Genomic DNA, 144,179 nt, shown 5'->3' on the forward strand with positions numbered 1-144,179 from the left:
GCTGTCTTGCCTCTCGAGCTGGGTAAATCCGTCACAAAGTCCAGGGCCACCCTCTCCCACGGTTCAAACGGCGTTTGCAGCGGTTCTAACAGTCCCGCCGGTGGTCTGTGTACCGGCTTGGCCCTCTGGCAGGTGTCGCACCTCGCGACGTAGTCCGCGACCTCCCCTCTCAGCCTGGGCCACCAGAAGTCTCTCGCGACTAATTCCATCGTTTTCTCTGTGCCAAAGTGACCGGCCGTGGGTGCGTCGTGCAACTGTTGCAGTACCTTGGCGCGAAGGTCGTCTCCTGGTACATAGACAGCTCCTTCGCGTAGGAGCAAGCCGTCCCGCACCTGGAACTCGTCCGTGGTAGCCGTGCCTCTGAGCAGTTCCGCCATCTTGTCTTGCGCGAATGAGTCGTCCCGCAATGCACGTCGCACCGCATCCAGGTCTACTGTAGCTGAGGCACACGCCCACGCCGTCGGTGCGAAGATGTGCATGGCCGCCGCTGGCGTCACCTCTTCTAGGTATTGCGGTTTTCGGGACAGTGCATCCGCCATGATGTTGGTGTCTCCTGGGACGTACTCTATTCGGAAATTGAAGTCAGCAAAGAACTCCGCCCAACGTATCTGCCTCTGGTTCAGGAACTGAGCCGTGCGCCAGTGCTCCAGATTCTTGTGGTCCGTGCAGACCTGCACCGTGTGCTTGGCGCCGATTAGGAAGTGCCTCCACGCCTTGAAAGCTGCATGAATGGCCAGCAACTCCCTGTCCCAGATGGTGTAGTTCTGCTCCGACTTGCTGAGCTTTCTGGAGTAGAACGCTCCCGGCCGCCACACCCCCTGCGGGTCTCGCTGCAGCAGGACAGCTCCCACGGCTCTGTCTGACGCGTCTGTCTCTACCCTCAACGGTTTACTGGGGTCGATATGCAGCAGTTGCTTCTCCGATGCGAAGAGATGCTTGAGCGCTTGAAAGGACTGTTCCGCCTGCTCCGTCCAGATGAATTTCTTTTTTTTGGAGCTGAGCGTGTCCGTAATTGCTGCCGTCTGCATCGCGAACCCCTTGATAAACTTGCGATAGAAGTTGGCGAAGCCGACAAACCGCTGGACCTCCTTCCGGTTGCGCGGGCTCTTCCAATCCAATACCGCACGAACCTTGGTGCTGTCCATGGCTATCCCCTTGTCCGACAACTTGTATCCCAGGAAATCCACCTCCGTCGTGTCGAACTGGCACTTCTCCAGCTTGGCGTACAGTCTATGTTGTTGCAACCTGCTGAGCACCTCCCTCACGTCTCGGTCGTGAGCTTGCTGCGAGTCAGAGAAAATCAGGATGTCATCCAGGAAGCAGACGCATGTCTTGTAGAGGAGTCCCTCCAACACGTGATGCATAAAAGCTTGAAAACAGTGAGAGCCATTTTGTAATCCAAAGGGCATAACTCTGTATTCGTAGGTGCCCAGCGGTGTGAACATGGCCGTCTTCCACTCATCGCCCTCCCGCATGCGGATGAGATTGTACGCCCCTCGCAGGTCCAACTTGGTGAACACGCGTCCCTTGCGTACCGTCGCGAGGAGGTCGTCAATCCTGGGCATGGGGTAATCAGACGGTTTGGTCATCTGGTTCAAAAGGCGGTAGTCCACAACGAGTCTTTTTTGGGGCGTGTCTTTCTTTTTCACGAAGAAAACGGGACTGCCCCCCACTGCCTTGGACTCTCTGATGAAGCCACGCTCCAGATTATGCTCGATGAACTGTTTGAGTTCCTGCATTTCATCTTCAGACATGGAGTATAGCCGCCCCTTCGGCAGCGTCGCCCCCGGTAGGAGGTCAATCTTGCAGTCATATGGCCGGTGAGGGGGTAGCTTGTCCGCCTCCTTCTCGCAGAAGACCTCCAAAAAGCTCGCGTATTTGTGGGGGACCGCTTGCAACGTTCCCAACTGCAGTTGCGATTCCTCCTCCTCTCCCTCCCGACGGGGCAGGATGCAGTGTTCTGCGCAATAAGAGGAGCCGAAGATCAGTTGTCTCTGGTACCAAGCCAGTGTCGGACTGTGCCTGTCCAGCCAACTCATGCCCAACACAATGGGCGTGTCCGACAGTTGGGTGACATTAAAACTGATGACTTCCCTGTGGTTGCCAAGGCGCATCACCATCGGTGGCGTCTGCTTCACCACCTGCCCCCCTAGCAACTCTCTGCCATCCACTGTGACGACTTGCAGGGGCAGAGTGGCAGGCAATAGCTGTATAGCGTGCTGCTCCACAAAGCTCTGCGCTATAAAGTCTGCGTTGCTTCCAGAATCCACAGAAAGCGGCACTTCGATAGTGACGCCGTCGGGTAGCTGGAGAGACGCTGTGAGCTGCACTACTGGTTTGGGTGGGAGGGGATCCGTGGGTTGCAATATCGCTGGGGACTGCTTCACAGATGCGTCTGGCTGGGCCCCAGTGCCTCCGTCTCCAGCCAGACATCGTCGTTTCCCTGCTGTGGTTCTCCTTGCTGCGTTGCTGCAGTCACCATTGCTGAGGCTGCAGTGTGCTTGTGGAGCCTCCGGGGACACTCCTTCGCCAAATGGCCTGGATCCTCGCAGATGTAACACTTCCTGTTCCCTCTAGGAGGCTTCGCTTTCACTGCTGCCGGTGCTAGGGCTCTGGCTGCTGACTGAGCCCTTGCACCTCCAACCTCCATCGGTTCCCCTCCCCCTCCTGGCGGAGGTGTGGATTGCGCACGCGCTGCTTCCCTCGGAACGAAAGAGAAACTTCTCGCTGCTTCGCGCCCTCCACGTCCTTCATCTCTGCACCATGGACGTTCTTCCAGCCTCACCCCCACAGTCAGCGCCCTTTGGACCACCTCCTGCGTGCTTCGGGGCCTCTCCCCCCTTGCAATTTCATCCTTAACCGCAGAACTTAGACCCTCCCAGAAGAGGTCTCTGACAGGGGGCGAATCCCGATCCCATTCTAAAGCACTGACCAGCGCAAAAAATCGGGCGTGATACTGCCGGACGCTCGCCCTCCCTTGTTTTAGTCCATGAATCTCCCGTCTGGCAAGATCCACATCAATAGTAGACAAAAAACACGCATCCATCGCTTTGATAAAGGCATCTGCATTCTGAAGCGCCGGATCTTTATCCCTCCACAAATTGCGCAGCCAGGCTTTGGCATCCCCATGCAAATGGGACAATATGAACCCCACCTTCTCTTCCTCATCTCTAAAGTCTTTTGCCAGCAGTTGCAGTGCGCACATTACGTCTGCTCTAAAATTAGGGTACTGTTGCAAAGCCCCATCGAAGTGAGCCACAAGCCCTCCTGCTCTCCGTGCCAATCCCACGCCCTCCGGTCTGGGTCCCGGTTGCCCTTGCTTAACAAGCATTTCAAACCTGGCGTGTAGGTCTCTGTAGGCGGCTGTAGTCTCCTCCTCCCGTTTCTTGGAAGCCAATACCTCTGAGGACAACTGGGTCACTGCCTCTTGCAACGCGGAGATCCTCTGTTCTTCCGTCATCTTGCTAACCTTTGTGAGCTTGCTTACAGACACCCCTCTTCCTCCCCTAGCGGCTTCTGCTCCCGCTGCGAGGTTTCAGGTTTCTGAAGCTTTGAGGAGATGGGTCTTACTGTCAGAGCTGCTACCAGGTCCCAGCTCACATAGGACCACGCCACACAGCGTCCACTTTAAAAGAGTCTTTATTGAGTTACAGGTTTCATTTCCGAACTGCAGCGTGCAGCTCTACACCTTCTGCCCTAGGTCGGCGAAGACCCATCTGAGTCCCCGCCTCTTGCACACCAGCTTAATACCCTAGCCTTGCTCCACCTCCTTCGCCTCTCCCTACGTCTCTGGGTCCTTCTGCCCCCCTGGGACTCCTCCCTTCTACTCTCCTCTGACGCTGACCCCCCTGATCCTTCTGCCTCCTTGCGGCGGGCTTTAGGACCTGGCTCACTCTCCGGGCTGCTTACTGCTCCAGCTTCCGCTGCATTTGAACTTGGCGCGCGCGCCCAACTCTCTACTTTCCTCTTAACCGTTGCCTCGCTCTCTGAGGAGGGCGTGACCACCCCTGACTCGTGCCCTCCCTCCTGCTGACGGCCTCCGGAACCCGATGCCTGGCTGCCTTCCTCCCTGCTGCTCTCAGTCTTGAGCGTGGGTCCCGACTTCCAGCTGCTGCTCTCTGAATCTCCTCTGTTCCCTTCCTCCTGGGGTGTCCCCCCGGATCCCCCCCTTGCTCTGCTCACTGGGGCTCCCTTTTGGGAGTCCTCTGACTCACTGCTTAGGCTTGGAGATCTCGGGTCGTCATCATCACTCATTCTCCCTTCGGCTTCCTCCCCCTCGCTCTCTGTTTCCACCCTTCTCTGCGTCTCTGCTTCTGAACCCCTGACACCAATGTTATGGAAGCAAAACTGGACGGGACAGGTGATGAAAAAGGGGTGGGACGTCTTAAATGAGCAGCTGAGAGATTATTGTTATGGACCAGTGTTTAATAAGCACCTGAGCGTACAATACAAAGCAGAAATCCATGGCACTTGATGCAGTTATCTTTAGCAATGGAGGAAGCTGCCTTATGCTACATCAGGCCATTGGTGTATCTTGACTGACATTGTCTGCATGGGCTGTCAGTGGCCCCAACAGGGATTCAGACAAAGGACATGTCCATCCTGACCTGAAAATGCAGGTGACTGAAGCCGAGACTTCCTGCAAATTGAGGAAGGTTGCCTTGGTAAACCACCATGTGCCAGCCTCCAGCTTTCACCTGTATAATGGAGATAGCAATAATGACCTTCTTCACAGAGTGGTTGTTGTTGGGCAGGGATGGAGGACCCATAGCCCTCCAGATGTTGGTGGATTGTATTGTTTCCATCACATTTGGCCTTTGGCCATGCTGGCTGAGGATGAGAGAGGGCTGGAGTCCAGGAGCATCCGCATGGCATATGCAGGGTTCTGAGGGGCAGGGCAGGAGAAGTGGGGACAAAGTACTACAGCTACCTGCCAGCACCTGCTGAGACTAGTTTATTGTTTTATTAATTGCATTTCTCTCCAGCCTTTTTCTCCAAGGAGTAAAAGGTGACATACGTGGTTCTCCCCCTTCCTCATTTTAATCCCCACAACCACCCTGTGAGGTAGGTTAGGCTGAGAGGCAGTGACTGGCCCAAGCTTCATGGCCAAGTAGGGATTCAAACTTGGTCTCCCAGGTCCTAGTCCAACACTTTAACCACAAAACAGGGTGGCAGGAGGAGAAAATGGCAACTTGTAAAAGCTGTTTTTGGACTTCTACACTTCCCTCTCTTTCCTGGACACACAGACAAAATTTTGCCCGAATATTCACCCTGAAGAACAGATCTTAATGAGTCCCTAGCATTTCAGGCTTTGTGTGGTGAATGCAATTTTGGTTGAAACTTCCATATGCAGAGCATTGCTTTAAGACAGAGAACCGACTTCTAAGACTGTTCTTGCTATCTTAGAAATGCATTGCGCATACCAGCCTTTGGGGTCGAGAGCCTCCGTTTATTCCCTCTATTGTTTAACAGCCAGTGACTTGTTTATAACGCTGCATATTTTTCGACAGCTAGCCATAAAGAATGAAAAGCGTCATTGCTGTAAGCAAGGGAAAGAAAAGGGAGGGGGATAGCCTTCCCCCTTTGCCTACCCCTGAAGAGCTCATTTTCACATTACTCAGGCTTCATTATGCTGAATCAATATTCGTTTAGTCACTGAGGTTATTGACATATTTTAAAATAAAAGCATACCCTTCAGCTACTGAACTCATTACAGGTAATTTGTCTTGTCAGGGACCAGGGAATATTATCCCTCGTCTTTCAGAAGCCAACAGCCCATGGAAATACATCCCCATGGTTACAACTGTAAATAATTTTAAGGTAAAAATATTGAAAAATCAATGGCTGTTTCCTGCAATCTGTCACAAACAAATCAATCATCATCCGCGTAGCTGGCAAAGTAAAGATTTGAAAAGGAGATGAGAGAGCCGCGGTAATTCTGGGCCGAAATCTTCTCATTTCAAAAATCACTTCACATAATGGTGTCATCATTTAAACACTTAGCAGGCGCTTCTGCCTCTGCCGTCAACATCACTCACCGCTCCTAGTTGTGCAGGAAGTCCGTCCCGGGTAAAACAAGCCTGCTGTCTTAAAAATGCTAACGGAGTTAAGTAAATTTTAGCCAATCGAAGAGTCGGCTCTTGGCTTCGTCCGCAAGCTCAGAACAAATCAATGGCTGTTCTTCCTCATAAAGATTCTCTATAAATTCACCTCTGAAGATGGATTGTGCTCTAAAGTGTAATCAAGGCGGCACTTTAGATGTAGACGCAGATAGGGAAAACAGCAGCTTCTGTGTTCTGCTTTCATTTGGAAGTTCCCCAAACAAACCTGGGCAGAAAAATCTAAGCCATTTTTTTTATTTTTCTCTAATGAGATCCAGTGTGGTGCTATAATAGCTAGAGTGCTGGACTACGACCTGAGAGACCAGGGTTCGATTCCCCACTCAGCCATGAAGATTCATTGGGCCAAGGTCTCTGGGCCTAACCTACCTCCTGGGGTTGTTGTGAAGCACAAGATGGGGAGGAAGAGACTCATGCACACCACCTTAAGCTCCCCAGGGGAATGGTGAGGTATCATTATAACTAATACATTAAAGACAGAATTAAAACCATAATTAAAGCTTCATATGGAGAGATCGGGCTTCTGGCCCCCTTAGTTCTCACTGTGGCCACCCAGATCCCTGTGGGGAAACTTATATTATATCAGTTATAATAAAGAATTATTATTTTGGATACAGTGAAGAAGCTATTTTACTCTGTTCTGTCACCTATAGGACATTTCTAGAAACAGCAAAACAAAACAACACTAAGCTAGCTTATTTAATGAGAAAAGCTGATAATCATTCTTCATATAGTGCTTTTCTCCCTGTGCCACCGTTCCCCAACCTGACATCCACCAGATGATTTGGACTACAATTCCCAACATCCTAATTATTATTATTTTTAATGCTTTATTGGTTTTAAAAACATAACAAAACAAATACCAAACCAGACAATATATAGCAATCAACAAAAGCCAACATCCCTAATTATGTTGTTGGCCAGGGCTGATGGGAGTTGTAGTCCAAAATGTAAGGACACCAACAGGTTGCAAAAGGAAAGTTGTCCTAAGCGTTATTCCGTGGCATAGGAGATAGTTCAATCAATAGCTACATGGATCATTTTAGTGTGTGTGTTTTTTAATGCTTTTGAGGGTTTTTTAATATGTTTTTTCTTTGTGTTTAATCACTTTTGTGTTTACCGCTCTGGGCTACTTTGGGAGGAAGGGCAGGTTAAAAATATATAAAGAAAAAGCAACCTCCAGTTTCAGAGGCAGTATATCTCAGTATTAGATGCTCCAGACATCAACCAGACAGGACAATTCCCTTAATGTCCTGATTGCAGGCTTCCCAATGGTGGTGGTTGGGCTACTGTCAGAAGCAAGATGCTTTCACATTCTCTTCACTATAGCAACCTAGGAGTTCCCTAGATGGGGTGGCCAAGGATTCAGCTTTCTTCAAAAAATAAAAAAATGGTGGTGGTGCCATGCCTCCTTTCACTTCTGTTCATTTGGTGAGCAACTTCCATGTGTGCCTTATGAAAGCCATGCAAACTACACCTGAAAAACAGAAGAAGGAAAGAAAAGAAAGCTACATTTATAGGCCAAATGAGTGGACACAAGCAGACCTTTTACAAAATGGTGGAAAGGGCAAAAGGTAGGGATGGGTGAATCTGTCAATCTCACTTCCTTTCCAATTCTCCTTTCTCTAATCTTAAATTCAGTTTGCCACATTCAACAACTATTTATTTAAACTCTCTCACATTTTAACACAACTTTCACCTGATTTGCACTTTTGCATCAGGAGACCTGAAATAAAGAGGCAAAACACAGGTGTGGGGTATAACCAAAGCCACTTTATTCCCCTACAACGTTAAGAGTTTATGAACCGAATCGGGAGGGGGGGATATCGGCAGGAAATATTCAAAACCTTCTATCAGGCTCCCAAGCCTGCCATGAACCAGCTAGCCTGCCCTCTTTTCCCCTGCCACGCCCGTTAGCACAGTGGCTAATCATAGGTTTGGAGAGGATTTTTTGTTTTGCTCACAAAACATATCAGGCTGTTAATCAAAGGCAGGGAAGCTATGGTCCTCCAGATGCTGTTGAACTCCAACTCCCATCAGGCCCAGCACACATGGCCACTGCTCAGGGATGAAGGGAGCTGTGATTCAGCAACATCTGGAGGGTCAAAGGTTCTCCGCTTCTGCTAGAGAGGGTTCATGCTCATAGAAAAGCAAGATAATCAATACTGAATATGAAGACGGCACAAAATTCGCCTGTGGCACAGGGCAGTCATTCCCAAAACTGTGAGAACAATGAGAAATAAATTCATCGTGGGGTTATAGTGTTTATTATTTGCTGCATCTATACCTGACCTTGCCTGAAAGGGTAGGGGTGTCCTGTCCCGTCCGTCCCCCCCCCCCCGCAACTCCCACGTTTATCCTCAGAACCATCTAAGGTAGCTCAGGCTGATGAAAATGTGAGTGGAGCACAGTATTATGGAGTGGATCAAAAGAGACATGGGATAAAAATACATGAGAACAAATAACTATCATTTTTTCCATCAGCACCCAGATGTGATAGTGGTTGGAATGTCAAGAGCAGGGAGAACTGGGTTCAAATCCCCACTCAGCCATGACGCAATCTCAGGACAGTCCCTGCTTCTCCACTTAAGCTACCATATAAGTTTGTCAAAACAGAATCACACACACACCACCCTGAGGTTCTTGCAGGAAGAGCAAGACACATGAGATTAATATTAATGTATTTTTTATTTTTTTTAAAAAAAATCCTTTCATAATAATAATAATATCAGGGACAGCTGGGCCCCAGAGATTGGCAAGATAAGAGTATTTTTCAATGAACCAGGGCACCTCTTATCATGACCGATGTTACCTTGCATGAAGAAGACAAGGTAACCAACAAGAACTTTAGATTTGATATATTGTATTTCTATGCCACTCTGTATCCAAGGGAATCCCAAAGCAGTTTACAAACAACAGCAGCAACAGAATACGATAGTTACAGCACAAATGGCTGCTCTCAGAGTTTGGAGCTCCCTTCTTAGAGAAGCTAGACTGAAGCCCACCTTGTTCACCTGCTACCAGCAGGTGAAGAACTTTTTATTCTGACAGGCCTTTGGGACCTAACTGCTTTTTAAAGGAAATAGCTTTAATAATGCTGTCTGTTTTTCTTGTTTTCATCATCTGTATTTTAGTAGATTTGTGGGGGGGGGGGTTTAATTGTATCTGAGATTAATGATTGTTTTTCTGTGTTTTTAGCTTTTTACCTATGTTGTCTTAATTTCCATGAGCTGCCTCGAGTCCCAGTCAGGTGAAAAGGTGGGATATAAATGAATATAATTAATAAATAACACCATTAGCAAATCATCAATAGAACAACTATAAAAGAATTACATCCCGTAAAATAATGCTAACAGAACAGCAGCTGAAAAGGAAGCTCCCTATTGTTGCATTTACCCCCTTCACACTCACACACAGGCCAACATAAACACTTTCCGTAATCCTTCACTCTTCTCATTTCAATTTTTTCCAAATTCTCCTAGGCGGCGCTATGGGTGTGCAAAATTCATGCAGAGTTGCAAAGGTAAAGGAGACACTAATGGGCATTCCCCATGAAACGCCAGCTTCTCAGAATCTAACCTGTACAACGGAGCTTCTGGGTTGCAGCCAACTAAGTTTTTGCAGAGTAGGCCAATCAGAATTTACAGGCCTACATCACCCATTTCAGTGGGTCTACTCGGAGGGTAACAAGCACTGGAGACAGCCCTTAGCAAACAAGGGCGTCAATTGGAACGAAGGGAGGCAGTCTTGGGCAAGGACTTTCTGCCTGTCGGAACAAACTGGTGGAACCGTTCCAACCTCCAGGACAAAGCTTAAGCACTTATCAAAGGCCAACGAAAACACTCCCAAGCGTAGAGAAAGCTGCAGAGGACGAAAAAAGTGTTCTGAGCTGTTACACCTGCTTCTCAGGGTAACATGCCTTATACACCAATCACTCAGCAACCGGCATATTGATTTAATTCAAAGCAGGACAGCCAGGTTTTGCTTTTCACCCAGCTTAAAAAAAATCTGTGCTGTGTCTCTCTTCTCTTGTCCAACCTGCTTCTAAGTAAATGTCTTAACATTATTCTCTTTCTTTCTTTTGTAATGAAAGAAAGAACAAATAATTATGAGACTCAAAATAAGTTGTATATAATTCACATAAGGACTGCCAAAAAGAAGTGGGGGAAATTCAGACAGAAGTGGGAATAGGAGACAGAAAAATATAAAGAGGCAAATACTTGAGGTACTGTAAATAGCCAGTGTGGTACCTTCCAGATGTTGTTGGACTACAAGTCCCATCAAAACCCAAAGAGACAAAAACAATCCATTTTGTCAGGACACCCTGTACTGTAATTCAGTTTGTTTTGGGATATTACTGATTTTGTTAGGGGATTAAAAAACCACATACAGAGAAAAGGATTATATCCTTCCCTCTAGTTCCAACATTTGGGCAATGAGTGCTGTCACTCACATAGCAAAACAGCACTACTCATGTACAAGAGAGAGGCAGGCTCCAGAGAAGTTTGCAAAAGTTTTTTTTAAAAAATGGGGGGGGGGGAGCAGCCCAATGAGGGCTGAGCATGCTCAGTGCCCATGGCACTCTGACTGTGTTTGCAGAAAAATGGAAACATAGAAAGCTGCCTATACTGAGTAGGACCTTCATTCCATCTAGCTCACTATTGTCTGCCCTGACTGGTAGCAGCTCTCCAAGTTTCAGGAAGTGCCAGGAATTGAACCTGGGATGTTCTGCTTGCAAAGCAGACTCTCTTCCACTGAGCTATAGCCCTTCCACCTCTTTCAAACATAGAAAATAGGAAATTAAACAGCGTGGCTAGACTCCACACTACAGCCTTTTGTTGCAGCTCCCACTTGTTTGGAAACAGCCACTAGGTAAGCTTCCAAAAAGGGTGGTATAACTCAAATGCTATTTCAAGGGAAGTGTCCTATGCACAAGAAACTGGCGTAAAGCAAACTGGTTTAAGTTCAGCTGGTGTGCTGTTACACCAGTTCCAACCTTTATTCAGCAGCAGGAACACTGCCTTTAAAATAGTGGCCTAGGCCTGGTTGCCAGGTCACATGACCAAGTTAAGGATCTTGCTTAAGCCCTACCCACCATCCACCCTGGGTCTCACTGGTACCAGAACACCCCTTTTACTCTGGCCTCGGCTCTGCTAGCTTTGGCTCAGCCAGCTGAGCCATGATGAGCATGTTATGTCGGTGTATCTTTAGCTGAGCTAGGGCTGGGGACTTAATGCCACCTGAGCCTGGAATCAGGTGTCTGAGTCAGAGATCCACTACATCCTGAGCTGCTCATTCCTTTGCCAGGCTTAGGCCAGCTCAGCCAGCAGCGGTTCCATTCCTGAACAGAGTTTGGATCTGGTGTACTTTACAGTGGCTTAACCTAGGCCAGCTAGTGCAAAATGATGACTCAGCCAGGCAGATGCAGTCTGAGAGTTACAGAACTGGGTACCTCTGAGCACATGTTGACGCCAAAAAGCTGAGACTGGTACCTTGCTAATTACTACAATAGTCAAACTAAAACACAGACATCTCTGAATCTTGCGATGCAGTTCTCCAGTCAAGTAATGTGTACAAAAATGCATATATTGTGGTAAAATATGCATTAAATGTATATATGTATGAGTCAAAACAACATGCAAAATTGCATTATGTTAGGAGAAACTGCTTTACAAAGATATGGATATTAGGGGGTGAAATCACAAACATAAATGTGTATATTGAAATAAATTTGCACCAAAAAGGCTGGTAAATTTTCATGAGGACATTTTAAATTAATAGCCACAAATCGATGTAGGAATGTGGATAACTAAATTTATGATTGGACAAACGAGAAACTGACAGAAACTGAACCTATCCGAGATTTGCCCATACCTACCCTCAGTATCAGTTCAATGGAATATGTAGCTACTTTGTCATTTGGTCATCCTGGCCGCCATTTTGTTTCCAGGCTCATTTCAATGTGGTGCTGATAAGCCGCTGTCCTCCATATATCTTCAGCTCTGATTCACATCTTCCCTGACCTGCTGGCTGTGGTTGATGGGACCTGGAGTCCAAGAACATCTGGACTGCATGAGATTGGGGAAGGCTATCCTAAATAGTCTGGAATTCCCAGAAGAGCCTGCTTGTCCTTACAGATCAGCTGAAGCAGCTCTTTTGAGGATCCCACCTTCCTCAGAAATACAGCTGATGGAACAAGAGAGAAAGCCTTCTCACCAGTTACACCCAAGGAAATCTGTCTGGAACTCTCTCAAATGGCTTTGTTCTTTGCTACTGATTAAAGACTTGTATATTCCAGGAGGCGTTTGTTAGTTTTGTCTGGCTGGCTGATTTCCTTAATATTGCAATAGGCACTGTCTGTCTCAAAACTATTTTCCAATTGGCTGTTTTTGACTGTTCTTTAATTTTCTTATAATGAGATTGCTTTTATACCTTATGGTTCGCCACCTGAGGCATCTCTGGGTTAAAAAGTGGAGCATGCATTTACACTCAAACACTAAGGTCTTTGGACCATGAAAGTAGCACTTTCATCACAGGCAACATCAACAAGGGAGGCAACTTTTTGGATAGTTATGGCCCAAATGCAGAACATCCTGCCCAGGAATTCTAGAACACCCCATTGCCAACTTCATAGTTCTTTATCCAGCACTAGGCAAAGATCACAGCCTCTTAAAATTAATTTTAAATACTTCAAACTCTCTTCAAACTGTTACTTTATCTGCATTGCTTTACGTAGTTTATGCTCACCTGACCTGGTTTCTATTTCTTTTTTTAATCTACCTTGAAATCACTGAGAGGAAGCAATACATGGATACCAAAATGAATAAATAAAATAAAAAGCTTTTCTGTACAAAAATATTAGGGTTAGCAGCACTTAGAGATGGGGGAGAAATATGATTCAATTCACACTTCAAGAGCAAGCTACCTAGGTTTGCATTTTTGAAACAAATAGTGAACAGAAACATTGGCAATCCTGTGAAATCCACCCTTCTAATTTTTCAGTGCACAAAGGCAAAGTGTCCATGAAATGAATATAATTGTGAAAATAATATACCCCAAAAAAGCATAATGTTAGGGGAAATTGCTTTGCAAAAATGTGCATTTTAGGGAACACTGCATATTAAAAGGCATGTAACGGGAGACATTCTCAGTAGGATGGACGAGGACTCTTGAAAAAAAGTTTTGCAACAGATGTGGAACTGTGGAGAGTGGAACTAAATTGAGGAACTAAGAAAAAACAAAACTGACAGGTTCACCCATCCCTATTATTGCATGTAGGGAACCTTTGGCCCTCCAGATGTTGATGAACTACAACTCCCATCATCCATGACCATTGACCAAGCTTCCTGGAGCTGATGGGTTTTATAGTTCAGGAACATCTAAAAGGCCGAAAGGTTTGCCACACCTGCCATATACATTCAGGAGTAAGTCCCATTTAATTCAATGGCAGTTACCTCCAAGAGATGAGTACAGGACTGCAAGGTTAATATCATGGAAGAAGAGCCCTAGCATAGACTTCCCCCAACATCTAATACTCTATGTGTAAGGAATATTTTCAGCCTGGGGAGCATTCCAATCAAACGAGCCTCCGCATGCAGCCACACTGTCTAGACACACACTTGGCACCCGGGGGGGGGGGAGCCTGGGTTTTCGCAGGGCAAACTGACCACCACTTCCCATAATGCAACTTCAGCATTTGTAGGTCTCCATATCTATCTGTAATATTCTATTTAAAAGGCTGAAATGTATATAATAATACACACTCATATATACAGTACAGTACATACGTGTGTGTGTGTGTGTGTGTGTGTGTATGAACCTTCAAAAAATAAAGGAATGGAAAACCCCTCTTATTCACACCTGCGAAATTAAAACAGCACGCCAAAATGGCTAACACAAATAGATGGCAGAAGGAGATAACTGGAGGTGTTGGTCCTGGTCCAGAAGATGTGGGTTCAACTTCATAACAGCCATTAACTCCCTGGGTGGCCTTTGGAAGGAGAAGAAAAAGAAAGAAAATTACTCCCTCTTCGCCTTGGTTTCCCCATGGGTAAAATGGGAAGCTTAAGTTCAAGAGGGGTTAGCCGTGTTAGTCTGTCACAGCAAAACTTGCAAAGAGTCTTATGGCACCTAAAAGGCTATGAAATGCAAACGCTTCGGCTGTAATAAGTCTGTCGGCCTTCAAGGTGCCACCAGACTCTTTGTTGTTTTTTTGATGGGGATATTAAATCTGTAATTAGAGAGAGTTATACTAAGTCACTGCACAGACATTTGCACACGCCAATATTTTTATTAATAACGCGAAGCATACAGATCTAGAAGTGTGTGCCTGTGCAGGGACTATGAACTCTTCCAGGATGGAAAACAAAAATATTTCAAATCTCTAGGTTTCCGAGTCAACCATATGCAGAGGAGAGGGGAAATATCACAACCTTAAGAGATTATCCAGTCTAACTGAAAGTGTGGGGGTTACTGGAGGGCTCATGAGAACCTTCTTCTTCTGCCCCCACCCCCAGTTGGGAGTGATGGAGGTATTCAGAAAGAGCCAGAAAGGTGTTGTGGTCAATGTATTTAACTAGGACCTGGGAGAGACCAGGGATCAAGTCCCAACTCACCCATGAAGCTCCCTTAGTGACCTGAGGCCAGTCACACTCTCTCCCTCACCTTAATGTCCCTTACAAAGTTGTTGTGATAATATGGAGAGGGGGAAAGTCAAGAGCCATGCACATGTGTGGACGGTGGGGGGGGTATGTGTGCTCAAGCTGAAGTGTGCTGAGGGGTGGCTGGAGATCTCAGCACAGTTCCGCTCTCCTCACAGTGGAGCTGGGTCATCCTCTCCCATTTTTAGGTACTTGATAATGTTCTGCCCCTGCTTGCAAAGATGCAGCTACTACTGCAGTGGAAGTATTTGGCAGGCATGAGGTGCCCCCGGTGCAAAGAGATGCATGAATTCCAAAGAAAGCCGTTCCAAACTGATCCATGCAAAGGGAAGCCAAACTTATCAAGCAGGATGTTACGGTGCCTTCTGCGCTGGCGAAACTATTTGCTAAAGCAACACACAGCAGAATGCAGGGAAGTGGGGAGAAATCTCCAGATCGAGCTCATATTTTCCTTTAATCAAAAGGAGTCCAACAGACCCCCTAAAAAGCAGATTATATTTCAGCTCCTTCGTGTGTGTGTGTGTGTTTCCAAACACAGTCATCTCCTAGCAAAGCCTCCCTCAGCCTGGTCCGGCAGGATCTATCAATGTGCAGATAAAGCAGAAAATAGAGACATCCTTATGAAATGAATCTGCAATTGACACAAAGCAGAGGTGACAACCACGGCAGAGGAAGCCACGGCTAAATGTTTCAATACCTTGAAAAATTATCTACAGTCCTCTTAAAACTGCAGTGGCTAAGCAAGAGGAATGCTACGGCAAGGACAGCTCATGAAAGGCATTTACATCTGCAATGGAGCAGCACGTTCCTGGTTGGCATTTCATTCACCAAACAGAGTCCAAAGCTTGCACATTAATTAATAATAATAATAGCTTTATCATTTTTAGCAGAATGTAAATCACCAAGAAAAGGTTATTATTACACAGCAGCCACCTTACCTTCTGCCTCTGAGGCACTGACTGGAGTGGAAAGCTTCTTTAAACAGCTCTGCTGCAATTGAGCGAGAAACAAATTGGGTTACTCATTTGACTACACACACACATATGCACAGACCATACGGACATTAAATACACTCAAAACTTTGCAAGATGATATCTTACTTGCTGAGTGCAATTGTTGGGAGATTATGACAGACAGTCTTGAGAGAGGCATAGGGAAGAGAGAGATTTGAAGCACTAAAAATTAACTTGGGGACAAATAGCTGTGCCACAAACACGCTGAAAACTGATCAAAGTGCACACCTGTGTGGATTCAGCATGTAAGAATGCCAAGGAATTCATTTTACAGAAAGCCAGTATGTTTCCAAAAGGCAAAACACCATGCACTCTTTAAAAAAAATGTAGAATCTGATTCTTGATTCTTTAGGACAAATGAAATGTAAAAAGAAAAACCTCCTTAGAAAATATTCAAACTCACACAGAGAAATAATGTCTGCTTAGTAAGATGTCTGGGAGGTTCTAGCCGATTTACTTATTTTGACCAGAATTTAAATAGCCATTTTCATAAAGTCCTGAGCTATATGAAAGACAGCACAGAACTAAAAAAAACCTCAATAAGCCACATGTGATCATACATATTTAGCCAAGGAAATCAAACTGCTACTCTGGGAATTAGAGAAGCATTGGGTTTATTTTAACGTTTTGCAGTTTTCAGATACCAAGAATTTACATTTATATCGCTAACAACAGGAATGCAACAGTTCTGCGTCACTGTTATTTTAACACAATAACTGTGCACTGATAGTTGCATATTAATTTGCAACACTAAACTTTTCACTAAGGAGAATACAGCAATATTACTTGCAACTGTCATTCACAATTTGTGTGCTGGCATTACTCTGAACCAAGAAAAGCTGGGGACCATGTTCTGGGTTTGTAGCAATTCAATTCACTTTAATATGACTAATATTGAGGAAGAAGACTGTAGATGTGCACCCAGATCCTAACCATGCTAAAGTGGAAGAAAGTCCCATTGATTTCACAGCATTTACTCTCAAGTATATAGTGTGTAGGATTGCAGGTGAAGACTGCAATCCAATACACACATACTTGAGAAGAAATCCCCTTTTCAATTCATGGGACTTTTTTGCAGGTAAGCCTCAAGTTGCAAAACCTCACAAAGAATACATTTGATGAGGACCAACCAAAACCTTGAAGAAGTAAAATTGTAGCCATCTGGAGAATATGAGAAGAAGGAATGAGGTCCTTCAAGAAAAGACATGTAAACAGAACCTTACACAACTCAGCCTGCAGACAACCTTGTCTGTCTTGCTTTCATTGATCATTTTAGTATCATGGTTCAATAAACTGCTTTTCAGTTTTGTTTGTTTGGTTTGGTTTTGGTTTTGCTCCCCCACCCCACTCCATCTCACTCCACAGTGACTGTGGAAATGGAGAAAGATAAGTTACTGCCTGGGGAACTGATAAGTGGGGGCTGCCCCACCTCTTCAGGTACTTTGGGGGAGCATCTCCATAAGGGGACACACACACACACCAGGATATATGCAAAATTAACCCCTGAAGAAGAAGTGTTAAGAAACACACAGGCACATGAGTTCTCAACTCACATCTACTCCAAATGAGACTCTTTGCTCACCAGCCTACAAAACACACCCCCTTACTGTACTTGAGAACACACTTCTATTCCATTTTAATCAATCACTAAGAACTTTCAGAAACCACCAGCCACGAAAGGAAAACCCACCACGAAATATGCTCCAGGTGCCTGGGATGGTAATTAATCCGTATTAAGATACCTCTGTTATGTGCAATAGGGTTGCTCTGCTTCTCCCCCACCCACCTCGATGCACAAATTTGCTGAGCCCTTATTCTGCTGGGGAGGGGAAGGACAGAGCAGGGAAGCCGGGGCAGAGAGAGAGAGAGAGAGAGAGAGAGAGAGAGAGAGAGAGAGACTGAACGGGTATCCCAAATACCTGAACCGGGAATCTTAGAAGAGAAAATATGACGACCTCGCTTTGAATACTGGGTTAATAATGATCTGTTTTATTTAAAACGTTGAGCACCACAGTTGCGTTCTTTCACTGCCGCCGCCCCCATGCAAAAAATAAAATAAAAAATGAATGAATGGCTTTGCAATCGTTACATCAAAAGCAAGCTAAGCCCATCCTGCAGCGTGCTGCAAAACCAGGAGGAATTTAGCAAGGAACAAAAGCTAAGGCAGGTAGAGCCATCCTACCCCAAACCTTAATCAGCGGAGAGAAGGGGGGTGCATCCCGAGCCACAGCATTGCAAAGGGGGGATGCACAGCTCTGCTCCTCCCCCTAGAGGATGTCTGCCTGCCTGCCTTCCAGTCCACCCGCCCAGCCCCTGCTCACCTTTCCACTCCGGATCCCTCTTTTGCAAGCGCCAGGAAAGAACCCGAGCAGGGCGCGAGGCTGCAGCTGTCCACTGGGGCCATAGCGCCTTCGCCCAGGTTTGACTCGCGTCTCTGTAGCAACGCCGAGTGGCAGGCTCTTTCCGCCAATCGGGACGACGCGTCCGGCAGAACGCCAAAGGCCAACACCAATAAGCGGAGAGAGAGAGAGATAGGCGGGGCTTGGTGGAAGAAAGGCGCTTGGGTAATGTAGTCCCAAACGTTACCTGTGCTCTTAGCGGAAAATGAACGCTGCTTTGGCGGGGATTTTTTTCCCCCAGCCGGCTTGCTGTTTCTCTTGATTTGCCCGCCGCCAGCTCTTCTCCTCTTCACCATTTCCTTCTTCATTTCCTGATGTTTCAGTCTCGCTGCTTCTTACTACACCCCCAGGATCCCTGATGAATTGGGGTGGGGGGTGTCACGGCACAATAACCCAGTTTAAAAATCGGTTTCGCCTCTGCTGCGGCGCTTATCAAAGCCCGATTCCCAAGGCGGAGGAAAAGCACCGCAGACCACAGGAGTTTGCAGTGCACTAAGGCTATACAATCCAGGGACGGAGTAATTTGCTCACCCAGGTATTGCTAGACTACAACTCCCGTCTTCCCTGATCATTGGCCATACTGGAGGGGGGCTGATGGGTGTGGGAGTCCAGCTACATCTGGAGGGTCAGAGGTGCCCCGTTGCGCTCAATGGGGTTTGCATTTGTGGAGACTACGTGTCTGGGATTTACACTGTGCATAAAACCGAACTGACGGTTGCACTCAATTCTCATTGGGGAAGGAGGCAGCAAAAATAGAAAGAGAGAGATATGAGGGCAGTATAAATCTTCCTTCTTTCGGCCAATTGTTTAACACAATTCTTGTGGGTAGAGTCTCCCAACCAGGTTCCTCCCAACCCCGATTTATCTGCTAATATCTCAAGCAGTGGGAATGATCGAAACTTTGCAGGTGGTCTGGCTGAAAAATAAATAGAACTCCGAATTTGACAGTTATGTACTCTCTGAGAGGAAAACTGAAAACATACAAAACCCACGAAAAGCTGCCTTATACCAGGAATATTGGTCCATCCAACCTAGAATTGTCGACACTGACTGGCAGCGACTCTTGAGAATTCCAAGCAAAGGTTTTCTCACAGCCCTGCTTAGAGAGGTCGGGAACCGAATCTGGGACCTTTTGCATATAAAGCATACCGCCCCTGCCCCAATGAAATGCTTTATAGTGTGTGTGTGTGGGGGGGTACTTTTTACAAACACACACATACAAAACGCCACCAGCATAGTGCAGTTTTTAAAGGTACACAAGAACCCTGTGCAATCCGGTGGCTGAAGCACAGAATCTAGCCCCCATCTTCCATTTCCTGGAAGGGCTTCAGGGAATCTCCAAAGAGGTGAGTCACGTGAGGAATAAAGTAAAATGCAAAGCATAACCTATACACCTGTTTACTCAGGAGTATGTCCCACCGTGTCCAATAGGATTTGCTTCCATGGGACGTGTGAGCAAGCTTAGCAGCCGGAAATTTACTTCCGTAGGCTTGAATTGCCGCCCTATATGAGCTTACACGGTTTCCATTGAATTTAACGTCGCTTACTCCCGAGTAGACTAGCTATTCTACATCGTGGCTATAAATAAAATGAACGAGTCCCAATCTTCTCTGGAGGATTTTCGTGTGTCCCCTAGAAATCCTCTTTCCAATTATAAGAAAATAAAGGAAAGGAAATTTTAGCACGAATTTATACTGAAGACCGTCTAATTACGGCGTAATCATACAACATATAAACACACACCAAAAGACGCGGCGCTCTTTTATTATATGATTGCTCTTATTGTTATTTAAAGCAGGCGTTTTCTCCAGTCAAGAATTCACCCTTCAAACGCATAAAAAGAATTAGCAGCAGCGATCAGAGAAAGAAATCGATAAATATGCAGGGGGAGAAACCCCAGGAGACTTGCTTGCTCTGAATCCGGATTTGCATGACAGGATCTTCCCCCGTTCCCCGCCTCCTTCCTCGTCCCCCTCCCTTTGTCCCGAAGAGTTAACAACTACAAGTCAAGGCACTGAGAGAAAGAAGTCCACCACCTCTTTCTCCGAGAGATTTCAACAGAATGGATTGGGGGGGGGGGGAATCCTCCCGCCCCCTGAAGTTTTGGCATTGCTTTGTCTTCCACGGCAAAACAACATGTGCAAATAACTCGGTGCCAGAGAAGTCAATGGTTGGAAGACATTCGGTTCAACTGGGTTGCGGGTTGCCCCCTCATGGGCATAATTTGACCGTTACATGCAGGCAGTGGAGGGGCGGGGGTGGAAATGAGGTGAGGAGAGGTGGGGGAGTAGATGGGGTGCAAGAAAAGCGCAGCGTGGTAATCCTGCAGAGACCCCATTGAATTTAACAGGACTTACTCCGGAGTAAGACACGTTTAGGGCCTTGCTTGCAACGGGTGCGCGCACCTGTAGATTATTCCTGGGGAGCAGCACCTCAAACCTACGCAGGTTTGCCTGAAAGCAAGCCTCATTTTGCTCCATGGGTCTTAGGTCCCAAAAGCATGGGCTTGCAGCCTGGGAGTCGCCCTCCTTTCCTCTCCGTATTTACACAGTTAAAATAAAATAAAAATCACTGATCTGTGGACTGCATAGCAACTATTTCCCGGGTGAGTTTAAATAATCAGCAAGCTTATTAATTTACACTTCTTTCTTTTTCTTTTCTAAAAAGCCTCCCGAAAAGACACATACAGTACTTGAGAAGAAGATGGTTTTGGCAGATTTCAATGGAACTTGCTCGGGAGTGAATCGGTGGGTCAGAAATTTAGAACATTCCTAGATCCTTCAGTTTCAGAAGGAAAGACCCGGTTAGTTGACAGATGGGTACCCACTGTTCAGAGCCAGTCTGGAGAAATTTGCTCTTCTCAGCTAAGCCGCCTCCCCGACCCGCGCCAATCTATCCCCCCTCTGGTTTTTTCCATTTTTTCCTTTAATCCCAATGTCTCCCGCGTCTCCAGTGTGTAAAAGAAGCAAGCAAGCAAGCAAGCTGCAAGAGGCGCCGAATTCAGCCTTACGCTTCTCCGCTGCTTTTACCAAAGTTCTCCCCGCTTCGGAGTTTTCAAGACCAAAAGCGGAGGGCGATCATCGCTCCTCTGGCGGCGGCGGCGGCGGCTGCTGCAGTGGCTTTGAAACTGACACTCTGCTTGTGTATTTCATCTAAGTAAGTGGCTGAAAGAGCGGCCGCAATCTGGCAAGAACGACCTCCGCGGAAAGGAGGACACACGCAATGGGCACCAGACCAGAGCTATAGGAAAGAAACCCCATTCCAGACCCAGACCCCTGTGCACCCTTAAAAATAAATAAATCAGCAAGCCGGGCAGGGATTTCGCCAAGAGGGGGGCTGAGATTATGTGCTGTATGGATAGATGCAGGCATGCTAACGTGTTTGTATTGTGACTGGCTGTGTGTGTGTGTCATTGTCTGTGGATCCCGAGAGGAAACTTCGAAAGCTCATCAGCCGGCGTCGAGATGGATACAGAGTGCATTTGAAAGACAGAAACACCCACAAGGTGATGCGGAGGCACCTCACACAAGCGAAGCCCCATCTCCGCCTCCCCCCCCCTCGCCAAAAAAGAGGTGGAGAGAGGGCATTTTCCTACAAGCGAAGGTATCTTCCTGCTGGCCTATATATCTGCTGGAATCAAAGGCGATTACATCCTACGATCGCTGTGGATTTCCCCCTGGCCCATATGGTTTTAATCTGCTTTCTCTTCTATCCTTTTATGAGTTTTAAATGGGGCGTGTAGTAAAGATACCTGGCTTATTCTTTTAGATGTTCTGCACAAACCTCTTTCAGCAGGCAGATCTCTCCCATCATACCCCACCCCACTTTTCTCCTTATCAACCCCCCCCCCCGCGCATTTTTCTCCATCCCAAGGAGGCTGATGGCGGGAGGTAAGAAATTGCCCCTATTATCGCAACAGTTTTAAAACATACACATTTACAAACATCTCCCCAGCATCTGAGGGGGCGTTTGCCCTGTGCCCTTTGGTTCCGCGTGTAACAACAGGTATGCTACAATTCCACCAAATAACAGCCCGCTAAGATGACCAGGGAGGGGATGGAGCGACGCGACGTCGATCCCCTGGTTTGGGCACCTTTGAGTTGTTCCATTGGCCTTCATCGACCTTTACGCACGAGCTCGCGGCTGTGCGTTCGCTGCCTATACTTCTCTTATTAATGTCGAGCGGAATGAATCCGTGACATTTATCCACAGTAAACCAGTTGGGACACACAGGGAGAGTGCGATATTCCTCACAGCAACCCGGCAAGGTAGGTTGGGAGAAAAGACTAGGACATGTCCTTCCGCCACCCCACTCCCCCGAAAAGAAATATTTAGTTGAGTTTTCATCCCGCCTCCCGTCCCCAGTCCAGTCCAAAAGCCTGCTCCCAAACTCGACTTCGGGCTGCCAAGACGCAAAACTAATTGGCAAAATATGGCTCGCTCGTGTATGTCGCCGCGATCCCCAAAGCGCGTGAGCTGGCCTGCCAGTCCGCGCGCCTCCAGGCGTTTGGCGCCGCCCTGAGCCAAGCAGGCCGAACGCTGCGATCCGCGCGGCACCCACGCAGGCTTCCCAACCCCCAGCCATCCCCAAAACGTTTCAAGCTCCAGCACGCTGCTTTAAGCAGGCTGCGGAGGACTCGTTAAGCCCCCTAGCTAAGTGTCAAGCGGCTGGCCCAATCCGTTTAACCCGCAGTTGCTGCTGTCGAAAGGGGAGGGGTGGTGCTGCTTGAGCGGTGGGAGGAGAAGAAATCCACAGCTGGATTCCTCGTGAGTAAAGGGCCTTGTGGCTCACCAACATCCAGCAGTAATATGTGCTACAACAACAAACAATAATAAGAGCGACAAGAGAAACACGATCGCGAAGCAACTGTGTGGAACAGAAGTTATCTTCTTGCATCTCTTCTCTGCAGATAGTTTAAGAAACAAAAACAAAAACCTCACATTAACTGCTCTTTTTTCAAATGTTTACTCGGGAAGCATCGATTCATGATTTTATTTCCCCCGCGTGTGTGTGTTTTAATGGCTACTAAATCTTGTTATGAAATCTATTTCATCAACTGAGTGCCTTTTGCATTCCAGCGCAGGGAGCCAGAGAGAGAGAGCGAGAGAGAGAGAGCGCAAAAGCTCCTCGCTATAAATCAAAAGAGAAATTGCGCTGATGGTGTATTTAGCAAATGAAGAAAGTTGGAGGTGATCTTCGCTAAACAGCTTGGCTGTTGATTGCCAACCAGAGGCCGGCGCAGTTGAGCTTGAGAGAGGGAGAGGGAGAGAGAGGGGGGCTGGGAAAAAGAGAGGTTTTCTGGCTGGTTGGCTTTGGTTGTGGCAAGCCCAGCAGGAGCCAACCTCCTCCTCTTCTCTCTCTCTCTCGTTTCCCTCCCCCTCTTCTTTTCTCTCTCCCCCCTCCACTTTTTCCCCCTTTTTGCTTTGCCAACACCCGCGGAAGGTGGAGCTTCGGCCGCGCTGCGTCGCAGGCGTCAGAATCCTCGATTTCCAACTTCGCGTCTTGGCCGGACCTTTTGGCGGAGCGCGCAAAGGAAAGTGGGGTGGGGGGGAGAGAGAGAGAGAGAGAGAAAGCGCCCTTCTCCGTCCAAAGGAGGGAGGCAGAGAGATAAGGCGAAGGAGTAGGAGAAGAGGGGGAGGAGGAAGAGGAGGGGAGAAAAGAAGAAGGGAGCCATTCGCCGGAGTGCGTCCAAGCTCAGCTCGGCTGCACTGGAGAGGCGGCGAAGGAGGGCGCGCGCGTCGAGCCCGCTAGCCCCGGCTTGCAGAAGCACCCTCCGAGGCAGACCTCGACGACGCTCGCCGTAGAGAGAAACGCGCAGGGCGCCCGGGAGAGAGGGAGGCAGGGAGGGAGGACGGACGCAGTTCCTGGCGACGGCGGTGGTGGCTGTGCGCTCGCTGCCTGGCGGGTATATGCCTGCCTCTGGCCATGTCGTATCCTCAGGGTTATTTGTACCAGCCGTCGGCTTCCTTGGCGCTCTACTCCTGCCCGGCGTACAGCACCAGCGTGATCTCCGGCCCCAGGACGGATGAGCTGGGCAGATCGTCGTCCGGCTCGGCTTTCTCTCCTTACGCCGGCTCCACCGCCTTCAGCGCGCCCTCGCCGGGTTACAACTCACACCTCCAGTACGGCGCTGATCCGGCGGCCGCGGCCGCAGCCGCTTTCTCCTCTTACGTGGTAAGGGAAGCGCTCGGGTCGCCCTCTTCCTCCTCCTCCACGCCGGCCGCTTGTGGGAAAAGGAGGAGACCGAGAGAGGGATGGAACCAGAGCTCAGGGACGAAGACTTGGCGGGGCGGGTGTTATTGGGGAGTTGTGGAGATAACCCAGGGGCTGGAGCTTGGAGGGTTTGCAGGCTGTAACCATAGACGAAAGCGGCAGGTAAAGTGGGGAAAGATGAAGTGCAGAGGGAGGGGTGCAGGAAAGAAAAGCTGCCCGTGGATTTTGGCACCTTCCATGGCCGCACCTCCTCAGTGGATGGTTAGCCTACCGCATTTTCTTAAAAAGAAATCGGTTGCAGGAGGAAGGATTCCTGCGCGGAGATCAATGGGATATTTCTCTCGCAAGGAAGCCTGCAGCCGGCCAGCGTCTTTCTCCTCGCTGGTTTAACTCTGGACTATCAGCACCCCTCCCCCCCCCCCAATACAGAGTTGAACGGGAGCTGCAGCGCGATCTGGTTTTACTCCACAGTAAGCTCCACTTTTGCTCCCAAGGAAGCCGGGCAGCGCCACGATCCTCGGCGGCTGTTTTACACGCGAGTAAAAGCACGCCAGGTCGCCACGCAGCAGCAGAGCACGGCGATCCTAAGCGTGTTTGCTCGGAAGTCAACCCCGCAAAGTAACTCCGGGTCAGTGTGTGATTAGGGACGCAGCTTTGATCTTGAAGGGGCTAAGAAGAGCGAGGCTTTCCGTTTGTGCCTTTTCATTCTAATTTAGAAAAGCGTATGAGAGTTAGAGTCTCAGTGAAGGTGCGTGTCTATACATACACATACACTCTCCAGTACGATTTTCAGATGTTTTAATTCATGTCAAATCCGGCAGTTGAGATGCCCAAAAGAAAAGCTGGATAAGGGGGTGACTCTTCTGCCCCTTGCCATTTCCTTGCCGTCTTAATCGGGCTCCCCAAATATTGCAGAGCTATAATTCCCATCTCATGATGAAGATGAAGATTAGAGTAGGTACAAAAATTTTTTTTTTGAAGTTTCAGTATCTTTTTTTTAAAATGTACCTACCCCTTCCACAATAATCTCAGGCAGTATGGAATACATCTGAAAACATCTGTCCAGAAGTTATGTAAAAGAAACGCTTTCAGTAGCTCAATAAATCTACAAAGAGAAAGCGAATAAAGTGGTTATTCCCTCCTGAAACTAAACAAAGCCAAAACTAAAGGGCTTCCTCTTCCATGCTTGAACTACTTCTTCTAGTTACATTTCCAATCTAAATAACGCAGCTTCTTAAAAAAGAATGCGAGTTAGGCCTCTTGGAAACACTTGGACTGGAATAGAGTTGAATCCGAATATTTCGGTTTAAGGCTTATTGTCGGGAAAATCCCCCCTCGGGAGTGGGGGGTGGGTCATGGAGGCAGAGCTTGCTATCTGTCTAGACACTGTCATGCTTCCAAGTGAAAGGGGGGGAGGGGGTGTGTGGGTTTGTGTAAAAGGTTGCGTTCAATTAGAAGGGGAGGAGGCTGAGGTGTAATTTGTTACTGTTTATAGCTTGGTAATTTGGCAGAGATGGAAGTGGGTGGGTGAGATACACTTTCTGGTCGCATTCAGACACCGGTGGGCAACTCGTGTTTAGCTTAGGAAAGACTTATTTTGACTCCCACCCCCAGGTATGGTGACACTCCAACTTTTAGGCCGAGCCTGTTATGGAGATGGGGGTACAACCACGTATTGTGGAGAGGACCCTTTCAAACGGGAGGGAGATGGTTTGATTTCTCAGAGATATGGATTTCAAGAATGATTATTAGGAGGTCTCCTTCTCACCTCAGGCGACGCTTCTGCCTCTCCTTCTCCTTCCTCCAGGGCTCGCCCTACGACCACACCCCCGGCATGGCCGGCTCTTTGGGGTACCACCCTTACGCGGCTCCCTTGGGATCCTACCCCTACGGCGACCCGGCCTACCGGAAAAACGCCACCCGGGACGCCACGGCCACCCTCAAGGCCTGGCTGAACGAGCACCGGAAAAACCCTTACCCCACCAAAGGCGAGAAGATCATGCTGGCCATCATCACCAAGATGACCCTCACGCAGGTCTCCACCTGGTTCGCCAACGCCCGGCGGCGCCTCAAAAAGGAGAATAAAATGACCTGGACTCCCCGGAACCGGAGCGAAGACGAGGAGGAAGAGGAGAACATCGACTTGGAGAAGAACGACGAGGAGGAGCCACAGAAGCTGGAGGAGAAGGGCGATCTGGAGGCGATCGAGATAGGTAAGCGGCCGATGGAGATGAGAGGAGACGGATTTGGGGAGGTGAACTGGGTTGTACGCTTTTTGGCAAGGGGGTCGGTCTGGGGCGAGGGAGGAGCAGGGGATCGCTAGACTTAATGGGGCTGAAACGGCCATGAGGGGGAAATAGAAACTGTCTGGATTAGTCCCCAGAAAACCTTGGTTCCAGAGTAGTGTATAAGGCGCGTTTTGGGAAGGTGTCCCCCCCCCACCTGGGACTCGACGGGGTGGGTGGGAAGGCCGAGGATCGGGCTCCAGAGAGGCCTCAAGGACTGTGTGTCGCCCTCCCTCTGCCCTTGTCCTCAGGTGCTGGAGACCCGAAGGGAGGCGCGGCAGGCAAAGAAGCCGACGGCGCGTTGAGCGACTCGGATTGTAAAGAAGCCCCCGACGAGGCGCTGTCTAAAGGAGGCCCCGGGGCCTCGCCGCCTTTGGCGCATTGTCTGCCGGCGGCAGCGGCTGCTGCTGCAGCAGGCCGCCTCCTTCTTCAAGCGCACCAGCAGCTGCACCCGGCCGGAGGAGAGGACCCGCAGCCGGCCCACCCGCTGTCCGCCCAGTACAGACCCCCTTCGACGGACCTGCACCCTCTCCTGCCTTCCAGCAACGGGACGTCGGTGATCCACTCGCCCCAGGCGGCTCCTCAGGCGGCAGCGGCGGCAGGAGCCGGGGCCCTTTCCAAGCCTAAACTGTGGTCTTTGGCGGAGATCGCCACCTCAGCGGACAAATCGAAGGAGGGCAGCGGCGAGGCGGCCCCGCAGGCTCCGAGTTTAGCCGGAGCCGGCTCCGCGCAATCCCCGACGGCGCGGTCGCCTTCCTCCACGCACTGCCCTTTCCCCAATGGCGCCTCGGTCCTCTCGCGGCCCCTCTATTACACCACCAGCCCCTTTTACCCGGGTTACACGAACTACAGCTCTTTCGGACACCTCTCCGGCAACGCGGCGACGGCGGGGAACCCCAGCCCCCATTTTAACGGATTAAACCAGACTATTTTGAACAGAGCGGAAGCCTTGGCTAAAGAAACTAAAATCCTCAGAAGCCAGTCCCAGTTTGATCTTAGTAAAGACTCGCCTTACGAACTGAAGAAAGGTATGTCGCATATTTAATCTTGAGTTTCTTCCCAGATTAAACCCTCTTCGTCATCCACGACCGGACTATCCCCTCTCCCTTGATTTGTCTTTTCTTTTAAATTTTTTATCTTGTCTTTTTCTTTCTGCTTTTTATTGTTGTTGGTTTTAATTTATTTACAACCAATTCAGACTTGATTTTGGCAGAGGTTTCTTTTTTAATTAAAAAAGGAGAGAACTAAGTGCGGAAGGAGGAAAGCAAGAAAACGAGGGGGGAGAGAAACCCAGACCACTCCAATTTCCAAAATTAGTGGTATAATTTATTTGAGAAAGCAGAAAGTAAGCAGCTCTTGGGAGGAGAAATAATAATAATAATAATGTCTTAAGGTAAAAAGTGCAGGAAGTGCGGGAAGAGGGAAAAAATACCCACATGGGGAGGGCGGGGGAAGGCAGACAGAAACAATTTGTATGAAATGTTATTCTGTATATTTAATGTAGCTTTTTTGTATTTAAATCGGTAACACTATCTTTGAAGTAAATTATGAAATCCAACCGCCTGTACAGCCATCAATGTTGGTTTTTTTGGTAATATAAAATATAAATATATATATATAAATATATATATACATTTCTGTGTCTTTTCCCAAATTGTTTCATAGTTTTAAAATCTATCTATATATATATATACAAGTTTAAATTAAATTTTTATGCCTATTGAATTACGATCAGTAGTATTATATTATTACTCAATGCGAAGAACTTTTTTTTTTTAATTAGGGGAAGCGGGAGAAGCCGGTCAACCCACGGGATTAAGTATAAAATTGCAGATGCCCCTTTGTCAAATGTCGGTATTTAATCAAAGCACAGAGTTGTTTAAAAAAATACAAATTATTTTATTTATTCATTTTGATGGCAAAGTGGAGCCGACAGAAGGAAATGTGGGTTGGGGCGGAGACCCATAACAAAAGACATATTTAGAGTACATTCCTTCCACCACCACTCTTAAAAGGGGAAAGAGGGGAGGGGAAGCGGAAATCTGCACTCTAAGAATTTAACTGAAAGTAACTTTTCCAAGTGAGGGACGGGTGTTTCCTGAACGCAGGCGATTTGGGCAAAGCCTCTACATTTGGCATAAGTTCCACCTGATGGATTTGGTGACAGGTGGGACCGGGAAGAAAGGCGAAAGTATACAGGGGTGAGCGGGGGAGGGAGGATGCAGTGAAATATGTACAGGTGATTGACTTGTGAAAGGAAGCGCCGGTGACGTTCCGAATCTAATGAGGGCCTGTCAGGGGAGTTAATTCAGTCTGAATATCTGTGGGTCTGATCCCCGCGTAGGATGAGTGGCCTTCTAATTCTGCCTCGTTAAGCGCGCAGAAGGTCCCTTGGTCCGGTCTCTTTGCATCTCCTTTTTTTTTAAGGGTTTCGGGCAGAAAAGCTGGGAAAGATCTCTGCCAGAGAGACCTTGGACTCTCCCTGAGCTAGCTGGGACCCATGAACTGATTCAGTAAAAGCAGCAACACCCCCCCTCAAAAAAACCCCGCAGCCGAATATGTCAGCTTGCTTGCTGTCTTAAGGCTCCCCCCGGTTTCCCTGGCCCCACCGCCCCCCTGGGGACCCAGTCCCGTGGATGCTAGCGGGCGACTCTGAACGTCTATCGCTTGTAGCTTGCTGCTTGTCGAGCGGGGTGGATGGATGGATGGATGGATACAGGGATACAGGAGGAGAGGACGGAGATTTCCTGTGGAAGTGCACTCAAAAGCGCAGGATGGCAATAGCGGACCGTCTCTTAACCTAATTACTTTTAATCAGTGTCGGGCTTTATGCAAAGCAGTCAGCTCGTGAACTTTGCTAATGAGTTCGATTTTATGCCAGATTTATCCCTTATTACTATTTCAAAGGTCTGCAGAGTTTTTACGGAGAGGGATAGGGGGAATACATATTAAAAGAGAATACACTGGGGAAACAGATGGATAAATAGCTCTGTTTGTGCATATACAGTGTGCATCTCTCTTTGTGTGTGTGTATACGGACAGACATTTCAGTTGTGCGTGTATAATACACACACACAGAGAGAGAGAGAGAGAGAGAGAGAGAGAGAGAGAGAGAGAGAGACGAAATATCTCCCTGCATTGCTAGCCTCAAGTTTAGCATTAAAATTATTCCCCCTATTGGCGGCTCCATTCTGCAAAAGCACTTGATGGTTTGGCGGGGTGTGCGTGCTGCCTGTACGGAGATTAGCACATACAAATGGAAGGTTGAGGAGGGTCGCCTTTGGATTGCTTCCCAAATTCACAGGTAGGTGTCACACTTGTACCGAATTTCAAACATAGCGCTCATCTTTTGAAAGTTGGGCGAGTTTAAAGAGGGAGCGACAAGAAGTGCTTAAAAAAATCTAGCACATCCACGGGAAACTTGAGTGGGGTGAAAGGAAGGCTCCGAAGAAAGATGGATTTCCGATTTGCTAAATCATTTGGAGCTCAGGAATCTTAACCACCTAGGGTCGCGGTTTGATGTGAGGGTCTCACTCCTACACATACTGCCGGTTCTTTGGGGGACTCAGATTTATTTCCAGGTCTCAGGGTTATGGGCTTTTAAATAGAGGAGAAAGGAAAATTAAAAGTATTTTCCCCCCCTCAATATCTCTTCCATTAATGGGAAAGGGGCATTGAATATTTAGGAAAACACTGCGCTTAAAATATAAAAAGAATTAAAAACAAAAGAAAACCCACAACTCAGAAGTGAAATAAGATAGCTTTCTTTTTCTATTTTTCACCCCTGTTTGGAAATTGATTGGCATCCCAGCCTCGAACCCACGTTATCGAAGGGAAATTAAGTTGATTCTTACCCGCTTGCCTTGATTGTTTCCTTAACACAGGGAGCCTAAAAATATTTTTTCGGGAATAAACGCCATTGATTTGAACGAGATGGCAATGAATTTTCGTGGATTTTAGAAAGGCGACAACTTGTATTCGTTTGCTTAATCTTTCAACTCGGAGTTCACTTCCAGCATTTAAAAAATATTAAATATCTTCCTGCAAAAAGAGAGAGAGAATACCCCCCCCCCAATTACTTTGGATTTTCTACGGATGTCACTTATCCGTGACTTTCGTCACTGCCTCGGAAAATAGGAAAAATTGTCTCCCTATATTTGTATAAATCTTTTGCGAGCTTTTCGGAACTTCGACTGGACCCGCATAATTAATTAGCTGCTAATTGGTTTAGCTACATACAGTTAAACGATTTGCGGGTGGGGGTAATCTTTTTCCTTTCACCCTCAAAGCGACCGAGATGTGATTTGATTTCCCCCAAGAAACCACGGGGTATATACAAATACTCTTTTAGCCTGGCCGATAAATCTAAATAAAGAAGTCAAAGCTGTTTAAACGTGTAAACAATCACATATTAGGGCCATAAGAATACTGTAAATAATGATTTCAAAGAAAGCACCGATTCAATACCCAGGTCAAATCGTTCATCTGAACTGTGATGCGGGGAGGGGGAGTGATGGCGGGGAGGGGGGGAACTCTCCACAAATCAACCTGTTGCACTTACTTCCATCATTTAAGGGAAAAGAAAGTTGCGAATGATTCGTTGACCTTAGTTGAGTTCAGGGGAAACTGTTGGCCTATTAGAAATGGCCATCCGATCTTTCAATTCTGAAAGGCGCCTTTTAAATATAAATATAATGTTTAGCTTCCCGACATTCTAAAATAAAGAAGGTCGTGGTATACTTGGTATGGTTTTTTAAAAAAATAATTATGACCATTTTCAGCACGCACGTATATGAAAGCCTCGAGACTGTTGCTGATGTTATTTATAATTTTAATAACCACGATTCTTTCAGTCTTTGAATTTGGGGGGGGGACACCACACAAACTCAGAATATAAGGTTAGTAACTTAAACATAAATATTGTCAACCTTGGTACCTTCTATATAATAATGATGATATTGAATAGGCGCGCCAGCAGTCTCCATAAGGTTTTCTTTTGATGTATTAAATTCCTAAGGGAATTAATCAATTTCCTTTAAGATACAACTAACCGGCCTGCTGTCCTTCTTGATTCTAGTTAAGGCTGAACTAGGATTATGAATAGATAATAAATCCAATAAAAATTAAGTGTACTCTCCTCTCCAGGTGAAATTTTAAATACATGTGTAACTAACATGCATTTGTCTGGTATACCCTTAGCAAAACATGTCTTCGGGTTGTTGTTGTTTTTATAGCAGCAAAAATAATGTTATGGTAATTAGCGTTTACAATGACATCCGAAACAAATTTACATTTTTATTTTAAACGGGGTGATTTTTGTTTTTATGTCTAAAGATCTAAAAACATCTGGAGCTTAGAGTTGTGTCCAATGTTTGTTCTACTCAGAGTAGACGCACTGGAATTCATGGACAAGAGAAACTTAAGTCCATTAATATGAACGTGTCTCCTCTAAGTAAAACTTGGCTGGGTGCAACGGTTGAATATATTTCCCACCAACTGTATTTTCGGGAGGAAGTTACATACAAAACAGTCATTTCATCCCAAATAGTGTTTATGTATGCTGTTTTTTTTTGGGGGGGGAGGCAAAACAATTTTCCTGAGCATCCAAAATGGGACACCACGTGAATCGGGTAGGAGGCTGATATGCCGTGGTGCTAAATAGACTCCCCCCCCCCAAACACACACGAATACTTGAAAAGAAGATCTATGCGTTCCAGTGGAATTTCCTTCGTATTAGGAGTAATCAGGCGTATTAGATATCGAAAGGAAAGTCATTCCCATTGATTTCAGTTAAATTTATTTCGGAATCGCAACGTGCAAAGTAGCTGGAGTCAAACCAGTTTCGATCCACTTGCGTTAGTGAAAGGAACCGCTTTTTGTCGTCTAAATATAACAAGTGGTCTTTGCATGGCGTTAGAAGCAAAACACAAGGCGGTTCATAATGGGTAGGTGTCCGCTGGCCAACTCACCCCCCGTGAAGTTTATGGATGTGGGGTGGTGGGAGAAGAAGGCTTGTCAGTTTCAGTCCAGGGTTCCAGCTTTCTGAGACGTTTCGAACGTTCGGTGGGGAAGAGAGAGAAAACTCGTGTAAAGGTGTAACGTATGGATCTCTAATTTATTAAACCTGCAGCGAGTCTGAATCCATCCTGGGTTGTGGGGGTTGGGGTTGGGGGGGCAGCCGGGCAGTTATCTTCCTCATTCACACAAAGGTAGAAAACAGCTGGACTTGAAAACAAAGTTTGGGGTAATAGAAGTATTCTCGCAAATGGGGAGGGGGGCAAATCCGAATTAATGGCTGGGACTTGGGATCCAGTATTTTGAAAGCGGGGTGGTACTGGAAGTGCGTGTGGAGGGGGATGGAAAAGGTACTGGCCAGGGAGACAAGTGGCGTCGAAATCCGTGAATTTAGATAGGGCAACAGGCTGGGGGCGCCCAAATGCGTCAATGCCACAAAGTAGACTGACTTCCAGGTCATAACATTTCTGAAGCCCTCGGTGTGGCATTAAGCTACGTTCCCCATCCGAAGGGAATCCTACTGAGGACCATGGGGCTTTCAAGCAAACCTGCTTCGGATTAAGTAAGCATGCAAACGCGTTCCTGGAAAAAAAGCGTTCACTGCTTTCGGAGTCCCTTCGCGTAGGATCACAACCCTGATGCCCCGCTTAAGAGTGCGAGACTTCTTCCTCTGCAAGCACACATGCCCTGGATAGCGTTTGAAAGGCGCCGAGTTGACGCTCGTTTGGAGATCGAGGGTTCCTTCTAAAGCTCAGGGCTGTGCATGTTGCAGGTTTAGATAGGGGCTGCGAGGACTGATTGGCCTCGTGTTCCAGCCAGGTCTCTGTTCTGCAAATCGAAAACCGCGACGCGCAGATCAAACCGCAGCGAGGTGAGGTCAACCTTCCCCTCGATCCACACACACAAACGCCTGCAAACCGTTTGCCAGCGCCCCGGAATGGTCTGGGGGAAAGTAGTTCCTCTGATTTTTATTTTTTTAAAAAAAATGAAAACGTAATGAAGCAGTAATTTCAAACCCGGAATCTTTCTGTCTCTGATCCCTCTCCAAATATTGCTTCATTCTTCCACGCTGCACGCTGCAGACTTATAACTTTTAGATCTCACTTTCAGGGGGTGGAGAGAAGACAAGGCAACCCCGCTTCCCTGGCCTTAACCTCCTAAAAACAGAAAAAGAAAATCCCTCTTAGGTTACGGTTGGAGTAAACAGCACTTCAGAGAGCAGTCATCAGAGGCTGTTACAAACTCGGTGGTAATTAACTAATGATCGGCTCGTTTGGGTTTCAGACGCATGGCGATTAAAAGCCGATTATTCACCCCTCCTTTCCCTTTCAGGGGCGCAGCTTTACCTGCAAATCAAAGTGATAGGAGCCGGGAAGTCGTCCTGAGGTACAAGTCCCAGAAAGTTCGCACTCCACTTTTGCCTGAGTTTGGAAGCGCTTGCTAGCAAGTAGGTTGCATATAAATCGAAGTCAAAGGCACTCCGTTTACAAGTCGGGTTTCCTGTTTGGAGCGCAGGGCTTCCAGGGACCTGTAAACTGAGTGCAGGCCTTTTGTCTAGCGCGAAGGTCCGGTTGATCCTCAAACCGGCTGATCTGCAAAAAGCAGTCACTGAAAGGAGCTAAACAGGCGCAGGTGGATTCTCTAGGCAGGTCGGCGTCGCCCCACCGCGTTAAGTGGGGCTTTCTCCCGAGTAAGCGCCCAAAGGATCTGTCTCAGCTGGAAAAACAACAACACTGGAAAACAATCGTTTCGAAATGTGAACATCTCTTAGGGCGGCTGAAATACCGAAATCACCTCCTTGGGGGTAACAAAGATTCATTAGGGCGTTCAGCTGGAGCCTATGCATGTTTACTCGGATATAAGTTTTGTTCGGTGGGTCTCACACTTCTGCTGAGAGGGTGGCCGCTTCAGGTAATAGTTGCGGGGGAGACACGTGGGTTTGGGAGTACAATCCTCTAAATGTTTACACGGGAGTAAATCCCATTCTCTTCGACAGAGCTTATTCCTTAGTCTGCGTGTTTAGGATTGTAGTGAACGTCCAGCTGTAAGCTTAATAGGCGAAGTGTGCGTGTGTGGAGGAAAGTCCCATAAAAAGCATGGAAGTGACTAGATTCAATTCAAGTTGAGAGAGGGAGAGAAATCACCAGTGTTGCAAAAACCATTTTCCTTTTCACGTCTACTCGTTTGGGATTCCTGGCTCCTGGCTGCTATTTGACTGAGGCCTTCAAATCAGGGGTTGATCATTTCCAAAGAGAGAGCGATGAAACTCACCATCAAAAGCCTGTTTCCAACCCCCCTCTCCATCCCAGATGCGGGCTTTCCCCCCCAGCAGAAGGAAAGAACCCTTTGCACATGCTCAGAGACATCATGCCTCCCAGGACCGAGTCAGTACTGAAAGGAAGGTTCCCACCAGAACTTGATTTCAATGTCTGCATAAACTTCCACAAAGATGAGCTTGGAACAAGGGGTGGTAGACCCATGTGCCCCTTCCTCATATCCTCCCTCCTCCAATTCCCATCAGCCTCAGCCAACCGGTCCAAAGGTCAGGGATGACCGGCACTGTAGTCTAACAATATCTAGAGGGTCATAATCCCAGCAAACCAGTTTAACCGAAATATTTCTACGTGTGTCTGACCCCGTGTATGTTTGCATGGGCGGCAATAGCAGATTAACGAGTGCTTCCTTCCTGAATGGGAGAAGCGGGAGGCGTATTCGGAACCGGTTTCCAAACTGTTAAAAATAAAACATAAAACAACTATTTCAAGGAAACGCGCAGAAGGCAGAGGAGCACACTACCATATGAACGCAACTGCTCTGGCGACCCTCTCTGGGACTCCTGAGGGGCTCGTTTAAAGAGGTGCTGCCCAAGAAGAACAGATTTACTCTATAAAGACTAACCTAACCCTCCGGATTCAAAAGGAGTGGAGACTTAATTGGTGATGAAAAGGTAAAAATAGGAAAGTGGTTCTCTCCCCCACCTGCCGCGCCCCATCTTTTAACGGGAGGAAGAAACTTCTCCACCAAGAATAGGGCTCTATTGTCTGACATTTCCTCGGAGTTTATGATCATTTAAACCACCTGCAACGAACAGATCCGTAACAAGGAAAACTAATCCAAAGGGATTTTTAAACTCCTCTTGATGTCAGATTCAGTTTGCGCTTTGCAGAACGCCCTTAACAATGCAATCCTATGCGTGTCTGCTGAGAAGTAAGTCCCACCAAGTTCAAATGGACCCGTGCCTAGGGAAGTGTGCCCGGGATTGCAGTCCAGACCTTCAGTCCTTTGTGTACTTTACCTTGGAGTAAACCCCAATGGACTCAGTGGGATATATTTCCGAGTAAAATGTAGATAGGATTGGGCAGTACAAACTGATTTTTTTTTTAGGGCCCTCATATATATATATATATATATATATATATATATATATATATATTGTAAATAACGCGATTGTTACTATTTTTTAAAGGCTGCGATCCTGTGTACACTTATTCAGGAAGATACCTCCCTTAAAGCGGTAGGAAAACCTGGACAGGACAGACTTGCGTAAAGATGCAATTCTAGGCAGTATTCATTATTTAATAATAATTTAAAAAAGAATCCCGCAGAGTCCGTCTCCCCCCCACTCCGCATTTTATCTTCACTACAGCCCTGCAAGGTAAGTTAGAGAAGGAGACTCGAAGCAGGGTCAAGTGAGCTTCACAGGTATGAGCCGAGAACTGACCCTTACCTAAGTCCCCTTCCACACACCAAACTTTCTTTGTCCACTTCGCCACACCCTAGTTAGGCACAAGTCCAATTGCTCTCAGTAAGACTTTTTTACGAGTAAACACCCACAGGAACCATCTTCACAGATTTGCGGTGACAGAGAGCTCTCTCCTCCAAGACCTTACGCTTTCAAACCTTGCCTAAACCCCTTGATTTGCTTCGAATGGTCTGCGAATATGGGGAATTGGATGTTCTGACTGAAGTGGTATTATAAAAGTGGTATTATTTGGGGAAGGGGAAAGGGAGCTTGGGCATACAGACATGCGCACACGTGTCAGTGGATGAGCGTCCCCCTTTACCCCTTAAATCTTCTCCACTCAGATGCTGACTCCGGCTTGAATTCCGAAAGGTTAACATCCGAGTTCCCACGCACACACTGTTCCAGAGCTGGACTCGGATTTAAAATGATCACCAGAGAGCGTTCCCCGCTTTTAGTGATTGCGTATTACTGTCATTCTGGAGGCTTCCCCCGATGTTTTATTGTGACTACATTGATTCGAATTCTACTTCGCTTTACCGTGGAGTGTGTGTGGTGACGAATCTGGGATCTAGTTTTACTTTGCGTGCATTCCCTGAAACGCTATGGTGAAAACGAAGGGTAATTCGGGTTCGGAGGATTCGGACTGAAACCGATTTCACGCCAGTTTCTAAGCACACTTTCCCAATGAGGATAAAGGATGCTGCTGGCTTCGAAGATCATCCGCTCTCTGGCTCCAGTGGCCTGAGGGCCGGTGGGAATATATTTTCCACTCTTGTTTAAAGGCAGTATGAATAAAAGATGGTTCCGTAGCCTCCAAATTGTTTTATTCACACGCTGCTTTCAGGGTTGAGGGGGAAACAGCGAGAGTTTGTCATGCTCTTGCAAGAAAGGGGGAAAGAGGAGAGAAATCCCTGCTCCAATAAAGAGAGTATATATTAGCTTTTGTGCAACCAGCTCCCAAAACAGCTGTTTCCCCAGTGCCCAAAGATATCCACAAAGACTGAGTTGGGGGGGAGGGAGATATTCTAGGGGGCTTGGGTAACCAAACTCAAATCGGTTTCGTTTGCATTTAAATCACACGGATTGCAACGGGATTGCTTCTGAGTGATGCTCAGGAGACTTTCTGATTCCCTTCCACGGACACCGGTTTTAATCCAGCAAGGAGCCAGGCACCATACAGGAGTTAGTGGATATTTACTTCGGTTTAGCTCCCCTGAAGTTCGATTAGACTAATCCGAACTGGTTTTGGAGGAAGACGGCTGCGGCAAGGGAAAAAACTGGGCATCTCCAAAGCAAAAAAACCAAGGGATTTCAAGAGATTTCTCGCTAATAAACTGCAAGGCTTAAGCGACAAAGGCAAAGTGGAATCTTTACACCTAAGTTGGGCTGTGGTGACCTTGGTCTTGTCTGTTTCTTCCAAACAGGCAACAGGAGTGAGAGTTTGTGGACTTAGCTCTGGGAGCGACATCCTGTGGCCTTGGCCAATGTGTTGTGCTCTCACATTCATAATCTTCATGAGTGGCCTACCTCACAGGGCTGTTGTGAGGACAAGCACAATAAAGACAGCAAAGTCCTTTGCGAGGTGAACATCTTTTGAGAGTGGCAGATGCCTAGCAAATAAAGTAGGCCTATAGGCTCCAAGTGAGCTGCGGTGTAACTACTGTTCCGTTAGTAGAAACAGTGTCAAGGATTGGGTAGTCTATGCAGGAGTGAAGAAGGGCTGCCACCAATACAGATTCATGTATCTTCTCCATCCTGCAATGGTGGTCTACATTTAGCAAAGTAGAAAACTCTGGTCTCTTGCGGTCATGAGGACTAGAAACGCTGGTTTGGGGCGCGGGGAGCAGGAAGGCAGGAATAAAACGCAACGCAGCACTGCATGGATTTTATGGAAAGCCAGGATGCCCATTGGGCAGGGAAATTATTTCAACTGTTTGGTTCTAATGGCGTTTATTGATTTCTCCCAGTTTAAAGAAACCAGTGCGCACTCGCTTCTTGCGCAGCAGCAGACAGACGTCCATCCTGCTAGTTCCGGTCCTGTGCTGTTGGTAGCTTTTTTGGTAGCTAAAAAGGTAACGGGACCCCTGACCGTTAGGTCCAGTCGCAGACGGCTCTGGAGTTGTGGTGCTCATCTCGCTTTTCTGGCCGAGGGAGCGGTGTACAGCTTCCAGGTCATGTGGCTAGCATGATAAGCCACTTCTGGCGAACCAGAGCAGTGCACAGAAACGCCTTTTACCTTCCTGCCGGAGTGGTACCTAATTATCTACTTGCACTGGTGTGCTTTCGAACTGCTAGGTGGGCAGGAGCAGGGACCGAACAAATGGAGCTCACCCCTTCACAGGGATTCCAACTGCTGACCTTCTGATGGGCAAGCCCTTGCCACCAATCATCTCTTGCCCTCTTTGGCACCTCTTATGCTCAAACACTCCTCCGACTTGGTCCTCTCCTGGGGGAAAAAAGGAAGAAGCAGGGAGGTGGAATACCACATGTACTACGGATATATAATACTCATATAATAAATTAAACTAATCAAGTTTATGGGGGAAACTTCTCTCTTCCAGCCTCCAAAAAGGAGGACGATTTTTGTTCACTTATTATTAATAATCATCATCATCTTGATCACAAGAAAGCAGCGAACTTCAATAAAGTCACACGCACCCCGCCCAGGAATCAACAATGTAAAAGAGCACAGCCAGCCTGGAACCCTTTTTGTATCCTAGATCCGATGTGTGTTTACTCAGAACTAACCTAAGGATTGTAAACTAACACTTTGGTGTTTACTACTCCTACCAGGTAAGTGGGTATAGGCTTGAACAACCCTTTCAGCGGGAGCCAGCAGAGATCTGAGAGAAGGGGGGCGGTGGGGAACGTGCCAGGTAATCTTATGCAGGTTTATTCAGAAGTAAATCCGTCTGGTTTCAACGGGCTTGCTCCCAAGGAGGGTGCCAGTCCAACCTCGACTCCAGTTGGAACAGTTTTCAGATCCATTACTTGGCCTGAGAAATCCTAAAGGATGAACCGATAGATGATAGATAGATATAGATAGATGATAGATAGATAGATAGATAGATAGATAGATAGATAGATAGATAGATAGATAGATAGATAGATATAGATAGATAGATATAGATAGACCTGGCTCAGAGAGAATTAAGGAGAGCATTAGCTGCTTGGATTTGAGCGGACCCCGAAATCTGTTTCATCCGCTGAACCGGCCTGGGCTCATTGATTGGAAATTGCTAAAGTTAAAAGCGTCCGCTTTGAACCCGATCCACAGACAACTCGGCTAATCCAAGGCCCAGGTATTTGGACTCAAACTGGATTCCCCACTCGCCACTTCCCGGATAATCCCGGGAACATTGTAGTTTCTTAGAGAGTAGATAGGCGACTCTTAGCAGACCACAGTTCCCAAGATTCTTTGTGGGGGCACCATGTCTCTTAAAGTGGTATATAATTATTCTTTGAGTGTATGGTGTGGATGTGACATACTAATACAAAACGTCTTCTAGACCAGGCTTCCTCAACCTTAGCCCTTCAGATGTTTTTGAGACTACAGTTCCCAGCATCCCTGACCACTGGTCCTGCTAGCTAGGGATCTTGGGAGTTGCAGGCCAAAAACATCTGGAGGGCCGAGGTTGAGGAAGCATGTTCTAGATGATTGAAAGAGAGATTAAATATCCAATTGCGTCAAAAGAGGGAGATGATTTTAAGAACTTGCGGTAAGACAGCCATGGGCGTAGCCAGGATTTTTTTTTTTGGGGGGGGGCAGAACCTCAGTTTGCTATGTATTTTTATTGATTTTGGGGGGGCAGCTGTCTCTCCCTGCCCCTCGTGGCTACACCCATGAAGACAGCCACCCAGAAACGCCCCCCCCTCAACAGGCAACCCAAAGACTTGAGTCGATGCATATGAAATATGGCTAAGGCGATTTCCGCTGGACAAATAAACCGCACCTATTTTTAAAGGCGTTTTCTTTCTTCAAATCCCCGTGTTTGACAAAAGGATCCGTTTCCCCATTGCATGACTCTGGGTGGAAGGACTGTCCTAAATGCCTCTCTTGTTAGTGGTGGTCATTCCAGGTGAACATATCCGGAATAAAATGCTCTGGTCTTTATTAGTGCCCGAACCATTCAGGCTTATTTCGTGGTTAACTAATTTGGATTATCCTTGCAATCAGCGACTTTAACCCGCGTTAAGATATCCGTAGCGTGAACACGCGTTAAATACTCTTGCTTCTAGACTGAGCTGAGGTAGGTTCGGATTCACTGAAAGGGGTTCTGACACTGTCTTTATTTGCACTGAAGTCAAACGTTCCTGGGGGTGGGGAAAGGAGAAATTAAATAATCTGGGGCGCAGTTTTCCATCCTCGGAAGTCACTGGGCAACTAAAGTGAGCTCCCTGCCCCCCCCCCAAAGTCCCCCTTGGGTTAACGAGGTAGAATTTCTATTCCACCCGGAGCCTTCTAGGCTGTGAGACGCTTCAAAAACTCGGGAAAGTCCTCTTCTCGCTTGAGACGGGGGCTGCAAACTGAAATCGCTGGGGAGGGAGCAAAGTTTTGTTTGCTTTTAAAGAAATTAACAAAACAAGTGGGCGTTGTTGTTAATTGTGGTTTTTGTTGCACAGGCTGCAGCCAGACATTCTTTTGCTTCGAATTAACTAACCGCGAGAGAAACTCCCCCACCCCCCGCGCAGCCTCACTCTCGCCCGTCAAAACCTGGGGTCCCTAGAGCCGAATCGAATTCGGCTCACGACGTGTAAAGCGATAGCCATGACCTCCCCTAACCAACCACTTCTCTCCCCCTCCTCTCCGCTCCTTTTTTTTACGTGACCTGCTTAGAGTATTAGGCCATCTGGACTTGGCAAGGCGCTAGACCGTCTCACACACAGACACCTCCGCCTCCCCCCCCCAAAAAACCCCCAAACCAGCTGCTTTTCCAAACGACCAGTACGTTAATTCTTGACAGCACTGGCAATCCCCCCACCGCCACTTTCTAGTTCCTCATCACGATCATTTTGAAAAGGGAGAGGGAGCGTCCCTCCCTCCCCGAACCTTGCAAACAAGTGGCAATTTTGAATTAGTGTGAGCATTAGAGACAATCTGGAAACACCCACCCCTCTTCGCTTGTGGGGAGGGGAAGAGGCCGGTCCGTCCTATCTAGGGACATATATCTCCCCCCAGTAAAAAAAAAAGAGAGAGAGAGAGAGAGAAAGTGAAGTGGATCATTGCAGCCACAGAGGAGAATATGAGAGTCTGGGTTTTTATTGAATCATCAAATCCCCACGAACGGAGCTCTTAATTAATTTTGGGTGCGAGCAATGCAGCCCAGCTGTTTCCTTTGGAGTGGAGTTGTTCGGAGACAGACCCGCAGGAAGAAGGGAAAGTCTGCGGGCAGGCTGCTGCTTCCCCCTCCTCCATTCTCTCTCTCTCCCCCCCCCGCCCCCCAGCGCCACGAAAGCGTATCCTAGCGTTCGGCCCTCTCCTCACGACCAAAAAAAGAAAAAGCCACTTGTAACTGACAGATGGCTGATTGTAGACTCGCATTCCTGCAGCCTCCTTACCTCTACAAGATGCGGGGAGGGGGAGATTGGTGAAAACCAAAGAACGATTGGTTTGGAAAGAAAGAAAGAAAGAAAGAAAGAAAGAAAGAAAGAAAGAAAGAAAGAAAGAAAGAAAGAAAGAAAGAAAGCTTGTAGCAGTGTAGGGAAACTTCGTATGTTTACCACACATACATTTTCACACAGAGACATATATATGATTAATATGATTTATTTTAACATGCCTCCCCCCGCGCGTCTCTCTCTCTCTCTCTCTCTCTCTCTCTGTGTGTGTGTGTGTGCGCGCGCGCGCATATGGAGGATGTTAAAATAAGTCAAATTAACTAGATAGAATTTCCACTCCTCTTAATAATTCTGGGCACCGTGTATAGCAAGTAAGTGAAGTACTATCACAGGTTGATAAAACACAGGTATTTCAGTTGCAGAGTGGTACTTAAGCCTCTCCCCACGCCCCTCGAGAAAATGAATGAGATTGAACTGGATCGGGTCCCTGACAAGAAGGCCAGTCTTTCTGATGGGAAAGAAACGGACTTTTAGAGCGTAGCTGCTCTTAAGAGACAGCCGCGGCCTTACTCAGAGAGAAAGAAGGGGAGCTGGCCGGGAAAGAGCTGGGTTGTCATTTGTAAAACAACCATCTATAGGAGTCGTAGCTTACCAAGAATTGGCATTGAGCTGTTAAGGCTGCAATCTTAAACGCACTCCTTTGCGGGAACCTACAGTAAACGAGTTCAAAACCTTGAGTTGTGGAACAACTTTCTTGCTAAGCTAAGGCATGGACACAAAAGAAGTCGCAAGTTTCCGCCATCTGCAGGAGTTTACTCTTTTGAGACATTTTGTGTAACATCTTGCCTAGCGAAGATACTTGGAGAACGCGGAAGCTTGCCACAATTTTGTGACTTTTTTATTGGTCTTAATAAGGTTTTGGCCAACCGTGGATTTGGGAGATTTCTTTTGCTAGCTATCTATACGGTATCTTTGAGTTCTATATGCTTGCTCTAGCAGGCGCTCTGGGTTGGTGGACATAGCTGAAAGAGAGCTGTATAGCCCTATCCACAAAGCAGCTGTAGCGATTTACTGAGCCTAAGGGTGCATTTTGATGAGAAAAATAATATTTAGGACACGATCCAGCCAAAGTTTGTAAAGCAGTTTTAAGTCCCATTGATTAATTCAGCGCATGCTGATTTAAATGTTTTCCTTCTGCAATCAGCTCAGGGAGAACTTTCCTTTAGCTCTCTCTCTCTATTTATAGCGACTTGCAAATGAATCCTGTATAGGTCTCGGGAGTAAATCCTGCTGTATTCAATGGGCCTCCCACACAACAGATGTGTGTTATGTATATAGAGGATTGTAGCTATGGGGTGCTTCAAAACATTCTGCATAGGTGTTCTCCGCAGCCCTTGCGACAACCCTGCTAGAAAGGCCAATCACTGTAAAGCAGAGGCGAGACTGAGAAAATTATAAACTTGCCTAGATGGCACTTCTGTTTTCCAATATAAGCCTGATGTGTCTCTGGCAACATACTGATAGCTAAAAGAGAAAAGGATCCATAGAAAGGCGATAGCCACCAGGATGCCAAATTAGGGCTCCTTCTCCTTCTGTCGAGCAGCTCCTCTCCCTGGTAACATATCAGTGCACGGGATGCTTCGCGACAAATAAGCAGCAGGTCCCTGTCCGCACGGAGCTTACAGTCTATAAGCAGCTGTCGTGAAAAGTGCAGCGAGGGCAGTTTGAGAAATCCAAGTTTGGTTCATTGGGAAGTGAGCCGAAGCCATTCCTCTGGAAACCAGAGGCCACGTTTCCCTATTAAATAAGACCCTCTTGGAGAACAAACTTAAGGCTGAGATCCTGTGCAAACTTTCCTGGAATTAAGTCCCGTTAAACACACTGGGGCGTACGTCTGAGTAAATAAGGCTAGCCCCCCCCCCCAATAGTTCAGATCACAGGGTTGCACTCCTAAGACAAACTTACCCACGTGTCCAAGGGCACGGCATCAAAAATGCCCCCTCCTTTCTTTTGACAGCGCCACAGATAGCGAGCGGAGTAAAATAGGTGGTCAATTATAGCCTTTCCTTAAATAACTCCAGTAGCTAAGCTTTTAAATAAACCAAGAAACCCACATGCCCCTCAGGGCAAACTCTTGGGACAGAGGAATCGGCGTATGATTCCTGCAGCTGTTGGGCAACTGGAGGCGGGGCAGAGAGGTTTGAGGGGGGAGACACACACCGCACCGTGGTGATACAATCTTCACCTCCAGCCAGATACCGTCTATTAATAAGTTTTGCAGTTGACAGTCTAATACAGGGTTCTGAAAGAGGCGACACACGGTTCTCTCTCCACCCGAACTCTGTGATTTAAAAGTATTTACAATCGACAAGGTTTCCTTTAAGACCCCTTTAAAATAACAAGCAGCATTTGACTCATCCTTGTGCTTTCGAGCGCCCCAAGATTGTCTCTTTGTTGTTCATGCAGAGAAGCAACAGGAACGCGCGCCTTGAGGGCAGATCCTCCCCGTGCTTCTCTGCAACCAGGGACACTGAACACCCCCACCCCAGGCCCTGCAGAGCTACCACAGAAATACCCACCCACTCCGCCCGCTAAAGCTGATTGAAAAGAGGAGAGCGCAGAACAAGGCATCGTAAAGTGAAACGGCGGAGAGCCCACTTTCTCAATGGTCTTTTTTCCCCTTTCTATTTATTTCTTTTCCCTGAATGCATTCCCTTGCCTTGGCACAGAACTGGCAAATTGGACAAGCTAACTAATTCAAGATCAGACAAACAATGTTGGTGATTTTTTCCCCCGTGTGTGTGTCTAAGAAGTCAAGAGCTAGACCTAAGCAGAGGATCCCGAATTTACTTCAATTTCTGAGAGGTTTACCTTCAATGTAAAGTCTACATTGTGGCAATAAGGAGGGCTGTACACTTTGATTAAATACTTTAAAGATCCTCTGTTATTTTGGCTTTTAAAAACAATTTAATTCGACAAATTAACCCATTCCATGTCTAACATGTCCAACATTGCATCACTGCAACACAATTATCATTGAAGCATGCGCGTAGCCAAGGGGGGGGGGGGCAGGGGGCCGCTGCCCCCCATACCAGGTAAATCAATAAAAATGCTTAACCTACTGAGGATCTGCCCCCCCCAACAGAGAGCCTTTCCCCCTAACATGAAGCCTGCCCCCCACAACATAAATCCTGGCCACGCCCATGCACTGAGGATTGGTGAAAAATCCTCTCCCCCAGCATAAACCCACAGTTTAGACAACCAGACGCCTCTGTCTGATTTAAAAGCCCCTGTTAAAAATCCAAGTACTGCCATTTCCCCTGGTTTATATAGGACGGATTGTGAAAGCACCCCCCCTCACAGTGACATCACACCTCCCTACGAATGTAAATTCGGAAGTAGGTCTCACCTAGCTCAATAGGACGGGCTTCCGGGTGCCACTCACGCACGCCATATCAACAGAAAACATACAGTATGCTATATGATTAAATCACTTTATCGTAAGCCACCCGAGGAACTTGTTTAATAGTGAAGAGCGTCGTACGCATCCCTAAAATAAAATCACAAAAGCGAGGATGTCATAATATCCTCTCGGTTTCTGTGAAGACAAGCCCCACCCAACTAGAAACCGCAGGCTTCTTCCATACACCCAGGCACCAGCTCCGACGACATCAGTCGACCTCGCTTCAAAGCAAGTGCATTTTGAGGAGGTTAAGTATCAGTCTCGGCGCTCCTGGCAGCCCTCCATAAATACTGAGGAAGGGGAAATGGGTGGAAGAATATGGTGGCTTCCTGATTGTACACCTGTTGCTTATTTCAGATTCTGCTTTTTATTATGATAAAAAAACCACACTTTTATTTATTTATATGAAAACTACAATATTTCAGTTCCAGCTCTAATATTAGGCAGAGTGAGGCATCTGCCTCCGGCAGCTGATATTGAGTGTCATGAAAGGGCAAGCAGTTAGTTAATTATTTAATTTATTATTGTTGTTTCACTAAAAATATCATTTTTAAAAAAACTCCCAAGGAAACGTCGAAAGCCCTGTATGGTTTTCTGCAGGCCTTATTTAAGTTAGTATTGCTTCATTGCCAATGAAACGTGGGATCCCCACGCCACCCCTCGCTAGTATAAAGCAAGATGAATTGTATATAAGCTACGCTCACGGAAATGAATGGACCTAAGTTGGTCGAGACCATTATTTTCAATGGGTATGCGCTGAGTATAATTTTGTTGGATATAAAATGCTCAGTACCTTGGTGCGTGGTGCATGTGCATGTGTGCGTGTGCGCGCGCACGCATGCTTGGAGAGGGGTCATTTGTTGTTCCGCGTCAGCCCGGCCCTGAATCCAATGCCCACTTTCGTGAAAGTAAGCCTCTCTCACCTCCCTGGAACTTGAAGCCGAGTCTGAAGTGCCTGGCCGCCCTAGCTATGCGGGTTCATCACGCCAACTATTACAGTGTTTAAGAATAGGATCTCGCTGCTGCGCTCTTCTTCTTTACTGCTGAGATCCAGCCTGAATCCACGGAAGAAAAAGGGATATACACCCGGTAGATCGTTTCACGCATAGTTCTAACGCCTCCCCCCAACCCCGCCCCCCACATGCCACTCAATATACTCAAACCCTAACTTTATTCAATGTGGGTTGAATAAAGGCCCACGGTCGTCGTTCCTGTGTGCTCACCTACATTATGGAATGTGGCGACTTTCTGGTTCTGGGACGATGGTCGAAACCTCTTTTTACAGTCTATGGGACCGCAATGGTTCTGAGCAAGGGATTTGAAGAACCTGAACAATTATTAAACTCAAGTTAAGGAAGGGAGAACCGAGCAGTGCCCTCCACGAACACCCCAAAAGAACGATGCATGTATTTTTCTGCTGTTTGCAAAGCTGTTCTTGAACTGTGACTAACCCCGGTGCTAAAGCGCAGCCCTCCTCTAATAAAAGTGGGACTTGTAACAGAAACGCCTCCCCATTCCAGCCACCCACTTACTCCACTGTTATAATTAGTTTCGTGTTCCAGCTTGTATTCAGAAGCTGGGATCCGGGACTCAGACGTGGGCTGCTAAGGAAGGCATTCTCGGCTGCTGATTTATTCGCTTGCAAAGAGATTTGATATTTCGTGCCCCATAACACCTCTCCCCCCAAAAAAGAAAACACACACACACACACACACACGGCAAACCAAAAACTTTTTTGGGTAGCTCTTTTGTCCCCCAACCGCCCTGACTTTCTTGGTGGATCCACCGAGTAAAAGAGAAGCAGAACCAAGCAGGGTTATTAGAAGTTATGAGGCTATTTTCCCCCCTCTTTTTGGCAAGGGACATTTGTTTGTACAAACACCCTAGCGCCGCCGCCCCCGCCGCCTTTCCCCCTCTTTGCTCTTTTCTTGATGGATACAAATTTAAATGTGCACTTATTTAATTGGATCAGGTCCCGTGATAAAATAGATAAACGGCTCCCCGTTTGCCAAGTTATTTCCAGAAGCACGCAGTCATGCGAGGAAGGAAAATTAACCGAGAGAAGAGGAGGCGCACCGTACTTAAGTTACACCTCGGGTCTAGACTGCTGCAGAGAAAGCAGTCCTCTAGCCTATTTTAATCTCTCTCCCTCGTCCCTGTTTATTAGAACGAGCGGATTTCAGAGATAGAGAACCGAGGAACCCCATTTCTAAGGCTGCCATCCTAAACAGAGTAAGGGAGTCCGTCTGGCTGAGCACAGCGGGCCTTTCTTCCCAGTAAACCTGCACGTAGAGCGATTTTACTTTCTCTCCCCGAACGTTCCACTTAGACGTTCTGCCGAGCGTTCCATCCGATCCAAATTCTTGGGTTAATCTTCCTTGAATGCCCCATTGGAGGCGGGGGGGGGGGGAGAAATCGCAGAAGCTCTTGAAGCATGCATTGGCTAGCTCCCTACGTAAATACATTTTCTCATAAATCCCCTTTGACATCAGCCGGTGGGACTGTCTAGGAAGCGAAAATGAGCACACTGCAGCTTTATTTCGTAGAGAATCCAAGCTCTGGGCACTTAATGTATACCTTTCTAGAGGTTTCCACCCCCCTAAAACAGGTAATTAATACTCTCTCTCTCTTCTCTCCCCCTTCCCAGTTCTCTCCCTTTCCGTCTTTTTGCCTTGTTCCTTTCTGTGTTGTACATACTTATGCAGGAAAAGCTAACAGATGGTTATTGATACAAACATGGTTTCTGTTGCTAAAGGCCTCTCCAAAACAAATTTTGCCGGCTGAATGCCAATGTATGCATGTTGGCTGGTGACAGCTGATTAGTACAGTGATTTACGGCCAAGTTTCTTCTATTCCACCCCCCACCCCCCCAAAAGGGATGATACTGTCAAAGGCAGCAATTTAGGGGAAAAAAGATAAGACAGCACACCCCAGAGGCTTTCTGTAAAACCACCCAACAAATCTAAACCTACACTACAAATACCTGAAACACTGGAGCAATCAATTGGTCACAGATTAAATACAGTCTCTATTACGACTTTCCCTGGCAATCCGTTACTTCTGACAATAGCAGCCTCTAGATTTATGTAACTGCCCCTCACCTGTCCACCCGGCTAACAGTGTGTATATTTCAAAGTGCTGCGGCAAAGAGAGATTGGTTGCATTGCCATCCCTTCCTCCTTTGCTGCGGAGCCCCTGGAATGAGATGAAGGCTGCAATTCAGAAAGCACAGATCACTGATGAGTAGTTCCCAGTGATTTCAAGTGGGTGGGTGTGGGGCGGGAGGGGGGGCGAGGAAGACAGGGAAGTGGCAGAAGCCTAAGTGTATAGGCCTAGCAAAGAGCCAGAGTGGAAGGGCAGAACATCAGCAGCGCCCTCCTGGGACAGAGCACTGGCCTATGGATTCCTGGCATTGACTAGCTGGTAGAGACAAGGTGCTTTTTTCACAGACAGAACATTTTTTTAAAGAGGACATAGGAAAAGCTCATCCTCCTGTATTTCTGGTTACATGTGACCCATCCCCCCCAACAGTCATTATGCGGCATGTAAAATTAATTGCAATGAATGTTCTTAAAAGACACTGCTTTGGGGCAATTTAATACTAGGCTAATACAGATCAACCTTATGCAACCGAGAAATAAACTGTGGTTAGGTACACATTGGCAGCTTGAAATGTTGTGAGGCCTCTCTCTCTCTAACCCCCCCCCCCACCCGCCCGCCTGTTTTCAAGTCACATGGCTGTTCTCCCATCCCTGCAACATTCCCTCCAAACTCCTCTTCAACGCAGCTCTCATCTGCACATGCTCAATGGATGTCTAAGACACGCACACCTCAACTTGCATTTTCAAACTGAATGGTAGCTGCTTTGAGGTGATGCACATCCAAAAGTAAGCTTTCTCAAGAAACTGCAGGATACCTATGGATTGTGGTTAGGGTTGGCAGCTTCAGATATCAGCAGAAGGAGTGCACTGGAGCAGCCCTGCAAACACATAGGATAAAACTGAGGTGTGCCATGCACACTGCAAATGAACCCGGTCGCAGACTACATGCTAAGGTACATCCACACAGGCTTTACATGTAGCAGGTCCAAGCTTTTTATAACCTGCAATCTCCAGTTAGGAGAATCAGATAGGAGGCAGTAAGAAAGATCTCTGTCTGAGTTTGTGTACCCACAGCACATTTGAAATACATTTAAAGCATATCGCCCACTAAAGAATCCTGGGAACTGTAGTTTGTTAAGAGCGCTGATAATTGTAGCTCTGTGAGGGGTAAACTTTAGTTCCCATGATTATTATTTTTTTTTGGGGGGTGCTTTAAATGTATGGTGCTTACCTAGACACAGAAAAAGATCTGAGACTCTAGAGAGCTACTGTTCTTTAGTAAGCTGGATGGACTAATGGCAGCCTGATCTGGAATAAGGTAGCTCTCTGTGTTTCTGTTCCTGGAACTGGTCCTTATTATATATGGTCCAGTGTCATCATTACCACTTGAAATCTCTCTCTCTTCCATCAGTGATGCTCAATGAAAAAATAAAAATGAATTCTCCCATCCGTCCTTAACCCTCAGCCTCCCTTTTCATTTTTACCTCTTTTCTTCACAAATAAAGCTTTCACTTGGCAATAAAGCCCAATGTTTCTGGTCTTCAGATCATCCTCTTTGGCTCTTTCCAGCCAAAAACCAGCGGCAAAAACTATGTGAAGTCATTGTTTGCAGGAAGGTTCCAAAAGGCCTGATTTATTAGCTTGTCAAGGGGAGCATTGTTGAGGAAGGCAATCAGAAAGCACTTACCTAGCAAAACTAAAATTACTGCCTTTTCACCCGCTAATTTGTATAACTCCCATGGAGGAACTTGGGAAGTGTTTGATGAGGCATAAAATGATGATTAATGAATTTATTGGCCCGTTGCTCATCAAATAGGGGTAGTATATCTTTCCTCTATTGGGCGGTTGGTTCCAGCAGCGATGTGGCTGCAGAGAGCTAGGCCGAAGTGGATCTCCTTTCCTGGAGTCTCTCTCCGCCCCCCTTTTAACCTGCCTGACCTGAAGAATACCTTGCATGTAACAGAGGCAACGACAGGGAATGGCAATCCACAAAAGGCCCGTTTGATTGGGTGGTAAATGAGAAATGTGAAGACAAGTGGCTGTGGGGAAGGGTGGTCTGCTCAGTTTTCAATCACTTTGACTACTGAAGAAGCAAAGAATGCAGAAACCAGATAAGGTGTGAGAAGCAAGAGGGGAAGGGGGGGGTGGAGAAAAAGAGAGAGGAATGGACAAACCAATTTTAAACTTTCATAAAGGAACCGGCCAAAGCGCTCGATTGTTGCTATAATGAAAGAGGCAAAGGTAGAAATGGAATTCTTTTGGCAAGACTGCCATTTTCACAAAGCGGTCTTCTTAGATGTCACAAAATCCTGGGCACCTCTGCCCTAAATATTGGGTTGATGAGGGCTGGGCCCTAGACGGGAAGGCGCCCTTGGATGAGGCATGGCATGGATCAGTGCCCCTCCCTCCCTCTTCCTCCTTCACTCTTTGACGCAGGCCTGAAGGCAGATGTAACAAAGCACCAAGGGATAGGAGTATGTGACCAAAGTCCTGTTTTCCCAATGAGTATTTCATATCAGCCAACAAGGCCACACGAGGTTGCAGCCCCAACTCTTGCTATTCGTGTGCTACCTATTCACTTAGCTACACCACACCGCACCCAGTCACTTACCCAATTCACACCATTGCCTGGAAGTAGAGGGAGCAGTGCAGTGGTGCCTGGTGTCTGTTAGAACTGGTAGGGCATAAGGCAGGAGGCCAACAGTAGGTGGAGCCAGAGTCAAGACCAGCAGAGCCAACTAATTCTAATTTTGTCCTTTTGCAAGGACAACACAGAGACTGAGGAGGAGGAAAATGACAACCAGAGCCACCCTCTGGACTGATTGTATATAAGAAGAGAGACAGGCAAGGGCTGGATGAGGGCAGACTGAGATTACTACGGAGCAGTGTCCCATCCCCCCTAGGGAACCAGTCTTCCCTGGGACGGTGAGCAGAAATTGCTGCTCCATTCTTCTTTTTCCTGAAACCGTTTATTCTCTTGTTGAGGAAGAAGGAATCAGAAATGACAGCAGGGAAGAAGAGTTGCAACTCAGGGTGGGGTGAGGTTGGGCACGGTGCTCCCTTTAGGGTTTGGCTGCTACCTGGCAACATTGACCCCCTGATGTTGACCCTGGCATAAAGGAGAACAATGGGTTTGGAAGCCTACTCCCCAAGGGGAGGAAGTCTCTAAGGACATGGGAGAATGGCTGGAGATGATTGGTAGATCCAATCTTTCTGAGGTCCATTGTCATAACGCCTCAGGCGATACTGTCATGGGATGCCCTTTCCATTATCTCCAGGAAACTTTGCTTCATTAATTTGTCAAAGAATGTCCCTTTTTTAGGTGGACTACCCAGCTGCACAAGGCACTGAGCACTGAACCAGCAAGTGGTTGGCCGGAATCCCTCACTCCCAAGTCATCTTTTTAAAGGTAGTGTGACCAACTGGAGACAGAGTCAGTCTCCTCTCTTTTCATACACTCCTCTCATACACTGATCTGGAGAAGAAGAAGTGAGCCCTTCTGTGGTTGTAAGTATTTTAATCCTGGCATTGAACCATTGCAAAACTTGGAGGAAGAGCTTGGTCTGTCAAGTTGGCATGTCTGTAAGTTTTGAAAGGTCTTCATTCCAGTACAGCAAAAAATGCTGACAATAAACTCCAAGGTGATGCTTGCAAAACAAAAACAAGAAAACACACACACACACACACACACACACACACACACACACACACACCCCCCACCCTCCTCCTTTGACTAGATGCATCAGCTGCCCACCTTATGCTGAAGACTAGAAAACCTCCAGAAACCTCTTGCAAGAATCGGTGGTGAATTCAGGAGTGTATAGCCAAACAGAGACGCTCACCATAAACCATATGCTTTAAAAGTACAATAAAATATATAACCTTTTGAGTTGGTCTGTGCTTTCTCTTTGGTTTTGGAATATTACATACTATTAAAATTAAACTGCCTGCATCAGTAAACAAGAGACTGTTTTGAATTTGCAGTACTGGCTGAAGCAATGATGAGGAACCTGTGGCCCTCCAGATGTTGTTGGACTTCAGCTCCCATCAGCCTCAGCCAGCATGGCCAGTGTTCATGGTTGATGGGTGATAGTCCAGCAAGATCTGGAGGACCATAGACTCCCCATCTTGGGGCTAAAACAACGTAATGTGTTTTACCGTCACATTGATATGAGTGCTTATCAATTTGCGGTAATCATAAATCACTCCTCTTTTGGGCTGCCTTAACCAACACATTTCCTTCAGCCCACATTCAGTGGCCAAATACTTGAGTTAGTTACATATGTTCCTTAAGATTTTGCCCTACTTCTCATGAGGTTGTCAATCCATGGGGCCTACCACTTCAGACTGCAACAATATTATCCACATAGAAAACCAGAGAATGTTTTAGACCAAGTGTGGCAAAACTTTTGACCCTCCAGATGTTGCTGAACTACAACTCCCATCACCTGTGGTTATTGGCGATGCTTGTTGAGGCTGATGGGTGTTGTAGTGCAGCAACACCTGGAGGGCTGTAGGTCACTCACATCTGTTTCAGACCACCCTTTATTTGGTTCCATGAGACTTCCTCCATTTCACCAGGACATCGTTCCACATCACGTCTACATGTGTTATGCTCAGAACAAACAGGCAAAGATTGTTTATAGGCTGTATATTCATCTGTATTGTGTACATGCATCAAACATGCATTTTCCAGCCACAAACATTACATACAACCTGAATAAGATCTGCAGACTAACTGAAGCAACTGATGAAATAAAATAAGAACTTAGACTACAAGCTACTTACCTCTCTCCCCCACCAAAATTAGCTTCCACTAATGAAGAAAAGCCCAGACTACACAGTTGTTCTGAATATGTTGGGAGTGGCAATATTTTAGACCTGATCTGAACTACCAAATGAGGTATTTGTTTCAGGGTGTATTTACGTCCCCAATGTATCTATGTCCCTCCCTGCTCTGTCATGCCTCCTCCCTCCCCGTGATCAGTGTTTTTAAATGCTCACTTTCCATGTGAAAGAAGTCACGGTCCAATTTGCATAGTCCCAGCAATGTTTTAGGCATTTAGTGCTACAACCTTGGTGGGCTGACTTACGATTCTATCTGCATCGCTAAGAAGTTAGCAAGATGTATTAAAGTGTGTGGTGTGCACAGCATTAGACAATGACAGTTTTGGGGTATAATTGCTTTAATGTGGGCAATTAAGACTAAGTGCATGCGGTTTTACTGTCTGCCCTACATTCCTCTGAATGATTGCAATGATCGATACACATGATTTGTAAGTCGCTTCCTATTGATCGAATGGTAAAATGTTTGACCTTCCTCTGAGGAAGTAATTTGCTAAATTATGACGCTGTGTAAAGTCTTTCTCCGTTCAGAGGTGAGGGGTAATGGCTCATAGGACCAGTACAGGGAGAGCAGCATGTATGCATGTGAGAAACTTTTTTGCCTTTTGCCTGAAAGTAGATCTATGGCTGTAGAGACATTAGTGGCTTAAAACACAGTGAGGTCATTCCCAGCCCCATCATGTTTTAAGTTGCATTTGCACTTGTTGTGTACACCTAACGACAGGGCGTCTTCACTTCATTTGTCCTCCTGTGCCTGAAATCCCCAGCAAAAAATCTTGTTCAATGAAGCTGCAATCTGCAGCTGTCTACTGAGCACGCTCAATGGCCGTCTCAAATGTACACACCTCAGCTTAACCACAGCTTACATTTTCAAATCGGATGGAAGCTGGTTTGAGGGGAAACACATCAAGCAGCAGCATTTCTCAAGAAACTACAGGATACATGTCAATTACGGCTAACTTCATGTGTAGCGGGCTTCAAATAGCAGTGGTGGGAGCAGCCTGGAGTCAGAGCGAATGGTAATGCGCACACAGCTTATGTGTGGTAGTTCTGCTGCCAGTCTATTAACCTTTTCGAAGTTGGTGGCTGGCCATTTGATGCAGCAACACTCAGTTTGAACTTGTTACACCTCGTTTTTCTTCTTTGCATTCAATTAAAAGAGGTTTGCTCATCTCATTTATGCTCAATTCTGCATCTGATGAATGCATCGGAAAGGCAATACTTCATGGAAATTTGTTGCTGTCAGCACCCATCCCCTGTACAGCAACCCCCCCACAGCTTGTTTTGGACTACATGTCCCATCAGCCCTTGTCAGCACAGCTGTGATGGCTGGGGCTGCTGTGGTTCATAGTCTAAAACATCTAGAGAACACTATCTTGCAGAAGGCTTCCTTATACATAAAGCTTCTCAAAGCCAAGCTCATGACTGGGCTTGGAAAACCAAGCTATTTACCTCCCACCACCCTAAAAAATAGGAAAATAGCTTGGTTTATAGTGAACTCAGTACTGAGTCAAGTCTCCCCTTTAGTGCTCCTGGTGATATCATCAGGGGGAAAAACCCATGGAAGTTAAGAAAATATGGCTGCTGCCATGGTTCCATAAGAAAAACCATTCCCCCCCCATACAATGTCCTTGAAAGAGGCAGGACGTCATCACATCTTGCCATTTCCAGGGACATTTGCAGTCCTGTTTACACCCCAAGTGGCAACAACCATGCTTCTTAGCCACTCCAAGGAGCTAGTCCCTGTTAAGGAAACGGGAAGAATTATTTTAAATCCTCAGGCCACCTCTTAAGTGCCTATTTTTCATTATATCTGTGGATTGTTGGAGAAACCATCAGTACATTAACTGTTGAAATGGGACAGAATGGATCCCTTTGCATCCAAAATAAGAGATGGACACAGACCAGGCTTCGAGTTGTCCATCCATCTCTAATAATTACCAGCTGCTGAGATTTGCATTTCCAAGACAGGAAATATGAAATTAGGTGACACCATGGATTTCTTATCCTCTAATACAAGCATGTCCAACTCCCAAGAGACTGTGATCTACTCCCAGTATTAAAAAACTGGGATCTACCCATTGTCATTGGAGGGAGGAGGAGCGTGCATGGGGTGGGAGGCTGGATTGCCCAGGGTGGCTGAGCTTTTTTTAGGAGGGAAGTGCCCGGAGTTGTTGAGCTTTTGCGGGGGAGGATTGCACATAGGTTTTTTTAGTTTCCCCCACCCCATAACTTTTTGTACACGATAAGGATCCTGCGATCTACCAGGATCAGCCAGGGATCTACCGGTAGATCACAGTCTACTGGTTGGACATCCCTGCTCTAATATTTAATGCTTGAGCAATTTGAGTATTCTCTGTGTCCTCACTTATGACACTTTGCTTAGAGGGGAAGCAATTTAAGATTCCAAAATGGCAGGATGCTAATGACAGCGAGTAAAGAGAGAGATGGAAAGAAAAGAGTGTTCTCATTGGGCAAAAAGAGACTACAAAATTAACAATCAAGTTGTTTTGCATTAGCTTTTACACAGTTAAAAACTTATAATCCACCAGTTTCTTTGTTGCTATTCACTTTGTCTTTTACCAGCTTGTTAACTGCATCACTTTGATGAATATACACATGCATGAATACATTTATAAATGGCTATCACTCATTTGCAAGGCTTTGAAACATTGCTGAAAGTTTAAATGACGGGTAGCATTTATTCATGCTGCAGTATGCTGCTCAAAGTTTTGATACGGGATTAAAAATAATAATAAGAATGACATTTGGAGTTAAAAGACGACATCTTGATTAAAGCCAGAACAAATTGCTTGGCATAGGTTCAAGACTCTTTTTTTGCATGCCCTTCAAGTCTTTGATGCTCCCCTGTTGTCTCCCAGGCTTGCAGTGGGAGGAGTCAAATCCTGTGGCAATGATGTAATTTCATAGAATCATAGAATCGGAAGGGGCTCCAAGGGCCATCTAGTCCAACCCTCTGCAACATACTTCTGCAAGTCAAGTGGGATTGGGGAAAAATTCAGTTTGCATTCAAAGGGAAACCTGGCTCATTTGCACCAATTGAAACACTTCTTTGAAGTTTGGACAACTCCAAATTTTGAAGTGCAGTAATGTAAAGTGTACAAAAATGCCTGTACTAGGTTAAAGTATGCAGAAAAATGCATATACTAGTGAACATAAGATACAAAATGCATTATTTTAGGGGAAACAGCTTGTAAAAATGTGCATATTGTGATAAATCTGCCCTAAAATGCTGATGAATTTTCATGAAGACTTTGAAATAGCCACCCCAAATTGATGTTGTGATGTAGAGAACTGAATTTAAGATAGGGGAAAAAATAGAAACTGAGCAAAACCAAAGTCAGCAGGTTCACCTATTCCTATCCCTCAGCCATGCAGCTGTGTTTTCAGGATCCGCATGACTCAGTCATCAAAACGCTAACCCATATTCCACCTCGCCCAATTTAATTCAGGTTGACTCTTTCTTTCTGCCAATAACCCAGCCTCCATTCCAGCACTGATGAGACCCCTAGCTGCCTAGCAAGATCGACACATTCTGTACCTTCAGACTATGCCCTGAGAATGATGCAGTCCTTTTAAAACTGACATTGAACTACACTAGCGCTTGGCACCAACTGCACTATACATTTGAAACACGCCCCTTGAAACTGTCAGGGCTTCCCCAAAGATTCCTGAGAAATGAAGTCGGTTGAGAGAGGTGAGAGTTGTTTGGAGACCCGCATTCCCATTCTCAGGGCTACAATTCTCAGAGTTCCATGGGAAGTGATTGCTAAACCATTCTGAGAATTGTAGCTCTGCCAGGGGAATGGAAGTCTCCTAACAACTCTTAGCACTCTTAACAAACTACAGCTCTCAGGATTCTTTGCGGGAAGCCAAGAGTGCTTAAAGTAGCATGATACTTCTTTAAACGTATAGTGCAGATGAAGCCTATGTGTATGTGGGGGTGATCACTGCTCATCCATGAAGGAGACTCATGCCTATAACAAGTCTTGCCACAATAAATCTGTTGGGTTTTCACACATGCCTATTTTGTGTTTGTTGTTGCCGCTCTTGCTGCTGCAGCAACACTTGTGAAGGATACACAGCTGCCACCCAAAATGGCAGCCCTACACTGTCTCCTCCTCTCCTGTTCCCTGCAGTGTGTGCTATCCACGCAGTGACATCACTGCTTGGCAACACTCTTTGCCCATGCAAAGGGCAGCCAATGAAGTTGGCTGAGGGCAGGGAAACTTGGGATGTGACAACATCGTGAGTCTGGGGAAGTGAGGAGGAGAAAGGGATGTGGGTCTGCTGCTTCCAGCAGTAGCCATGAGACCCCCATAATGTCAAGCTCTGGTCTGACACAACTGCTTTTTTAAAAAGCTTGCTTCTCCTGCTAACAGTCAACTCAATAATGACCGACACATATCACCCGAAGATATGTCATTTCGTCTCTGCGGGTGACATCTCAGTTGATCAAACAGTTGTCAAGTTGTTCGCCGTTTTGATGGCTATTAAACATCCCTTCCACAGCTAAATGAGTACACTTGCTAGCAACCCTCCAGCTATTCATAAAGAGATATTATGTTGGTGAAACAAGACCTGGCTGAACATTGCCTGCTCCTGAGGGCTAAAAGGGACTTAAAAGAAAACCCTTCCATAATATTTTGCAAGGGATTCCCCCACTCTCTTTCTCCCCCTGCTCACTCCCCACATACAGACTTTGAGCCCAAAGGCAAAATAACTTTGCCATTATCTCCCTTGGAACATGCACTAACTCACCACTATTTCTGCAGGGCTGAGCTGTTCGTGTCAGTGGAGTCGTCCGGGTGAGCTGGAGAATATCAGAGAGGGTCGCCACTCCTGTTTGCCTGCAACAGAGCCATGTCAAAAGCTTCTCAGTAATCAACAGAGCTTAAAGAAAGTCTCCGATTAGGCTTTCCTTTCATCTTTCTCTCTCCCCTTCCCCTCCCCACTGGTGTTAGCAATCAGCCCTCCAACTCTTCCGCTCTCTTAACAAATTTTGATTTATCTTTTAATCAGGGGATAGGCTGTGCCATTTTTTATTTTTTTTACTGCAGCAGAAGTTATTCTTGGATGCAAGAGTTTCAGTATTGCCACAGTGGTTGATTAGCCCAGGAGTGAGTGCTACAGAAGGGATTGCTTCTGATCGCGTGTAAAATAATGCCACACCAAAACTTGTCCTATTTCTCAGCAGTGTCCTTCCCCCACAAAAGAGCTTTATATAATTTGCCTCATTTGTAGGGCATTGAAAATTGATTCAGAATGAGATTGAGCATCCCTTCTCATTGCAAGGTGGTCAAGATTGGTGCCTGTGTTTCTCTTTCCATTGAACATTTCTCCAGCACTAGGCCCTCTCCCCATCTGTCCATGCTTCCTGATCAGAAGAAGCCCCTTGGGAGACACCACCTCCCCTGCGATTTAATCAAAGTTCAGAAAACTGGAAAGTTATCTACCCAATGCCTGTGACTGGTAAGCCCACTTGTTTTGTTTTTAAAGAAAGTCCTCCCTTTTACCTTAAAAACAAAATCTTTCCACTCTTGCTTCTGGAAGAGAAAAAAGAGTTCACATGCATGCACAAACCCATGCAGAAGCCAAGGAACAGCTATCAACATCATGGTGGGCAGGTTCTTTGCCTTTCTGTGCACTTCCTGAGTGCCAAAGCATTCCCCCCCCAAAAAAAAATCAAGCAAAGAAATCTGTGCTCATCCAGCTCAGCCCTAAAATCCATGATCACTGAAAAATTAAACTTCTGTCCAATGCCATTCTAGTTCAGACTCAGGTCTTTTGGCAAAGCAGTGTTTGGAAACCTACAAGACCCACTCCAGAAGAATGCCCAGGGCATCTCCGCACATTCCAAAGAGCCAGTAGTGACTACAGTGTTGGACATAGACTTAGAGTAATCCAGGTTCAAATTCCTGCTCAGCCATGATGCTCACTAAGCAACGTTGGGCCAGTCCACAGAAAAGTCCACAGTTCTCATGATAAAAGGGCTCAATAACAAGAGGTTATGGAACAGTTATTTATCTGTCTACCACCTTCCACAGACATGTATCAAGGTGATGTACAAAATCCAATAAAAGTGGCTACCCCCCGTTAAAAACAACCCACCCACCCATCGCACCCACATCATCAGATAAAATTTTAAAAAATACAAAAGAGACACCCATGTTAGAAATCTATCCATTCAGCTTGTAAAACAAAACAAAATGCTTTCAGTTGTTTCCAGAAGTTAAAGATAGTAGACAACTGTTATATCTCAAGAGAAATGCAATTCCACAGAACAGGGGCAGTCACACAAAAAGCCCTGCTCTGAGTTCCTGTGGAGTCTGTTTCTGATGTATTTGGAACTTGATGGAGAAGTGCTCCCACAGACCAAAATGGCCTACCTGGTATATATGTCGCCTGGGCCTGACCTGCATAAGGTCTTTTATGTTAGTACCAGTCACCATACCCTCCAACATTTCTCCAATGAAAATGGGGATATCCTAAGGAAAACTGAGACATTCCAGGATCAAATCAGACGGCTTCTCTAAATTGGGGACATCCTTGGAAAATAGGAACACTTGGAGGGTCTGCAGTTACATGCATGTTCATGTAGCCATCTCCACTGACATAATGAAGGCTTTATTAGTAAAAATATATGCAATGAATTGGGTTGAAAAGACAACAGGGAATCAGCACAGGCTCAAATACATTGGTGTAATGTGCTCCTGGAGATTCACACCAGTAAGGAGAAGAATTGTGTCCTTAGAATATTCCAAATGGTCTTGAAAGGTGACCATGTGTAGCACGCATTGCAACAAGTCAGCATGAGGCAGAGAAAGCACAAATTAGTGCTGTGTGTCCCTTGGTCACTGCAAAGGTAAGGTAAGCGCAACAGAAACGCTGCACCCCACCCAAGTGAATCTTCATCAACATTTTCTCTCTTATTTCCCAATGTTTAAATCAGTTTCTTTTCTCATTAACTGATGGAGAATGGTTAAAAATAATAAAAAAATGCAGGATGTTTTGTTTTTGTTTTTTTTGGTACAGCACTAGCATGAATGGCAGTTGCAAGGTCATCATGACAGCTAATAATTTTCCAATCTCTGACACTAGCTTCCTGTTTGGCTTTGAGACATCTCCTTAATCCTTCTTTATCACAGTTGTCCTGATAACAACTTTCTTGCCTCTTGAGAGTGCTTTGAAGATTTATTGGGTACTGGTCTGATTGTGCTTTGAAGGCAAAAGCTCTGTACACAAACTCTGGGGCTGGATCTGTAATCTGAAGGAAAACGCTTCTAAAAGGAAAACCTATTTTCCCCAGCAATGCAACTGGTAAAAAAAAAATCAATAAATATATTAACATTCAAATGCTGCTTTGTTCTATTTCTATTAAACTTAAAGCTCAGCTCAATAGCTGAATTCACACCATATAATTAAAAGGTGGTGCAGTGGTCTAAACCACTGAGCCTGGGGCTTGCTGATCAGAAGGTCAGTGGTTTGAATCCCCGCGATGGGGTGAACTCTCATTGCTCGGTCCCAGCTCCTGCCAATCTAGCAGTTTGAAAGCACACCAGTGCAAGTAGATAAATAGGTAACACTGTGGCCGGAAGGTATATGGCATTTCCGTGTGCTGCTCTGGTTTCGCCAGAAGCGGCTTAGTCATGCTGGCCACATGACCCGGAAAAACTGTCTGCAGGCAAACGTCAGCTCCCTTGGCCAGTAAAGCGAGATGAGCGCCACAACCCCAGAGTCGTTCGCAACTGGACTTAACTGTCAGGGTTCCCTTTACCGTTTATTAAAGCACAATGATATCACTTCGAACAATCATGGCTTTCCCCAAAGAATTCTGGGAGCTGTAGTTTGTTAAGGGTATTGACAGCTTTTAGGGGACCCCTATTTCCCTCCCAGAGTTATAGTTCCCTGGAAAGTGGGATTGAATGTCAAACTACTCCTAAGAACTGTAGCTCTAGAAGGGAAATATGGGGTCTCCTAAGAATCTTCAGCAACTACAGCTCCCAGAATTCCTTGGTGATAGGAATGCAGCCTTAATAACTGAGAACCGTAGGACCAGTTTTAGAATGTATGCAAGTAATGACTTCAGTGTGGGGGGAACTTGAAGGTGATTCATCATAGATCAAAACATCATAGGGAGCACTCTTGTATCTTCTCATATCGCCTCAAGTACCAGTCATCAAGGATTGTGAAATCAAGTGATCCAGGTGTACTTGTTAACTGATCCTTGATAAGTCTCCAGTACATGTTTGAAAAGAAGTGTGTGCTTGGGTTGGCATAAAATCAGTGATTACTTTAGTAGGGCTCCCCCACCTCCAGCAATGAAACTGTTTGACAGGAGATTCAGGACAGACAAGCACTTCCTCTTACATCATTTAACTGATTTGTGGAACTTATTTCCACAACATGTGATAGCCTTTAGTTCAGACCAGGGTTGGGGAACCTGTACTTCTCCAGAGGTAACTGGACTATCAGCCACAGCTACCATGTGGGTGATGGGAGTTGTAGTTCAACAACCCTGGCTTAAATGACTTTAAGGAAGACAGTTAAATTCATGAAAGCCAACTGATGACTACAAGTCATGATGGTACTATGCAACCACCACAGTCATCATCTCACTGCAACATTTCTGTGAGCAAGGCCTAGTGTCCAGGCTGATTGCACATTCAGCCTCAATTATGAAGTAGTGATGAGAGGATTTCCTTCATTTTATTATTCTGTTCTTCCTCTGGTTCATTATGAGCTATGTTCTACTCTTCCTGAATTCCAGTTTAACCAGGGGAATATGTAAAACCAGTTTAAGAGTTGGAGCATATGTATGGTGCTGCAGCGTCTAGTTGCTTCAGTTAAACTCTTGCATCTTTTCTCTCTGCATCTCTGCCGGGTACCTTGTCAGCTCTGTATGCTTATATTTGGACATCGTTGAACTCTAACTACTGTTTTGAGAACAAAAGAAGATCCAAAGAAAGGTGGTTTTAAAACCTGTATACATAGACATCAGCACTGACGTTGAAATTACATGCTATATTCTTAGGTGTTATTTACTTCCCTTTTGGGAAAACTCCATGCAAAACTTCTTTCATGTTCCTGAAATAAAAGCTTCTTAACTCTATACTTAACCTGTCCAAAATGGAATGGTGACTTCTACAAAGGCCGGGAAAGGTTCTAATCTATAATTTGCAGGAAATAAGGCTGGTTCCGTGTTGTGCTTTGCAAGAAACTTCATTACTCCACTGCATTCAGAAGCTGCCCTTTATGTCAGAAATACTTGTGTTGGAACATAAATAAATCTGATCTACATTAAAAAAAATCTTTTAAAAAAAAGGTCTTCCATGGTATATGAAAAAGATCTTTCCTACCTTCCTCTTCTACAGTGCCTGAAATATTGAAGCGTAATTGGTAACCAAGACTGCAATCCCAATGCCTACTTAGTTGAGAGTGTCATTAAACTCAAAGGGGCTTACTTCTGAGTAAACACTTGTAGGACTGCCTGATTAAGCTGGTTCCCAAATGTGATGTTCACTTGCAGTGGTGGCTAGTGTCCACTGGGACTGGTGGAAAGGAAGGCAAAGTCCACAGTATATGCAGCCTGAGCCATTCATGGGCGGAGCCAACTAATTTTAGCTTTGTCCCTATCCTTCTCCTTGCTGAGGTCTACAAGAGCAACACTGAGATTGATGAGGAAGCTAACAGCCAGTGCCAGTGCCTGAACTGGATGTAAGTAAGAAGGAGGTCAGGTGGGGGCTGGCTGGGAGCAGACTGTGGTTGCTGGGCATGTAGAGCTCCATTTGCCTTTGTGGACCAAGCTCCAGCTTATATTTAACTATTGTACTTTATATACAGTAATGGCTGTCTACTGAATACTTTATCTTGGAAAGTATTGCCTTTGTGGTGATATCAGATGACAGAAAAGCCCTAGTTGCAGTGGTAGAGCTGTAATGGTTCAGTCACACAGATGCAATTAATAAGAGCATAAGAAAAGCCCTGCTGGCTGAGACCAGTAGGTCTGTCTAGTCCACCATGTTGTTCCCAGATGCCTCTTGGAAGCCCATGAGCAGAACACATCATGACACTATTGTGACCAGATGTTAAGAGCTACTGGGGATAGAGCAGGTGCGGGGAACCTTTGGACCTCCAGATGTTGCTGAACTACAGCTCCCATCATCCCTGGGGATGCTTATTGGAGATGATGGGAGTTATAGTTCAGCAACATCTAGAGGCCCAAAGGCTTGCCCATGCCTGTAATAGCTCAAGGGACCCTTAGTACATGACTGCTTCATGCAAACTGAACTGAGCCACCTGAACTTCCATTTGGAATGTCTTCCTGCACGGTAAATTGTCCTCAGATCCATACTAGCCCTGTACACTTACCCTATACAATGGGTCCTCCCAGACAGGAGACACTATCAAAAGACCTCATGTTTAGACTGGGACTTGGGTTATGTAGCAGTGATCTTTTGGGCTCTGATGCTTTTCTGTATTCTTCTGGATCACTGGACTCTTAGAAGCTCTCTATGGTGATTCACAAAGGCATACATGATTCTAATGAAAGTTTGCTTAGGGAACCCCAGGTTTCATTTTAAAAGAGATGATGCTTCTAGCTTTCAAGGGACAATGTTTGCTTATATGAAAGGACATCCTGATGAACCCATTTCACAAACAATACATTCTTAATACTTTACAGCGGAATGGTTTCCAACCTGCTCAACAGAGTTTCCTTGGCAAGAGGGCTGCACATGGCTGAAGGACATTACTGACCTTCCAAAGTGCATTTTAAGGGCATAGTTTAATTGCACAGAGTGATGGTTTGGACCAGGCACACCACATGGACAGGAAAAATGCTCTTTTAGAACATGTCCCAGAAACTACTGCTGCACATTGTAGAGATAACTCATAAATGCACTCTCCAGATACTCTTGAATTCCAGCTCCCGCCAACCTTGACCACTGACCATGCAGACTGACAGAAGTTGAATTCTAATACATGGAGGGACCATTACGGTTACCCCTGTTGTAGAGTATTCTGGAGCACACACTTAATTTGTATGTGGTATTTAGCCAAGTCTATTATAACTATTTGGTCACCACCTAGAGTTGGGATGGGTAACTTGTAACCTTGTAGACTTTGGTGGACTACAACTTCCATCATTTTAGCTGGCCATTCTGGCTGAGACCGATGGAAGCTGGAGTTCAATAAGATTGGGAAGCTACAGCTTCTGCAGCCCTGATCTAGATTATGCAACACACAGGGCAATGCACAGTCAACAGCAGTTTTGCAGACAACAAAGCAAAGCAAAGACTGGGAAGCTACAACTTCTGTAGCCCTGATCTAGATTATGCAACACATAGGGCAAAGCACAGTCAACAGCAGTTTTGCAGACAACAAAGCAATGCATAAAGGGTTCCTCCAGAGTGAAGCAGTTGAAAACTATTGCTTCATGTTCAGGGCATTTTTTTCTTTTGTATTGGGATCTGCAATAGGGAGCCAAACAGTTTAATTAGGGGAGAAAAGCACATTTTTTGTCAAGCAACCAGAGCCATTTTCAGATAGTTTTGCACTTGAACATGGCGACCTTTGGCTCCATAAGGCTGTTGTGTAAATGCAACATTTGTTGCCTATTATAAACAGGGATGCTCAAGTGGTGAAGTAGGCACTCTGGAACATTTCACAGATAACACTCTTTTTTCTGAAGAAAAAAAAATCCCTCTCTGATCTGTTAATCATGCATCACAAATTGGTCTGGAAATTGTCTACCTAGATATTGGCTGAAGGCATCCAGTACTCTTTCCCCCCTCTTTTTAATGGCAAACACATTTCAGGAGAGCTTTGGCAGGGGCTTTAAAAAGCAAACACTATTTTACTTGGAAAATATTAATAACCTTTATGACACCTGCCTTTTGATCTTAAGAGAATCATTAGACAGCTTCCACGGCTGAAGCCTTTGCGGTGCCTTCTGAGCAACAAAAGAGATTAATAGATGATCAGAGAGTTTCTTCAGCTCAGCTAGCTGAGCAGCGGATAAGGATGGAAAGAGGCTACAGGTGTTTCTCAGGCTTTTGAATACACCGATGGAAAAGCTTCCTCCGGCCTTCCACACACTTGCTTCCGGCACATGTCAAGACTTGCACCTGCAGCACCTCTTGAATTTTGACCTAAAAGGCAGCAGATTCAACTCATGTACTGTAAGAACCCTGCTGGATCAGATAAAAGGCCTAGCTAATGTACTTGCTTAGTTCTTTTCTTGTATTTGTATTCTATCTTTCTTCCATCATAAAACCCAAGACTGCATACAAGTGGTTCCTAGAGATGCACCCACCCTGGCACTGATCAGACCCAGACTTGATCAGCACTAGGAAGGTAGTGGCCTCATGTGCTTTCAAACCATGTCCTGGGACCTATTCTGTTTTCCACAATAGGCAATCAGATGCCTATCAAAAGCCCTAAGCAGGACATGAATATGAACGTATGAGCACAAGAAGAGCCCTGCTGGATGGGTCAAAGACCCATCTAGTCCAGCATCCTGTTCTGACAGTAGCCAAGCCTGCAAGCAGGATCTTATAGCCACAGCATGCCACCCTCCTGCAAATGCAGGAGCTTCTGCTTTTTGCCCCCAGCACCTGACATTCAGTGGTATACCACCTCTGATCCATGACTAATAGCCACTATTGACCTTGTCCTCCAAAGCAACTGACCAACCAATGGAATGAGCTGTAGGAAAGACTCTGGGCCAAAGGAAGGAAGGAAGGGAGACAACTCAGTGTACCCTCTGTCTTTTCCCCAGTAGGTTACAACAGGTAAGATGATACACTTTGGCCTCTGCAAAAGCTTCCATCACAGACTTGCTTCCTGGTCTTGACTTGTATGGAAACTTGGGTCACATCTACACCATACATTAAAATATGTCTTCTTCTCAAATATCCCATGAACTTTAGCTTAATCTGCACAGAGCTACAGTTGCCAGCACCCTTATTAAACCAAAGTTCCCATAATTATTTGGGGGAATCCATGTGCTTTAATGGTATGGTGTAGATGTGGCCTTGGTCCCACTTGCATTCCTTCTTGGCTTTGGCAGGGGCTGGGTCAACCAGAACCCAAGTTCCAAGTCTTTTGCACTCCCCTCCAAAGTCCCATGATGGATGCATCATTCTATCATTCTATTCCTCTTCTTAATCGTCTCTGGCATACCATTATTTGCTCACTGATGTACGTCAGGGGTAGCCATTTTGGTGCCCTCCAGATGATGTTGCACTACAGATCACTTCAGCCCCAGCTGATATGGGCAATGGCCAGTGGAGAGCCATTACTTCTTAATGTAGACCAGCCTTTCTCAACCTGTGGGTCCCCTGACGTTGTTGAACTACAACTCCCATCACCCCTAGCTAACAAGGCCAGAGCTCAGGGATGATGGGAGTTGTAGTCCAAGAACATCTGGGGACCCACAGGTTGAGAACCTCTGATGTAGACAACCCTGAGCTAGATGGACCAATGGTCTGATTCAATGTAAAACACCTTCCTATGTTTCTATATTCACCTAGATCAGGATTGACTACAACATGATTCTGGCCATTGAGTCAGATCCTTATTTCCCTTACCCCTCTGTGGATAAATTTGACTGGTGGGTGGGGCTCAATAACCTCAGCCAATGAGACATTTTGAAGCCCCCGCAACCAGTTGATTGCTGGGACTTCAAAGCAGGGCTCCCCTCACAGAAAGCTCTGCACTGTGCTTTGAAGTGCTACCAGTTGTTGGTGCTTCAAGAAGTCTCTTTTTTTGCCCAGTCATCTTTTTACCTGCCCACATCTGATGTCATTAGCAGACTACACTGACTAGCAGTGGCTCCCCAGGGTTTCAGAAGGGGGCATTCCAAGCCCTACCTAGAGATGCTGGGGATTGAACCTAGACTCTTCAGAATGCAAAGCTGATGTGCTGCCACTGAGCTATGGCCCTTCCCATTGCTTAAGGATAACACAGATTCCCTTTAATACTCTCCATGTTCTGAAAACTTGGCAGAATGCCATTTAACACCCCTCTCTAGCCAAACGGAAACACCAAGCAATAAATACAGAATTCTTAAATGGGAGGGAAAATGGTGGGATTAGATTTGGTTCTGCAGACTCCAAGCCCAATGATCTGCTACTAAGCTACAGACGAGTTGTTCCAGCTGCTCAGACCGGTGCGTCTCCTTATTCCCTCCTGTGATTCTACACATGCAACACTTTGTCTTGTTGTCACACACAAAGAGGGGGAATCACTCAGGGAATTGGATTGAAGCCACATGTTAAATTGCTTGTGCAGCTTCTGTTATTGGGGCATCAGGCCTTGCCTGCTTCCCGTGATGGGGACATCTCAATCCAATCAGACATGTTCTTCATGATAGCGGTTTCAATCCAATTCAAAAGAAGAAGAAGGTGGTGGGGTGGGGGGTGGGGGAAGAGAAGAGAATGAATGAGAAGACAGATTTCATATATTTTCCCCATTTGCCTTTGTCACAAGTTCAACTGTTTCCCTTAAACACTCCCATCTCCTTCAAGACATTTCCTGCAGAAGAACATTGTGTTATTCAGACACAGGAGCATGGGAAGTTGTCTTCTACTTAGTCAGACCATTGGCCTATCTGTTCAGTATTGTCTACACCAGGCATGTCCAAAGTCCATTTTGGGGGTCTAATCCGGCCCGCTGGTCAGTTTAATCTGGCCTCTGTGGCAGTTCATTTCCTGGGGTAAAATCCTAAAAAACCCTCAACAACTTCAATCCTAAAAAAGGCTAACAACTTTGGTCAGTCCTTTGGTCAGCCCTCATGGACCTTCACTTCATCAAATCTGGCCCTCTTTGGAAAAAGTTTGGACATCACTGGTCTACACAATGGGTAGAGTTTCAGACAAAGGGCCACATTTCTTCATAGGCAACCTTCCAGGGGCCACATGCCAGTGGAAGGTGGAGAAAAAAGCAATATCAAAAGTGGGTGAAACAATTATTATTATTCATTTCATTTCAATACCACTTTATGTTTTAAAGAAAAAAAAATCTCAAATCAGTTTACCATATATTAAAAGATCAAATGAAACAAAGAAGAATGAGGAAGAACAAAGAATGAGGAAAGTCAACTACAAAGTATATATTCAGAGAAAAATAATTAACATAAAAGAAAAACATTACCTTCAAGATCTCAAAACAGAACATTACGAAGGAGGTCGGTCAACTACAGAATGCACATTTAATGCAGCAAAGTTGACTAAAGCAATACCTTAAACATTTCAAAAGAAAACATGACTAAAGGAAGTCAAATATAAAGTGCACATTTATAATAGCATAATCAACAAGAGAATAAACATTATCATAAGCATAGAGCATATCTGCTACAGTTGCTGCCAATCCTGCCAATGGTGGTTCATGGTGATTGGCAGCTGTGGAAGCTCAGGCTCAATGACCTGGGTCTGTACTAAATGACAGCCAGGGTGGTCTCTGGCCTCTTCAGCAGCCTCAGCTTTGGGTAGCTGGAGTCAGACAGGGTCCTGTCCTCCCAGGGAAGGTGGAAAAAGGCCTCCAAGGCAGGGAGCAGGTCTTCTAGGAGCTTTCTTAATGGATGCATTTATTCATCTATCACATTATTATCTTTCCTCCAAGGAGCTCTAGGTGGCATAAATATGTCTCCTTCTCATTTCTGTCCTCACAACAACCCTGTGAGGTAGATTAGGCTGTGAGGAAGTGTCTGGTCCAAGGGGATTTGAACCCTGGTCTCACAAGTTCTAGTCCACAACTCTAACCACTATATCACTATTCTGGCTCTCTTGTTGATGTTGGTTCTTCACCCTCACTAAAACATGAGACGGAACCCTTAATTTTAGGTTTCCCCCTCATGACTTTGATAAATGAGGTTTCAGGGCACATTCAGCTGTATCCAGTGGGGGGTTCTACTCTGAGTAGACCCATTGAAATTTATGGATATGAACTAACTTGTATCTCTTCATTTCAGTGGGTTTACTCCAAGCAGAACTTAGTTGGTTGCAACACCTTGCCCTTCCTCTTTTAAGACACATCACACAACTTCTTACATTAATATAGGTTTTTATATGGTGATGATCAGAACTTTGTTAAAGAAAAGGAAGTGTGGGGAAGGTATGCAACAAACACCTGCCCCTGTAGATTTTTATTTTTTAAAAAAATATGATTATTTTTACCTTGGAATGAGGTCCGTTTGGTGGATTTCAATTCTGGAAGAACAAGAGCCTCAGCTGGATCTATGGACTGTTTCATGTAAGAGTCCATCAATATTTCATACTATTATTGTCTCTGCCTCCTCTTAGTTTCCTTGTTATCTTGCACAATGAGGAGGGCAGGGAGCTGCAATAAGATACATCAGTGGGAGAGTGTGAAGCGATGCTTCAGTAGCAGGGCGTTAGGCTTCTGATGCCAACAAGCCTCTCGACCTTGACCTCCTTTAAGTGTGTCCTCCCTTGGAGCCGTATAATTAGAATATAGATCTTTCTTCTTGCTGTACTGTGAATGAGGAAGGGGGACAGCTTGAAAATGAAACTGGCATAAGAATGAACAGGGAGGGGTGAAATTGCAAATTTCAGTTTCTTTCTGCTTCTCAGTTTTTCCAGTTTTGAGTTCAACCAGCATAATTCTGCACAAATTTGCATTTTTTTTAAAAAAGGAACTGTACACTCACAAGAATCTAGCAACAATTTAGTTCACATTTATTTTAATATACACCTCTAATAAACATATTTTTGCAAGCGGTTTTCCTTATATTTCACACATTCTGTATGTTATTTGCACTTTCAGCCACTTTCCCACATGCTCCTTTCATTTTTCTCTTGCTAAATTAGACCAGTGACCCATCCAATCCAGTATCCTGTATGCATTGTGGCCAAACAGATGCCCACAAAAAAGCACATCAGTGCAACAGCAATATTTCCAATTGCGGTCCTCAGAAAATGGTCTTCAAAGGCAAATACTCTCAAACACTGGAGGCAGTACGTATATACAGCCATCATGATTAGTAGTTGCTTATTTGAATAAAGCGGATATCATTCTTAAATAAGATTCAGGACACTCTCAAGTTCATCGTCACAGATTCCAGGGAGGTGTGCAACAACAAAACACAATGTAATAAAACATCACATCAACACCACACATTCTTCATAGTAAGATAACTGAGAAGCAACATAGCTACAAAGTTATAAAGCAGGCAGAGACAGTAAAGCAAGTCTACTTTAGATTCCTTAGGGAGGGTGTTCCAGAATTGGGGTGCCACCACAGAAGAGGCCCAACAAAAAAATTCAGATCTTTTATTACCAAAGTATCAGAATATTTTCCAATCCCGACAATCTCACACTGACCTATTTAAGGTTCACCCTAGTTAAAATTTACCACTTTAGCATTAAAAACACATTAAAAGCTTCTAATAACACTCACTATATCAGTAGAGTAATAAGCCTTCCCAAACTAGCCACAGCCATGAGATGATTGACCCAGCCAGTAAATGGGTGCCCTTGGCTTTACCTCTGCACGTCAATCAATTACAGTCGTCAATCATGCCCAAGTACTGCCTGCCTAAGCAGGTCTTACTGCTTAATCATATAACTGTTGAGCTAATACCATTCATATTTCTGGCCTTAAAAAACTCCTCTAGGAATTCTCATCCATTATGGCATCAAAATTAACGAGATCTTAAAGTGTGCACTATATCACTTGCAACTTAATACTCTGCTAAATGGAAAACATCAAAATTGAGCATAATTTATCACTATTTACATTTGCTTGTTAATTAGCAGTTTTCATGAATGATCAAGTAATTGAGAATAAAGAATTTTCTTCTTTTGCCAGACAAGTTTATGGATGGGAGTGGATGTTCCCGTCTAAGTGTTTACCTGAGAGCAAGTTTATGTATCAAACTTAAGGGAGCACTGAGCCCCAATCATTTGCAAAAATGTGTATATTAATCAAAACTACATACGAAACCACATGATTGGAGAAATTTGCACTAAATTGCTGCAGGAATGCAGAGAACTGAATCTGTGACTGGGAAAAAAAGGGAAAACACAGAGAAGCTAAGATTGACAGATTCATCCATCCCTAAACCCTATATTTACTTCTCAGTAGACACAGATTGGATTGCCCCATAAAAGACATAAATGATCCCCTCCCCAGTAAAGTGTGATGTATCTACGCACCTCAACAAAAGCAGAAGATAGGAAACAAACTGCATTAGCTCTAGAGACGACTTTATGAAAATACCAGAGAAGTGTGGTTTTGGAAGCAAATCTATATTGTTAGTCACTCAGTGAGAACGATGTAGACAAAACATTATTAATGCTAACTATGTCTGGATTGCACATTCAACCAAGATAGGAGTCAACATGTTTGGTAACATCAAAGGGAACCTGATACCTGAAAGTATAAGAAGATTAACGTTTACAGTGATCTGTAGGTTTGGCTGTTCCAGGGAGACTAACAGACACAGCCAGGAGGGACACTTAGTTATAAATTGGCATGGGAATCCTCTCATGTGCTTAACAAAATCTGGCACTGTATATAAACTCATATTTGAGGCCTTTTCTTTTAAAACCCCCTACTACAAGCCGCGGAGAAACGTGGTCTATAATGCTAAGAGACAAAACAGTGAAACGTGAGCTGTTAAGGCTTGCCTAAGTTAGACGGGTACACCCCACGGCATGAAAATGTGTCAGGGTTTCTGAAAGAGGGAAGGGGTGGGTGAGTGAAGGAAGCATATAGCCAGTGTTTGCCATTGCTTTCAAAAATAAAGTTTTCTGTGGGGGACTTTAAATAAGGAAACCACTTGAAGACTTCAGCTCCTGCAATGTGACTTTCAAGGATTTTCCAGGAGATTCTGCTATTGAGTGATTTAGGGCCCTTTTATGATGCATTCAGGAATATTTTGCACTCGTGATGGTATTGGGGTGGTTATACACAATCCTGCTTTCAAAACAATTTGTGGCTGCAAAAGTTTTGCAGTGAACATACCACTTCGGGGCATGTCCTGCTGCAATCCTGTCACTTTTTATACCAACAAATGTTCCAGGTTTTTCTTTGTGTCCTGCTTTCGCTGTGCCATAGTTCAATAGCTCCCCTCCAGAAGGCAATAAGGCAGTAACATCAGAGAAGTATCTCAGAACAGCTAATAATGTGTGGACGGTCCAGTATAAATCCATCACTCATGCACTATCATTGCATCAATGATATGTTGCAGAAAATATATGCAAAAATCCCCCAGTCCTTACAGCAATTCTGTAGACACTTTACACTGGAGTAAGTCCCATTGAATGGAATGGGGCTTTCTTCACAGTAAGATAGTGCCGTTATGACCTACCTAGCTGTAGCCCACAGCTAGTTACTTGATCGGTAGATTTCGGAATGATTTGCCATAGATTAGCAAGTATTTCTGATGCTAAATGGTCAAACAGTAGCAGCAACTATAGCTGTGCAAACACTATACCTTTAAAGCATATTTGAAGCACAATCTTTCCCCTTAATGAATTCCGTAGTTTGTTAAGAGTTGCTGGGCAAACTACAGCGCCCACAACACTTTGAGATAAAGGCTATGTTTCAAATGCATTTTAAAGGTACAGCACATCCAGACCTTAAATTATACTGCTGAAATTAAAAGCACTTGAGGCAAGGAGTGTGGGAGGAGGATCATGAACTTCATTCCAATCTGTTACTCTTGAACAGTGTTTGGCTTCAGGGCCTGGCTGTTGGATCCCATGATTCTAGTAAAAAACCCCAAAACAGCACACCAAAACATGAAATCTGCCCACCCTTGCGATCAGACTTATCTCTAAGTAAACATAAATAGAATCAGGCATTAACATCTAAGGTGATTCAATAAAACCAAAATGCCTTTGGGATGTGCCCTGCACTCAGTAACTCCAAATAAATGGAAAAACACAGTGCCAAGTTTCCTCTCCCATCCCCCACTCACCTCCTTCTTGAGGAATGATATATAGATCTTTTTAAAAAGATCTATATAAGATGGAGCCAATCTGCTCCCACATGTTGCTACCTACCCAATTTGGCAACACCAAAGTATAAATTGACTATAACCTTGCTTTATGAACAGCTGCTGGAAATTACCACTCTGCTCAAAGATAATTGGCAATTAGTTAAACAACACTCATTAAACTCTTTTCTCCTGGCTCCGGCTGGTGCGAGTCAATCTTCCAAAATTTAAATTAAATAAAATGTTGTGCAAACTTGTTCCCGTATCTCTCTTGCTACCTGAAGCAACTCACTAGGAAAAGTATAATTTGCATTATCCTTTGAGGCAACAATGATGGAAGACTGCTAATATCTGGGTTCTTGGCCAAAGCTGGAAGACTTGCTAGTCACAAATGCAGCCATGTTAATGAGAGATAAGAAACAGTTTCACATGTTGAATAAGATGTCAAAGTTAATTGATCCTCTAAGAATCCCGTTGAGATAAGCTAGTATTGTATCTATTTAACACAGTGTTTTGCAAGGTTCCTATCCTCAAGGAACATTCTATATAAATTTATATGTCATATCTGAAAGGTCTGGCTATCAGCCCACTTGAACTCAGAGCATAGAGCAGGGATGGCAAAAACATGGCCCTCCATGTGTGGCTGGACTACAACTCCCATCATCCCTGTCCATTGACAATACTGGCTGGGACTGATGAGAGTTGTAGTCCAACAGCATACGGCAGACCACATTTTCCTCATCCCAATCTTACAGCTCAAGCAACACTTTTAGCCCTTTCCCCATAGGTGTAGGGAACCTTTGGCTTGCCATAATTACAGCTCCCCATCAGCCCTGGCAAGCATGGCCAATGTCCAGGGATGATGGGAGTTGTAGTTCAGCAATTTCTGAAGGGCCAAAGGTTCCCTATACCTGGTTTATCGCAATGTTATACAATCATTCTGCAAACATATCGGAAGGGAATCACTCATAATAATAGCTGATATTGTCTATCCTCCTTACAAACTTTGTGTGAAGAAATCAGGGATGAATGCTCAATACAGCTTGTCTAGAAATCCTGTAACATCAGTGAATTTGTGTGTATGTGAAAATACCTGGAAGATTTCCACTGAACAGTGAAACCTTTTTGACCATTGCATTGAGATCTGCCTTGTAAGGAGACTGTAGCCCTCTTCATATGTAGTGCCTGAAAAGGAAGTATCAAGCCATATATATGGTGCCTTCCTATTTTCCTTCATTGAATGGGGTAATTCCTACGATTTCATGAATGCAAGTAGAAGCCTCTGCATGGTTAGGAACCTTGCTTTATGAAGCAAACACAGGTAAATAGCTCCCCCACCCAAACCTTCCTAACTGAACACGGGATGATCAGGAACAGGAAAAGTGGAGTTGGTATGTATGTATTTTCAACAAGGGATGAAATTTCCTGATCTGATCTTCCCTTGAACTTTAACAAAAGCACAGGAAGTCCGGAAGACTACTTATCCATTGCCTAAGATTAAGATGGGTTTGCTGATTTTGTATGAAGGAAAGTCCTTCCTATTACACTTCTTAAAAAAAAAAAAAAAGATTCCCACACTGATTTCTTTTATAAGTTTTCAAAATTTATTTATTTCTTTATTTTGGCAATGTATATAACACTTAATTACATTGATCTCTATCTGCTGTTTGTGAAGGTCAGTAAAATGCAAATAAAGGTAAAGGTACCCCTGCCCGTACGGGCCAGTCTTGCCAGACTCTAGGGTTGTGCGCCCATCTCACTCAAGAGGCCGGGGGCCAGCGCTGTCCGAAGACACTTCCGGGTCACGTGGCCAGCGTGACATCGCTGCTCTGGCGAACCAGAGCCGCACACGGAAACGCCGTTTACCTTCCCGCTTGCAAGCGGTCCCTATTTATCTACTTGCACCCGGGGGGGCTTTCGAACTGCTAGGTTGGCAGGCGCTGGGACCGAACGATGGGAGCGCACCCCACCGCAGAGATTCGAACCGCCGACCTTTCGATCGGCAAGCCCTAGGCGCTGAGGCTTTTACCCACAGCGCCACCTGCATCCCAAAAATGCAAATACAGGTCAACTATAAAATCAGAATTAAGTTAACATTCCTTCTGGAATAATGAAAAAATATATATGGTTTTTAGTAGCTTCTGGAAGTTCAACAGGGAGGGGCTGCTGATCTGACATCAGCTGAAACTGGGCCCACAATATTCAATGCACAGCTCCTGATGGATATGAGCTTTGCTTCTGAGGCATGGGAGACTATCAAGGAAAATGACAAACAGCTGTCAGGTGCACAGTAGACAGTCTCCCCAGCTTCCCGTGCTTAGAGAAAAGCCCAGCCAAGGATAGCATTGTGTTTTCTGAAAAGGGAGATACCCTGCAAGGCACTAGAGTTCAGATCACCAGAGAGCTACTTTGCAGAGTGAAAGAAAAGACCCTTCACAAACACTTTATGGTCACCTCGGTCAGAAGGTAAGCACAACAAAACTCTGTATCCCACCTGTGAGAACATCTCCACTTTTTCCTCCCCTTTCATAACTTCTGGATGCATTCCTTTTCTCATTAGTTGATGGATGGTAAAAAAGAACAGCAAGACAAGTTTTCACCACCACATTATCTCTCACACTTGTACCAACATACATTTGAGGCTGCATGGTTGTATGGGGAAGGTGTGCCTCTCCAGATGTGGTTGGAATACAACTCCCACCCTCCCTGACTGTTTCACATACTGGATGGGTCTGATGGGACTTGTAAGTACAACAACATCTGGAGGGCCACACGGTCTCCATCCCTGCTGTATCACTTGATTAGGGTTTCAAGTCATATTCCGCAACTGGCAATTAAACTCTTTCCTAGCCCTAGAAAGCTTTCATAGCCCTTCCTCCCTTTTTATCAGTCCTGCCTGCCCACTGGCCTCATGCAACATGATGCTTCTGTAAGTCCCTTGCATTTTTATAGGTCAGGTAACCACAACCCATACTGCAAAGAGGAGCATAATAGCCCATAATTGGAATGACTATTGAGGAATGCTGGGGAGATGCAGCAAGAACAGTGAATGCAGAGTAATGAGCTACCACACCACAACATTGTTTAAGAATACCTTACAACTTTTAACAACTAGCTAATAATGTAAGCAGTGTTTTATTTGAAACAGGATAAATCCATTTGATGTAACTTCAGCTTAAGCATCCTGAACTGTCTGAAGTCTCCCCCTACTGGTTAACCAACACCATTTCCAGCATGGTTAACTATCTAGTTTACCTTGGAACATAGGGAGCTGCCTTATACTGAGCCACACCATTGGTCTGTCTAGCAAAGTATTGTCAACAGTGACTAGTAGCAGTTCTCCAGGGTTTCAAACAGTGTTCTTCCGCAACCCTACTTGGAGATTCTGGTGATTGAACCGGAGTCTTTCTGCATGCAAGCAGATGCCCTGCTGCTGAGCGATGACCCTAACTACAGCCATGACAACAACAACAACAATTAATATGTTGCCCATCTTCCTGGGTTTCCCCAGCCACTTTGGGCAGCTTCCAACAATTTATAAAACCACAGGAAAACATCAAACATTAAAAACTTCCCTAGACAGGGCTGCCTTCAGGTGTCTTCTAAAAGTCAAATAGTTGTTTATTTCCTTGACCTCTGATGGAATGACATTCCACAGGGTGGGTGCAGCTACTGAGAAGGCCCTCTGCCTGGTTCCCTGTAACTTCACCTCTCACCATGAGGGAACTGCCAGAAGGCCCTCATAATTAGATCTCAGTGCCTGGGCTGAACAACGGTAGTGAAGACACTAATTTAGGTATACAGGATTGAAGCAGTTTAGGGCTTCAAAGGTCAGCACTTTGAATTCCCCTTAAAAATAAAAATAGAGGGTTTAGTCTCTGTAGGGAGGAGGAGGAGATGCCATGTAAATATATATGAAAAAGTCAAATATCTAGCACCAAACCAGTTGTAAGAATTGCAGATAAAAAGGCAGTGCTAGGACTCCAGAATTCCATGCTTCCATGACTGGCTGCAGCAAAAAAGGACAAAGTTCTGTATGCAGGACATATGATGCAAATCAGAGATCAGTTACAGTTTTGTGTAGGTGGGCCTGTGGTGTGGGGGATTGCGCTCAACTCCACAAATTCTGTTACCCAACCAGTTCTCTGAACAGGACTCATGTCATCATGAAGGATCAGCCACAGATACTTTGAGAGTTTGTTATTCAGTGCACCAGCCAAATCAGTTGTAAACTGTTGGGCTTTTGGAGGATGTTGATGAGACGTGTTGATAAGTTAGAATGGTAGGAATGCAAACAATGTGACTCTGGTGTGTGTCACCAAATGCCAAGCCACCAAGGCTAGTTTTTGGAATGGTGCCTAGTTGTTACATACCCCTTGGTTGGCCGTAATGGACTTTCATTTCAAGCCATCTGTCTGCCCATTTTCATGAGTTAGAAAACAAGCACAGCGACAATCTTACAGGATGCCTCAGTTGACACATTTGCAGCATCAATATGTCAGCTCTAACTATGAGCCATGGTTCACAAGGCCAGATTTCTGATACAGCCCTTTCTCATGTGAGGATGATTTACCCCCAAAACAAGGTGGCTCATAAAAATTAAATACTGATAAAACAAATATAGCTAAAAACCTATCAAAGGTTGTCATTAAAAAGTAGACTATACAGTGGTGCCCCGCAAGACGAATGCCTCGCAATACAAAAAACTTGCTAGACGAAAGTTTTTTTCGTTCGCGATTTGCCTCGCAAGACGAATTTCCCCTATGGGCTTGCTTCGCAAGACGAAAACGTCTCGCGACTTTTTTTCTTTGACTAAAAACAAAGACATGTTTTGTTTATAAAGTTAATTTATTTTCCCTTAAATTTTTGAACTGCTCTTTACAGTATGTGTGACTTTAAAGAGCAGTTAATAAACTGTTGTTGTACCAAATTTGGCTTTGTTTGGACTTTTTTTGACCATAGGAACGCATTAATTGATTTTCAATGTATTCCTATGGGATTTTGTGCTTCGCAAGACGAAAAATTCGCTAGACGACAAAAATTGCGGAACGAATTAATTTCGTCTTGCGGGGCACCACTGTATATGGAATTAAAATAATGTCAAAAAGAACTACTGAACTGCAGATACTACTACCACCACCAGGGATCCCAATAATAAAAATATCAATAATAGTAATAATAATACAGCACAGCATTATGAGCCCTTTCCTTACAAGAAGTCAGTTCCCCAAACTCTGCTGGAATAAAAATGTCTCCACCTGCGGGCAGAAGGGCAACAAGGAGGGAGCCAATTGAGCTTCTCTAAGAAGCGAGTTCCAAACCCAGGGAGCAGCCACTGAGAAGGCCCTCTCCCTTGTCACCACCAGGCATGGCTGTGAATGTGGACTGAGAAAAGGATCTCCCCTGAAGATCTCAGAACCTTTGTAGGTTCATATGGGAGAAGCAGACACTTTTATGACTTTTTATTCTCCTTGCTTTTACTTGTTAAATTGCATTTGTATGTGTCTGATTCTATTTTTGTTACACATTAATTATTCCACAGGAAGCTGCATTTTACCAAGTCAGACCACTGGTCCATCTAGTTCAGAAATGTGTGTGTTGGATGGCAGTGGTTCTACAGGGTTTCAGACAGGGAGTCTTTCCGAGTCTGCCTGGAGATGCTGGGGGCTAAACCCAGGACCTTCTGCATGCAAAGCAGATGCTCTACCACTAAGCTAAAGGTAGCTCTCGGGATGTTTTTTGGACTACAACTCTCATCATGCCTTGCTATTTGTCATCCTAGCTGAGAATCATGGGAGTTGGAGTCCAGCAATACCCGGAACACTACAGGTTTCCCACCCCGGCACTAAGCTGCAGTCTTTCCCTCCTGCTTTTAGCATTTTTATTTCAAGATCCCTTGTAAGAGCTTGCCTAAAGGGAGGGGTAGCAATTAAAAACAATAATATAATATAATACAATAATGCAACATCGAAGGACCTAATTCAAGATTTAATTTGTGCTGAGGCTTATTAGAATCTGGCCCTGTGACCTTTCCTCAACTGCAGAGATTGGAGAAGAGAGAGAAGATGATTGCAATACTGAACTGTGTGAGAAGCAAGGACTCAGCACTATTACCGCCCTGCATTGTGCATGAGAGCTGTCCCTTGGGATATGATATTCTGCAGCCTCACACCAGTGGAAAGGGGGCACAGCTCTTCTCACACATCCCTTAACATGTACACAATTGCTCCAGTCACTGAATGGGGCAGCTCATTCCTGCAGGAGCTCTTCATGCACAGGGGAGTACACATGGGGCTCTGGATCCAGGTGCAAATATTTAGACATTCCTTCCTCTGTGGCCTGAAGTAAGCTGTTTGACTTATGACCTCAGGTCCTCAAGGGAAAGGAAGATATACTAATCCTATTATTATTATTATTATTATTATTATTATTATTATCACCATCATCATCATTATTACTAGTAGACGACAAAATCTTTAGAGCATCACAGTGCTGAGGTATGGGGACAAAAGCATTCAGCTCCAACTCACCCACGACTGTTCTCTTTTCAAGGCAAGCAGAGCAAGACAGTCTCTCTGGAAACACAGTCAAAGCCCTGTTAACAGAAACTTGAATTGTCCTTTGGAAGTGTCAAAATGGTTGACATCTATTGAGACATGACTTTCCGGCTCTGCTCTTGAACAACTCTTACAAACACACACTTGTAGTGATGGCAAAGCCTTTACACGCCCTGCACATTGCTTTTTAACTTCCTTGATTTGGAAGTAAACAATGCCATTCCCCACTTGATAGCTCAAGATGTTGACGCAGACCGATTCCCTGACACCTTGCAGCAGGGAAGAGATAAACACCCTGCTGTGGAGTTGCATGACTTTACAAGTGTCTGTGATTTTGCCAAGGGATATATTTTGCCCATCTCCCATGGCAGAACGGTACCCCTCACTCACTTCTTTTAAGGGCTTTTGTGTTTTGACTCGTGACATGTGCTCTGGGCCACTCTGTCTCTTCCAGAAGTTCTTTCACCTGACATGGGAGATGAGAAGGGGAGGGGGAAGAAGAAGAAGAAGAAGAAGAGAAGGTCAGATTGAGAGAGAAAAAAGAAATACAACCCCCACAATGAACAGCTATATGTGAAACCATTTCACTTACTTCTACTCTCTTCGGCCCAGCCATGTGTAAGGAAGGAGAGAACAATGGAGAAGTTCCAACTCAATTCTCCTGGCAAATCAGAGCCCCCTCTAGAGGAAGGCAAAGCAGTCAAGGAGGCATGTAAATGATCTCTAACCAATAACTCCAGTCTACTTGTGGTCTCCAAGTAGGGTCTGTGCAATCCCTTGTTCTGAACAGTAATGAATGTATGTAGTGCTATGTGCTCCACAAGCAGAGCACTGAAAGATTAGAGAGGGGAGGTTGGCCTGGGACATGTCAATATGGATCTGAGATGATCAAAGGAAGTTGTCCCTCGTGGGTTGGAGATTGGGATGGGTTGGAGGCAGGGGGAAGGGGAGGAAGAATGTGAAGTGCTTCTTAATGTGGTTTCCCTGTATTCTCTCTTTTAAAAGGAACAGCTTCATCCTCCCTCATAATCTGTTTCCTCCATATGGCTACCCCAATAAATATTTCAAGATTTTGTTTGAAGGATACAATTTTTTAAAAATGGAGGGGTCAGGAGGGAACTGCCATCATTTGTGCAAAGTTGTAATACCTATATCGTAATGCACTGTAGGCAAAATATGTAAATACATCTTAAGGAATACAAGTAGTTTTTTTAATTATTTGTATGTATGCCTATACTTGTTATTCCATTTTCTCACTTATCAAATCCTGAGAATTATATTTTAAAACATCTTGCTTTGTCTCTCTCACTCTCACACATGTGCAAATGTGTGTACACAAACACACAATCCGGCTCACTGAAGAACACAGAGCAAAGCTACAGAGCTAACACACCGTAACACTCCTTACCTGGACAAATCTGTCAATTTCAGAATAATATAGACCAAGGCTGCAATCCTAACCCTGTTTATCTGGAAGCAGAAATGGATTAATCTCTCAATTTCATTTCTCTTCATTTCTCATTTCATCCCAGTCTTAAATTCAGTTCATGATAAAATGCTCATGAAAATTCATGAACATTTTATTACAAATTTCTTCTAATAAACCCATTTTTTTTTGTATGGAGATTTGACTAATATTCACATTTGTACAAATCAATTCCCCTAATATAATTCATTTTTACATGCTATTTTCACTAATACATGCATTTCTATGCATATCCCCCCCCCAATATAGGAATCTATGTACATATTGTTTGGTTGTAGAACTGCATCACAAAATTCAGAGAAGTGTGAATTCGAAGGATGGCTCCATTCCAGTTCATGCATTGGTTCAAAAAGTGTGAATTTGGTCATTTCCTATTAAAATGCAAACAAAATTGAATTTCTCCTCTACTCCTGAGTGAGCCCATAGAATACAATAGGACTTCAATGTAGCCATGGTTAGGATCGCGCTGTTAAATTCTCACATCCTTAAAAGCTTAACCATAACTGACAAAATCTGGTTAGTTAAAAACCAGCCCATCAGTGTCAAAACAAGGTTCAACTGCCAATCCAACTGGCTTTTGTCTGTCAAGCAGGAGTGCCACCTTCTCCTTCACCTCAAGCATCAAATTGTCTTGGACTGGCCCTGCCTTTCACCAAGTCACACTATTTGCCGACTACTCCAGTGTTGTCTACTTTGATAGGCAGTAGCCATCCAGGATGTCAGGCAGAGGCTTTCTTTCACATCTAACTGAAATTGATAGAGATTAGACCTTGGATCTAATCTCTTACTATTGAATTGTATCCCTCCTCCATGTAATACCATTGATCTTGTATTGCAGAACTATTTTAAAGGAGAACATGTAATTTCTCCAGGGCTGAAGTTCACTGGCCGAGTGAATCAATCCCTGACACCTCCAGGTAGGACTGGGACTGTCCTATCTGAAACTCTTGAGATCTGCTGCATGTCAGTGCAGACAATAAGAGCTAGAGGGACCAATGGCCTGATGCTGTATAAGACAGCTTCCTACATCCCAATGTTCTCCTCCCTTCCTCACTTCCACCCATGTGTAAAGGTGGCAATGTAGTTTGCATGTAACTCTTTCTCTCTGTTTTAGCTCTGTGATCCTATAATAGGACCAGTGCATAATAAACCTGTGATGATTTCTAGGCATATGATAGAACATGCAAAAGCCAGGAATGGTCTCCCAATTTTTTCACCAATGGGGCCCACATGGATCTAGAATGAAATGCTTGCAGTATTTCCACCACCCCCCACTTGTTCAGCTGTCTATCCACAATTCACAAGGAGGCACTGTGGTTAGAAGTTCACTACAATTAGTCATTTAATGGCCGCTGTGCAAATAGGGGGAAAAAATGAACAAGGGAAGGAATCAGAGCCAAAAGGCACAGAGCTGGTGGGTCAGCAGTTGGCTAATCACCTCTCAGTGCAGATGACCTATGCTGTGGACCTCAGCTGGTATAAATCAGAGTAGTTTGGCTGATTTATAGAGGCTGAAAGTTTGGCTGTTTGACTCCTATGGAACTATGCCAAGTTATAATGATCTGTAAATGTGGATAGAAATGGAACTCACCAGAGGCATTGCTTCCTTTGATGTGCATCCATGGCCCTCCTATTTAAACCAGGAATAACAGTCATCAGCCTAAAGCTCGGCTGAGGCAGACCTTCAACCTTGGTCTTGCAGTTCTGCCTGTGCTTCTGGGACAACATGTCCTTTCCAAACCAATCATGTTGTTCTTCAGTACACCTACTGTAGGGCTCATCAGGCCCTCCAAGACTCTGGTCTTGGCTCTCCCATTGGCACTGTTCAGTTGACCAAGCAAGGGCAGAATGCCAAAGTCCTATAAGTCCTCAGCCAATCTGAGGCACCCACACTGTCTACTGAGCGAACCCCTTATAAGGAAAGCTTGGAACATTTGGAGCTTTTTAGTTCAGAACAAGTTGAGTAAGGTGGACATGACAGAAGTTCATAAAATTATGCATAGTGTGGAGAATGTGGAAAGAACACTTTTCTTCTCTCTAGAACTCAAGGAACCACTGATCTTCAGAGGTCTACTACCTCTGAAAGTGGAGTTAGAACATAGTAATTGTGGTCAGTATAGTAAAAAAGTATAGTAAAAGCCATGGTTTTCCCAGTAGTGATGTATGGAAGTGAGAGCTGGACCATCAAGAAGGCTGATCGCCGAAGAATTGATGCTTTTGAATTATGGTGCTGGAGGAGACTCTTGAGAGTCCCATGGACTGCAAGAAGATCAAACCTCTCCATTCTGAAGGAAATCAGCCCTGAGCGCTCACTGGAAGGACAGATCGTGAAGCTGAGGCTCCAATACTTTGGCCACCTCATGAGAAGAAAAGACTCCCTGGAAAAGACCCTGATGTTGGGAAAGATGGAGGGCACAAGGAGAAGGGGACGACAGAGAATGAGATGGTTGGACGGTGTTCTTGAAGCTACTAGCATGAGTTTGATCAAACTGCGGGAGGCAGTGGAGGACAGAAGTGCCTGGCGTGCTCTGGTCCATGGGGTCACGAAGAGTCGGACACGACTAAACGACTAAACAACAACAATTGTGGTCAGTCAGTAATTATCTATAATCTTATCCTTCATGAATTTGTCTAATCCTTTTCAAAAGCAATCCAAGTTGGTGGCCACCAATGATTCCTGTGAGAGTGAGTTCCATAGTTTAACTGTATACCACGTGAGAAAGCATTTTCTCTTCATCAGTCCTGACTCTTCCAGCATTCAGCTCCACTGGATGTTCTTAAGTTCTTGTATTTTGAGGGAGGGAGAAAAGCTACCTATTCACTTTCTCTACACCATGCATAATCTCACAAACCTCTACCATGCCCCCCACTCATCTTCCCCCTAAACTGCCCCCCAACGTTGTTATGTTTCCTCATAGGGAAACTGGGATTTGAAACATCTGACGTGAGGAGTCAGAGTATCCTTCCTTGAGTCTCAGATCAGCTTGCAGCCAAACTGGATTCCTGAACAGCTTTATAACAAACTTTCCAGCTGCCTCTCTGTAGAATTCTTGAAGCCAGTCTTCACTGGCTGAGGATGGCCACTGAATGGAAATCCAGAGCTGCCAAGAGGTGGGTTAAATTAATCCTTGCCAGCTTGTCCATTGGAAGGAATGTGAGCCTTTTAGCAGCCAATAGCCCTTTGAGATGTTCAGTGGTCATGCTGCCATAAAGGGAGCACATCGTGAGCAAAACTCTTTCATGTGCCACTCATGGGACCAGTAGAGCTCTGGGCAGGAGTTCCTTATGGATCCCAGCTGCCATAGCACTCCTCTGTTACCACACTCCCTGATTATATTGCACTGCCATCGGTACGGTAAAACTGGAAGAGAGAACTTGGCCGAACAGCTGCGTACTTAATCCTTGGTGGTGTGAGGTCCTTAATTACAGTTTCATGCTCTAGTGAGGGAGAGAGAGAGAAATGCAAACAGTAGTTTAAAGTTGCCACTTCCCCCAAGAGAAATAGCAACCTCATAACCACTTATTAGCAGATACTAATTAATGCAAAGACCTAGTTGCAAGCCTGTTGCCTAGTTTGGGGATTGATGCTCCTATTAATTGATGCATATTAATTCATGCATATTTGACTGCCTGTTACATACTACAGTGATATCTTGGGTTACATACGCTTCAGGTTACACATTCCGCTAACCCAGAAATAGTGCTTCAGGTTAAGAACTTTGCTTCAGGATGAGAACAGAAATCGGGCTCCGGCGGTGCGGTGGCAGCAGGAGGCCCCATTAGCTAAAGTGGTGCTTCAGGTTAAGAACCGTTTCAGGTTAAGAACGGACCTCCGGAACGAATTAAGTACTTAACTGGAGGTACCACTGTATTGGGATAGTTGGGTCAATAAAATGTGTGTGATATATATGGTCTTATATTGACCACATAACAATGCCAAAATGGGCTTTGATCGTTATTAAGCACTAATATAGTACTTTTAATGAATGAAGGTTTTCATGTGGATTACCACCTCTGTCCTGCTTAGCAAACTGTGTTAGGAAGGTTGCACATGTTCTCATTTTACAGATGCAAACTGAGGCATATAGATGATAGATAGATAGATAGATAGATAGATAGATAGATAGATAGATCATGGGTAGGCAAACTAAGGCCCAGGGGCCACATCTGGCCCAATCACCTTCTAAAACCAGCCTGTGGACGGTCTGGGAATCAGCATGTTTTTACAGGAGTAGAATGTGTGCTTTTATTTAAAATGCATCTCTGGGGTATTTGTGGGGCATAGGAATTCATTCACCCCCCCAAAAAAAATATAGTCCAGCCCCCCACAAGGTCTGAGGGACAGTGGACAGGCCCCCTGCTGAAAAAGTTTGCTGACCCCTGTAGATGATAGAGATAGATAGAAAGATAGAGAGTGCCATGACAACCCAACATTCTCAGCTGAGAGGGGCTTAAATCTGTGTCTGAAGTTCAGCTTGGCATCCATTGGGCTATGAGATTTGGAGAGAAAGCCATCTTTATCGAAATTATATTTTGTTTTGAAGAACTCTGAGGATCTCTCAGCTAGCTCCACAGAACACTTATTGTGCTCCAGAAGTGACAGGAGGTGTTATGTGCCACTTTTCCAATGCTCAAAGTGACTTGCAAGGACAGGACACTGGATAGGGCAGAATAAAAGAACAATTTAAAATGTTTTGAAGCAGCCAACACATTCATGGGAAGACAGGAAGTTGCCTTATTCCAGGGCAGACCATTGAAACATTTAGCTCAGCAGTGGTGCTCCTGGGTTTCAAGAAGGGAGTCTCTCCAAGCCTACCTGGGGATGTCAGGCACAGTACCTGTAATCTTCTGCATGCAAGACAGATGCTCTACCACTAGGCACGGGTGAATCTGTCAATTTCAGTTTCACTCAATTTCTCACTTTTCTAATCTTAAATTCAGTTCTCCATATTTCTACATCAGTTTATGACCTGGAGGAAAGGTGGAATATAAAAGCTTAAAGAATATATCCAAAATAGAACAGTGAAAAGTTTTTGTTTGTTTGTTTTTTGTTTGCAAAGGGGAAGAAAAAGTTTATGAAATGTGAGGACAGCTTTTGTCACAGCACTAGTGGATTTCACCCAAAGAAGAACAGAAAGATGAGACCCTCATCAACCCTGCAACATTCTTGGGATTTAACAAGGTTATGACTTGCACAACCACGTCCCTCCTCTTCGCCAGTCGAGTTGTTATCATTCTGGAAGAACCAAAACCTCCCCTTTAACCTACTGAGATCAGCAGCTTCTTAAAACTAAAACATTTATGGGAGCCACCAAACTACAACAGCAAATGATTGGAGTTTTGATGTTTACCTTGTTGGAATGACGGCGGGGAAGCTTTTCTTGTTTCCAGCTCTTTCATCCCCCCCATTTTTGCCCTAAAGCAAGAAAGAATTCAAGCTGCCTCACTCTGCCAGGACCCTTTCCTTGGCTAAGTTGACGCTGCTTTGCACAATTTTTTAAAAAGCTAGCGCTGAAGCTGCAGTTGCTGCAGGGGTAGGTGGCTTAGTTCATACCGTCAGTAATGCTGCTACTTTTTCTTTTTTCAAATCTATACTTTGGATATAAAAGGCATTATTTTGTTCCTTTTTTGTTCTACAACCCTTTTTCAAAGCTGGCAGAAAGCAGAAGATAGCCACCCAATTGATTGAGACTTCAACACAACGTGCCTTAGTGGTATTATTTTCAACCAAGAATGTCAATACAACTCCTTAAAGAGACGTCAACGGTATTAGCTTTAGTGACTGCCTTTGCAGAGATTTCTTTCAGGTTGACTTAAATGTCAGATGTCATTAATGCTGGATGTTCAGACAGTCCTCCGGTGTAAGCATCTTCTGCAGCGGAGGGTGAAAGGGTCACAGGTAAGCACAGCCACAAAGAGAAATAAAGCACATTCCGCCATACGTTATGTAGGCAGCAAATGGTACCAGAGGAAAAAGCTGGATGCAGTACATGTCGAGATACAGGAATTCACCTTAGTGACATATCAAGATACAACAGTGGATCTTGAAACTTGTAGCTAACACAGTCTGCTTCCTGTTAAAATTTCTTTCTTTCATATATATATATATATATAGTCAAAGAAGAAGAAGAAGAGAGGAAGTCAGACTTCCAAGTTCAAAACCCTGTGTGCGTCTTTGAGGATGAGAAAAATGAACTATTGATCAGGCAATTGACAAATGCAATAGAAATTTTATATGGCTCAAGAGAGACCCCTGAATAATTTAGAAGTGTGCCAAATATGAGTGACGGCCAGCAGTGGGGGGGTATTGATTACTTTAAAAAAAAACCTGAGAAAGGCCCCGTGCTGTGGGCTGGGAGGATAAAGCAGAATGCCAGCAAATAGAAAGGAGAAAACAGGAGCAAAGCCATTAAGGACGTCGTGCTACCAGACACTGCCAGACGTGGAAGTTGGAGAGACAGTCAGGTGGGGCGTCCCTGCTCTCTCCTCCTTCCCAATCAATAATAGCATGTCAAAACATAAAATGCAGGCTTTTGCTCTTAACTAAAATGTGTCTTAAGATTTTTTAAAAGCATTGATTCAAGATGGATCAATGAAGATCCAGGGATGGATATATATATATATATATATATATATATATATATATATATATATATATATATATGCTTTCGTAGATTTTCACGGGTACAGGAATGCAGGTTTTGGTGTCTTCGGGTGTCTTCCCGTGTAAGAGTCGGTGTGTCTGGGCGACGTTTCGACGAGGTCTCACTCGTCATCTTCAGGCTGGTGCTTTCGGCTTCTTGTTACTGGAACAGAGCAGAATCTGGTGTTTGAGTTCCTATAAATACTGTTGAGGGGTGTGGTGTATAGCCTCCAACGTTCTGGGCAGAGAGGAAGTTCCTAGATTAGTGTGCCTTTTCTTCTTTTGTTCCTTAATTACTTGAGGGATATCTTGAGTGATTTCATGAGTGATATTCTGAATACCACTGGGTGGGTCATTAAGTGTAGATTAGTTGCTAAAGCTTTCGTGTCTTGACCTCTTGAGCTTGTGAAGAGTTTTTCTGAGAAGATGGCTGTGCTGCATTTAGTTGTGCTCTGGCTTGGCTTCGTGTATAGGGGCGAGCTGTGGTTTTGTGCCTTGTGCCAGCCAGATCTGTGTAGGGATTGCAGGGGGGTGCAGCATCCGGAGGTGCCACTATAGTTTGGCTACTGGATGGAGTCTGTAATATGTCTGTGGAGAGGGTCTGGGTTTGGGTCTGGTGTGGTTGATTGGTGACGGCGTTCTGTGTGCCTCTGGTTCTGGTGTCGGTTTTTGTGGGGAGGGCTAATTTCCAGATGTCTGGCAGGCGGGACGTGTCGTCACGCTTGTTCATGTTGTGAGGGTGTTTCTCTATCTCGATGGCTTCCATGATTATTCTCTTGTGGTGATGTTCCATGTTAAAGAGCAATTTGGAATCTGCAAAATTAATTTCGTGTCCTGTTTCTTTCATGTGTTGGAAAAGAGAGGAAGTTTTTTTTTCTTTTTTGACGGCATTCTTGTGTTCTGCGATACGTGCATTTATTCGTCTGTTTGTTTGTCCAATGTACTTGGCTGGGCAGACTTTGCAGGGTATTTCATAGACCCCTTGGTTTTCCAGCTGGATTTTGTCTTTTGGGTTTCTGAGGATATTGGCTATTTTTTGGTTGGTGCAGAAGGCTGTTTTGATATTGTGTTTATGGAGGATTTTGCTAATTTTGTCTGTAGTGCCCTTGATATAAGGAAGGAGGGCCATGCCATTGTTTTCTTCTGTGTCTTGGTTTTTGGGGGGTGTTTCTTTTTGGATTAGCTTCGTAACCCTGTTTTTCTGGTATCCATTGGCGATTAACACATTTGAGAGATTCTGTAACTCAGTTGTCAAGTGGTCTTTGTCAGCCAGGCGTTTGGTTCTGGAGATGAGAGTCTTGGCTACGGAGTTTATTTGTGCAGGGTGGTGGTGTGATTGTGCATGTAAGTAGCGGTTGGTGTGTGTTTTTTTCCGGTAGATAGTGTGTCCTAGGGAGCCATCAGGTTTTTTGTAGATTAGGACGTCAAGAAAGGGGAGTTGGTTGTTGTCTTCTATTTCCATAGTGAATTGTATTTTGGGGTGTAGGCTGTTGAGATGTGTGAGGAAGCTATCTAGTTTTTCTTTCCCGTGTGGCCAAATTACAAAGGTGTCGTCAACATATCTGAGCCAAAGTTTGGGTTTGTGTTCTGACTTGTCTAAAGCATTGGTTTCAAAGTGTTCCATGTACAAATTTGCGATGACCGGTGAGAGGGGTACATTGGACAAACAAACAGACGAATAAATGCACGTATCGCAGAACACAAGAATGCCGTCAAAAAAGAAGAAAAAACTTCCTCTCTTTTCCAACACATGAAAGAAACAGGACACGAAATTAATTTTGCAGATTCCAAATTGCTCTTTAACATGGAACATCACCACAAGAGAATAATCATGGAAGCCATCGAGATAGAGAAACACCCTCACAACATGAACAAGCGTGACGACACGTCCCGCCTGCCAGACATCTGGAAATTAGCCCTCCCCACAAAAACCGACACCAGAACCAGAGGCACACAGAACGCCGTCACCAATCAACCACACCAGACCCAAACCCAGACCCTCTCCACAGACATATTACAGACTCCATCCAGTAGCCAAACTATAGTGGCACCTCCGGATGCTGCACCCCCCTGCAATCCCTACACAGATCTGGCTGGCACAAGGCACAAAACCACAGCTCGCCCCTATACACGAAGCCAAGCCAGAGCACAACTAAATGCAGCACAGCCATCTTCTCAGAAAAACTCTTCACAAGCTCAAGAGGTCAAGACACGAAAGCTTTAGCAACTAATCTACACTTAATGACCCACCCAGTGGTATTCAGAATATCACTCATGAAATCACTCAAGATATCCCTCAAGTAATTAAGGAACAAAAGAAGAAAAGGCACACTAATCTAGGAACTTCCTCTCTGCCCAGAACGTTGGAGGCTATACACCACACCCCTCAACAGTATTTATAGGAACTCAAACACCAGATTCTGCTCTGTTCCAGTAACAAGAAGCCGAAAGCACCAGCCTGAAGATGACGAGTGAGACCTCGTCGAAACGTCGCCCAGACACACCGACTCTTACACGGGAATACACCCAAAGACACCAAAACCTGCATATATATATATATATATATATATATATATATATAGGCACAAAAAGGGGGTAATATGACTTGGTACATCATTGTGCCGCCAAAGAGCCTTCCAAGACCTCATAATGAATGTCCTGTTTATATTAAGAATCTTTTTGGCAGGGGAGGTTAAAAAGAGTCAGGTCAAGGAGCTTGGCATTGTTTCAGATGGGAAGTCAGAAAGATCAGTGGTGACCGGGGGGCAGAATTGGTTTAGAAGATGATGAGAAAAGGGCTAGATCTTGGACCTTTCTGTGATTTGATTATGGTATAATATGCATTTGAGCATCTTAGAATACCAGGAGACGCCTGTACTGAGTTGAACAATTGCCTCCACCTGTCCCAGGTTCAGAACATAAGAAGAGCTGTGCTGGATCAGGCCAATGGCCCATTCCAGTGCAGAATTCTGTTTTCACAGTGGCCAAGCAGCTATTTGACAAGAAGCCTGCATGTGGGAGCAAATTCTATAATTTAACTATGCATTACCCAGACTGACTCTTCTCCCTGTCATTGTTTAGATCATATCCTTCCTTATACAGGCTGCTGTCTTGCTGTTATATACTGGGCAAATGGCTGTACAGATATATTTTGGTGATCCATTTCATCTTTTTGGGAGATGTATAGGAGGTCACACTACCTTGGAGCAGCCCACAGCACAACTAGTTTTCTGTGCTGTCCTGTGTGATGGACAGAAACCAAAACGAGCTGATTCACCCACCCCTACCTACCATGTTGCGGATCCAGTATTTTAGGTAAAGGTAAAGGTACCCCTGCCCGTACGGGCCAGTCTTGACAGACTCTGGGGTTGTGCGCCCATCTCACTCAAGAGGCCAGGGGCCAGCGCTGTCCGGAGACACTTCCGGGTCACGTGGCCAGCGTGACATCGCTGCTCTGGCGAGCCAGAGCCGCACACGGAAACGCCGTTTACCTTCCCGCTAGTAAGCGGTCCCTATTTATCTACTTGCACCCGAGGGTGCTTTCGAACTGCTAGGTTGGCAGGCGCTGGGACCGAACAACGGGAGCGCACCCCGCCGCGGGGATTCGAACCGCCGACCTTTCGATCGGCAAGCCCTAGGCGCTGAGGGTTTTACCCACAGCGCCACCCGCGTCCAGTATTTTGGGTACACATTAAAAGTTTAATTTCAAGTGTTATGTGTGTTGGTCAGTCAAGAAAATACCCTTTTATGATTGGAAATGCCACAGTTGTAGTTGTTGTCAGAGAATAACAATTATTATAACAGCAATAGTAGTAATAATCTTTTGTTGTTGTTTTAAAATAATCATCTTAGAATTTGGGGGGGGGAAACTACCAGTTCTTCACAGGACAAGTTACAAAACTACAAAATTCATCATAAAGACAATTATAGGAACTCATTTTAAAAGTCTTTCCTCTGCTCCAGTTTTTAAGTACCTTTTCTTAAGAACAATGCCATATTTTACCAGCGTAAGGATTTGCATGGCCTTGAAACTCCCATACAAAGAGGCACTAAATCTTTGCCATCAATAAAAGATATTCCCATTTGCAAACTCCTGCTGTTCTCCTCGTTGTTTGGTGAAAACCTGAAAAGGCTCGTGGAAAATAATTATTTTGCTGCACACGGGTTTTCATTGTTGATAGGAATCTGAACAGCAGACTCTCCCGAAGAGACATCTAAGAGAAACCTTGTCATTACATCCTTTGACCTGGGTAATTAGGCATAAAACCAGGGACACCTGCTTCTTGATTGGTGAAATGTGAAGCATAAAAGTGGAGTCCTAGGAGGTCCCTCTTCCCCCCATCTCCCCTTCATCAGGAAGTGAAATGGCTCAAATGCTAGAGTTGCAAGAACAAAAGAGAAGCTCTTGCGAAGTGGGGTAGCCCATGGAAGCACAAGATTCATTGGATTATTTTTTTATATCTATCGGAGAGCCAAGTTTAGCTATTTCATTATGCAGAATGTTCTTTTCATCCTGCCTGGGGTGGGAATTGGCTTTCAGTCAGTGATGACCTCAGTACCATCTCTCTCTCTCTCTCTCTCTCTCTCTCTCTCTCTCTCTCTCTCTCTCTCTCTGTGTGTGTGTGAGGTTCTTTCAGGCACAATGTAGAATTCTGCGCTATGTAGAATCAGACCACTGGCTCACCTAGCTCAGCATTGTCAACACCAGAGACCACCACTGTGATGTCATCTCTGTGTTGCTGGGCTACAACCCCCAACACCCCATATCATTGGCAATGTTGGTTCAGGTTCATGGGATCTACAATTCAAATAACATTGAGCAGAATGTAAGAAGACCCTGCTGGATCAGGCCAATGACCCATCTAGTTCAGTATCCTGTTCTTACAGTAGTCACCTAGATGGCCATAGGAAGCCCACAAGCAGGACCTGAGTACAAGAGCACTATCCCTCCTGTGATTTCCAGAAACTGGTTTTCAGAAGCATTACTCTCTCCAGCCATGGAGGCATAGCATAGCCAGAACAAAGTCATCACTGTACCCACACCCCCTTGCTCAGATGACAAGACCCCCTTTTTGGTGCACTGATGTGGGTCCAAAGGAAAGCAGAGCAATACATTTGGCACCAGCTTCGCTGCAGGAGTTGCCAGAGGGAAGCATCAAGGAGTTATCCAACCATTTTAGGGACTCCACTCCAGATTATTGTAGGGTTTACTCCTTAGCCTTTTCTTCTCTCAAAGATATCCTGCACCAGAGTTTTCCTTCTCTTTGATGGGCTATGTTCCCAAGTTGACAAGCCCCTCACTTTCCTCTACACCATGTGGAGAAACCACACTTTGTACTATTGGTCTCGTCCACACAATCCACCAGGGAGCCTCAAACCCTAACTCACTGAGGGCTTGAGACCCACTGGCTACTCTCACCTGGTTTAACTGACCAGTCGAAGCCAGTCCTGGGGTGTGGGTGCTGTCACATGCTGACAGCTACAGGTGAGAGCTGAGTGCAGGTTGGGGTCCAAAGGTGGAAAAGTATCCAGAAGGAGAACAATGTGTCCCCACCAGACATACTACCCCTCCCCTAACACCCTATTTGCCCATGTACATGCACAGAAAATAGATCTAAATGAAAGGCAACACATGGGGATCTGCATTGATTATTGTGATACATCTGTAATCATTATTATTGTATAATCTTAAAAGGTTATATAAACTTAGAAGGGGCATAGCTGTGAGGGGTCATGGCTGTGTTGCTCATAAAGGCACTTTTGAATGTGCCACTCCACTACTGACAACAAATGAATAACAAAACTAATGCAGACGTTAGCATTTCCATTATTTCAATGTGACTGTTCTGAGTAGAACTTAAATAGCTATAACCCGATGGAAATGAATGCAGAAACAAAAGTAGACACAGATCCTTGCATCTCCCTCATGGCCAGCTTCACAGGACAGTCCATTTTCAAGCAGGGGTGGGGGAATAAATTAAACCCCATGGAACACAAACCCCACAAAATTCCATGCCATCTCTGTGGCATTCACAATTCTATACTAGTCCCAGCGCAGACTGGAGCTCTTAACACCTCCTTTGTTACAATTGCTGGGCTGGATCATCTGTTTAGTGCTGTCATCGGCAGGCTTCCTGTGTTATACATTTTTTATATTTAATTACGTTTTTAAACACATAATCTCCCCAGTGGCTTGAACAATGGGCATCTGCTTTTCTAAGTACTCACATTAATGACTGGGGTTTGTAGCTGTTAGGTAATTTGAAATGCCTTTGGTTTTCCAGAATAGTCGTACACTCATTTCAGTAATAATACATGATGTTTAGAAAGCTTCGTTCCCAGAGCACTTAAACTAATTACGACTCATAATATCCCTGGGAGACAGGTACAATATTCTTATGTTCTAGAGGTGAGGAAAACTGAGACTGAGAGGTAAAACAGCTTGACCAGGTCAGCCTGGCTGGGGAGGGGGCAGGAATCCTATAAGTAAAGTCATTGTCTCAGTGTCAGCCCTTATGGAGTCAAAATGGCACCACACATGCACAGAAACCACCAAATTCAATTACCACTTTAAGCAAAGATCCTACATACATTTATCTATAGCCACACTAGATATGAGCCTCTTTTCAGAGGCTGTCTGGAATACGATAAGTGTCTATGGGGTCAGAGTCTATGAAATAAGCCCTGGCAGGGTCAAATTGGGGAGGTGGGAGTAGATGAAGGACAGAAACACATGAATACAAGTAGGGTTGTCTGTCTGGGGTCTGCATTTCCTTGTGAGAAGGGGCCACACAAGCCAGTGGTAAGGGGGGGCAGATGTGAAAGTGAGCAGAGCAATGGATGTAACTCTTACCTTTGTATGATAGGTGACATTCTAGCTACACAACACTCACCCTTTCACACACACCTACAGCACCCTCCATCCTACTTTCAGGCAAGCAAGAGGCAATATGACAGTGGAAGGTCAGATACTAGCCAGAAGAAAGCGTTCAGGGAAGGTGTGGTCAATGTACCTTAGATGTGGGGCCTGTGGACAGCCCCGAGGTCCAAATAGATAGTCCTGAAGGGATGTGCTTGGTTCCCGGGCTGCATGGCAGTTAAGATAGGGGTCAGTGTTGATCAAAATGTGCCATGAAAGGCTCACAATGGTCTAACAGTCTAATGTAATGTACCAGTGGAAAATGAATTAATCCAAATGCATTAATCCAGATACAATATGATTCTATACACTACACACAGTGCTGTCGAATTCTGCATCAGCTGAAGTTTCTGAACAGTCTTCAGAGGCAGCCCCACATATAATGCATTGCAGTAATCTAACCTAGAGGTTACCATAGCACAGACAACAGAAGTTGGACTATCCTTGTCCAGATAGGGGTGCAGATGGATTAGTGACATTGTCCAATGTTATTTGCTGTTGTGTAACACCATGCCCACTGGTGTGAATGGTATTCAGTGCATTATGCTGGCATCTTGGTCAAAGAGCCACAGTTGCATAACACAACAGGCACTGCACTGTGAAAGAAGCACTGGAAAACGGGACAGTAGCACCAGCATTATAATCAGGAAAACTAATACAAATATTCCCCACGTATGAATGCACTCAAACACTATGGTAGATTGTGGCCATTGGTGCTATTCCTGTGACTTTCTATCATTCTCATCATGAGGATTTATCTTTCTGAAGCACCATTCCATGAGTCGTCCGTAAAGTGTATTCAAAATTATACTGCCCATTATGTGCCAAAGGTTACTGAGTGCATAGAAGGCCATCGAGGGAGGCAAAGTAATATGTGAAGATCATTCTCTCTCTCTCTCTCAACCCCTCCCACATTGCCACTTTCTCATTAAAGTTTAATGTATCCTTGCTACTGACAGTGGCACTATAATATTTCTGGAAAATAGAGGAGGGCGGGAAAGAACGACAAAAGAAGGGAATTTGCGTGAAACTAAATCCTCTCATCTTGGGACTCTGTAGGCTTTATATATGTTCATTTAACCATTTTCCTGAAGAATGGGATGACTGCTCCATCAGATTCACGGTGGACAAGCTTAGGTCTGAATTTATTTCCTCTTACATCAATTAATGGCTGCATTTTTGATTTTCCATTTGCTAGACATAAAGATTGTCGGCTTTCAGCACATTTATTACAACTTTGTCTGCCTTCTATGACTCTTAACATTCTTAGTAACTAGCTCAGCCATAATGGGGGTAATCATGCATTTTATTCTACAATTTTTCATCATTGGTGTTACTCTTATTCTCTGGGATTTTGCATTTAAATTTTTTTTTGTTAGCAATGTAACCTTTGCAATGTACTGTGATTCCAATTCAATAGAGTCCATGTAGTGCCATTTTCTAAAAGCTACAACAGTACTAAGCATCTGTTCATCTGGGAAATAGAAGCATGAAGGATTCATACCCCCCCGTCCCCATGTTTCATGGATGAAAGGAAAAGCCTTGCAACATGCTTTGTCATTCACAAGAGGGATGTTGAAGTATTCAAATGAAAATGGAAATAGAAATCTCAAATGTTTGCTTATTTAGTTTGGATCTGGAATGGAAATCAATATGGCAAACCTGATTGGTATTAGCTGTTGCTGCTTTCAATTGACAAATAATATGTAATTGGTGACCCTCCGCTCTATTTCCATTCTGTTTCCTTTGGAAGGAAATGAATGGGGTGGAATAACTAATGGCCATGTAATTACATGATTTATATGATTTATTTAATTATGTAAATTACATAAGTTACATAATTTCACCCCATGGAAAGTGAGACAAATATTGTAGTTTTTGGTAGAAGACAGAGTGCAGCAGAACAGAAACAGTGCTGCATGCAACAAATGCAGTGTGGAACAGGCAGTGATGTCTTCTCACAAATCTACTTTCATTCCCACCACACACACACACACGGTTCTAAGGTTTTGGACACCCCAGCTTAAAGGAATTCTCAGAGGTGCATTTTGTCCAGTTTTCAATGGAAGCACTGCAGATGTGCCCAAATTGCAGTGTTCTTTTTATTTTCTCAAAGCTGAGATAGAAGAAAGATTCCCCACATAAAGAGTCTAAAAGCTAGGAGGAAATCATTATAGCTCTTACAATGGTTGAGTCTAAAAGCCATCTTCCACTAGCAACACTCAACAGGGTTGATGGGAGTTGAAGTTGGCAACATCTTGATGTCAACAGCTTCCTCAACCCCTGGCCGAGACATTTCAGAACTTGATCCAGGGTGAAGCAGTGCTTTAATTACAATAGGGAGGCAGATGAGATGAGCCCCAACCCTTTGGTGATTGTTCTTAGATGGATTATGGGAGAGGACACAGGTGGGCATCAGGATGTGGGGGCTAGTGCAGGAACTGGTGGCCCTCCAGATGCTGGACTCCAGATCCCATCACCCCCAGGCAGCACAACCAGTGGTCAGGGATGATGGGAGTTGTAGTTCAACAGCATCTGGAGGGTCACAGCTTCCTCACTTCTCACCTAGTGGATCTTACTATGGCTCCCTGTGTCCCCCCCCCCCATAATCTGAGCAGTTCTTTGAAAGCACGTGGCGAGAGAAACAGAGATCTTGCCATGCTGCCACAATCAAGGTCAGGAGAGACAATAGGATTATAATCACTTTGTAACGTTCAGCTCAGCTTTGGTATATTTCCTTGCAGCTCCAGAGGAAATTGTGGACATGTGTTGACACAGTTGTGGAGGCAGGAAGGAATTTTGCACACATTAAGAGCTGTCAGTGAACACTTAAGTTGAAAGACAGCAAAAGCATTTGAGAGCACAGCGCATATGAAATGCTGCTGAAATATGCACACAAAGGTTTTTTTCCTGTTAAGTTCTTCTATTTGAATGGCGACTAAGAGTATAAGTAGTAACCATAATATGAAAGGATACATGACCAGCAATTTTTGTATTCTCATCTAGAGGTGGCCTAGGAGGACAGGAAGTTGAAGACAGGGTCCCTGTCTCCAGAATCCAAACGTCACTCAATCAGCATGAAAGGGAGCTTTGTAGGCACTGAGAAGAAGTCTTCCTACCTTTTGTGTTGATTGGAGCCAATCAGAGCAAAAGGAGGTGAGTCAGACACTTAGGATTGGCTCCTGGAGAAGGTGTTTGGGAAGAAAATAATAACCCACAATGCAGTATAGCTGCAATAGAAACATACTTGTAGAAAAAATGGCCAGGATATCAAACTGCAGTGAACAAGGCAGCAATGGTCATGCAAAGAACGTCACATGAAATAAAAATAAATAGAGATACCCCCCCTCAAAAAAAAAAAAAAAATCTGACAAGAGATGGAATTGAAAGCAAAATTCCACTTGAGGGCTTCTATGTGTGCTTGCAAATAACACACCACATTTTCTATTCAGAAGGGGGGGGGGCACATACTTTTGTTTTCTTGCTTGAGGAACATGTTCCTCTCTGTGGTTGACTCTCTCTGCATTGTCACTCTGCCAAAATCTAGTCAGTGAAAATGTTTCTGGCCCTACAAGACTGGAGATAACATAATAAGGAATGTAAGCACAGTTAGATAAATTAATTTCAAGGTCAAACATGGAGACAATGGGAAATGGATGCATGGAGCAGGTAATAGATGGAATTCATGTGCATACTGATCTCGCTGTTAAAGGCAGATGTTAACCGATAATTGAATCTGAAATGTAACTGATGTTTTCGCCTGCCCTCTTCCATTAAAAAAATTGTAGGAGATGCAAAAATCAAAGATTATTCAAAGAATTAGGATATGAAAAGCATGTTAGATCACTAAACTCCAATTAGTTAAATTAAATTGTATACCATTATCTACCTGTTGCTTTATTGGTGGCTAGCATTAGCACTCAAGCTAGCACAATAATAAAATTAGGGAATAACACTTTAATTGAATTGCACTTAAAAGGATCACACTGACAAAAACGATTGTATCTGGCTGTAATGCACACCTTTTCTCCCTTCGCTCTCCTTCCCAGCAATCATTAAATCCAATGAAATGAAAGTCACAGGATCTTGACAGCTTTCCGAAATAATGTGTAAACTAGGCTGAAATTGCAGAGCATCTAATCAATTTAGGGAGGTCTCATTAGGGCTTAGGTAGATTTACTAAAAAACAGAGACGAAAAGAAAATCGATTAAATAATCAAAGCAAATCACTGCACACTGAGGCTAGCCAGCTAATTGTGTCGATGTGACAAGAATGTTCTGCTGTCTGCAACAATTCATTATAAATATACACACACAACTCCCCCAAAAGAAAACGAAAAACAATTGTCCTAAATAATTCCAGGATTGATATTCAGAAATCTGGTTCAGATTGTTCTGATGCCAGATTTCCCCTGCTCCCTTAGCTTCTGCTCCTAATCAACGAATCCTATGCTATGCTCAACTCTGAGTAGTCAGTCAGGCTCTATGAATACCTGCTTATTAATTATAAGACTGCACCCCAGATTGTTGCTGGCACTGGGTTTTGGCTGACGCAGAACAAATGTTGTCTGACCAGAGGACCGAAGTAGATATTACTAGACACCAGCACACACACGCCAAAACGGTTCTTGGGAACAGTGGTGTATAAGGATTTTATTAAGGATTCTTTTTGCAGCCAATAAGTCTCTCCTTGTGGCTTCCCCCCTGTTCCTCTGTGGCTGTTTCCTCTTTCTGATGGCAGCTAATGCAAAATGGCCTGTTTGGATGCGATGCTTACGCATAAAGCAATCTGAGCTGGGTAATTTAGCAGATTAATGAGACCAGCAAATCGGCATTTAAAACCCAGACGTATCTGCAGCACTCATTCTCCGTCTGTTTAGGCAACCTGGGGACGTGGCCGGTCACCTTTTCCAATATACTTTCCCCCGCTCACGTGATAAATCACGCTCACTCCCGATTTCGCTAGGTTTTCTAGCACAGCCCTCCGCTCAGTTTGACTGGCCGTGGGCCTCAGAGGACACGGAATGAAACACGGAGACCATTCTTCAAGGTTTTCACTCGAGTTAGGTAGCAAGTCTGACCTAGGGTTGCCATCTCCCCAGCCCCCCGTCCTGTGTGCTCACGGACAGGAGTGTTGTGTTTCTAACAGCTGCATAGCAAGTAGATTTCCTTCATCACTACAACCCTGCACTGCACCTGTTGATAGTCTGTCTTTCATTCAGTTATAAAAGGTACAGTATCTGGGCAAAAAAGAAAAGAAAAGCAGCCTATGAGCCCTGGTGGATCAGCCCCAAAACTCAGCTAGTCGATCATCCTATTATCACAGTGGCCAACCAGATGCCGACAGGAAGCTCACATGCAGGATGTGAGGGCCACAGTTCTCTCCCTGCCAGTGATTCACAGCAACTTAGAGGCATATTGCCTCTGTCAATGGACAGAGAATGCAGCTGTTGTGACTTGCAGCCATTGATAACCTCATCCTCCACGAATTTGTCTAAACTCCTTTTTCTTTTCTTTTCTTTTCTTTTCTGAGCATTATCTATTTTAATTGCTTTGAAACATCACGTCTTCCAATATTTTTGTACTCAAATCATTTTTTGTAAAATATGTGCAGGCTTATCATATCCATGTTGATCAGGACAGGCCAAAGCTCAATACAACAGCATCCGTTTTGCATGCAGAAAATGGTTCCAGGTTCAATCCCCATAATTGCCAGGTAGGGCTTTTTAAAGGCAGTCCAAGATGGAAGCCACCACTACATCCTGAGGCTGTGAATTCAACAGTTAAAACATCATGTTGGGGGAAGAAGTCCTTCCTTTTACCTGCCCCGAATCTTCCAGTGTTCAGCAACAGCTTTGGACGGGCACAACAGTACTCTCTCTACTCTAGTTCCCCAGAAGATTCTCTCTACTCTAGTTCCCCAGAATCCTCTTTGAAACAGCAGATTGATGGTCTTTTCCAGATGGGTGGTTTTTCTGCGGGTGCATTCTGCCACCTGCCATTGATGTAATAATAGTGAATATGTGGTGGGTTTATACTGGACTGTCTACACATCGTGTCACGTTATGGGGGTGCTCACATTACTGCCTTAGAGCACAGGGAGGTTGCCTGCCCCCCTGGCCCAGTGCATTTCACAGCTCTCTCCCCCCCCAGCTTTTCACATCAGCACAACTTCATTAGTTCCACATTAGTTTCTGTTTGTATGGATGCCAGGCAGTGGTGACAAGATAGGGATGTCTTTATCCTATGCATAGGAATGGCTTAAGGACTCCAGTCAGTGTGAAGCTGGTTTGAGAAGCAACACACCTTTCTTATATAAAAGAGGTACAGAGAATACATGCACATTTTGGATAATAACGTTGTTGTATGAAAATGGACTGTGAGCCAGTGTAGAGGTAGGTGTGTTGGAACAGGACCTGTGAGAACAGGGTTCAAATCCATGGGTGTGAAGCTCGCTGGATGACTTTGGGCCAGTCACTGTCTCTCTGGCCAAATCTACCTTACAGGGCTGTTGTGGGGATTGCATGAAGAGGGCGAGAAGCATGTATCCCACCTTGAGCTCTTTGGAGAGAAAAGATGGAATAACAATGGAAACACAGTGAGTGCACAGCCAATGCAGGTTTGAAAATAGTGCGCTAGTTTTTCTGCAATGCATCTCAAAATTCTTTATTTTATTGTTTCTGTTTGGAGGGACATTCTTGCACTATGTAGCACAGCAAAAATGGGAGAAAAAGTAAACTAGTATAAAAAAAAGTGGTATAAAGATTTATAGTATAAAAACCTACAGGATTTCAGCAGAAAGCTACAGGACATGCCCGCTGGAAATGAAGCAGTTATGTCCAGTCCAAAAGTAATGCAAGTATTGTATTGAAAGTGAGACTGCATATAACTTCCGCAATAACATCATGAGCACAAGTCATCATAATGAAAAGGATGTCTGTTGGGATCCATGGTGAGAGGACATGCTTACATACCAATTTTCGTCAGTAGTTGTGAGGTCTTGGAAAGAGGAGGCAGGGGCTGCTTGATGATTTCTGCCGGTGACTCTCAGCTAAGCTGCTGCACTTCACACGCCTGTGCTGTCGCTGGAAAAGGATAAACAGCATTATCTAGACTTCAATGAGTCAATAAAATCCTCAATCGGGGCTCTGCATGCCTTCCATTCCTGATAGCCACTGGAATTTACTGAGTGAAGTTGAAGGAATCCAATAAAGCTGCAAAATTACCAGTGAGAGGAGCATAACTCACTCAGACATGAATGCTCAACTCAAGGAGACGAAAGAAATCCCGAGAGACTCACAGAGGCTGCAGTGCGAGGATAAGGCAGGTAAAAGTCAGCCAAAGAAGCCAAAATAAGAAGGTGGCTTGGATCTGCAGAGGATGGCATACTCCATTCTGCTCCCACAAAGCCTGAATAGGGAGGGAACAGGGAAGGTGTCTGTCTGCAGGGAAGATCAACTGGAGGGAGTTCTAGAATAGATTCAAAGCTTTTTCTTGGAATCAGTTGGGCATCATGTCATGGGAACTATAGGATGACTGGGGTCCAGCCATTTATTTATTGAAGAAGAAAGTGGGGGTACATGTGTCCAAAGCTCAAGCATGCCTTGAAGTTATCTCCTTGAAGCCAGAAGCAGGGTTGATGTCACAGGAACACTTGAAGCTGCCTTATGCAGAATCAAACCCATTTAGCCAGTCCTGTTCACACCGACTGGCAGCAGCTCTCCAGGAGTCTTCCTCAGCCTTATCTGGAGACACTGAAGATGCAACTGGAGACCTTGTGCATGCAAAGCACTGAGCTATGTTCCTTCCCCCACTCTCTGAGTGGTCATGTGTGCTGGGACCTAGAACAAGCCAGAGGTCTAACCCTATCTAGGCTAGTGGTTCCCAATTAGGGGTCCAAGGATCCCTGGGGGTCTACAGAACACACCCAGGGGGTCCACAGCCCCATCCCTTGCCTCCTCCCAACTATTTTTTTTTGGTCATTTTTGCATGGTAATATCACAATTTTTCTGGTCTGTTTCAGTGCTGTGTGATTTTTTCAATATATTGGTCAAAACTGGTTTTGAAATCATACTGCAAGAACGATTTTGACCTGGCAATATGCAGCAATATATTGTTCCTCATGTGAGGGAGAGCAGGGCAACCAATTTCAAGGCATCACCAATATCACACGATGATCTCAGCCGATAACGCTGCTGATCTGAGCTGCCTTCCCTCAAGTTGGGGGAGACCAGGGCAGCTGATTGCCCTCACTTCAAGGCACCGTGGAACTACCTTCCCCTGGCACTGAGGCGGAGCAGCTTTTCTCAGGAAAGCAGCAGCAGCCACAGTGGGCATTCATCTTCACTGGCTGCCACCACTGGCTGCCCTACTGTTGGCAGCTTGATGCATCCCCCATGCCCCTCCCTCCCACTCAAACCATGGAGGTAACTCCACTTCCTCTTCTCCCCCCACCCGTCTGATTTCTGTGTCTTCTCCTTCCCTCACCCCCACGCCTGATCTCCAATTCCAGACATCGTGGCACATCAGAATATCACAATGCTTAGCTGCTGATATATAACAATGTTGAAAACCGGATATTGCTCAGCCCTAGTCTGTTTTTTAGTATACCAAAAATCCTTTGCTTATTACGGGCCACTCCACAATTTGTTCCAAAAATCACTTTGCAAAGGTAACTAAAATAAGAGTTATCAACATTTTCAAAAGCAGGGAGTCCGTGGCTTGGCTTTTGAAAAATAGTGGGTCCTCAGTGCTTAGCTAATTGGGAACCACTGATTTAGGCAACCACTTCCATCCCTGCCCCACTCCAGTCCTCTCAACCTTCTCCTTCTCCACTTGCTCAAACCTGCTTCTGGGATTGCTTGTTTATGACACTTAAGAGGAGATGAGTGTAAGTCAAGCAAACATCACCTTGGTGCTGAAATCACAGTAGCTGCCATTTTATTCAATTTTTATTTATTTATTTACCTGATCTCCAGCCTTTACAGGCTCCCAGAGTAGCTTGCCTAAAACAATCTAATCTGGTCAAAAGCTCTCTGTTGGGAAGCCAGGTGGGCAACACCATTTCACCCTCCACCAGCCACTTCTGTTATAAACAGGTTAACATTTAAAAAAGTGGTGAACAAGACATACCTGGTTAACAAAGGAAGAGAAGAGATGGGAGGTGGGAAGCCTCTCCCTTTTCTTCCCCACAGGTCAGAGTTCGCAGTTTTTGAACATTAGCGCTGCTTTCCCAGAGGAAGCATGATCGCAGACCTTGCACCTCCGCTCCCCTTTGCCTGCGAAGTTGCAGTGGTGGTTGTAACTTTGAATTAAAGCATCGCTGGACACATTGATGGTGATGACTTTTGATGAGTTCTATATTCTAAGAGACAGTTAAGCATGCCGAGGATTTACTGCGCATCGATCAGACACTCAACCAATTGGGAGTCAAGATTTAGTGCCGGCAGATTCATAACTTTCCCCTCGCTTTCTTAAAACAATTGCCGATGTGGCACCCAAAGTGGTTTTGATCCATTTTATGGTCCTGAACATAGCACTTACTTGCAAGCCTGGGGAGATGGAGAGAGGTGGGGGTGGGTGGGTTGGAGGGTCTCAGGTGCAGCCAGTAACCTTGAGGCATCAATTATGTTACAGTGCATGCCTGACATGCTACCTGGAGAAACTAGGCAAAACAGAGATGGTGCTGCTGTGGTCAAACCAAAGGCTTTTTGCCATTGTAGCATATGCACACATTAGGGCTGTTTTTATTTTGAATTCTGCTTTTGCTAGAGACCTGCAATTAATGATCTTTCTGGCTGCTTGGGGTCATCACTGGCATAGGTTGCTGTATTTTAGTGTTTTGTTGGAAGCCGCCCAGAGTGGCTGGGGGGACCCATCCAGATGGGCGGGGTATAAATAAATTATTATTATTATTATTATTATTATTATTATTATTATTATTATTATTATTATTATTATTATTATATTATATTATTATTATTATTATTATTATTATTATTATTATTATTATTATTATTATTATTACATACTCACAGGAACAAAGGAAGCTGGGTCAGATCATGAAGGGATCAGTTGCTTTGTGGTTTGGGTTTGTGTAGAAATTTGTAAGCTTTTTGGGGTCTTCTTTTACTGTGTAGATCTAATGGGCTGAAGTGGCGGAGGGTAGATTTTGGTTGAATGAGAAGAAACTTTTTTTGATACAAGTATGCTAAACAATGAAACCAATTGCCTAGAAGAAAGGTGATCTCTCACTCTCTCATTGGGGTCTTATTTTGGTTTCTTTCTCCTTTCTCATTTTTCCCAATTTTAAGTTCAGTTTTACACATTCATTTTCAATGCAAACTGATGTGAAAATAAGTCCTCATGAAAATCAATCATAATTTTAGTATGGATTTCACAATTCCCATCACAAAGCTGGAATTCCCAGAGTTCCCTATGAACAAGAATGGATTTTTAAGCCACCCTGACAATTTTAGCTCTGTGGAATAGGCGTCTCCAAACATCTCACATGATCCTCAACAAACAACAGTTCCCAGGATTCTTTGAGGGAAGCCATGACTGTTTAAAAATAGAATGATACTGCTTTAAATGCATGGTGTAGATGGGACCTGCCTTGAAATCCACAGTGGAATGTGTTGATTTAACTGACTATATCAGTGTCCAGAAATCAAAAGTTGGAGGACTAGAAGACTGCTAACCTGGTCATTGCTGCTTCACAAGCAAGACCAGGCAATTTAGAATCCCCAAATCCTGGTAGGAAGTTGGATGAGCAGAATTTTGTAAGCAATGCTAAAGATAATATTGAGTCCAAATAAAAAATAAACAGCAATAGCACTAGGGGGCCAGGAAGCTTTCGAGAGAAGATTTGCTTCTCATTTTTAAGGATCAGCACAGAGCTCATTCATAGCACTGATTAAACAGCTCAATGGAAGTTGAGTCCCTCAGCAGTCACTGCTGCATTTAGCCTCTGCTGTCTGTCAACAGCTGATGGGCTCCTGTCTGCTTGCCATAAGGCAGGAACAACCTGCTATTTCTGTAAGGCATCCGGCCTATTCAAACAAACAGTTGGTGCAGTTTACTGCCGTCAAAATGTGAGCAAGCCACGGGGAAACGCTTGACCTGTATATGAGCAGGCCCAGGTTTTGACGCTGGTCTCACTCATATGATCTGGCCAAGAGAATGGAGTGTGTGTTCCATGAGACAGCGTTCCTCAAGTTGGGCAGCTCTAAACAAAATCTCCCTATTTCTCAGGGTTTATGTTTAGAATGCAAGACCAGGATGTGGGAAATCTCTCTTCAAGTTCCTCTATGAATGAAAGCAGTGCTTTTTTTCTGGCGGTACTCAATGGTATGCAGTACAGTGGTACCTCAGGTTACATACGCTTCAGGTTACATACGCTTCAGGTTACAGACTCCGCTAACCCAGAAATAGTGCTTCAGGTTAAGAACTTTGCTTCAGGATGAGAACAGAAATCGTGCACCCATTAGCTAAAGTGGTGCTTCAGGTTAAGAACAGTTTCAGGTTAAGAATGGACCTCCAGAACGAATTAAGTACTTAACCCGAGGTACCACTGTACCAACACCATTTCCCCCATCCCCCACCCATAGAATCATAGAATCATAGAATCATAGAATCATAGAGTTGGAAGAGACCACAAGGGCCATCAAGTCCAACCCCCTGCCAAGCAGGAAACACCATCAGAGCACTCCTGACATATGGTTGTCAAGCCTCTGCTTAAAGACCTCCAAAGTAGGAGACTCCACCACACTCCTTGGCAGCAAATTCCACTGTCGAACAGCTCTTACTGTCAGGAAGTTCTTCCGAATGTTTAGGTGGAATCTTCTTTCTTGTAGTTTGGATCCATTGCTCCGTGTCCGCTTCTCTGGAGCAGCAGAAAACAACCTTTCTCCCTCCTCTATGTGACATCCTTTTATATATTTGAACATGGCTATCATATCACCCCTTAACCTCCTCTTCTCCAGGCTAAACATGCCCAGCTCCCTTAGCCGTTCCTCATAAGGCATCGTTTCCAGGCCTTTGACCATTTTGGTTGCCCTCCTCTGGACACGTTCCAGTTTGTCAGTGTCCTTCTTGAATTGTGGTGCCCAGAACTGGACACAGTACTCCAGGTGTGGTCTGACCAGAGCAGAATACAGTGGCACTATTACTTCCCTTGATCTAGATGCTATACTCCTATTGATGCAGCCCAGAATTGCATTGGCTTTTTTAGCTGCCGCGTCACACTGTTGGCTCATGTCAAGTTTGTGGTCAACCAAGACTCCTAGATCCTTTTCACATGTACTGCTCTCAAGCCAGGTGTCACCCATCTTGTATTTGTGCCTCTCATTTTTTTTGCCCAAGTGCAATACTTTACATTTCTCCCTGTTAAAATTCATCTTGTTTGTTTTGGCCCAGTTCTCTAATCTGTCAAGGTCGTTTTGAAGTGTGATCCTGTCCTCTGGGGTGTTAGCCACCCCTCCCAGTTTGGTGTCATCTGCAAATTTGATCAGGATGCCCTTGAGTCCATCATCCAAGTCGTTGATAAAGATGTTGAATAAGACCGGGCCCAAGACAGAACCCTGTGGCACCCCACTAGTCACTCTTCTCCAGGATGAAGAGGAACCATTGATGAGCACCCTTTGGGTTCGGGCAGTCAGCCAGTTACAAATCCACTGAGTGGTAGCATAGTCAAGACCGCATTTTACCAGCTTCTTTACAAGAATATCATGGGGCACCTTGTCAAATGCCTTGCTGAAATCAAGGTAGGCTACATCCACTGCGTTCCCTTCATCTACCAGGCTTGTAATTCTGTCAAAAAACGAGATCAGGTTAGTCTGACATGACTTATTTTTCAGAAATCCATGCTGACTATTGGTGATCACAGCATTCCTTTCTAGGTGCTCACAGACTGTTTGCTTAATGATCTGTTCCAGAATCTTCCCTGGTATTGATGTCAGACTGACTGGGCGGTAATTATTTGGGTCCTCTCTTTTCCCCTTTTTGAAAATAGGGACAACATTTGCCCTCCTCCAGTCTGCCGGGACTTCGCCTGTTCTCCAGGAATTCTCAAAGATGACTGCCAGTGGTTCTGAGATCACATCTGCCAGTTCTTTTAATACTCTTGGATGCAGTTCATCTGGCCCTGGAGACTCCCTGCACCCAGTTCCTAAGAAAAGCCTGGTTAGTTGGAAAGGCAAGCATCAGTGGTTTTATCCCCTTGCCCTTCCCAGCCCCACGACAGGGCAAGGTTTTGGAGGCACCCACAGTGCAGGCACCTGTCTGTTGCACACAGGCACTGCCTTTCCACCCTTTAGCTACTGCCAGTGGGCTGGACCTGGAGCTTTCAGGGGTATGTGTGTGCAGCCTCTGTGAGCCCACACATGCACAGTTGGGTGGCCGTGCAGGTGCAGTGCAGCCTGGCCTCTGTGAGAGGACAGGGCAGGACAGGTGGCTGTCCGGCTGTCTGGTTCATCAGGTGGCAGACACTGGAGGGGCTGGCGATACACCCCCTATGCAAAGAGAGGTGGTGGAGGAAGATGTATCTCCATGAACCTGGTGAAGGCACTGAATGAAACACACCCAGGTCCACAAAACAGCCAGGAAGATTCTGAGCATGCTCAGTTGCCTGCAACAGCTGATTGGCTGTTGGGAGTGGAAAAACAAGGGTGATGAAGGAATGGAATGGAACATCTTGGGAAAAGATAATAACTGGCTGGCTGAAATCCTGAACAGGAGTAATCCACACTGCAAAAGATTGTTGCAGGATGCACTTCTACAGCAGGCGTGGGGAAGCTTTTTCAGCTAGGGCCACATTCCATTCATGGCAGCCTTCATTGGGAGGGGGGCACATGCCAGAGTAATGGATGTAAAATTAACCTTTGTGCTGTAGGCTAGTTTCTAGATGCACTTCTCTATCCTCCACCCAGGGCAACGAGAGACATGATCAGAGTTCAAGGACATATTTCAGAGAGGCAAAAACTCTCAAGTTGGGTGCTAAGCAAGAGCAGTGGGGAGGTTGGCTGGTCAGATAGAGGGGCTTGGGGGTTCCCCTACCCCTGCCCTATAGAATGCTAAACTACAAGGCAATTGAGGTGCACCCCAAGACATCCTCTCCTGCACATCATTTCCAGCATGCAGCCCTTTGCTCTTCAGCCGACACTATGAACTGCAACTCAACCAAGCAGAAGCAGCAATAAGAAACAACAAATTTCTGTAAAATGGGCCCAACTTGTTCTTTATGTGACATTTGTAATAATGGTAGCCTTTCTGAAATGTGAGATGAATTAAGAGGGCTTTGGAGTCCCAAGGCAGGTGTTTAGAATAGAGGTTTTTTGTTTTTTAAAGGGAAAAATACACCCTGGAAAACAAAAAAACACCTTAAAGCCCAGGGAGGGAAAAATTGTTGGGTGGATACAATGCTGAAAATGTCATCGGCATTGTTTAGGTCTTATTTATTTAGAGACATGGCTGACCACCATAAACGAACATGCTTGAATGTTTCCTTTTATAAACACATAGCCTTAAATTTAGTATTTGTGGGTAGAGCCAGGTTGATTGCTTCAGAAACAAAAATTTCAGGTCTTGGAGCTGGTACAGCCTCTCCACCAAGACTGCATCTTAAGCACATGCTTATTAAAGAGCAAGTCCCATTGAACTTAGAAATGAGTGGGCATGTTTAGGGTCATCAAGCACTTCTCTCTTGGCTACCATGTGCTCACTGGCTGGGTTTGCAAAACTCTAAGCATTTATTCTCTCTCTCTGTAATTTTGCCCTATGTCTATAGGCAGGAATATTGAGCTTAGGGACTGAATTCAACCCTCCAGGCCTCTCTATTTCGGCCTGGGGCCTTTCCCCAAACTATACCCCCTCCTCAACCACACACCCCTCTCCCCAGATCATACTCCTCACTACTTTGCGCCCTCCTTGAGTGTCTGTGCCTGGTTGGAATGCATCCTTCAACTCTGCTGGTGCCTCTTGCTTCCCTGGATGGAGGATCGAGAAGGGTGTGTGAGTGTATGTAGAAACTAGGCTACTCTGCAAAGGCCAAATTTGCATTCACTGCTTTGCCTGCTTTTGCCTCTGGCCCAACCCTCCACTGGCATGTGGTCCCTTGAAGGTTGCCCCAAAGGGAATGAAAAAGGTTTCCCATCCCAGCTCCAGGGATTTCTATACCAGCCTTCATTATGCACTCCCAGGGTAGTTTTCAAGAAAGAAATAATATGAAAAAAGTCACAAAGGCAATATAATTTCCACATCAGGCCTCCTAAAAATTCAACAGCATTTTTGTGCGGATTTCTCCTAATATACACATTTGTATGCAATTTTGCCTATTGCATTCATTTTTGCAAAAGAGTTTCCCCTAATATAATGCACGTGTGTATGCTACTTTCAGTAATATATGCATTTGGGTGCACACCTTACCCTACTACATGCATTTTTTGTACACATTGCTTGGCAGGAGAGCTGAAGAATCTACTGCAGAAATTACTAATGCAAATTTTGAAGGATGGATGAGTTTCAGTTGGCATGTTGTTTCAGAAAGTGCAGATTGGGTAGGCTCACCTTCAAATGTGAATGGAACCAAATTTCTCTGCTATAGTTAATATCCATGGATTTTTTACATGGAATACCCAGATTGAGATCTCTGAAGAATATCAGGCCACGTTAGCTCACTGGGTTATCTTCCAACCTTCAGCCCAGGAGCTTCCCAGTTCCAGATCCGCAACACTGACATTGCTCTCTGCAGCAACTGTGAAGGATAAGCTCTTCCCCACCCTGTATTCATGTTTTAGAATAACATGAGTCAGGGCCAGCTCTAACATTAAGCAGAGGGAAGAGGTTGCCTTCAGGGGGTGAAGGTATGGTGGCAAGTTGTTGGAGAATAGTGTGCTTTGTGACCTGCCCCCCCCACCATCTAAGCTAATCTGGGGCTCTCTAGTTGCAGAGTAGGATTCTGCACCACTAACACAGTGGTTGCTATAAGATTCATCTGCTGGGGTAGTTGACTTTTGTGCATAAAATAGAAGTGGGCACTATCTTTCCTTGGCTTCAGGCAGCAAAATATCTTGGCCTACAGTAGCTCTTGCAGCAGCTGTGCTTGGAAGGAGTGGTAGCTTTTGCTAGAATTATTTTGGTCTTGACACAGGGAGCATCCCTCTGACTTCTGACCTGCTTTGGAACCTCAAGCCCCTTTAGGAGAGTATATTTTTCAAGCGAGCAATTAGTTATCTGCCATTACATACAGCTACTGGCCTGCTTGTCCAGACCTTAATGGCAAGCTTTTTAGGAGATGCAAAGGGTCAAATGTGTTAGCAATTCATTTATGCCAACTCTGGTTTAAAAGGATAATTTGCAGTAGGCCAAGAAGTAGGCTGTTACAAGCCTCCCCTGTCAAGCGTTCATCATCACAAGGATTCCCTGAATGCTTATTTATAAGATCAGGAGAGGGAATGATTGTCGATATTGCTTTGTTTAAATAGTCCCTGAACACATGACATAATCCACATTCAAAAACGCCCCATCCAATATTTCTGCAATTTCCAAAGAAGCTCTCACCAACTTGCCTATGCCTAGGGGAGCAATCTCAACATTCCTTGGCTCTTTTAAGTGCAGTCCCTTCTCCCTTTGCAAAGATAAAGCATAGTCAAAGGGATCTCTTGGGACTGTGGCCATTTATGTCAGGCCCAGTTTTGGCCTGGCAAACCCACAAATATTTTCTAGAGCAAAGCATGATGTCAAGAAGTGGAGAGCGGAAAGTCTTCAAGAACTGAGAGAAATCAGCACTTGTGATATGATTGAAAGCATGGCTAAGTGACACATTTATTTAGTAAGTTAGATTTATAATGCAACCTAACCCAAGGGATCAAGGTGGGCTATAAAGTCTTCTCTGCCCAGTAACCATATATATGCTTAGTGCAGCTTAAGGTTTAGTAAATGGAGGAAAGCCAACCAGGCAGGACTATGGAGAAGGGGTGTAGCTCAGTGGTGTAGCACATGTCTTTCAGGAAGGAGGTCCTAGGCTCAGTCTCTGCTATCTTCAGGCAGTGCTGGAAAAAAAGATCCAGTAGAAATTGTAAAGAGAAGCTGCCAGTCAGTATAGACCAGCTTTTCCCAACCTGGTACCCTCTAGAGGTATTGGGTTACAATTCCCTTCACCCTGGATCAAGGGCATCTTGAATGGGGCTGACAGGAATCATAGAATTGGAAGAGACCTCAAGGGTCATGTGGTCCAACCCCTTGCAATGTAGGAAATACAGCTAAAGAATCCCTGACAAATGGCTATCCAATCTTTGCTTAAAGACCTTCAATGCAGGAGAGTCTACTACTTTCTATGCCAATCCATTCCAGTGGTGAACAGCTCTTACTGTCACTGCATAGACAGCAGCAGTGGTGCAGCATGGGTTGCCTTTGCCGGGGCAGGGCAAGTGTTGTGTCCCCCTGGTGGACTGGGCAGCCCGGGAGAATGTGACTCCCCTTCCCTTACCTGCCTCTCTCCCTCCTTGTCCAGGTGGATCCTCTCATGGTAGTAAGACACCCCCCTAAAGCAGGAAAAGGGATGCCCTTATTAATTCCTCACCAATAAATTTTATTCAAAAACGTCTTTGGCCCAGAAGGTAAACCAGCCTTTTGACCATGAGTATACTATTAAGGAACTTGGGCCTTCGTACTTAAAAAAAAAAGGGGGGGGTGCTTGACTACCTCAGTTTAGACATCAGTTTCCCCACCTGTTTATTTTTTTATTGAATTTATATACCACCTTATACCCAGAGGTCTCAGGGCAGTTCACAGAATCTGTTGCCTTTTGGATAGGCCTTCAAGTGAAGCTATGCTTCTTTTGGGGAAGTGATAGAGCACCTGGGTAGAACACCTGACTTTGCACTCAGAAAGTCCCAGGTCCAGTCCCCATCATCTCTAGGTAGTCTGGGAGAAACCCTGAAATGCAGGAGAGTCTCCCTGGGAAAAATACTGAGCTAGATAGACCAGTGGTCTGACTAGCAGCTTCCTGTGCTCCTAACATCTGGAAAATGAGGGTGGTTGCTTTGGGGAGGCACAGGGAGAGACAGAATTGTCACAACCCAATTGGATTAGAAATAATAAAACACATGCTCTCTTCCCAAGACATGGAGTTAGTTCCTTCACACATTAGCGAAACAGCAATTTCAGTTATGCACAACAATGTTAAACAGGATTCTTCAGGGCACGATAAAAATCAATAGTAAATATAAGCTTATTAAGATGTCATTTTTCAGTTCAGTGCTGTTTTCTTCTACCTGGATTAAAGGGATCACAAAAGTGATGCTCTGCAGAGATGTCGCAATTCACTCCCAATTTTGCTGCCAGGCGAGGTTTCCTCCCTTGACTCCGAGTGATGTACCAGTAGCCTTGTACAGCTGTAATTCTATATTTTGCAAAGCTCCAAAATAAAGGTTTTAATGTATTATTAAAATCCTCGCTCAGAGGCAGCTGCCAGTACACCTACCATCATTTTAATTGTAGGTTCTCAATTGTGTGTGTGTGTTTTGTTTTGCATGATATTATGGCAGAAGACAAAGTTGTAATGAATACCTCAGTGTATTTTCCGGTGTTACAGCAACAGCTTTTGTTGCATGGGGGTAATGAAGTGGTTACGGCACAGTGGGGTATTTTTAGTTTTATAGAAAAGAGCTTTGGGAAGAGTTTGGTGCCAAAGAAAACAGACGCGGTTACTAAGATGCAAATGGCTGGAAATGAAATTAGAAGGGCAGAAGCAGGCAAGGAAATGGGAAACGAATTCCCAAACAGAGGCAGAGAGGTGACAGTTGATCCCTTCATTGTGCATAACTGCATTTTGGGTGAAAACAACAAAGCACAGTCAAAGCCCTCTTATCCAAATTCAACTGCATTTCTCCTGTTGCTGCTGCCTTAATAGCTTGTTAGGGACATTTTCTTCCTGTTGGGACATATGAAACGGCCTTATAGTGACTTAGATCATTTATTCAACTTCAAGTCTAGGAATGGCTCTCGAGATGTTGCTGAACTCCAATTCCCATGATCCCCAGCCTCCAGTCTTGCTGGTTGGGGATGATGGGTGTCAGAGACAATGTTTGGAGGACAACAGGTTCCTCATTCCTGCTCTTGCTCATCTCTGCAGCTCATTGGTCGCATGAGATAGGGCAAGAGGCAACCCTGCTTATCTTTAAGGCCTAACTTAGCTGGGTGTTGAGTGGTGGCCACTTACATAGGGATGGGCAAATCTGTCTCTTTTGGTTTCTCCCAGTTTCTCATTTTTTTCAAACTTAAATTCAGTTCTTCATTTATCCACAAAGGTTTGTGATTTATTTTATTTTTGAAAAATTATGAAGACTCAGAAGATAATCACACTAAAATGCTGCTAATATACAAGTTTGTATGCAAAGCAATTTCCCCAATATAATGCATTTTTGTACAACATCTTCATTAATATACCTGCATTTTTATGCACATCTCAACCTAATATCTGCATCTTCGTACACATTGGTTGGCTGAAGTGCAAATTTGGAAAGATGGCTGTGTTTTGGTCTGCACACTGCTTTGGAGAGTATAAATTTTGGAAGGTCACCTTTAAATATGAAATGAATTGAATTTCTCCCCCCCAACAATAACTATGGAAGATATACTTAGTCCAAGGGCTACTGCAGTTATAGAACATCTGCTGATTTAGAGCACTCATTCCAGGTGGTGTGTTGGTGTGCCATGAGCCTCTTCCATGCCTCTGCATTTTATAGGAAGATGGAAGCATCAGATGATGTTTCTAAGTGTATCTCTGTACAAGTTACTGCTCTGAGCTCACCTTCTACCAGTGAATCATGCATAAACATAGAGGGTGGACTACTGAAGCTGAGCAATTCTTCCTTACTGCCACACACTCTAAAAGGAACCCCGTTTAGGCATTAGAATAGCAGTGTGTCTCTGAATTTAATTCATAATGTAACTGTGCTCACCTATCACCAGTTTGGAATACACTGGGGTAGGAAAAGTCTCAGCATCAGTGGGTGGCATTTTCAGGCAGCTGCTAGGACTCCATTGCTCCAGCAGGGTCTACTGGGGGCCCTTTTAATAAAACCCAAAATGTTTCTATGAGGGAGGGTGGATTACAGCCACCATCTTTGTTTCTGGCAATACAGCAGACACCCAGTCATTCTGAGGCATTGTGGGCTGAAGTGGCTGATTCCTCATAACATGATGCCCTTTTTACAGGTGGGTGCCATGTTTTTTGTGGTGGTGGTCATTACTCCTCACAATGCATGGAACCACTCAACATCTCACTGTCAGAAAGAAAGATGGCAGCTGTGAGCTGCCTGCCACTGTCTCCTAACAGGGTAAGTTCTTCAGGCTCCACATTATAGGGCTATCGTTATAGGAGAGGGCCCGCAGAAAGACACTTTGTTGACAGGTCTCCTCAGCCATAGTCCTGCCCTTAGGACAAATTTCTTAGCACCTAGGACTATGGAGACACATTCCAGGAATTCTGTTCCGAGAGAGGAGATTTGATGGAAGTTTTCTATCCCCTTAAGTTCATTTTAGCTGCTGTTAGATTTGCTGATTATACAGACTAAAGGGTCAAGACATTTGCAGTGTCACTTGTGTATAAAATATAGATGCTTTGGACATAATCGGTGTTGCTTTGTTAACATGCCACTTTTCCTAAGTGGCTGTTTCTAATTTCAGCCACTTCAAATTTAAGCACAGTTCACCTAGTCTTTTAGGGTATTTAGGTAGTACTGAGGTCACCAGAAGAGTAATGAAAACAGAGGAGGAGAATATAGAATAGGAAGGAAGTCAGTTTAAAAATATCACACACTAAAATTGTACGGAAGAGTCTCAAATGCCAGCAATACAATTCTGTTTCATCAAAGCCCTGGTGTCCAATTTTCCTGAATTAATCGCGGTACTTTTTCTTTAATGAGCCTGCCATAATGGTCCATGGCACAAGGACAATGTACATAAAGTCACAAAGGCGTTTAAATACCAGTCAGTGAGAAATGTTCCTTGCAAGCTTTAAAAAGTCTTCATGGCCAAAGGCCTTCTATCAAAGGCAGATGGCAAGAAATGAATGGAGTTTAAGGAAATTCAAAAGTTTTAATGTGGAAACCATGGTTTTGAGAGAAAGTAACTCCAATGCAAACTCCTGGCCTATTGATTTTTGTTTAATTTTATAAAGAGCATGAAGTCAAAATGCATCTTCATATTCTCAATTGTTCCTAGTAATGGTGGAAATATAGCACCTATCCGGACAGGAAGCTTTTTCATACTGTGAGCCACATTATACTCTGGGAAACCTGCTGGAGCCCACATGCTAGCAGAGGCAAAAGTGGGTGGGGTTGCCATATTTCAAGAAGTGAAAATCCGGACACATTGTTGAGCTTTTTTAAAAAAAAAATTCCTAAAATTGTATGTTGCCAAAAATCCAGGACAAACTCCCGTGTTTTGCAAATTGCCCCTGGACATCATTTCTGGAAAACCTAGACAACCCTAAAAGTGGGTGGAGCAGCAGATGGAAATTTTGTTGCTGTTTCATCAATTTCTTACCCACCCTTCCCCATCAAGTCCCAGGGGAGGGGGTTATAGCAATTAAAAATGCAATATTTAAAAAGTTTATGCATAGTTATCTGTCCTATGTATATCAACTGCTGGTACAGTGGTACCTCAGGTTAAGAACTTAATTAGTTCTGAAGGTCCATTCTTAACCTGAAACTGTTCTTAACCTGAGGTACCACTTTAGCTAATGGGACCTCCTGCTGCTTATGCACCGCTGCCACACGATTTCTGTTCTCATCCTGAAGCAAAGTTCTTAACCCAAGGTACTATTTCTGGGTTAGCGGAGTCTGTAACTTGAAGCGTCTGTAACCCAAGGTACCACTGTATTTAATAAGCTGATTGTGAGCCGGTGGGGTATAGTGGTTAGATGTTGGAATAGGAATTGGAAGACCAGGGTTCAATTTCCTCCTCACCCACAAAACTCACCAGGTGACCACAGGCCAGTTGCTGCCTGTTAGCCTACCCTCCCTCTCAGGGTTGTTATGAGGACATTGTACAAGGTGGGATTTAAATGTAATAATCAACCAATGCATCTGAATTCTTTGCACATGTTTTAAGAACCCCTTTCCCCCTGCTAATTTTTCCTACATTGGAAATAGCTCCAGGCTCCTTCTTGAAGGGAGGGGTGGGGAGTATAAAACAGAGAAAATAAAATGATTAATAAGCCTGCCCTGCCCACTGAGTTATTTACCAAAATAGGACAAGGAAAAGTCTCTGAGGAAACCATCATTTACTGGCTCCCCCCTGCCCCACACACTTGCAGAAAGCTTCATCATTTTGCTTTAACTTCTGCCGGTCGGAAAGACAGGTCATCCCTCCATGAGTAGCACAGATACAGAGCGAGGGAGGGAGGGAGGGAGGGAAAAGAGCATTCTTAATAATATGTCAGGATTGTTCCATTCCTCTTTTCGGTGGCCTGTTGGGTCACTGGCAGCATTGCACTCTGGGATGTTTCTGCTTTGTTTAACACAAAACCAAAAACATTGGCTGACACCAATGTTATGAGTTGGGGACGCCAATGAGAGTGATAAACAAACATGTCTTTGTTTCAATCCCAATGAATGACTTTTTTCCTCCTCAGTTAATTATAGGAATTTACAGCTATTTATGTAAACTTGAGAAGGCAGAAAACATTCATCTGTAGGCAGGCTAAGTGCTGGGTGGAGGCCGCCCAGATGCATCCAGACTAGGGGATGTTTGTTTGGTTACACAAAACTTTACTATGTAAATTTGAACTCCGCTGAGCTGCTGCTTGGCACGATAGAAGCCGTAATTATGAACACACACACACACATACACACACACAACCCCCCCGGAAGTTGACATTTTAAACATTGTTTCTCTGTCACAAAGGCATTAAATATAGAAAAAGACATCTTTAAATCCCTAGCAGACACCAGGTCTTGCTCCTGTTGGGTATTTGCAAATTATGTCATTTTCATTCACTAGGGATACTTGGACACTCATCATAAAAAAACAAACAAAAAAACATTTTAATGAAGAATGCAAAGCCCAACGTATTTGTCTCGTTGCAAGCCTCTTAGGAACTCGGCATACAAAGGAATTTTAACTAACAGAGAGCAAATAAAAAGAAAACAAAATCCAAACACATCAATTGGTGCTTCATCGGCGGGAAAATAACAGGCAATAATTACTGCTCTTGTCTGCCTTTCATAATTATCTCACATAATGAAATGCAAGGGATGAGGTGAAGCTCAGAAACTCTGTTGCCCTCTTTTTAAAAGGGGTTTCTGTCTGCATAGACTTCCCAATATAATCAGTGCCGCTGTTAACAGACACTGCATTCAATATGTGATGATGAACACCCAGGACCAAAGGCGATGCCTTTAACTGCGTCTGAGTCTTGTGCGAAGATAGCTAGAGAGCCTGTCAGTTTGAAAAGGCAAGGATGGTTAATTTCAGCTGAGGGCACTGGATAATGATCAACCCCAAAGGCCTGGTTAAAGAGGAACATTTTTGCCCAGCACCTGAAGGTGTATAATGAAGGCACCCAGTGAACCTCCCTGGGGAGAGTATTCCACAAACAGGGAGCCACTGCAGAAAAGGCCCACTCTCGAGTTGCCACCCTCCAGACCTTTTGTTGAGGAGGCACATGGAGATGGGCCCCAGAAGGTGATCTTAGGATCTGGTTGGTTCATATGAAAAGAGGTGGTCCTTGCAGTGGCGTAGCGTGGGGGGTGCAGGGGGGGCCGGCCGCACCGGGCACAACATCTGGGGTTAGGGTTAGGGGGCGCAAATCCACGGTTTAGGGGGCGCAAATTACTTGCCTTGCCCCGGGTGCTGACAACCCACGCTACGCCACTGGGTCCTTGAGGTATTGTGGTCCTGAGCCATTTAAGACTTTCAGAAGTAGAATGCACAACAGGACCCAAAAACTGTGAGAAAAGTGAAAGGAGAGAATGGAAGCAAAGCCATTTACTGCCGATAATAACCAGTACAGGCCACTCAATATTCCTGTTTGTAAGCAAAAGGGATTGTGGATGCAACCTCTGCAAATATAAAATAAAACAACAGTTTAACTCCCCCTCTCCAGCTTTCGTAATGAAGAAACTGGGACTTAGCCCCTGAAGCTTTCCTGGTGAATTGTGTGTGTGTGTGTTCTGATTATTTTAAAGCCTTATGTAGTGAATACATAGTGTAACAAAACTTGCTGCTTATGCATTGTGTAAGGAAAAGTGAGAAAGCTCCTTTGGGCAATGTTTTCTCATTTTTGGAGCATCCCCATAAAAAATGAAGAGAGATCATAGCCCCCCCCCCCACAAAAAACCCACACAACTTTCTTCATGGAGAGTAGCAGAAATTCTAAATTCATTATAAGGACATCCATCAGGAGCTTAACTTGTAATTAGTCACAAACAGTCAGAGGTGGTTACTTCAACACAAGAGACTTTGGAAAGGTACCACAAAAGGTTTCCAAATTAGAGTGTAATAATGACACAGGAATCTGCAGAAGGGAGGGAAAAGAGAATGGAGAGACAATGAGGGTGTAAACACAGCCCCACTGAACACCCTATTTTGATGAGGCTTCTGTGCTGGGAAGCAAACTAGAGAATGTTACCCTCAATTAATGCTGCTAAAATGGGATTGAGCCAAAGCAAACAAAGGACAAAGCAAAGAAGAACTGAGAGAAGATGATCCAGAATGTTTAGTCTCAAATGTAACAAATTAAAGCAGAACAATACAAACCACACACTCCAACAAAGGAACTTAGGAAGCTTCCTTATAGTGAAACAGACCTTTGGTCCATCTAGCTCAATATTGTCTACACCACATACCCTCCAACATTTCTCTGTTGAGCTTCAGTGATACATTGGGCAATAGACATTGGTCATAATACAGTGGTACCTCGGGTTAAGTACTTAATTCGTTCTGGAGGTCCATTCTTAACCTGAAACTGTTCTTAACCTGAAGCACCACTTTAGCTAATGGGGCCTCCTGCTGCCGCCGCGCTGCCGGAGCACGATTTCTGATCTTATCCTGAAGCAAAGTTCTTAACCCGAGGTAATATTTCTGAGTAAGCGGAGTCTGTAACCTGAAGTGTATGTAACCTGAAGCATATGTAACCCAAGGTACCACTGTATAGAGACAGAAGCGTGAGAATGATCATGGAATATGGATATAAAATTTACAGCATGTTATGTTTTAAGAGAAAATTATATGAAAATGATATATAGATGGTATTTAACACCTAGCAGATCAGCAAAAATGTATATATCAAAACTGAATAAATGCTGGAAATGTAAAGAGAAAGAAGGTACTTTTTATCATATGTGGTGGCCCTGTTGTAAGGTTAAAGCTTACTGGGAAATGATACATAATGAATTTAAAAAGATGTTTAAGATAACGTTTGTAAAAAAAACCCAGAAGCTTTCCTTTCGGGATTGTAGCTCGGGATACTACCTAAACAGTATAGAAACCTATTTATGTATGCAACCACAGCTGCAAGAATGTTACTTGCCCAGAAATGGAAAGAAGAAGAGATGTCAATGAGAAAAGAATGGATACAAAAACTTTTGGAATATGCAGAAATGGCGAAACTTACCGGAAGAATAAGAAATCAAGATAACAAACTTTTTATAAAATAATGGATATGGTTTATTGAATATTTACAAACAAATTGTAAACAGATAAAGATATTGGCATGATTATTGTAATAACCTGCAGTTTTAAAGAGAATATAGAATTAAAATAAATAAATAAATGCAGAAGTTAATTTTGACTATTCAGGAAATGATAAAACAAATTTAAGGAACTGCCTAAAGAGGATTGTTTGAAATGTTATAAATTTTGTAAAATTATTGAAATGTATACAAATGAGAACTATAAACAAATTATGTTTTTTTTAAAAATGTATCTGATGAAAATAGGGATGTCCCATTCCATAATGATAATTTTACTGTTTATACCCCACACATCTTACTGGGTTGCCCCAGCCATTCAGGGCAGCTTCCAAATATAATAACATAATAAACATTAAACATTAAAAAAACTTCCCTATACAGGATTGCCTTTAGACGGCTCAGGGGTCGGATAACTCCATACCCTCCAACATTTCTCCAATGGAAATAGGGATATCCTAAGGAAAAGTGGGACATTTCGGGATCAAATCAGAAACCGGGATAGCTTCTCTAACTCAGGGACATCCCTGGAAAATAGGAACACTTGGAGGGTCTGACACTAGTGTTCTTCAAACTTAGGTCCCCAGATGTGGTTGGCCTAAAACTCCTGTCATCCCTGGTTTACACTCAGAAGGCTCAAATCCACACTTGAAAAAATAAAGGCTAAAATAGAAGGCACCTGCTGAGTCTCTATTGGAAGAGCATTCCACCGGAGTGGGCCAGTGACACTAAAGGCTCACATTCATATCAATCTCAAATTAGCCTCACCTACCTGGGGACTGAGGGATGCGGGTGGCGCTGTGGGTAAAACCACAGAGCCTAGGACTTTCCGATCAGAAGGTTGGCGGTTCGAATCCCTGCGACGGGGTGAGCTCCCGTTGCTCCTTTCCTGCTTCTGCCAACCTAGCAGTTCGAAAGCACATCAAAGTGCAAGTAGATAAATAGGTACCGCTACGACGGGAAGTTAAACGGCGTTTCCATGTGCTGCTCTAGTTCGCCAGAAAGCGGCTTAGTCATGCTGGCCACATGACCCGGAAGCTGTATGCTGGCTCCCTTGGCCAATAAAGTGAGATGAGCGCCGCAACCCCAGAGTTGGTCACGACTAGACCTAAAGGTCAGGAGTCCCTTTACCTGAGGAATGGCCAATGCTACTCCTGCAGATGATCTCTGTGATTGAGCTGGGATGTGAGGGTTAGGGTGGCCCCTAAAGTACCCTGGATCTAAATTGTTCAGGGCTTTGTAAATACATACAAGGACCTTTAACCTGCCATTGTTCACTAGTCAGAAGTGCCACCTAGACATGTACTTGAAAGGTTATCCTTGGCCCTCTGGCTTATACTCACAAGTCTAAGATCCACACTTGAAACACCCTACAGTCTTCCCAGGTTTATACAGAGGTGGAAGTGCTAAAGAGGTGGATCACAGTGCCACTCATCAACCAGAAACAAAGCTAACGTTGCAACAAGGAAGCCCCAAACACCCTACCTTCTCTTCACCCGTTCCATTCTTCACCCTGTCAAGTGTGTCTCTGGCACTTGGAGAAGGTCATGTTCCTTATCACTCTCTTCTGTCTGGAAAGCTGTAGGCCTAGATGTGAAATGTCTCCTTAGTGAATAAGGTTCTTTTCATAATATTCATGCAAAGTCTCTGTAACATTTACTCAGGACTTGCCTTAACACTCTGCTTATCTAGGTGCTTTCAGAATCTGTTGTGGAGAGGTGTTGCAGCTATAGGTGGTGAAGGATAAGCAAATGGATTCTTCCATAAAGAATATAATTAAGACTTGATAGTAGTAAGTTGGAGAGGAAAGGAGTAAAGCCCAGTGGCCTCCACAAGATCTGCCTCCCAAACCTAAATGTCAGCCATGTATGACACCAGGTCAGGCGGTTCGTCAGCTGTTTTTCTATTTTTAAACTACTGTTGCATTATGAAAATGTTTTTCCAAATGTTTTGGAAAATAATGTGAAACTACTTTCAAAAATGTACACATTACTTATAGAATGGTTTACAAAAGGTGAAGTAAAATCAGTGATGATACACTGGGCAAGAGATTTTGGTTATAACATACAACTTTTATCATGGGAAAGGTTATGGAAAGACAATTTAAAGTTTACGGCTTGCTGTCCGTTGAAGGATAATTATATGGAAATGATGTACCGTTGGTATCCAACACTGAGTAAAATTGCGAAAATGTACAGAACCAGCTCAAATTTGTGCTGGAAATGTAAAGGGAAAGAGTACTTTCCATCGTATGTTGTGGTCTTGTGGAGTGGTTAAAGCTTTCTGGGAAATGATATATAATGAGTTAAAGAAAAGTTTTGTCGAAAACAAACAAACCACAGAGGCTTTTTTGTTAGGTATAATAGGTGAGAAACAACCAAAAGAAAAGAAAAAGACTGTTTATGTATGCAACGACGGCAGCGAGAATGCTTGTATCCCAGAGATGGAAGGAAGGAGAAGTACTGACCAGAGAGGAATGGCAGACCAAGCTAATGGAATACGGAGAAATGGTGAGACTGATGGGAAAGATCAGAAACCAGGAAGACCAAGTATTCCTAAAAGATTGGAATAACTTCTTAATATACTGAAAAGACCACTCTAGACAGTTAAAATCATTGGCAGGGATACAACGACACTTGTAATGTGAAATGAACTTTGGTTATTATGATTATATACAACAGATAGATAATGGTAAAAGATGCAGGAAAAAAGAAAAAGATAAAAAAATAGAACCCATGGAGGGAGGGGAAGAAGTCCGAAGGTTCGAAATAACCTTTCTATTTTTGTATTTTGGAGTGGTTATAATTATTGTGTATAAATTTATGTAAAACCAATAAAAAAATATTAAAAAAGAATACACTACTACTACAACTAATCCTATGCATTTATAATTCTATATGCATAACATACACACATACAGTGATTAACATATAGTGACTAACATAACAAAGCTATTAAAGCTTTAAAGCAAAACATTTCTGCATCTGCCTTCTTCAGCTGATCTCATGTCAGTCAAAGGGTTCTGTAGTGAAAGTGGGAGTAACAGGCCACTGAGGATGGAATCATCATAAGTGCTGCAGTTGCTGTATCTGAGTGATACCGGGTGTTACCCTCTATGCTGAGGCCATGTGGTGCTAAGGTTGCAAGTCTGCAAATTCAGATGTTTTCTCTTGTTTTCAGTGGGTTGTAGTCAACTAAATAGTACTCAGAAGAGACTCACTGAAATCAATAGGCTTAATCAACTTAAATACGATAAAACTTGCAAACATTTATAGTGCTATTGAATCAGTATGTAGTGCAAAAAACAAAAGCTAACAAGGGGAAGATATAAAATCTCTTTTATCCCCTCAACACCCCTTTCTCCAATCAACCTTAAAGACATCCAGCACAATTCTCCCACAATTCTCCATAATTGTTCAGGTTTCTTACTTTGGGACACCTCTCTAAAGTACGTCATTTTTAGACCAATTGCTCACTAAATACTCGGTAAGTGTAAGGGATTCATTAATTTTTTTTTTACCCTCCCCTAAATTATACAAGCCATCCTTGTGGGAAAAGTATTGCAGCTATGCTCCTGAAATACATGTCTGCAAATTCCATCTACTTCTATAAAAAAATAAGAAGTTATAGACTGTTCTCTTTTCATTTTTTTTAAAATCAAACTTTAAGAGCACCTAGAACAGGACCTCTGAGACATATTTGCCAGTAATATGTCCAACTTTATCCACTGTGGAAGAGCTACTGTGCCTGCAAATTCAATCAACTTCTGCCAAAAAAGGGAGTTACAGCAGATTTTAAAATTATGCAATACTAAATAGGGGAAAAGGGCGCGGGTGGCGCTGTGGGCTAAAGCCTCAACGCCTAGGGCTTGCCGATCGAAAGGTCGGCGGTTCGAATCCCCGCGGCGGGGTGCGCTCCCGCTGCTCGGCCCCAGCGCCTGCCCACCTAGCAGTTCGAAAGCACCCCCGGGGGCAAGTAGATAAATAGGTACCGCTTACCAGCGGGAAGGTAAACGGCGTTCCGTGTGCGGCTCTGGCTCGCCAGAGCAGCGATGTCACGCTGGCCACGTGACCCGGAAGTGTCCCCGGACAGCGCTGGCCCCCGGCCAATAGATGTGAGATGGGCGCACAAACCCCACAGTCTGTCAAGACTGGCCCGTTCGGGCAGGGGTACCTTTACCTTTAAATAGGGGAAACAGAACCTTCCTTTCTCTTCGCCAATTCCTGGACTCTGAAGTGCTTTAGATGGGCTATTTTCTAAAGTGCTGAATCAGGGCCTGAATCAAATTTTCTGTTTATTGCATGCCATAACATATACCTACCTACATGTGTGTATTACCCCCTCAAGGCAGCTAACAACTATAAAAACAAAACTGACAGACAAACCACTTTCCAAAATATATAGTAGATGACTCCAGAATAAAGACACAGAATCATAAAAAGGAAGGTTGTAAGTGGCAATATTATACTCCCCTAATGTGTGAAAAAAGCTTTTTTGGCATTGTTCTAGAGAAGAAAATTTTAAACCTTGGAAGCGAAGGAATAGATGCCAAGTGTTCCTTCCCCTCCCCTCTTATCCTTAGGAATATTAGATTCTTACCCTCCTCACTTTCAGTGAGTAGAAGTCACCAGCATGCTAATGAGTTTGCCAGAGCTTTAGACTTTAAAGAACAAGCTTTCAGTATAGAGGATTTCTATATGTTATAAGTGTATTTATTTCCTTTACATTTGAACGAAGCAGTCTTGTAGTGATGTGTGATGGAACAGATATGGCTTCTGGAACTATTATTCATTTTATTATTTATTATCATTTTGGGGTGTATACTCTAAACAGATATGTACACACAAATGTGTATATTGTAGGAAAATGGATACAAACACACATACACGGGTAAAAAAACAATGACAAATGACAAAACATTAAGGAAAATATCTTGCAAAGAAATTTTGAGAAATTTGCACAAAAATGAATACAATTTTTGTGAATACTGTTTTTGTTTTTTTAAAAAAACAGAAACAAAAATGGAAAGGATGTCCTGGAAATGAAATATCCATAAAATGGAAAAGAGAGAAGCAAAAATTGGCAGGCTCATCCAAACTAGAACTTGAGAGGCTCCAATCCAGCTAGTTATTAAGCCCCATTGAAACCAACTTATTTATTCTAAGTCCTCTTGCTTTCAACATAACTTAACACACAACTAATTTTAGCTGGATCGGGTTGTGAAGTTTTGGATTTTTTGTCCAGAGCTCAAACTGTTGAAAAGCAAGACAGCCCCAAAGCAGATATCCTTTTTAGTTCTCTGGTTCCCCTGCTGCTCTACTTTAACAACTACAAAATCACCCAGAGGTCTTCAGCACTCAACAGACGAATTTTGGACAACTTCACTTCTTGCAAAGCGCATGGACATAGAGCAGAAAAACAGAGATATGGAAAAATAAATAAAAAAGTAGAGTACAGAAAAAGAGACCTTTGCAGGTACCTTGATTCAATTCAGTGTGGCAAGGTTGACATAATAGCTCATCTCAGGCAGGAGCAAAATCACCCTGACTCACATTATTGCTCAGCTGCAGCCCAGAGAGGTTGCACACCCTTGCCATATATGGCCATATTGGCTAATTGGCGGAGTGGCTAGGGCAAAGATTGAGGGTGGAGTAGGAATTTAACTCCTCCTCCCAGCTCCACCTGTGCTTCCCACTGCCATATTTAAATCCCTGTAATGCCCTGGTGTAATGTTATGTAACAACTTGATTCAAAGGGCATTCTTAATTATTTAAAGATGGTGGCTCACTGGAGGAACACCAGTGATTTTTTTGCCCCATCCTCATCTTCATGAAATGCAAAAGGGAGGTGGCCACCCCCACTTTTGCTTTGTATCCCTGCCCCCCAAAAATAAAATAAAATAAAATTGGGGCTGAACTTTAGAATATTCAAAAGTTTGTCCAGGCCCCCAAAAATGTGTCCAGCACACACACATACAGAGGATTTATTAATAGCATCCAGATAATACACCCCATGATAAAACTAGTTAAAAAAAAGACTACATCAAGACCAGCTGAATCGGCACTCATTATCCAGAGTAGTTCCGTAGCTTTACAATGATTTCAGGAAATCAATAGAGACCTGCAAAAGTGGCTGTTGTCTGCTGAATGCTAAGTCTTGTCAGTGGCATCGCCGCTTTAGTGTACCACACGCTTGCTGTGTAGCCATTAGATGAAAGCGCTATCACCTGTCAAACAAACCGCTAGAACTGTGATAAATTAATGATCAAATAGCACAGGCTGATGTACAGTGGCAGTGCTGAGGCTACTTACAACCAAGGCCTCGCGCTTTAAAAAATGTAGCTGACATTAAAAAAGAATCAGCCATTAAAGAAAAATGTCACACTGTTTTCTTTAACATTCCCCCACTTTTTCTTTTTCCTTTTCCTTTAAAAAAATGACCATGTTCGGCAGGGTTTTTTGTTTTTGTTTTAAATAGACACAGAAAAGAAAGAGCAAGGCCAGAGCTGTTTTCTAGAGCAAAATAAATTTCTGAGACAAGCAATTGAAGAGTGCACGGAAGAGGACTCTTTTTTTAACTGTTTAGCAGGGCAGCACTATACACAAAAAGCTGCTGTAAAGTTAAGACAGGGTAAAGTATACTAGATCCAAACTCTGTTCTAGAGCACATTACTGCTGGCTGAGCTGGCCTAAGCCTGGCAGAGGGAAAACAAAACTTTAAATGGAATTTCAGTCACACCACTGCTTTGCCAGTAAATTAAGTCAGGTAGCCAGGTCACGTGACCATGCTCACTGGGTTTAGGATCTAGCCTAAGCCACCTCTCTCTACTCCTGCAATATCCGCTTTTCAGGACTTATGCTGGTTTGAGATTAAAAAGGCTCACCTCAGCCAGCTAGATCCTGACTGAGGAAGGACGAAAGTGATACACAGGGTGATATCTCCAGCTGAGCCAAGACTGGGGAATTACACGGATGCAGCCTAGCTGGGTCCAGAACCTCTTGGCTCAGCCAAAATCTGCTGGATCCTAACCCCACTCATCCCAGTGGATCTCGCTATAGGATTGCTGCCTTGCTATGTGGTGAAGAGGGTGGGGGTGGAATCACAGTATAAGGTATCCAGAAATTTTATCTCTTTTTCATGACTGGAACACAGTTGTAGACAATCAGTGTTAGAGTAGTTGAAGTCACCCATTGCTGCAACGTCTCCTCTTTTGGATGCTTCCTTGATTTCAGTCTTCATCTCTACATCTCCTCTAGTGTTTTGAAGAGAGGGATGAGATGTCCCCACTACTAAATCACTCCTGATGCCCTTTTGGGATTTCTAGCTTGCTAGGCTCTTTAATGTACAGAGTGACACCACCTCTGGCATGTCCTTCCCTGTCCTTCCTATAACATTTATATCTGGAGATCACTGTGTCCCATGGGTTCTCTCTATTCCACCAGGTTTCCATTATACCCTCAATGCTCTCGTTTAAGACCAAGCACTCTGTTTTGCCCGTCTTAGCTTGGAGGCTTCTAGCATTACAGTATAAACACCTATATACTGTTTCTCTCTTCAAGCGCCTTCACATTTTGATCTGCAGTGCTTTCACCTAACTGAATTGCTGTCCTGTGCCCCTGCGCTCACATTGGCCAATTCTATGCCTCCTTCATTTAATGCAGGGGTTTTCAACCTGGTCCCTACCACCCACTGGTGGGCATTTCAGGATTCTTGGTGGGCGGTAGGGGGTTCTATGGCAAAAGCTGAATCCTCCTTCCATCAAGCACTGGTGGCCGGTAAGGAAATTCTACCATCAAGAAAGATGCATTAGTGGGCGGTAGGTATAATGTAACAACTATTGTATTGTTATAGGTATCAATGATATGCTACAGGATACACTAGCCCAAAAAACAACCACTGGTCTGACAAGGCCCTAAGTTTGCAAGAGGAACATGTTTTTTCATCTAGCAGCAGCTACTTTCTCTCTTCTCTAGCACATTTGATAGGGGTTTGCATGTACAGTATGTGTGTTATTTTAAATTATGTGGGTGAAATATTCCAAGGGGGAGCCCTCTCCGCTTCTAAATATAAACAATACAGAATGTGCCTTCACTTTTGAAGCACCTGACATCCCTTTGAGCTTTGGCTCTCAGTACCTAATAACTCCTGATGCTTGCTACATTAATGTATAAAGTCCTTTCTCTCCCCCCGCCCCCATTTTAGTGAGCTAGAAAGGGCTTTCCACAGCCTCCCCGCCAGCGGCTTCCCACACTTAATTTATTCTTTTTAATATAAAATCTCATTACCTGAACATGACACCACTGCTTCCACTTTATCTTTGATATAAGAACAGAGGGAAACCAAAATCAAACTCTTAAAATAAAGTCTATAATCATTGCCTCGCTTTTTGCTTGCTTTTCAAATTTCTAAACAAAATTAAGCCGAAATATATACCTTCCAGGGCATACTAAAAGAGAGAGGAGGAGTGAGAGAGGAGGAGTTGGAGAGAGGAATGAACACACATTACTTTACAAAGAAATAACAAGGGACATAATTACTTACACAAGGAAAATATCACTTTTGATTGCTTATGCATCTTCATTTTTTGCTTTAAAAAAACTGTGCTGAAAGTTGGGGACTGAAAACAGAAGAAAGAAATGAATTGTTATGAGTTTTTTTGGGGGGTCAGTCTGGACGGAACCCTGGGTCCCCTTCCAGAACCTGAGATCCTGCGTCTGTGAGGGTAGAATGTAAAGGATGGAAGCTTCATTTGTCAAGGTGATGGATATGGCTGGCTAGTTAAGTGCCATGATTTAACATAACCAAAGAAGTTGCTCTGTGACATATTAGATTGGCTGGCTAATATGGAAAACAGTTTGCTGGACAACTTAATCTCTTGGTCTGATCCAGCAGAGCTCTTCTTATGTTCTTAATGTAGCTGCATGTACATAAATGTGAATACAATTAAGTACACCTAAAATTGAACAATGGAACTGGCTACCACAGGAGGCAGTGATGGTCACCAATTAGATGGCATTAAAAGAAGATCACACAAATCCATGGAGGAGAAGCTACTAGCCACATTGGCTATGCTTTGCCTCCACAGCTGGATGCAGCAATGCTTCTGAATACCAGTTGCTGGAAGCCGCAGGAGGGGGTTGAGCAGTGCTCTTGTGCTTGGATCCTGCGTCTGGGTTTCCCACAGGCATTTGGTTGGCTACTATGAGAACCAGATGCTGGACTAGATGGGCCATTGGCCTGATCCAGCATGCTGTTCTTATGGATCATAAATCTGTGAAAGATACATGCTCCGTATTGCTCTTCAAGCTCAATTCACCATTCTGGTTACTTAACTGTAAAGAACCAGGACCCAATAATCCTAAGGGCTCACGTCTTCCTTCATGTCACATCATGAGAAGGTTCCTTTCCAAGCAAACAGGGGAGAGGGATGATCAGGCCTGTGTTTGACCTCTGGCCAAGTTGACAGGTTGGGGGGTTTTTTGGTGTGTGTGGGAGGGTGTTGCTTCATTTTGCTTAAAAGTTAGAAATGTGGGAAGATTTATGCAAATACTTCAGAAGGGTGATTTTAATAGGAATTAGGAAGGATGGCTGTATTAGCACATGAAAGCATGCATCCTATGAGCTAATAAGCTGTTGTTAGCAGCATGACTTAAGCAGGGACTTAAATTGTGGGTTTGGCATGAATCAGAACTATAGTGATCTCATTGTGTCTTGTGGTCTTCATGCGTTTTGAAATTGCTGGTTGAGAAGATAAGGGCTCCACCAGCACACCTCTCAAACAAATACTTTTTCATAATCCTGTAGCATCTCTGCAGGCCAGATAAAGAAGTGTGTGCGTGCGCGTGCATGCGTTTGTGTTACTGAACAAGATTGCTGTGTGATTGAATGCATTATTGGTGTGTTACTGAATATGTTACGGAATATCTTATCCGTATGTTACTGTCAGATGTGTGTTGAACCAGATTGGATGCCTATATGTCCCACCTTGTCAACACAAGTGACCCACAACAGATTTTATTTTTTTTGCCATGTCTTATAACAGAAGAAGCTGAACGATACTATGTCAAACACAGGAAGCTACCAGTCAGACCACTGGGGCATCTAGCTCAGTGACAGGGCACTTACTTTGCATGCTTGCAGAAGCTCTTAAGTTTGATCTCCAGCATTTCAAGCTAAGATTAGAAGAGACTCCTGTCTGGAACCCTGCAGAGCTGCTGCCAGTCAAAGTAGCCAATACTGAGCTGGCTGGACCAATGCACTGACTCGGTATAAGGCTGCTTCCTATGTTCCTGCTTTGCTGAAGCTAAGCAGGTGTGATCCTAGAATCCGAGAATTGTTGGAAGTGGTCCCAAGCATCATCTAGTCCAACCCCCAGCAATGCAGCTTCTGGATTTGCTGGGAATCACATGAACACTGGTTTGAGGATGGAAGTAAAACGAGTTGTATAAATAGAAGGAAAATATTGAATAAATGATATATGGGGAAATCATGTGCAGCACTTTCTGATCAGAAACAATTGGTGTGATGCACAACTTTTAAAATGGGTGTGTGTGGTTGGCAGGGAGAGATGTGTGCAGGTTTTCTCTCCCTTCTCGAAATCAGGCTGCAACTTCCGCTGCAATACTAGGATGCCTTGAGATATAAATAGCAGCAGATAAAGAGAAGTTAGTTTAAGCTATTGATTTAACAATCAGAGGCAGAGGAGTTTCTTTTCTTTTCTTCCCCCAGCCTCTCTCTTTTGAAAAAGAAATAATTAGCCTGCAATAGCCCATTTTATCTCCTGCGGAAGTGACTGAGACAAAGCGAAATTAATTCAAACAACATGGAAGAAACAACTAACTGATAAGAGAAATGCAATCAGATGCTGCAGAGGAAGAATTAAGGAGACAGGGCAAATGATACATGTTTCATTTGCTTATTGGAAGCTTTGATTCACTCCCCTGTGGAAATTGTAAAATTTAATAACATTGGTATACTTAACACAGTTCTAGGGTGGTGGGGGAGAAAGTGCTCCCATTACACATTGTTATCCCCATAGGTTGGATGATGAATGCCTGGGGCAACATTCCTTCAAAGCATATGCCATGCCCAACGTGGATCTTCTAATCTTCACATGGGCGACAACTGTCTTTTTAATAGTGCAGGGCAAATGAAGAAGAGGATGCAGAGAGGAGAGGGGCAGAGTTTGAGGTCACATTTCTTTATGTTGGTTTTGAAAGGTCCCCAAGGTGAAATTCATGCACATGTGCCATTTTGGGACATTTGTAGAACTGATCTCTCGAGAGTTTCTGGGTCTTTCAAACTTTGCACCTCTGGGGAACAAATTACACATCAACTCATCCTGAGTACGTTCCATGGGATCTTTGTGAGATGCAAAGGATTCTGCATGGATGCTCGAGGAATGGGATCTTGGCAGACTTCAATCTAGGAACCCATCTGATCTGCACATTCTGACTTGAAGGAACTAAGACTGAGTACACACCATACATCAAAAGCACACTTGAAGCATATGACTTTCCCAAAAGAATCCTGGGAACCATGGTTTAGTCCCAACAGAGCTACAAGTTCCAGAACCCCAAGCAAACTACAGTTCCCAGGATTCTTTGGAGGAAATCATGTGCTTCAACTGTGTTTTCAGTGTACAATGTGTACGCTCTGTAAGGTTGAAATCCTAACCCTATTACCTGGGAGTAAGCTCTGTTGTTCTCAGTGGAACTTACTTTTGAGTAGACCTCATTAGGACTGCACTATTAGTCTGAAGGGGGACATTGGTGGCGCTGTGGGTAAAACCTCAGCGCCTAGGACTTGCTGATCGTATGGATGGCGGTTCAAATCCCCGTGGCGGGGTGAGCTCCCATCGTTCGGTCCCAGCTCCTGCCCACCTAGCAGTTCAAAAGCACCCTTAAGTACAAGTAGATAAATAGGTACCGCTTTATAGCGGGAAGGTAAACGGTGTTTCCGTGTGTGGCACTGGTGCTGGCTCGCCAGCTGCAGCTTTGTCACGCTGGCCACATGACCCGGAAGTGTCTTTGGACGGTGCCGGCTCGCAGCCTCTTGAGGGAGATGTGCGCGCAACCCTAGAGTTGGACACAACTGGCCCGTACGGGCAGGGGTACCTTTACCTTTATTAGTCTGAAACCAAATGCATATTTATCTATATGCCCCATTGGGCTGTGTTTTTGAACTTCCTGAATGTTTTCATAGGTCTTTCATATGATTTTATTCTATAACAGGGGTAGGCAACCTAAGGCCCATGGGTTGGATGTGGCCCAATTGCCTTCTCAATCTGGCCTGCGGATCATCCGGGAATCAGTGTGTTTTTCCATGAGCAGAATGTGTCCTTTTATTTAAAATCTCTGGGTTATTTGTGGGGCCTGCCTGGCGTTTTTACATGAGTAGAATGTGTGCTTTTATTTAAAATGCACCTCTAAGTTATTTATGGGGCATAGGAATTTGTTCATCTCCCCCCCCAAAAAAAAAAATAGTCCAGCCCACCACATACTCTGAGGGACGGTGGACCGGTCCATGGCTGAAAAAGGTTGCTAACCCCTGTTCTATATGTTTTTGTAAGTTGCCCTGAGTCTTGGTCTGGGGAAAGATTGGAATACAAAACAACAACAACAATTCATATAGGACAGGAGCAACTAACCTGTGACTGGGGATGGGAGACAAACACCACTCAATTTGCATTGAAAGGCAAGTCTACCTAATTTTGTAAAACAATACAAGCACAGCCATCCATTGAAATTTGCACTGAGAAAACTGTTGGGACATCTTCATTGCTTCTGTCCAATGCTTAATGTCTTGCCTGATTCCTGAACAGCTGCACCAAGACTCCTGGAACTATGTGACTATTGCCAAGCCTGTACTGTTGCTTGCATAGGAGCCAACTCCTAGGGGCTGAGGTCCCTTGGCACCCACCAGTAAAATATTTGAGGGGGCCATCCCCCCAAAGCTGATGAGCATTGCCATTTAAGTGGTGTGCACGTGCCACATCATATAATCAATTATGTGGGGTGGGGCTTACCTGGGACACCCCGATATTTTACTCAAGTTTGTACCTCTGGTTGCTTGCCTGAATAAAGATTTCTTTCTTACTTACATGTAAGGATCTCTGTCTGCACGGGCTGGGCACAAAGTAGGAACAATGATGGATCTGAAGCTTTGCATTGACTTATGATGTGATGTAGCACACACACAAACACTGTAGATGGATTAAGATAGAGATATATCCACCTCCTTACCATCATCACATGGCAACAATTTCTGGCTACTAGCCTAATGGTGCACTCCTCAACTGTTCAAAGCTACAATGGAGGGGGGACCATTTTAGAGTTTCACACTCTGTCCCCACAATTTTGGATTAGGTAATATGAAAAATGGATTTTCCCTACATACTGAAATCAGTACATGAAAACTGGTTACGTTTGCTACATTCCTTGCTCCCATAGCCCAAGTCCTATGTTTTAATTGCTGTGTTTATGGGGTTCATTATTTTAATTATGCATGTTTTTTAATTTTGTAATGAGATTTTTGTCTATTTTAATTACAGATTTTATATGTAAACAATTGTGTAATTGGTTATTATACTTTGTAAACTGCTTAGGTTTTGGCATTAAGCAAAGTAATGGTGAAGATAATAATAAATCTTATGCTTGTTTATTTGGCTGCAAGTCACACTGAGTTCAATTTGGCTTACTCTCAAGTAAGTCTTCAAAGGATTGCATCATTTGTCACTCTATAAAATTATTACACCAAGACCATGGAAATAAGCCATTTAGCTTTCTACAGCACCATCCCGTCCAGATGTAAAAAAAGAAAAAATAGCTTGATTCCAATTAATGAAAATGACTGGGTCAGCCTGTCATCTTCCATGCTCTTTACGTGCTGTTCAGACATCGACACAGCTTATTAAAACCTCAGGCGCTCAACATATGCTCTGCCTTGGAACCAGTTGCCAGAGGCATCAATGCTCACACAGAACCTGTCTACAGGTTTCTGGGTTTTCAGATCTGACATCACTTGAATCTTTCTCATCCATCCTGGCAGCATGCAGACCAGATGAAAAGTCAACCCAACCTCACAGAACATCACTCGTACACGGGGCCAGGAGACGGGGGGGGGGAGTGAAGAGGAATAAAGGGGGAACAATAATAAACATTTCAAGGGTGTTGTTCTTTGCAAAAGCACCTTACTTGCTAACATACACTGGGTTTATGTAGTACATTATAAAGCACTGATTGTTCCTGTCATTGGAAAAAGACATGTGGGCATTCTCCAAGAAAGCATCACTTTGCAATCTATGCTAATCATTCTTCCTGCTACTGCTAAAGTTTACCAGGCACCAGTCAGAAAGCACCAAAGGGGGAAGTCATAAGAAATACTGACATTGCCCTACTTCCTTAGTTTGTGAATGGTTTCTCAGCTGTTAATGAATTTCCCAAACATCTCCTGCTGTGTTTAAAATGAATTTGGCAACTGGACGGCATGTACAGTGCTCGGAACAAATTGCAGGCATGGCCACTGAAATTTGTGCCCCAATTTCCCCTTTTGCTTTAATAGCATTGGGCTGCACTGAAGAGTCATTACAAGCAGGCAGTAGTCAAACATTCAGTTGCATGGATGAAGCTGAAGTTGAATGCAAATTGGTCCCCGTGAATTTTTGCAGCAGAAAAGTTCAAACCTTCTGAGGAGAAAAGCCACTATCTGGAAGTATAAACTTACAAATGCAGGAGCCCTGGTGGTTCAACGCAAAAGTCCAGCCCAGCATGAGGGTCTGCTGGAGATGGGGGAGAAGTTTTGGCTCACATTCCAAAGCAAGCCTATCTACCTTTCAGTTTACGAAGCAAAACACAAACAAAAACTTGCACTTCTCTGAATTTTACCATGTCATTCTCCTGCCAAGTAATGTGTACACAAATGTAAATGTAATGCAAAGTGTGCATTGAAAAGGTGGAAGCCCTCTGTCATCCTAACATAACAAATCTGCTTTTTAAAACTACAACAGAGTTTTTGCTGTTAGGAGAGTCATGCAAAAATGCACTGAAATGCATAACAGGGTGATGTACAGTGGTACCTCGGGTCACATACACTTCAGGTTACAGACTCCGCTAACCAATAAATAGTACCTTGGGTTAAGAAATTTGCTTCAGGATGAGAACAGAAATTGTGTGGTGACGGTGCAGCAGCAGCGAGAGGCCCCATTAGCTAAAGTGGTGCTTCAGGTTAAGAACAGTTACAGGTTAAGAACGGACCTCCAGAATGAATTAAGTACTTAACCCGAGGTACCACTGAATAGGCATCCCACCAACAACTAAGAATGAAAGCTCATTGTCACATAACCAGCCCGCATACAAATTGGAATGAATGTTCAATAAGGACCAGACATAGTCTAACCACACAAGCTTTGTGTAAGGAAATCAGGATGAATGCTCAATAAACAGACCAACTGGAGAAGCTCTGATATAAAGCTCTCGCATCAGATGTCTCTTCTCAGTTTGACATTTGCTTCTAGAGTCTATAGGCTTATTTAATTGTGCATACCAACAGTAATTTAGTGTATAGGAACTGTGCATTGGGTAGAAAAGTAAATGCTCCTGAGCAACTCTTGCATATGGTCTTCTGAAACAGGAAGGGTGCTCTACTTTCCCCAGATGATGCTTAAATATACATGGCATGGAATAGTCACGAAAACTGGAGCTGAATGAGGAAAGCAGGTATGAAATACCAAAGATCAACAAAGAAAACGCAGTTTTAATCATCAGTCCCCCCTCTTTGCTGGACTTCTGCCCGAGCTGGTAAATAGGATCTCATAAATTCCCCCAAGTGCTGTGCTTTAAAGCTTTGTTGTTTTGCCCAACGTTAGGAAACAATCATGAACAGCTGCTCTTGAATAGTCCTGGTTGTTAATGATGCTCAATATTTACGGTTTGTCGCTGCTTTCTGAACTGGACACGTTACAGAAGCAGGAGACATTCAGCAGTGGGAGTCCACATGCTTGCTGAGCACAGCACATGGGATCCAGGGCAAAATGTCACTATCAAAATTATGTAGGATAGTATCCATCACCACCACCACACAGTTATGAAATCACAGAGCATGTTGCAACAGAAGCATCTGGCCCTAGCTAAGTAGATTAATTAAGGCTATCTTTCCTTGATTTCTCTCACCTTCAGAAGTCAGGCAAGCAGCTACCAGAAAGAGGGCCTTTTCTGTGGTGGCATCCAAAATATGGAACTCTTTTCCCTGGTGTGTTATCTTGGTCCCCTTGTTACAATATTTTATGCACCAGGAGCAAGGCTTTCCATTTGGTCGTGCCTTCAGAACTTATTTCCTAAGCGCTCTTATTTTTATTTGGTGTGCTGAGTAGTTTTGTCATTTTCATCATTGTTTGGCTTTCTTTTAGTTATTCTGCAAGCATTAGAACATTGAAAGTGGAATACATTATAGGTAGGTAGGTAGATGATAGATAATAGACAGATCAAGATGTGTACGTCTTAGGATGGCTCTAGTATGGATCTTTTGCCATATTTTGACTCCCCAGATGAATCTCTTGCACTTGCTATGACACTCCTTCCTATGTTCTGAGTGAACAAACCAGCTGTGCTCATTTCCACAATCAAGTCCACTAAGGTCTATAAACTTTGCAAATTAACGAATGGTTCTGGCTTTGAATCTCTGGGCAAAGCTCATCCAATGCTCCTTCATTCAGCCCCCTTAACATGAAGGAGACAAGGGTGTGCAGGAGTGAGCATTCTCACCATCAAATGCATTGTAATGGGGCATGGCTGCATTGTGGGGAGTGATGTAGTGATGGCTGCCTATTTGGATGGCTTTAAAAGAGGATAAGACGGCCGTGGACTACTAGTGACAGTGACTATGTTCTGTCTCCACAGTCAGAGGCATGGACATTGCTGAATACAAGTTGCTGGGATTCACAAGAGGGGAAGTGTGCTGTTGCACTGAGGTCATTTCCAGTATTCCCATAGACATCTGGTTGTCCACAGTGGGGGTAGGATGGGGCTTTGGCTTGATCCAGCAGGGCTCTTCTGAAGTTCTTATAACACTGAGCACTTTCTGGATTTGGGGATCTATCAAATGCTTAACTTCACTGCTTTCTGGTGCTCATCAACATGAATGCCCATCACAGCATGCTGCTGTTGTGATGACTGTATCCCCTCTTAAAGCACATGTTTCTCCAAGTTATGGGCTAAGGTTTTAAAAACACAAGAGGTTCCAACATCTGGTTTGGGCAGAGATGACTCCTGCAGTGTTTATGTCAGGTATTTATTTCACAGATGTGTAATACTTTCAGGATTTAGGGGTTTTTTTGTTTTTGTTTTTACAATCCAAAATAATCCTAGTTTGGCATCGAAAGAAATAGCTTTTAGAATAATCTCCATCCTCACCCAAAGCTTGCTCCACTCTCCAATACACATATGCAGCATTTAAATTAAGAAATAACTTCAGGATGACGGAGAAGGGGGTGGACAATGACACCACCCTATACTTTTGAGTGGGGTTTATGTAACAAATTATAACAGGCCTGTTTCACTCTTCAGATCTCAGTTATTTTAATAATGTCTCTGTTCTTTAGCACAGATGGAGGCCTAAAAATAGTCAACAGAAAACTGGCACATTTTCTTGAAGTAATTGAAAGGATGCCATGCTAATCCTAGCAAGGCTGGGCTAATGCATTTTTGCAAGCTTGAGGCCTGTGTCTGGGCTCTACCACAAGATTGCAGGTGGAGGTTGGAAGAAGCAATATAAATGAATGCAGCTATATACATTTTTTTTATCTCCTTCTAGATGCAGTGTTCTGTAGTGGTTGAGTGCTGGATTAGGACCTAGGAGACCAGAGTTCAAATCCCCATTCAGCCATAGGGTTGCAGGGCCAGTCACTGCATCTCAGCCTAACTCACCTCACAGGGTTGTTGAGAGAGGGAAGGAGGGAGCCTTGAGCTCCTTGGAGGAAAAGTGGGATATATAGTATATGTAATCATAAGAGAGGAGTTCAACTTTAGTCATTTCTATGACCTGCAATTTTTACCACGTGTGAACACAATGAGGACATATATTCCACACTAGGGAGGGAAGGATCTGTCAATTTCAAATCTTCCATTGTCTCATTTTTTCCCAATCTTAAATTCGGTCCTCCACATATCTGTAGCAATTTGTGATTTTTCTTCCTAAAATAAAATAAAAATACTCATGAATATTCTTTGACATTTTAGTGCAAAATTCTGCTAATAAACACATTTCTGTATGCAGTCTTGCCATGTACATATTGTGGCTAGAAATTTATCCTGATATAATGAATTTTGTATGTTGTTTTCCTTAAGGTATTCATTTTAATGAAAACATTCCCCTAACAGACACATTTTTGCAAGCATTGCTTGGTTGAAATTCTGCATTGCATTATTTGGATAAGTGTGAATTTTGAAGGATAGCTGTGTTTCAGTTCCAATCTCATTACCAAAAGTGTGAATTTGATAGATTGGGCTAAAAATGCAAAGTGAATCAATACTCTCCCTAATTCCTAATCCAGACAAAGGTTTACAACCTTAGTAGGCATGAGCCCTAAGACCATAAGCAGCTGCATTGTCCACTCAACCCAACACTGTCTAATCTGTCTGCTAAGAGCTCTCCAAGGTACAAAGTAGTGATCTTCCTTCTCATCACCTGCTACTTCTAACTGGGGACAGAAGTGAGGACTTTTTGAGCATAAAGCATGTGCTCTCCCATGAGTTATTGCAGGACCAGTCAAAGGAATATTACTACCTGACATAAAGGACAAGATGGTGTCCTCCCCAAAACCATCTGACCTGGCAGTTTAATCTTACTTCAAAACACTGGCAATAAGGCTGCATCCTATACATCATCTGAAGACAGAAGGCTAACATATAGGACATGTAGGGTAGTGTATACATGACACACACAGCTCTATGCTCCAACACTTTACCACCATCCTCTCCCACACTGCCATATTGGAGTGCCAGCTGCTTTGCCATGAACTGGGCTCCTAAAGTTACACTGTTTTTTCTATAATGTTCCAGAGCCCTGGGATCTAGTTCAGTTGAGCTATTACACCCATAAACTTTGGGGCAGGGCATCCACCACTGGCTCACAGGTCTAATTAAGCCCACCAAGCCATTTTGACCAACCCAGATCCAGTTCCTTTACCTGATGTTGTGCGAGTGCGTGCACACACACACACACACACACACATTCAGACACAGGCATACATAGACACACACAAATGCTAGGGGCTGTGACCCTGCTCACTTTGCTCACCAACTCCACCTACCCCTTCATCACCCCTTCTCTGGCCTCCAACTCATTAGACCTCCCGAATCCCACTTACCCCACTAACCCCTTTGCAGGATTGATGAGCTACATTGCATAGTAAAGAAGTCAATAACAGTACGAGCTACATGTACTTGTGCAGAAAAACACCTCTTCTTGGGAACATCAAAAGTGGACCTTAGCATCCAGTCTCATAATGAACATGATCAAGGCCACCGCCAATTTGCTTTGACGCTAAAGTATGTGCGCATGTGAGCTGGGAAAGAAACCTCACTGTAAATGCATTTGAACATGTAAATAAACACAGGCATGAAGCCAACTTGGGTTGGCATGCTGCTATTTTGAGTTGGAACATGTCTTTTCTCTGCGCCGGAAATGTATTTCCATCTCATGCAAAACATCAAACCCTTTCATTAGTGGTTGTGTTTGTTTATAATAGCTATAATAAGAGGGTGATTTTTTAAAAAGTATCTAAAGTTAGCTGAGAGGATTTAACTTTCTTAAAAAAACTACAGTTCTGTAGTATTGTGAATACATGATTGCTTTACCTTAAAGCTGTGCACTCACCATACATTGCTCTGCAGTAGAGTGAGTGTCTGCAATGTTGACAATCTTGCAAGACATGAGTGTCTCATGAGTAAGCTTCCCGTGCCCCATCTTTGACAGCATTTTAGGAGAGTGTCTCAACCCACTGGCACAATTTTGTTGCTTCTGCACAGCTCTTAACTGTTTGGACTCCTTAAGATTGAACCACTTCTTCTAGTGGGCCAGTCTTACCTCACCTGCCATCTAACTTGAGGCTGTTGTCGCTCCCTACCTGTTGCTGAGCCTAAATGAAAACTTTTCCTCACTAAAGAGCTCTCCCTTACTCTCTCTGCTGTCAAGGTCTGAGCAAGAGTCAGGATGCCAATAGGGGATCAAACAGAAACGGACATTTGCACCGCACCTGTATTTTTTAATCCCTATTAGTAAAAATCAAAGAAACAAACAAAAAACAACCTAGCTGGGCTACTGGCCAGTAGCTGGGGAGAGTAAGTGGTGACAGGTGGAAGACAAACATGCTCCCATTTGACTTTCTAGCCACATCAAAGCCTGAAGCTCTGGCTGTGTAGTTTGCACTCAATGAAAGCCCGTGAAATAGGCAAATGTTTGGTGTTCTGAAGAATGGGCTCTGATTCTTTTAAAGCAGGGGTGGGAAAGCTTTTTTCACTGAAGAGGTCCACATTCTCTTCTGGACAACCTTTTGAGAGCCACATAACAGTAGTGGGTAGTGCCAGAAGCAAAAGTAGACCAACAAATCTATATTTTACCCTTGTAAAGTAGCCTAGTTACTACAGAAACTCACATACTCCATTGTCCATTCAGACCAGCAGGAGGCATTATCTCAGTTCAAGGACACATACCAGCCTAGTAAAAACACTAAGGATGTGAAGCAGGGCTAAAGATGGGGGAGACCTGGGAGAGTTATAAGGGCCAGACAGAAAGGTCTGGAGGGCCACATGCTGCTCTTGGGCCTGAGGTTCCACACCCTTGTTTTAACAACACAGGATTGTCCCCAGTAGTTACTTTCCCTTGTGCACTTCAGGTGCCATCTGCACTATACGTTTAGTGATCATACTACTTGTCATGGCTTTCTCCAAAGAATCTTGGGAAATGTAGTCTTGGCATCGTTATGAAACCCTCTACTCCCTTCCTCAGAGTGACCTGTGAAGAGGCAATGGTTGCTAAATCATTCTGGGAATTGCAGCTCTGGTAAGGGAATAGAGGTTCTCAGCACCTTTAGCACGCTGCTGTCCCCAGGATTCTTTGGAGAAAGCCATGATTGTTTAAAGTGGTACAATACTGCTTTAAAGGTAGAGTGGGAATGGGGTCAGACCCACAAACAAAGCAGGTTAAGATATTTAACTCCTTTACTGGGCCTTCTCAGATCACAAATGATCTGGCTATTTGAAGGCCGATCAATTTGCTGCTGTTTTATTTTTTAGTATGACTAGGAGATGGTTTTCCCTGGACAATCTGAAACCTTTGGAACAATGAGACCTCAAGCTTTGAGGCAAAAATGGCTTGCCTTAGTTGGAGATTTGCTGCATGGTTTTCAAGGAAGATAGAGCAAAATAAACTTACTAGCTTGCAAATTTGTATTGATCTGCTGGGCTCCAGGATAAGCACATTTTCTTTCAATGTCAATTAAAGTTCCCTGTAAAGATAACAAAGTTAGATGCCTATGGGGTTATTCCCATGGCTTAAGGTCAGAGGAGTGAGCTAGATGGAGAGAAATTGAATATAAATGGTGCAATCACTCTTAAAGAAATGGGTGGCCTATATGCGACAGAGAAAGCACTTTGTCAACAGCAGTTTGAACAATCCACCTATTTCTTCATTGTAACTCACTTATTTCCATTATTTCTGGGTCTAGCTACACTGCAGATATGTTGGTTTTATTTATGTTAGTTTTACTATTATGACTTCCTCCAAAGAATCCTGAGAAGATTTATTTAGAGAAAGTGCCAAGTATGGACATTTTTAGTGTTCCGCCACATAAACAAGCTCCCTTCAAGTAAAGCAAACAAACCTATAACAATAAGAAGGTTTAATATAAAGCACATTTAAAAAAGTATTTCCCACCTACTATTTTAAGTAGTATAGTCCATTCTAAGACGTTACCATTTTCATTCCACAGCAGATTTAAAATGGCATCATAAAAGTCTGATGCCATTTTAGACCTGCAGTGGAATGAAGGGCTAAAGTCACAGGCTATGTATAAGCCATGCATTTAAAGCTTATTTAAAGTGCATGCTTTCCCCCAAAGAATCCTGTGTACTGTAGTTTCTTAAGGGTACTGGAAATTGTAGCTCTATGATGTGTAAACAAACATTTTTAGGGTTCTTTGGAGGAAGTTGTGTGCTTTAAGGGTACAGTGGTACCTTGGGTTACAAACACCTCGGGTTACAAACACTTCAGGTTACAGACTCCGCTAACCCGGAAGTAGTACCTTGGGTTAAGAACTTTACCTCAGGATGAGAACAGAAATCGCACGGCGGCAGCGGGAGGCCCCATTAGCTAAAGTGGTACCTCAGGTTAAGAACGGTTTCAGGTTAAGAATGGACCTCCGGAACGAATTAAGTTTGGAACCAGAGGTCTCTGAAGCTGAACCTCCCATCCCCATGAGTATGTTGGGTGACCTTACAAAGTCATCTAAGCTATGATGGCTGAGACTGATAGGGCAGAAGGCACAGAGGTTAAAAAAAAGTGGAGCCAGAGCTGATGATTGGCAGAGCTAATCCAGTTTTTTTCCCCACCCTCCTCCGTTCTGAGCTCCACAAGGGTAAAACTGCAAATAAGGCCTCAATCACACCATATATTTAAAGCGGTATGATACCACTAAGCAGTGGCGGAGCCTCATGCTCCAGCACCGGGGGGCAGAGAGCAGGCGGGGCGGGGCTGGCGTGTGTCCCGGGGGTGGGGGGCAGCTGCGATGGCACCCCACCGGGATCACACTGCCGGGGCGGTGCACTCCCACCGTACTCCTCTTCCTCCGCCAGTGCCACTAAGCAGTCATGGCATCCCGCAAAGAATTATGGGAGGTGTTGTTTGCTAAGTGTGCTGAGAGTGATTAGGAGACCACTATTCCTCTCACAGAACTGCAAGTGGTTGAACTATCAATCCACATTCACAGGGAACTCTGTCAATTGTTGCAGTGTGGGGCAAATAGGGGTCTCCTAACAACTCTCAGCATTCTTAGCAAACTATGGCTCCCATAATTCTTTTTTTTTTGGGGGGGAGAGAAATTGTGACTCTTTAGAGGGGTATCAAAGCTTTATAAAAGTATGGTGTGAATGTGGCCTAAGTAGGAGGAAGCGGATAGCCAGGGTCACCCTTTGACTTGGTTTTAAGTATGAAGCCAAGGGGGCTAGGAGGCATCTAGACTGAGGTTGGTGGGGCAGTGTCTCATTTGCCCTAATGGACCAGACTCCATTGCATCTGAGTAGGAGGTTGCTGGCACATCCAGTCCCATCAATCAGCACTTGCTCTTGCATGGTTCCTGTTTATTTGTGTAGGAGAACTAACCAGTGCCTTGAGCCTGCAGGCCACATGGCTCCATCTCCACTGCCTCACCATGTCTCATGATAGCGTCACCACTGTCAGCCACATTAGTGCTATGCAATT

The 144,179-nt window shown here is 44.4% G+C and overlaps 2 protein-coding genes and 2 long non-coding RNA genes across 9 annotated transcripts; 1 reads left to right on the forward strand and 3 right to left on the reverse strand.

The window, feature by feature from the left end:
- Window positions 1-7,302: 7,302 nt before the first annotated feature.
- LOC309537664 (uncharacterized protein) lies at window positions 7,303-18,499 on the reverse strand (the record flags this gene model as incomplete). The annotated part of the gene is made up of 5 exons (XM_082232555.1): window positions 7,303-7,596; window positions 14,015-14,109; window positions 15,718-15,769; window positions 18,114-18,251; window positions 18,379-18,499. The coding sequence occupies 5 exons, from the start codon at window positions 18,497-18,499 to the stop codon at window positions 7,544-7,546; spliced, it is 459 nt and encodes a 152-aa protein (XP_082088681.1). The 3' UTR covers window positions 7,303-7,543.
- A 4,677-nt stretch (window positions 18,500-23,176) lies between these two features.
- IRX5 (iroquois homeobox 5) lies at window positions 23,177-45,425 on the forward strand. Of its 4 annotated transcripts, none has more exons than XM_082233327.1 (4): window positions 23,177-24,366; window positions 26,213-26,618; window positions 26,942-27,718; window positions 36,792-37,259. In XM_082233327.1, the coding sequence occupies exons 1-4, from the start codon at window positions 24,118-24,120 to the stop codon at window positions 37,004-37,006; spliced, it is 1,647 nt and encodes a 548-aa protein (XP_082089453.1). In that variant the 5' UTR covers window positions 23,177-24,117; the 3' UTR covers window positions 37,007-37,259. The 4 variants fall into 4 exon arrangements, with proteins under 4 accessions (XP_082089453.1, XP_082089455.1, XP_082089454.1 ...); XM_082233329.1 differs by lacking the exon at window positions 36,792-37,259 and adding an exon at window positions 44,476-45,425 and having other exon boundaries at window positions 23,179-24,366; XM_082233328.1 differs by having other exon boundaries at window positions 24,082-24,366; window positions 26,179-26,618.
- Window positions 45,426-55,898: 10,473 nt separating this feature from the next.
- Window positions 55,899-80,288, reverse strand: LOC309536681. 2 transcript variants are annotated; one of them, XR_014221695.1, is made up of 4 exons: window positions 79,936-80,288; window positions 69,618-69,936; window positions 58,201-58,289; window positions 55,899-56,408 (listed from the first exon to the last, which is right to left on the reverse strand). It is a non-coding gene; the product is annotated as an uncharacterized lncRNA (long non-coding RNA). The 2 variants fall into 2 exon arrangements; XR_014221694.1 differs by lacking the exon at window positions 69,618-69,936.
- Window positions 80,289-98,481: 18,193 nt separating this feature from the next.
- Window positions 98,482-102,378, reverse strand: LOC309535923. Of its 2 annotated transcripts, none has more exons than XR_014221439.1 (3): window positions 102,237-102,378; window positions 101,985-102,095; window positions 98,482-98,586 (listed from the first exon to the last, which is right to left on the reverse strand). It is a non-coding gene; the product is annotated as an uncharacterized lncRNA (long non-coding RNA). The 2 variants fall into 2 exon arrangements; XR_014221440.1 differs by lacking the exon at window positions 98,482-98,586 and adding an exon at window positions 99,060-99,189.
- Between the last annotated feature and the right edge of the window lie 41,801 nt (window positions 102,379-144,179).

The sequence above is a fragment of the Podarcis vaucheri genome, assembly GCF_965113315.1.
Source record: "Podarcis vaucheri genome assembly, chromosome: 7".
Classification (NCBI taxonomy): domain Eukaryota; kingdom Metazoa; phylum Chordata; class Lepidosauria; order Squamata; family Lacertidae; genus Podarcis; species Podarcis vaucheri.

Excerpts from the sequence above, each read along its gene's own strand:
- IRX5 (XM_082233327.1), top strand. The coding sequence starts at position 24,118 with ATGTCGTATCCTCAGGGTTATTTGTACCAGCCGTCGGCTTCCTTGGCG. Across the intron at positions 26,619-26,941 it reads TCTGGAGGCGATCGAGATAG|GTGCTGGAGACCCGAAGGGA; the intron begins GTAAGCGGCCGA and ends CCTTGTCCTCAG. Across the intron at positions 27,719-36,791 it reads GCCTTACGAACTGAAGAAAG|ATGCTGACTCCGGCTTGAAT; the intron begins GTATGTCGCATA and ends TTCTCCACTCAG.